The sequence below is a fragment of the Schistosoma mansoni genome, assembly GCF_000237925.1.
Source record: "Schistosoma mansoni, WGS project CABG00000000 data, supercontig 0151, strain Puerto Rico, whole genome shotgun sequence".
In the NCBI taxonomy this organism is placed as follows: Eukaryota; Metazoa; Platyhelminthes; class Trematoda; order Strigeidida; family Schistosomatidae; genus Schistosoma; species Schistosoma mansoni.
The window spans coordinates 346,671-475,636 of record NW_017386048.1 but is presented as its reverse complement, the minus strand read 5'-3'; the positions used below and the strand labels follow the sequence as shown (position 1 = coordinate 475,636).

Here is a 128,966-nt window from a genome sequence, read left to right as displayed (position 1 = left end):
TGTGATTTAGAACAACATAAATAAGCGAACAATATTGTTTTCGATTAGATCCTCATCGGGCTTTACTCATAAATACAGTAATATTTATATGCGTGGGGATCCGATTGCATTTAAGGTACTCAATGAGTTACTAAAGTTTAATGCTCGTCTCACAGAAGCAAAAACGTCGTTAGAGTTTAATAATGATTTTATACAGACTGATAGATATCCTAAAACATATTGGAAATCTTTGCGCTGGAATAAAATTTATCCTAATTCTGGAACCCTTAACCAGATTCATTAAAAATGCACATAAACAATCTGGAAAAAATATTACACGAAGAGAATCTACGGTCGATAACCTACCACCGAAAATAAAATCACAATTTATGGATTATATTATATGAGAATGATGAATATTATCATGATAATGAGGATGATGTTGATGTTTTGAATGATGATGTTAAACATAATGATTGTATTATTTATGATAATAATTTGTTTAATCTAACTAATCGTTGCAATGCGATTTGATAATAATTCTTATTTTGATTTTCTATCAATTCTCCTTTCATTGGTATAGGATGAAGGTATTCAAAGAAGGAGAATACAGAATGGAACAATTAACAAGAATGTGATTTTGATTGTGTACAAATTTGATTTTACATTGTATAATATAATCTTAAAATAATGCACATTTGTGTTTTCATTGTGTTAATCGGTAGATAGTGAATGTGGGCAGCTTAGAGCGTACTAGTTAAAGTCTGACCACTGTGTAAGTTCAGTGAAGTGTACGAGTTGCTCGGTTGTGTAGCTGTGGTAATTGTACTAATTGATGATTCCTTCGTACGTGATTGCGCTCTGATCACGAATTGCGAATATAATACGTTGATTTGTGCTCACCTAGTTCTGACTTAACTGCGCCTGTAGCTCTTCTAGAGTTACTGCCGGTCTCAAGCCCGGGTAAAGGAGGAGGGTTGGGCATGGGGTTAGCGACCCCATCCCGTAGAAAAGCTAACTCGCTAAAAAAACGCTAACCAGAAAAAATAATAATTCAAACCATTTAAACTCTGCCCTCCAAGTTGAAGGAATATTTATGACGTCTCATGATGAAAGCCGAAATTCTTCGGAAGTCACGAGACCGATACACCTTCTAACAACCAGAACAACACTCTTTATAGGTACATGGAACGTCCGGACAATGTGGGAGACAGGAAAGACCAGTCAAATAGCAATGGAAATGAGGAGATACAACTTGGCAGTACTCGGAATCAGCGAAACCCATTGGACACAAACTGGACAACAAAGGATAGGTACAGGAGAGATGCTGCTGTACTCCGGTCACGAAGGGGAAAACGCTCCACACACTCAGGGAGTTGCTCTAATGCTGTCCAAAGAAGCACGAAATGCACTTGTGGGATGGGAATCTCATGGACCCAGGATAATCAAAGCATCATTCAGAACAAAGAAGCAAGGGATCACAATGAACGTTATCCAATGTTATGCACCCACCAATGATAGCAACGACGATGATAAACATCAGTCCTATGAAAGGCATCAATCAATTATAGAGAAGTGCTCACGAAAGGACCTCACCATCCTGATGGGAGATCTAAATGCTAAAGTTGGAGTGGACAACACAGGATATGAAGATGTAGTGGACATTTGTTGGTTGAGAATATGAAATTCCTAACAAGGCTCACGTGTTCGTGATCGGAAACAAATCCAGATATATATGGTAGAGAAAACAATTGTGGAAGATGTGATAAGTCGGAGAGTCGTACTTCGAAGTGTACTCCATGACAAGTATCGTCTGAGTACTGGAGAAGAAGAATTCATGCAGACTATTGTGGTTTATTTTGTAGGTGGATTACATGTATAATATAGTAGTGGTGTTCCAGTGTCTGCTAGGGATCCCACATATTTCCAACATCAAGTGAGTTCAAATGTGATTTAATTGTATATGGGAAAACCAATGCTTTTCTGTGTGTTAATAACAGTAGTAATAACAATAACAATAATGATAGCATTCTCAAGTTAGGAAGTTCTGTTGAATACCTTGTCAAGTCCACCGAAGTTGAGCATCAGGAGTGGGTAACAGACACAAACTGTCATGACTTCTCCTTAGATATATTGTTCTGCAAAAAACAATCGTTCACCTGAATAAAACTCACATTCATGGTGTTTGACAGCCAGAACTGCAAAGTGTCAGTTCAGACAAATAGGAAACTGACCAATCCATGTGGTTGAACGAGTAGGGAATACATTAAGCAATCAATAACTGATTAGTTAGAGATCAATCAGTGAAATACACTAAGAGAATTGTGCAACTCACTTCTAGTTACTCGTAAGTAGTGTGTGTAGATGTCATACACAAATCTCTCAAATTTAAACCATCATACAAATCGTTCACATTCACAAATAAATCATGCACAAACTAACTATACATTCGTACATCTGTCTTTCATTATTTCGACTCAGTTTACTATAGATATTCTCCATCGAAAGAAAGATTGCTTGATTCTTCAATTTCATTCGAATTATTATTATTATTATCATCATTTTTGTAGCACTGGACATTTGGGGAAGTTAGTTTCGAGATCCTCATGTTACCTTCCACTGATCGAATCATCCCGTGTCGATTGTAATGCGGTAGTATTTCGTTTGCCAAGTATTTATTTCACTGTGATATGTAGACATAGTTATTTATGCAAACGACTCGGTTGATAAATTGATCACGCGAATTCGATCAGTGTTATGGACTAGGACAAAGATAACAATGGGCACTGCTATGTGACCAATCAATTGTTTGAATTTTCGTATGGCTAAGGCTTCAATAAACCACAGTATACGCCCATTTACACTTTTAAACAACACAACAAAAGCCGAGTTAAGACCAATCTTAAGACCTGTTTCGATTATATGTTTGGCAATAGAAGATGATGGATGTTTATCCTCTACTCCTTTTGGGTCATTCGACTCTATTTGTTTTTTCAACCATTTTGGTACATGTTCACCCACACTAATTTTCAGATCACCATTGCTCCTCCCTACGTATGTGTGACCACACACACACACACACACTGAGAGACACACATTTAAATTGGTAAACGCACTGGGATGTGACACAATCGTTTTCATGTCGTCTACGTTTTGAATGAAGCATGGACTTCGTTCCTTCTTTGATTATGACCTTCGCTGAACAATACGTTTTGTTGATGACAGACAGAATTAAGCCTTTGTTTCAATGAAAGGCTATTTGAATCACCTCTAAATGGTAAGGTGATGTAGATAGGTTTTTTCTCTACCAAGACTACAGTAGGTCTAACTGTGTCCTGAACATTCCATCTATTGATAAATTTACGAGGACAACCATTCCCGATTAATGTCTTGGTGTAAAGCTAAACTGGTAGATATAGCACACCAATTTCATAATGTTGGACCAAAGCAGAGAAGCATGTTAACTTCTCAACATTTTAAATCACTAAAAGAACTACGAACAAACACTGATATTGTCTTGTTGAAGCCTGATAAATGATCAGGCGTGGTTATCATGAACAAATGTGAATATAAGGGTAAGATGTTATCCATCTTCAGTGATGAAAGTAAATTCATGCTTGATGTTGAATTGGGAGGTATTAACAAACTAGAGGGAAGAGTAAATTCAAACCTGGAAAAATTGTTACACATGAATATTATTGATAAAGAGGAAATGAATTTCTCAAAACCTATGGGTTCTGAGTATCTTCATTTATATCTGAACTACCCAAAATTCATAAATTAAATACTCCTTTACATGCAATTTTATCAATGTGCCGATCACCCACACATAACCTAGCCAAATGGCTAACAAAATTATTCCATCCTATTCGAAGACGTTTATGTAAGTATTCTGTAAAGGATTCTTTTCAATTGGTCGATCATTTCGGTGACATTAATATCAAAGGAAAAACTATGTGCTCATTTGACGTGAATTCCTTATTCACGTCAAATGTACCTTTAAAAAAGACTATTGACATTTTATGTGACTATATATCTTCAAACAACCTTAAATTACCTATCACCTTAAAAATTCTTAAAGATTTATTACTTTTATGTAATGATAAAGTTCAGTTGAGTTGAGTTGAGTTGAGTTTTGAAGGCGAATACTTTGGTCAGATTGATGGGGTTGCTATGGGTAGTCCGTTAGGACCATTACTAGCAGATGTGTTTATGGCACATGTGGAAAATTTGTCTGAAGACTTAATCGGAAACATGTCACTTTACAAGAGATATGTGGATGATATCTTAGTGATCGGTGAAAGAAAGGAAAATATAAACTGCCAATTGATGAATAAATTTAACACTATCCAAAACCATATCAGTCTTTCAAGCGAAGAGGAGAAGAACGACCAACTTCCCTTCCTAGATGTACTTCGAAGCAGACGAGAAGATGGCTCAATGAAACGATCCATTTTGCGAAAACCGACGTGAATGGGTCATAATGTTAGTTACTATAGTTATTGTCCTGTGCAATACAAACGTGGTTTGGTAAAGTGCCTTTTTAACAGTCTTCGTCATATTTGCACAAACGACGCTATTGATGATGATGATGATGATGATGACGATGGTAAGTTGTTAACCAAGACATTAATCGGGAATGGTTATCCTCGTAAATTTATCAATGGATGGAATGTTCAGGACACAGTGAGACCTACTGTAGTCTTGGTAGAGAAAAAACCTATCTACATCACCTTACCATTTAGAGGTGATTCAAATAGCCTTTCATTGAAACAAAGGCTTAATTCTGTCTGTCATCAACAAAACGTATTGTTCAGCGAAGGTCATAATCAAAGGAGGAACGAAGTCCATGCTTCATTCAAAACGTAGACGACATGAAAACGATTGTGTCACATCCCACTGCATTTACCAGTTTGTTCTCTCCTTAAACCTATCCTGGTAATATATGTTTATTATCCAGAGTGACTAGGTGTCAAATTGTTTTCACATTATTTTTATCATTATTATCCTTGTCTACTCTTACTCTCCCCCTCCATTCCCAGTCTAGTTGACCTTCTACTTTTTATATATAAATCTTCCTAACAACTATATGATGTGTGATCAGATTGTTCGAAATGTATTGCGCTAATATACTATCACATAGTTCTGATAATCTTCGTCTTCTTATTACATTATCGAAACAATCTTATAGTAAGGAATACTACTTCTGAAATTATAACGTTATTCTGTATTCATATAAAAGATACATAAATGACACACAATATAATGGGAAATCGAACAGAATTACATACGATGTGGTTGTGCAACACTCTCCTCCTGTGTATTTATGGGAGCTGAGAGAAAAGCAACAACACACCTGAATCAAGTATGCTTAAGCAAAGTGTGGAAAACCTATCTACAAAGCAGTTATCGTTTGTGTGTGCATCTACGAAACTCGTTAATTTGACGGTACCCTATTTTAATTGTCTTCCTTTAGGCTGTACACAACCGAGTGACGTCAGATTTCACCATACAGTTAATCAAGTAGTCAGTCAGTCAGTCAAAATCTACGTACAGGTAGAGCTGAAGCGGCCATACCGAACCAGAAGTATCAGGAATTATTACAGTAGCGATGATAGTGAGAAAGACCACATACTGAGAGCATGGCTCAGAGAAGAAATCTAAACGTTTGCAAGATTGAACACATAAATATATAAATTTGTATATATACTGTCTAGCGAGACCCAGAAATCTGACTTTGTCGCTTTACTTACATTTTTATCAATCACATCACATGAAGAATATTCTAGGATAATTAGTCAGTGTCATACTCACACGAATCATTGGTGTGGACATTATCCTCACTTACAAAACACTGATTGGACTGAATACAGTCACAGTGTGATGAGTAATACCGATGTCGACAAATATGAGTAGTATGTATCATCAATGGAATATATATATATATATACCGAGACCAAGAAATCTGACATTGTGAATTTACTTAGATGTTCATGTCTGTATGGTCCTGAAAATTGCTGACAATAGACATGACAAGCTCATGAAAAATTAGGAAGCATTTTGTCCAATCAGCATTTGATTTGTTCGGTTGCGTAGCTGTCGTACACTTCACTGGCCTTACACAGTGGTCAGACTTTTACTAGTACGCCCTATGCTGTCCACATTCACTATCTACCCGTTGGCACATTGAAAACACAAATGTGGATTGTTTTAAAATTATATTATACAATGTAAAATCAAATTTGTACAAGATAAGAATCACATTCTTCTTCACTGTTCCTTTCTAATATTCTCCTTCGTTGAATGCCATCATCCCATACCTATCAAAGGAGAATAGATAGAAAATACAAATAATCATCATCTTCAAATTACATTATAACGTCTATTTAGATTACAATAATTAGTACAGTAAACGAAAAAATAAACAACATGCATGATACCTTATTATGATAACTATCAACCTTAATTATTATAACGCTCATCATGATAATTAAGATACTAGACAGCTAATCGTAGACATGATGATCGTCACAACATATAGTGCAACAGTCACCATAACCTTTAATACAATATTTTTATATTTCTGTATAACTGATTTAATCAAATTACAGATGAAAATGGATAACATAATATTTTGTATAATGGTCCCAATTATAGTTTTCATCTCCATCAGTATAACGAAAACAATAATGCTGAGTAATAGTATGGTCATAATTTTAATATATGTACAAATGATATAGACAGAAAATCGCAGAGGACAAATAAACAGCCGTCCACTGCGTGTCCGACTCTCAACTGATTTTTATGACTGTTGCATGCTAATTAATACATACAACTTACATTTGAGTTTACACAATCGATACGAGTCGAGTGACTGCTAATCAATTAGCTGTATATTGATTGATCGATAGACCTTTGGTTTAGTCTGTAAATATGATGATAAAAATAATGCGACAAACAATGGTCAGACGTGTAATTAGAGTTAATTTGTATGCGACTCCTCTTGGTGTTTCTGTGCTTTATTCCAAATCTCCACTATTCATATATTGGCAAACAATCTGACTGGTAGCTTGTCTATCCGTCAATGTGTAGTGTATTCAGAAGTTTATGTTCATTTAGTGGATAAATAAAATGTGACAAAAGATTATTTTGAAAAGTGTTTCCATTGTAAGCCATTTTGTTGACGAATATAAACACTTTATACGACCGGTTGGAATGAGTTACTCCTGATATGCTCTTAGTGAACATATTTATTGGTTTCGGTTTATCTGGAGACATAGTAGTTCGTTGTTTTGAGGTAATACTAATATATTGGTGTTATGGTGAATGAGAACGAACAAGTGGGACAAGCAAATATATTCGAATACAGAACGCAAACTTGATCAAATGGTTCAAGTGGTTGAGGACGGAATAGAAGAAGCTTTTGCTTAACGGGATTCCGTTTCTAATAGCAGTGGGTCGCCAATACCTCCAGGGAAAAAAAGAATTTGGTAAATCATGATAATACGTTATCCTTGGTCCCTAAGAACAAGTCAAGTTTCCTCTTAAAAGACTCATGGGAAGTCGCTTGGACTAGCTCAGTCGGCAAAATCAATAGCTCTTTAAGTGTTCGACATTGGATGCTGACCACATTATTGTAAGTGGACTTGTTTAACTGAAGGCGTTCGGTCGTGCATTCCGAGACCTGACTACCCGAAAACCCTTAATCCTAAGGTTCTTTTCGCCGTTTAGCTTTCGAGTTTTTAACTCTGTCAGGGCATTCTTCCACTTGATCCGATCCTCAAGTGGCCAGTCTGGTCGAAGACGAATATTTAAATCACGAATTTTGCGTGCGTTATTCAATACTACGTCTCTTTACTCAAAATAACCGAATACTAATTTTAAGATCTTTCTTTGTTGGGTCTCGCCTCCAACATATTTACCGAGTCTGATTACTTTCATGATATGTACCCCTGAGACCTCTTCGGGCAGTTCATTTCTGATGACAGATCGCAATAACTGCAGATCGTGGGCATGTCTCTCGGCAGGGCCGTTGTCTTTCGATTCTTCTAGATTCCAAATGATTCCAATAGGGACCTGTTTAACTTCTTTAAAAGTCGTGTTCACGGCTTTCGACCGTGATGTCAGGTCCTGCATGTTAGCTACTGACTTCTTACTGCTAGCTTTCCTTTTAAAAGTGTCGCATGAGTCGAGCGAGTGGCTCACAACAAAATTTGGTGAAGCCGAACTGTTCCCATCCACGATAGAGCTAAATATTTTCTTACTTTTGGACTTTAGCGGAGTGACCTGATACGGAGGACGTCAGTCCAACAAGGACTTGCCGACTATACGCGCGTTCACTCTTTTACGTTTCCGCGTTATCAATTTCCCACCAGTCTCAGCATCCACATTAGAACTACTCGGGACGACAGTGGTTCTAGCCGGGTCATCAGTCACTGCTGAAGCAACTTGTCTATCAATATCTAATGGCGTGTCTCTCATTAGTTGTTTCGGAGTAGAAAGTTCTGCTTCTTGTTGCACCATTGGGTGTCTGGCAGACGCCATGGCAGCATTTACGACACTGATACAATCTTCGTTATCAGTATCCATGTTGCCGGTACGGCCCTCGTCGACCTTTTTGTTAGCTAATGTTAGAAGGCTAATTGTTTCTTGAATGAGTAATGTTTTGCTTGAACAACAACGAACATACAGAGCGAATGATAATTGGGCTTTGAGCACCTTTTATAGGAAGTAGGAGTTAAGCGGGAGCACATTTTGTGGAACCACTTCTTACATTCATCACATTGCATCCCATCTTCCACAGAGAATAAGCAGTATGGCTGTCCACACTCGTGTGCAGAGCTGGCCATCTTAAAATGAACCAAAATGATAGACAAAATGGATATGTTAGACAAATCACAACCTTGATCAAATAAATCAAGTCGAAGTCGACCAAGAATGCTTTGGTGCAATAAATACACAAAAGCAAGATCAAAATACACAAATACAATATCACGTTAACTGAAATAAATTCAATTAAAATGTAAACAGTAGTTTTTATGCGTAATTTACGACCAAAATAGTGAATTTAACTCGACGAGAAAGAATACCACTTGTAGCACGTTGTATTTCGACGTTCACTTGGGAGCAGGAGCGACCTGAAACAGCAACACAACAGTCAGGACAGACAAGTGCGTCTGAAGTGAGAACACGGTGTGATGGTGCAGCAGATATATTTGAAATTGAAATACGCGGTTTTTAATACAAAAGGGGAAAGTTATTACAAAATAGTTTTACTCGTTATTCTGCAGGTTCAGACGACGTAGGGCTTGTTCTTCTTCTTCCAGTGCATTCACTCTTTGTTGTCCTGCAATGAGAAATACAAACACACATTATTAATGTTGCATGTAATGATTTTTATTACTGTTACACTACCCCCTCTCTCCATGAGGCACTGTCCTCAGTGCCTGGTTGCGGGCATGGATATGCTATTCCCCCTTCTGGTGGCACCTCGTAATGGCTGGTAGCCGTCGGGGGATTGACAAACGGGGCATCTAAGTGCACCGTTGTTTTATCCGGCTTCAGTTGGTTGTAGTGTGCCGTTAGAACGTCGTCTTGAGGTCGCTGGAGGTTGCGTAGGACGAATGTTGTAGGGGACCGAATAAATACGATTTCGTAAGGCCCTTTCCAAGGTTGGTGAAACTTGCCGCATGTTCCTGGTGGGGCCATAGGGCGATGTAGCCACACACGATCTCCAGGTTTATATACGGGCCCGTTCGCATGTCGATCGTACACATTCTTTTGGTGTTTGCTGGCATTTTGTAGATTAGCTTTAACTAGACGGTATGCGTCGGCTAGGCGGCTACGAAGGTTACGGACGTATGGTACATAGTCTTGAGCTTCGAAAGGCAACAACGGCATTTGGATCTCTACAGGCAGGCGTAATTCATGTCCAAAGAGTAAAGTCGCAGGTGAAAATCCCGTGGAACCGTGAACTGATGCGCGGTAAGCTAACAAGCATTGGGGTATTGCATCATCCCAGCATTCCGTCGACAAATTATTGATAAACGACTGTAGGAGGGTTTTAATGGTTCGGTTTGTTCTTTCTACTAAACCGTTACCTTCAGGGTGGTATGCAGTGGTATGTGTTTTGCGGATACCCAATAATCGGCATACCTGAGCGACGAGATGGCTTTCAAAAGCTGTACCTTGATCGGAATGGAGTGAGAATGGAGCGCCATAACGGGAGACCCAATGATCAATGAAAGCTCGAGCGACCGTGAGGGCATCTTGTTGAGGTATAGGGACGGCTTCACACCATTTGCTAAAATAGTCCACCATCACCAGTATATAACGGTTTCCGTTCTTTGATGTCGTAAGGGGCCCCATGATATCGATACCGACTCGTTGATGTGGACCTTCTGTCGTCATTGGGACTAACGGTGCACGGGGTCTTTGCTGCGGTGACTTGATGGCATGGCACGTGCTACAATTTTTGCAGAATTCAGTCACGTCTTCATGGATGGATGGCCACCAAAACCTCTGGCAGATCGCATGTTCAGTTTTTCGTTTCCCCGAGTGCCCGAGTTCTCGATGCACCTGTTCCATAATATTCTGAACTTGCACACGTGGTACTATCAACAGTGGTTGTTTTGACTCGCTGACTATAAATAGTGTGTTCCCATACAATCTCAGGCTACTCCACTTGGTACAAAGACAGCGCGTCGCTGGGGAATGATCCTTTAACTCTGCTGTAGAAGGTTTATCGTTTCCGTGTAGTTGTCGTAGGTAAATGAACTGCAGGTCAGGGTCTGATGCTTGAAGAGACGGCCAGTCGATCTCTGGGGCTGTGCTAAGGACAGCACTAATGGTACTAGGAGCATAGGGTATACGGGACAGAGAGTCGGCGTTTGTGTGACGGCTGCCTGGTCGGTATTCGCAAGTAAAATCAAACTCCTGTAGTCGCTCTTGCCAGCGTGCCACTTGGCCTTCTGGTTCGCGGAAGGAGCGGAGCCATTGTAATGCACGGTGGTCTGTGCGTACACGGAAAGGTTTACCTAGTAAATAATGGCGGAAATGTTGTAAGAATTTTACTAATGCTAACATCTCTCAACGCGTTGTCGAATATCTTGTTTCGCTCTTATCCAGTCGACGGCTAGCGTACGCAATGACTCTTTCTTGCCCATCTGGGGCCACTTGTGATAGAACTGCTCCAATAGCGGAGGAACTGGCATCCGTATCAAGTATAAATTCTCCCCCGCTTGCTGAGGTATCCGGAACGGCTAATATAGGTGGAGAGCTTAGTCGTGTCTTCAAAGCATCGAACGCCTGTTGACACTCTGTAGTCCATAAAAATTTTCGTCCTTTGTGCGTCAAACGGTGTAAGGGTGCTGCTAATGATGCAAAGTCACGGACAAAGCGTCTGTAGTAAGAAGCTAGGCCAAGAAAGCTACGAACGTCTTCAGGTGATTTGGGCTGTGGCCAATTAACAATGACACGTGTCTTTTCTTTATCGGTGCCTACTCCATCTGCAGTGATACGATGTCCTAAGAAAACTACTTCTTTCTGCAGCAGACGACATTTGGACGGTTTTACTTTTAGGTTGTGTTGTTGAAGGCGATGGAGAACTGCTTTCAGATTAGCATTATGTTGCTCGGGTGTGCTACCATACACAATAATGTCATCGAGATAAATCAAACATTTATGAGGTACTATATCTTGTAAAACTGTTTGCATTAATCTTTGGAAGGTAGCTGGGGCATTCGTTAGACCGAAAGGCATTACTTGGAATTCGTACAACCCATTGGGCACTACAAATGCGGTTTTCTTTCTATCTTGTGGTCTGACTTCCACTTGCCAGTACCCTGATGCTAGGTCTAGCGTTGAAAACCAACATGCGCCACTCAAAGCGTCTAATATAGCATCGATTCTCGGAAGAGGAAAAGAGTCACGCTTAGTTATAGCGTTAAGGCGTCGATAGTCTATGCAGAGACGCAGAGAGGAATCTTTCTTTTTAACCAGGACGATAGGTGATGCCCAGGGGGATGATGACGGTACTATAATATTCTTGTCAAGCATATCCTTTATCATCGTATCCAGTTGTGGTTGATAGTGTACTGGCACTCTACGAGGCGGTTGCCTAAGTGGTCTGTGGTCCCCCGTGCAAATGGTGTGTTGCACCGTACTCGTGCGATTGCCGGAAATACTCTCTTCGAATACCGAACTAAACTGTTGAAGCACGGCAATCGTTGCATGTCGATCTTTCTCTTTTAGTGTTCGGTTGTCGTTTACTTGCCGCACCAGGTCTGAGATTCCCACATATGACACAGCTTTAAATGGCGTGTTAGTATGGTGCAAGCGTATTTTAGTCTCTCCAAATTTAGCTTCCAAGCTGTCCATAAATATACAAGCTTTATGTTCTAACATGAAGTCGACTCCGAGTATCATATCCCAAGTCAAAGTCGGACAAACTAAAAACCCATGACGGAACGGATGTCTATCTATCATTAGGTCCAACCATACCTTAGAGTTCGCTTTCAATGGGTCTCCGCTAGCTGTGAGTAATGTGGATGGGTATCGCGTCTGTTGGACTTTACGATTAAGCCTTCCTAAAAACTCGCTCTTAATTAGGGATACTGACGCTCCGGTGTCTAATAAAACTTCGATATCGATACCCTGTACTCTAGCCTTAATCGTGATGGGACGCACATGGTTAGCATAAGAAGATAAATGGAAAATGTACGGCTTACTTGTGTTACCAAAACGATTATGACCACATTTCTTTGCGTTTTTGCCAAACCTTCGACAGTACGGGCATTCGGATTGACGACCATGATAACTATTCGTTGGTCTCCACTTCTTCTCAGTGGGATTGAACTGTCTTCGACTGCTGTTCCAGTGGGAAGACCGGGTAACGTTAGATATGCGTTGAGGGTTCAGTGGGCGACTCGCTTTTGTGGGCTGCATTACTGCCATCGCAGTTGGCTGGTGCATGTCAAGTGGGCTTTTAAGCTGCTCGGCTGCCATGAACCGGAATGTAACTCTTTTTAAGGAATTTATATCTGTTGGAGGGTTTAGAAGGAAGTGTTCCTTTAAGGAACTGGATAGTAACCCTTCCACGAACCGAGACTTGATCAATTCATCTCTTCCAGTGGCATCAAGACAAGGAAATGCTTGCACAGCCATCTGTTGCAAAGAATTAAAATAATCCATTGGATTCTCGCCGGGTGTTTGATGTCGTGACAAAAATCGGATGGCTGCTTGTTGGGGATCCACCGGCGTCGAAAAACAATCATCGAGAATCTTCCAGTTCTGAGCGAGAGTATTGTCCGCCGCAAACCCGTTAACTATAGCTCTTTTGGTAGCTTCGTCACTGAGGTAGGACACCAGATAATCGAATTGTTCCGAAGCTGGAACTTTACGAAGATATGCTGCAACTTTGAACTTCCACACTGTATAGTCTGACGAGTTTTCCAGGAGTGGCGGTTGACGGGGAGCTGAGCCAGTAGTTGGCTTGACTGGAATCACCGGCGGTTCGTTCAGGTTTTCATCGCGTTTTTTTAGTGAACACCTCCATCACCACTTGTAGCACGTTGTATTTCGACGTTCACTTGGGAGCAGGAGCGACCTGAAACAGCAACACAACAGTCAGGACAGACAAGTGCGTCTGAAGTGAGAACACGGTGTGATGGTGCAGCAGATATATTTGAAATTGAAATACGCGGTTTTTAATACAAAAGGGGAAAGTTATTACAAAATAGTTTTACTCGTTAATCTGCAGGTTCAGACGACGTAGGGCTTGTTCTTCTTCTTCCAGTGCATTCACACTTTGTTGTCCGTTACACACTGTCCTTTTAAATAGCGCGCCTTTAGTATTGGTATTAGAAATTTTTATCGATTGAATATCAAGTTAATTTACCGCTTCGTAGTTAATACATGCAGTTCTAGCATCTTGAAAGGAACAGTTCGACATTCTTAACAGATCCTTTTACAGACCTGGAATATTAATTCCTACAGTTAATCGACCACTCAGCTGTACATGAAGTTGATCACCAAAATTGCATTTGGCAGCTTGTCTTTGCAATTCAAGGATGAATTCCTTAACGTTTTGGTTATTCTGACGAATCATCTTATGTAATTTTGCTTTCTCACGACATTCAAAACTGGTGCACTTCACATGATTTAATAGTAATTCCTTGAGAGTTGTATATGGGAGCGAGATCGCCTTATCTGGATATGCCAAGGTTTTTAGTGAACTGTAGGCTTCTTAACCGATGAATGTCAGAAAATGTGCCACAATTTTGTCACCCTTCACGTCTTTCTTAGTCACGATCCATATCTCAAACCTTTCAAAATAATCCTCAAAAGCTTCAGAAGTTGGATGAATGTCCAACTGTTGTATCGCGGGCTCCATCGTGACGCCAATATGGTAATCAGAAGTATTTGAATTGTAGTATCAACTAGCAATCCCAGGAATAACGCAATGTAATCAAGAAGTATTAGATGAGCACACGCGAATGTATTGTATTCGGAATCCAAAATTAAAACAGTCATCAACACAAAGAAAGCATTGATTCGTTCAAACATCACACCTTCATAGAACTAATCTTTATCGTCGTCGTTGCTATCATTGGTGAGTGCATAACATTTGACAACATTCATTATGATCCCCCCTTCTTTGTTTTCAATGATGCTTTGATTATCCTGGATCCATGAGATTCCCATCCTATAAGTGCGTTTCGTGCTTCTCTAGACAGCATTACAACAACTCCCTGATTGTGTGGAGCATTTTCCCCTTCGTGACCGGGGTACAACAGCACCTCTCTCGTATCTATCCTTTGTTGTCCAGCTTGTGTCCAATGGGTTTCGCTGATTCCGAGTACTGCCAATTTGCATCTCCTCATTTCCATTGCTATTTGACTGGTCTACCAAATTGTCCGAACGTTCCATGTACCTATAGAGTGTTGCTCTGGTTGTTAGAAAGGACATATAACTTGTGACTTCCGAAAAATGTCGGCTTTCATCATGAGGCTTCATAATTATTCCTTCAACTCCCAACGCAGAGTTTAAATGGTTAGCGTTTGACTTGTGGCGGACCAAAAAGCATGTTAACCAAAATAGCAATGAAAGAATATTACGTCCAAAGTTTATGCAATAATAAACAGTTTATAAGTTATTAACACACACATAAAAGTCAGGGACGTTACTTAAATTGACTGGCGGTTGCGTGTTCAGTTGGGTTTGGTACCAGTGATCCACAATTATAGAAGATTAATAATTCCAATATGGACGATATCGCTCCAGTAAGTTTACCAAGCGTAGAATGCAATACGAATGTCACAATAGTCTATAAATGTAGATGATAGTCAATTAATAATTCATTTATCATGTTTGCAGGCATATTAGAACGAGGCAGATATGTATTAAAGTGTATTTATTGATGAGCAGTTACAATGTCGTACTATGTGGGATTCAAAACGGAAGGAACTCAATTAACGAGTGTTCAAGGTCATAAACTTAAACAACATGTACAACTGTTTAGTGCTAAATGTACAGAATATGAAAATACACAAAATACGTGCAAAAATAATGAAAAATTGTTTACAAAATAGGTTTAATAGTCCCTTCTCCACATAGCTCCCCCCCAGAGTGTCCGGAGGTAACACTGATTACAATATTAACAACAAAAATTTAAAAAAAATTGTATATAGATGTACACAAAATAATATTTACAGTAATAGCGAAAAAAGGTGGATATAGGAATGATAGGCGCATTAATAATATAGGATATGCTACCGTGTAAAAAGAAATTAGCATTGATGTAGCATAGTATAAGAACTACACAAAATAAAATGGAAGTACGAGTATTAAACATTTTGGTTTGCTAGTGATAATAAAAAAGTGCAAAATTATTCAAAGTCTCGTAAAATAACAATTGGATTTTATTGCACAGTTTAATGAATAATTAGGTACCGTTCACTCGTTTATTACTATAACAATTTTTCTTGTTAGAAACTAAAGAAAATAAATAGCTTTTATTAGAAAATGGAGTAACTTAACTATGTAATGCATGTAGTTGAATGTTTTCGATTTTTGTTAGTCGGCGAAATGTATATAACGCTTAGGTTTTTTAACCAACCTACCAGAGCGAGTCAAAGACAGTTTAAGGCGAAGTTCGTCCTCCTCCATTGGCTTCTCGGTAACAGAAGGTAGGGGTTGTTGGTCGTCAGCACTGACTTCTTTAAGTTGAGTCGCTTCGTAAAAAGCTGGTTTAATTCTATCTATGGAAATAGTCTCTTTGTTCCCATTTCGGTTGATAACAAAGTGTTTGGAAGTACGTTTGATTACTTTATAAGGACCTTCATGTGGTGGTTTCAGTGGCTTTTTAACGGCGTCAATTCGAACGAAAACGAATTTGCACGTTTCAAGGTTTTTATCTAGTTGCACTCGGTTGTTATCTTCTCACGGCGATATTGGTTAAATATTCTGCATCGTCTGCAGTGAGCAGCTTACAAAACGGGAAGGATTCCCTAACGTTGTGGATTCGCAATTGACTAATTGGCCAGGTAATGTTTATGTTGCACCGTGGACTAATTCGGTGGCAGTGCATCCAATGTCTTCTATAATCGTGGAATGAATACCCAGGAGTACGAGCGGTAAAGCATCGCCCTATGCTTTCCACATTCACTATCTACCCGTTGGCACATTGAAAACACAAATGTGGATTGTTTTAAAATTATATTATACAATGTAAAATCAAATTTGTACAAGATAAGAATCACATTCTTCTTCACTGTTCCTTTCTAATATTCTCCTTCGTTGAATGCCATCATCCCATACCTATCAAAGGAGAATAGATAGAAAATACAAATAATCATCATCTTCAAATTACATTATAACGTCTATTTAGATTACAATAATTAGTACAGTAAACGAAAAAATAAACAACATGCATGATACCTTATTGTGATAACTATCAACCTTAATTATTATAACGCTCATCATGATAATTAAGATACTAGACAGCTAATCGTAGACATGATGATCGTCACAACATATAGTGCAACAGTCACCATAACCTTTAATACAATATTTGTATATTTCTGTATAACTGATTTAATCAAATTACAGATGAAAATGGATAACATAATATTTTGTATAATGGTCCCAATTATAGTTTTCATCTCCATCAGTATAACGAAAACAATAATGCTGAGTAATAGTATGGTCATAATTTTAATATATGTACAAATGATATAGACAGAAAATCGCAGAGGACAAATAAACAGCCGTCCACTGCGTGTCCGACTCTCAACTGATTTTTATGACTGTTGCATGCTAATTAATACATACAACTTACATTTGAGTTTACACGATCGATACGAGTCGAGTGACTGCTAATCAATTAGCTGTATATTGATTGATCGATAGACCTTTGGTTTAGTCTGTAAATATGATGATAAAAATAATGCGACAAACAATGGTCAGACGTGTAATTAGAGTTAATTTGTATGCGACTCCTCTTGGTGTTTCTGTGCTTTATTCCAAATCTCCACTATTCATATATTGGCAAACAATCTGACTGGTAGCTTGTCTATCCGTCAATGTGTAGTGTATTCAGAAGTTTATGTTCATTTAGTGGATAAATAAAATGTGACAAAAGATTATTTTGAAAAGTGTTTCCATTGTAAGCCATTTTGTTGACGAATATAAACACTTTATACGACCGGTTGGAATGAGTTACTCCTGATATGCTCTTAGTGAACATATTTATTGGTTTCGGTTTATCTGGAGACATAGTAGTTCGTTGTTTTGAGGTAATACTAATATATTGGTGTTATGGTGAATGAGAACGAACAAGTGGGACAAGCAAACATATTCTCAGTCAAATCTGATAACGATACAGTATATTCTTCATTTGTAACGTCAATAAATTACCTCGGACTTTACTGTTCCTTCGTTTTCACACCAATCACTCTCTGTTGTTGTTCTCTTCTCTTCGATCTATTTAACCCACTACTGCCAGACACTCCACTTTCTATCGATGATACATACTACTTAAATCTGTCGACATCTGTAGCACACACCACACTGTGACTGTATTCAGTCTAATCAGTTCTTGTAAATGAGAATAATATCCACACCAATGATTCGTGTGATTATGACATTGACTTATTACCCAAGAATATTCTTCATGTGATGTGTTTTATGATTTGATAAATCTTGTACCCCCAAGTTAGAACTACACAGCGACGTCAACACGAGAGGAAAGGCGTAAAATGTATGAGAAGAACTTTACTCCAAAGGTTCATTTATGTAGAGAAAATATAGGGTTTTTATAGTATTTTAGAAGTCCTTGGATTTTCCAGAAAATTCTAGAATACTAGTAGCAGTGTAGTAATCAACCAATCGCAACCCCTACATATGACTGTTTATTTTCGCGTTATTTCTAGCAAAATTTCAAATCAAACGCTGATTGGACAAAATGCTTCCTAATGTTTCCTGAGCTTGTCATGTCTATTGCAGGAATATTTCAGAATCGCGCCAACACCTTTTTTGAAGATTCGGGGTCGGTATCCAGACTGCATTTGCTGACTATATCCTCCCACACGAAACAATGTTGGATCCTCAACTTTCGACATACCGACTTTGTTACAGATCGAGTTTATGGGACGACATGTTAATTTCAACCTTTCTATCCAATCAAGCCCCAATAAATCGAGTGATGGACGTTCTGTCAAAAGGATTACTTCCTTCTCCATAAGCTCTTTGACTGTGATTTCACAATGAATCTCACCAGCAATGTTCAGAATTCCACCAGATGCGCTATGTGCTGATTGATGGGTTGAATGTATTCTCAGTCTCTCAATTTTCCCCCACGTCCTCCTGCTTATAAGTGTTATATCGGAGGCTGTGTCTAGCTGTAGGTGTGCATCATACCCATTAATCTTGAGATAAACATACTTTCTACGATTATGGGAGCCGCTTCTGTTAACAACTACCATCACTTTGGCTGTCTGTGGCTTGAATCTTTTAAAATAAACTTCAGGTTGACGGCGTTTCCGGGTTTTGCAATGACTTTATTTGTGTCCTTTTCTGGAACACTTATTACAACGATGATTTTTAAACGGACAAAACGTTTCGAAATGCCAACCGCCACATAACCAGCATGGGGATGATGGTTTGCCGCTGTCACTACGATAATTCTGCATGCTCGAACCTTGTAAGACTTTTCTCTCGACAGCAATGACGTGGGGGAACTGGTTAGCGTTTTCTACCATCAAGGTATTATGCTTCAAATTCCCTAACCTTTGACATTCATTAGTTACTTCCTGCAGGATCATGTTGGGACAATGTTCAAGCTTGCTTAGGATTCTCGTTCGCATGTCAGCATCCTCGGGTGAACGCAGGCGACAGACAAATACTAGGTATTTAAACTGGTCAGTTATTGATTGTTTAATGTACTACTTATTCGTCTGACCACATGGTTGGTCAGTTTCCTATTTGTCTGAACTGACACTTTGCAGTTCGTGCTGTGTCAAACACCATGAATGTGAGTTTTATAATAATAATAATGATAATAATAATTTATTCTCAAATAACATTGTTACATGAGGCATGCCGGTTTACAGGCAAGATCAAATTGTTAAAGAAGTTACAATTTTCACTGTTGAAAATTACTCAGCTGGGTTGATATTTTATAAGATATGAATGTAAATGGATTTCATAAGGAACATGTCAATATCAATATCACACTTGGCGCACTTTATGGAGGTAGCGTTGCAACATACAACTGATGGTCGAGAATAGATACATGCGAAGTTGGGGGCTTTTAGAAGTTTCGAACTTATATCCCTCCAGAATATCGGAAGCATTAATAACGGTGTAGGACGAAGTCACCCGTGCCATTTCTGTTTTCGGTGGAGTATCTGCAGGAGGCTGAAAAAGGTGTAAGAAAAAGGAAGGACGAAAAGCAGAGCACACAATTTTCATGGAGGAATAGTTAAGGTATAACCATTTAGTCTATTTGTCTGTTACTGAAGTATTTATTAGGTAAGAACATACTAATGTGTTAAAGAAAAATAAGTGTGGGCAAGGTATGAGTGGATAAGGAACTGTATCAATGAAGGTAGTTCAGAAGGAAGTATGGAATTGTGTAATTATAAAATAAAGTGCTGAAAACAGTATTCCGATACAAATGGCTGTCTCCCTTTTTTTTCGAAGCTGTTTGAACTCTCTTATTTTTGTTTACAGATTTTATAGGGTATAGAGTGGGCTTCGCTTTTAGCCAATTGTCTAGTTTGCTTGTATTAGGATTACTTGGTAGGAAGTGGAACCAATTCAGCTTTTTTTTAACATGATTCAAAGTGGTATTTTGCATGAATAATTTCGCATCAATACCGTTGGTTCGTGACATCCCACATGACATAAGGAGCCGTAATTTAATATGTTCTGCCCCACAGACAAGGGGGGATTGAAGTTATCTCCCCACCATCATGTTTGCTGGTCAGCAACGCCACCCTCCCTCCTAACATAATTATTAACACTGTCACTAATAATACGTGTTGTGGCGATTAATTCCGCTTTAAATATTCCCAGTGAACACTTTCTTACACCTTGCAAACCTTTTATTATGTCTTGATATTGTGGCGGACCAAAAAGCATGTTAACCAAAATAGCAATGAAAGAATATTACGTCCAAAGTTTATGCAATAATAAACAGTTTATAAGTTATTAATGTAAGATCCAAACCTAAATTCCAATAGGTCTGGATGTGGTCGAATAACCGTTAGATAGCTTTAGACACTCGTGTCTCAGTTCAAATCAAAACAAGGTATATATTTGACACGGTTCTGTAATTCGTTATATATACAAATGTACAAATTTACCTAAACGAATATTATCACCCAGTTATTCAACCAACAATTGATACCAAAATATTCAATCTAAATTACGATAAATAGCAAGGTGATAAGAAATATATGAAAAATTACCAAAAACACCAAAGAATAAGCGTTATTCTATCCTTTCTGGATAGATCAAGGGAGATTCCGTTTGAGCGGTTATTTTATAACACCAAGTGTTTCAATTTCTGGAAAAGTGCTCCAAATACAACCAAAAATGCACGATCCCAGTCAAGTTCAAACCGCACAATCAAAAAGCGAGCAGCCAATATGGCAGATACCAGAATAATAGCAATTAAAACAAACTATATACAGCTCAGTAAAGAACATGGAGACTCAATAAAAAACGATAGTAAAACCAAGAAAATTGAACGTTACAGTCTTAATTAGCATAATAAATGTTAACAGCATATACAAATAAAGAAAACGTAAGGAAGAAATCACAAGTGTATGCATGGAGGGATTTTCACTTGCAAAATGGATCCAACACCGGCCCCCAAAATCCCTCCATACTGCACAAGCTATTCTGATGTCTTTTTTGCCATGGTTCACCTAATCGCTTTCCTCACTAAAAGAACGGGTAGGACTTACAACAGTACGCCTACTCGTTCTGTCTACATTGTTTGACAATTAACTAATTGGACCCTTCTAGGAGACATACCTTACGTATATCCCTTCTAATAGACCCGTTATTAGTACGTACTGACACCGTCCTAACCTTTCCGTCCTTGTCTGTTTCACAACTCTCTATTACCCCTAGAGGCCACTTACCGCGGGTGAAAATATCAGAAACCACAATTACTACATCACCTGGCTGGAAATTACGACGCTCAACCAACCATTTTTGACGAGCTTGTAAGGATGGTATGTACTCACGCAGCCACCTTTTCCAAAACACGTTAGCTAGATAATTCACCTGTTTCCAGCGTTTATCATAATTAACTCTGATACTACTTTCGTCAACTATACTGTCGCATTCCCTCAACAAAAGCAAACTGTTAGGTGATAATGCTAGCTTGTCGTTAGCATCTTGTACAATCGGGGTTAATGGTCGATCGTTCAATATCCTTTCAATTTCAACCAAATAGGTGCCTAAAGTTTCATCATTCAACGTTTGTTCTCTGGTGATCAATAATAGTAGTCTACGTACGGATCTTATCATTCTTTCCCACACACCCCCTCTGTGGCTGGATGACGGAGGGTTAAAATGCCACTGAATCTGCTTCGCTGACAATTCATTACTTATCCTTTGTTGGTCCCACTGCCGAACATATTTCCTTAGCTCAGATATTGCACCCACGAAGTTCGACCCGTTATCACTATATATCTCTGAGGGCTTCCCTCTTCTTCCAATAAAACGTAACAGGGCCATCACAAATGAATCGGTATTCAAACTATAAGCCAATTCAATATGCACTGCACGTGTTTGCAAACAAGTAAATATACAACCATACCTCTTTTCTAGTGATCTTCCCCTTTTTACTAAAATGGGTCCGAAGTAATCCACCCCTACAATTGAGAAACTATGCCAGCCTGGTTTCACTCTACATGAGGGAAGCGGTGCCATCAATTGCTGTCCTGAGTTCGTCGTATACCGCCGACAAATTACACACTTACCTATCACTCTCCTGACTGTGCTGGTCCCTTTTACTATCCAATAGTATTTTCGGATTGCGGCAAGTACTTGAGAAGTTCCTGAGTGTCCTTCTTCTTTATGATAATGTCTGACTATCATTTCTGTCACTAAGTGACGACTAGGTAATATTACTGGATACTTGAAGTCATCAGGGTAATCGGAGTAGTTTAGACGACCTCCAACACATAGTAAACCGTCGCGCATTACAGGCGATAAACGTTTCAGATCATTTTGACTATTCACATTACTGTTGTTCTTAAATTCACTGAGTAATCTCCCATATACCTCTTTCTGGACTATCATTAAGACCTTACGCTTGGCACTTTCAAGCTCTTCGGCCTTCAGGCATCCCAAATGAACGGATCCTTCAAGACTTGATGAATGAAGTATCATCCAATATTCTATAAACCTTCGTAGCCAAGCTACTGCCCTGACTAATCTTAACCAGTCTGAGTAATAAGAAATAATAGGGAACTTGTCATAATTCAGTTTACTCAAATTAACCACAGCAGTCTTTCTGAACTCAATACTGTCCGGAATAGTTTGTGGACAATCGGTAATAGTTTTACCGAACTCGGCTTGCAGTAAAGTAGGGCACTTAATCCACGACTCAAGGTCGGCCAATTTTTGTATACCTCTCGAAGTCCAATCCGCTGGGTTCTCCGACGATTTGACGTAAGTCCATTGCTCAACCTTAGTGTGCTGATGTAAGATAGCAAGACGATTAGCAATATAGGTACTATATCGGTTTCCTGTATTTCTAATATAATACAACACTATCATAGAATCAGTATGAAAATTTACTTCGCAGAAAAAATTGGGTAAGCTTCTTTGTAGCACTTCACTTAGCCTTACGCTTAAAACTGCTGCTGCCATCTCAAGCCTCGGAACAGTGACTGGTTTTATAGGTGCGACCCTGGACTTGCTGTACAACAAAATACAATACGGCGGTTCGTTCAAATAACTGACTCGTGCATAAGCTACTGCTCCATAACCAATCTCGGAGGCATCACTAAACAAATGCAATTCCACCTGTGCATTAGGTTCATCTAATTTATTCTTGATCCCTCGAGGTATTTTAACGTGACTTATCTGTCGCATAAAGTTCACCCAGTTTAGCCAAATCGACGTATAAGGCTCATTGATCGGCTGGTCCCAGCCTATTTGGGACTTACATAACTCTTGCAGCAGAAGTTTGACCGTCAGACAGACTGGAGAAATTAGACCCAAAGGGTCAAATAAAGAAGATGCCACAGATAGAATACCTCTCCTAGTCAACGGTCTTTCTGGAGCGTCAAAGTGAAACTGGAAAACATCTCTTTCACAATCCCATTGTACCCCCAAGGTACGATGAATGACATCACAATCTCTAGACATTTCCATCACAGGCCCTTCCTTGCATACCCCAGGCAAAACGGACCTAACATCTACCGAGTTTGTTATCCACTTCTTTAATGTAAAACCGCCTTTACACAGTAATTCACTTACTTGCTTGACAAAGTTTTTTGCTTGATTACTAGTGGAAAAAGATACTAGGCAGTCATCCACATAGAAATTGTTCTTAACCGCCTCTACTATGTAGCTATCAAATCCATCGGAGAATGTTTGAGCGGTCTTGATCAAGGCAAAGTTTGCACAGAATGGCGAAGACGTTGCTCCGAATGGATGGACGGTCATTTGAAACTCCGATGGTTCTTTCGACATGTCTGTCTCTTGCCACCATAGGAATCGTAAGGCTCCTTGATCGGATTCAGGGACCTTTACTTGCATGAACATTTCTTCAACGTCGGCACAAATGGCAATTGCCTCCTTGCGGAATCGCAATAATATACAAACTAACTCTGCGGTAGTGTCAGGACCTTGATAAATCATATCATTCAGTGAAACCCCAGCGAATTTAGCAGCACAGTCCAGCACCACCCTCAGTTTCTCTGGCTTTTTGGGATTTATTACCGCGTGATGAGGCAGATACCAGCGAGGGAGATAATCTGACCTTAACTGGATTTCAGGGACCCTTTGTGCATATCCTTTAGCAAGATTACTTTCAATACTTTTAGCATATTTAGTGTATAGGTTGCTATCCTTCAACAACCTACGCTTCAAACTAAGTAATCTACTGGCCGCTACCTCATAATTTCCCGTTTTTTTGTTTGGATACATTTTCCATGGTATTGGAACTACGAAGCGACCACCATCGTAGAAGGTACCCCTTTCCACTATTTCTATTGCTGCTCGATCCTCTACCGACGGTGATTTATCGCTTGAATATACATCAGCGAATTCTACGTCATAAAGCTTACGGAATTGATCTTCTAACGTCTGCAGCTTACTCATACAATTACTAACTTTTTTCTTCAATCCCGAAAATGATGTAGGTCCAAACACGGTCCACCCGAGCAACGTTTTTACTGCATATGGATTTTTTCTTCCACCTAACCGTTGATCGAGTACCCAGTGGGCTTCCGGGACATCACAACCAATCAGTAACACAACTTCGCCAGAATCTATAACTTCTAAAGGTACATCGCTCAAATGCGGCCACTTCACTAGGCTGCTCATGATTGTTTTCGTCGGCTTATGCCCAGGTATTTGCGACACTACCAGGGCTCCTTGAATTTTAACGTGCTCAGTTTGATCTAAGGAATACACCTCAAAAGGTGTCTTTATCACTCGTGTTGCCTTATTGCCGCTCACGGTTTGTACAACCACCGACGACTGTTCCTCGTTTAGCCCCAACAACTTCAAACATCCTGACCTGATCAAGGTTACGTCAGAGCCATTATCCAAAAGGGCATACCCCACAACCTCAGCGTTTCCCGATCTCAACCTCACGGGAATCATTCCCAGACACACGTGACCGTCCACTGGCCTATCATGTCCACAATGGTTCACCGTAGCCAGTCTATCCTCTGATTTACTCTTTGCCGAACCCTTATGCAACAGAGAGTGATGTCTCCCAGAACATCCGTCAATGGCGCAACGTCTCATCACCTTGCATTCAATAGCTTTATGCCCTTGTTTAAGACATACGAAACAGATACTCTTACCTTTGACGTGCGACAGACGTTCTTCTGTCGTGAGAGCTAAGAACTGACTACACTCGTAAACAGCGTGATCGCCTGAGCACATACTACACTTAGCACTTGCGATCGGTGTATTCTTCGGTCTCACTACGGAATGATAACATGATTTAGTAGTAACTCCGCCTCTTGGACGCTCAGCCAATTGTCCAAACCTACTCGCAGCTACTCTCGCTTTAGCTGCTACGAACTGAGTGAGTTCGGCGAACGTTGGCTCCCTGTCCTCTTCTGTCAAACTATCTACCACTTCGGCCCATTGTCTTTGCATAGGTTGGGGCAGAAATCTTACTACTCTCTCTAACGTAACCAGCGAATTCAAGTCGGCAGTGTAATTCATTTGCTCTAGAATCATACTACAATTTTCCATCTTTATTGCTAAACTTGAGAGTTGCTCGGCGTCATGACAACCACGCCTTACATCATTGAATAAATCCTCCAAAGTCTCTCTTGCTATAACATGAGCTTGACCGAATAATCGTTTCAAAATATCTCTAGCTCTTTTATACCCAGACGTGGCCTCCATCATTACACATCCTTCGATGGCTGCTTTAGCCTTACCCTTGCAATAATGGAGCAAATACAGCAAACGTTGACTATCATCAGATACTCTTGCCGCAACGTAGGTATCGTATTGTTTTATAAACTTCCAATATTCCTTCGGCTTTCCATCAAAATAACACAATTCAACTTTCGGTAGCTCTAACCCAACTATAGGAACCTTAGGTGTTGTGCCCGAGACTGCATGCCTAAGTCTTTCCCCTTTATCTAAACTAAGATCCGCTACCTTATCTAACATTACGTCACTATCACTATCACTATAGCTCTCTTTAAATACATTAGAACCATGAGGCGTAAAGACATCAGAAAAAACTTGCTTTGTACTAAGGGATTTGTCGTTAACCTTGTCTTCACCCTCTCCGATCAGCTTAGGGATTGACTTCTTTGCGCGATTGTTAGGCATCTCGAATTATCGACCAAATTTGTTTCAGAACTGTGAGCGAGGACCAAGCTGCAAACCGACCAATATTTGTTCAGGACTGTTGAACACGGACCAAGCTGCCAACCGACCAATATTCGTTTAGAACTGTAAGATCCAAACCTAAATTCCAATAGGTCTGGATGTGGTCGAATAACCGTTAGATAGCTTTAGACACTCGTGTCTCAGTTCAAATCAAAACAAGGTATATATTTGACACGGTTCTGTAATTCGTTATATATACAAATGTACAAATTTACCTAAACGAATATTATCACCCAGTTATTCAACCAACAATTGATACCAAAATATTCAATCTAAATTACGATAAATAGCAAGGTGATAAGAAATATATGAAAAATTACCAAAAACACCAAAGAATAAGCGTTATTCTATCCTTTCTGGATAGATCAAGGGAGATTCCGTTTGAGCGGTTATTTTATAACACCAAGTGTTTCAATTTCTGGAAAAGTGCTCCAAATACAACCAAAAATGCACGATCCCAGTCAAGTTCAAACCGCACAATCAAAAAGCGAGCAGCCAATATGGCAGATACCAGAATAATAGCAATTAAAACAAACTATATACAGCTCAGTAAAGAACATGGAGACTCAATAAAAAACGATAGTAAAACCAAGAAAATTGAACGTTACAGTCTTAATTAGCATAATAAATGTTAACAGCATATACAAATAAAGAAAACGTAAGGAAGAAATCACAAGTGTATGCATGGAGGGATTTTCACTTGCAAAATGGATCCAACAGTACGTAAGTTGTGACTGATGTTTCTGTTTTTTGTTATACAAATTTGGTGAACACATGATCTTGCAACCACGAAACATTCTTCCTATGATGAACTGCTAGACTACTAGACTGAATGTCATTGGTTGTCACATAGTTATTTTTCGTACATTTTTTATCTAATGGATAGTTTATTTCATGTAGGATATATTGTTAATCGCAGCGCGTTTGAGAACGCTTGATTTCAAATCCATGTTATACGTGGCTACAGATTTCTAGGGGAACAAAGGTTATCTGAACCCATTTTAGTTCGTTTCAGATTGACCATTCATGTTTTACCTTGATTATTTGTAACTTTCCACCTATATCAAATGTTCGACTGCCATGTAAGTACTTTGTGTCTTTAGATAATGTTCCAAGCTACGTGTCTTTTTAAATCTTGGAGTGAGAAGATGAACATGAAATGTGAACAGATATCTCAGTATTCACACCCAGTGCACTTATATTTATTGATGAAAGCATTCAATTAATGTCTCTGATGATACAGATATGAAATTAAAGTAATTTCATTATCGAAATAAGAAATCGATAAATCAATTAGGTTTCTTTTTGTGCTTAAATTATACACAAAATAATGATGATTACAAATAATATTATTATATAACTTTAGGAATGAATCAGAAATTAAATTATGCTTATTATCGCTGTGCTTAGTTGTTAACTGATTTATAATTATTCTCATATTTGAGTACCTATTTTTACTTTCATGTCGTCCATTTACAACAAAGCATCTTTAATATCAAAGGAAGTTGTTGTGGATATTCACGTACCTGGGATGCATCGTTGATAAACAAGGAGCATCGGATGCAGATGTAAAGGCGAAGATTGGAAAAACAAGGACAGCATTTCCTCAATTGAAGAACATATAGAACTCAAAACAACTGTCAACTAACTTCAAAGTGAGAATCTTTTATACGAACGTCAAGACAGTCCTACTGTATGGAGCTGAGACATGGAGAACTACTACATAAATCATCAATAAGGTACAAGTATTTATAAACAGTTGTTTACGCAAAATACTCAACATTTACTGGCCGGATAACATCAGCAACAACCTACTGTGGGAGAGCACAAACCAACTTCCATCTGAAGAGGAAATTAAGAAAAGACGTTGGAAACGGATTGGACATACATTACGGAAATCACCAATGTGCATCACGAGGTAATCCCTAACTTGGAATCCGGAAGGAAAGCGGAAAAGAGTAAGACCAAAAGAACACATTACGTCGGGAAATAGAAGCAGATATGGAAAGGATGAATGTTAACTGGGAAGAACTGGAAAGAATTGCTCAGCACAGAGTTGGATGGAGAATGCTGGTAAGCGGCCTATGCTCCTCCACGAGGGGTAACAGGATTAAGTAAGTAAGTACACCATTGTCTTCAGTTAGTTATTATTTCACAGCAGACTCGGTTGAACTCCACTGGTCATTCCTGCTCATTAGAACTTCAGACATTAACACCGATAGATACCAGTCGGCTCGATGGTCTAGAGGTTAAGCGCTCGCGCGCGAGACCGCTAGGTCCTGGTTTCGAATCTCGCGAGGCGGGATCATGGATGCGCACTGCTGAGGAGTCCTACAATAGTATAAAACGGCCTTCCGGTGCTTCCAGGTTTTGCATGGTGGTCTAGCTTCAATTGACTCATGAATTCATTTATAAAATACTAAAATCTCCACAAAACCCCCCTTCTGATATTATTCTTATAAATTATCAAGACTTATCTTCACTTTCAATGTTCAGACATAATAATTTTGTTTTGTAATATTCACAAATATTGTCAACTGATTTGTGGGTATTAAGTGAAAATTAACCTTTATTGGCTATATGAGGTGAAGTTTCTTCTCTGTGGTTTCGTATGTTCGAAGGGTCAGTAAAATATAGCTTATGTTCTCATATTCTATTCTGTAAAATTTGACTTAATTTCACTCCATCTAATTTAAGAGCAATATTTACTATTCCATAGTTTGAGGCTAAAATAAGATGCAAATTAGCTTTTAAATAAAGGTATACTGATTACATATGAAATAATATCTGATTTATTTGAATAGTTCAACTGACAAGGCATGGGTACAAACAATAATATGGTCTGGCGTATGCTTCGTAAAAATGAAGAATTAAAAAGCGAATATTCTTAATCATCTACTAATAATATGGGACTCTTAATCAGTGCAAATCCACAATCTCACTAAGGATAGAACGCATAACTTTCTGGTCAAGTGGCAATACCTAACATTCAGACAATTAGGCAGTTATCTAATGGCATATATATCTAGATTCAGTCAATTTTACGACATTGCACAGTCATCCCCTATTGCCTTCTGTAGGTAACTGCTTCACATACACCACAGTTGAACTCCACTCATTATGGCTTCTCTTTAAACTCAGAAAATTTGCTCTCGAATTTAGTCACTAGTGGGCATAGGATAATTTACAGTTTTGGAGTTTGCGGAATATCCAATGCATTCAGGTTTTGCTTATTTTAGATCATTTAGTGATCACCATACCATGAAAGCACATAATGATGAGCTGTTGATAAGTTTCGGAATAATTTATTTATATTTGTGATTATTAAGCTCCAAATAAGTAACATTTCTTTAGTCTGATGGGGAGATATATGATACTTCTTATATATCATCCACTAAACTGCTGTATATGGAAAACAATAAGATGGTTAACGGTACAAGATGTATTTAAACATCATAAACCCTATGAGTTCTAGTAAATGAAGCCTTTTTCTTTATAAATCTCAGGATTATTATCAGAAGGGGTTTTGTGGAGAATTTAGTATTTTCATAGTTGAAATCATGAGTCAATTGAAGCTAGACCACTATGGAAAACCTGGCGGCACTGGACGGCTGTTTCTTTCTATTGTGGGACTCCTCAGCAGTGCGCATCCACGATCCCGCTTCATGAGATTCGAACTCAGGACCTACCAGTATCGCGCCAGGGCACTTAACCGATAGACCACTTAGCTGGCATCGTATGGTGTTAATTTATAACTCCAACCAATCCACGAAGTTGAGCAACTGTTCACCAATTGTCTTCAGTGAGTTGATATCTCTACAACAGACGTGGTTGAACTCAACTGGTCACTGCTTCTCACTAGAACTCTTGGATTTACCTCTCGAAGTCAGTCACTAGTGAGCATATGATTATTATCAGAAGGGGTTTTGTGGAGATTTAGTATTTTCATAGTTTCTCAGGAATATCAACTATTATCAATAATGTGTATAATTCATATTGAATTAATTTGATGACTGTCTGTTCAAACATTCAAAGTGTCTGTCATTTGACTAATATCAGAAGTTTATGTTCATCGATTTGTTGTAGCGTCACCAGTGTAAATAACCAACTTACTAACCAAAACATTACGTACATTCTCTGTTTTTCACTCAGCAACCCTAGTGATTATTGATTTTTATATTCATTCAATATCATTATTATAACATATACCTGTGAATCGGTATATATTTAAGGTTTATGGGAATTAAGAATTATTATGATTTAGGATACAGTTTTTTTAAGTTTTAAGCGAAAAATTTCAATTTTATAAAATTTACATCTTAAGTATACTTTATTTTAACGTAAAACAAATCATTCTGTGGTATATGCTACTTATGTCGACAGACATAAGTAGTATGTAACATCAATAGTGAGTGGAAAACCTGGAAGCAGAAGATTATGAAGGTTGACTTGAAGAGAACAGAAACGGAATAGGGAAAGGAATTGTGAATTGGAAGAATCATATAGAATGTGGACGACAAATGATGGAAATTTGTAAATGAAGTATTTAACTAATGGTTCTTACATTTTACCAATGTACTGTGTAATTTTGTGTAGAATTACGTTTGGTTATCCCGACTTATGTGTACGTTCACTACCATTCTATCAATGTCTAATTCTAAATATTTGATGTCGTATCACATCAATTAGAAATAAGCTTCTATGTACCTAGAATATGGAATCATATGTATTTTCTCATGAAATCAGGTCTATTAGTCATATTTAATAATATCAGCAAAGGAAATCAGCTACAATGTATGGATTATATTGTCATTATTACTTGATGTGACATCAATTATAGACAATAGTATACATTTTCACAGAAGTTACAAGAATTTCTAAACTAATAAATATAAATAGTTGAAATCATGAGTCAATTGAAGCTAGAACACCATGGAAAACTTGGAAGCACTGGACGGCCGTTTCGTCCTATTGTGGGACTCCTCAACAGTGCATATCCACGATCCCGCCTCACGAGATTCGAACTGACTCATGATTTCAACTATATATAAAAAATTACTAAAAATCCCCATAAAAAACTCCCTAATAAATATAACTTCAATATTATGTACCAAAATAACCTCAGACTCCTAGCCGAATAATATTTACTTGGAACGGATAAGTTAGTCATTCAAAATTCAACCTAAACTGTAGCCTTTTTTTAACATTTTCACTTTATTTAAATATATTTATATTCACATCGAAAGATACAGATAGAACTTTAGAAAGAGATTCATTATATCATTAACTGGTTACACGGTTTGAGAGATTATTATGGAACTATTCTGGCCGAGACTGACCACATGTGAGATTGAAATATTTACAGTTGATTAACCACAGTGTAATGACCGATTTCATGTTTATCGGGTAAGTAGCACAATTACGTCTATCTGATGAGAACCAAGTGGCACAAAACCTAGTTCCAGGATTTCATGAAGACTGTTTTCAATCATCTAATATAAAAACAGTGTATACGATGTTAAATCACTTAGGCTGATGACCACATTAGAGCCTAATTGCTGGAACCCGATCATCACTAAAGGACTAGAAAAATATAGCACTAACCACTACCCAGTGATTGGTCAATGCTATTACCATTAATAAGACTGTTCACTATAATTTTTATAAAAAGTTATTTGTTGGTGACGTTGAATAACTGCCAATTTGTACACATGGTTGGCTATAATAAGAAGTATGAACCACCGAATTATGACTCATCGACTAAATATTGCCACTGATGCTTGGAGTTGTGAATAAGTTTCGGTTCCATTTCAAACTGATTCGTCAATATAGGTTTATAATGAAACTCATGCATGAACGACATAATTATTCAATGTTTCCTTCTTCTAAGTGATTATTTAACTGATTTCATTTCTTGACAAAATTGCTTTTTAAAATAAGCAAATCTTTTCTTTGAAAGTATTTGGACAGCTAGTCGTCGTAGATTATATAAAAAAAAATTAAAATATACTTCAGTGAACACTCCCTAACAGTGTGAAATGTGATCATCATAAAGTTGGTTAATTAATCAACTTTATGCTGGTAATATACCTAACTTGGTTGTAATGGAATATGATATAGTTCTATCCTGACATAAAGTCCCATGTGTGCTATTAATTTTAAAATAGTAGTATAGGTAGTAGAGTATTGACTTTTTGTAAAACATAGTTTTTGCTATGTGAAAAGTACATTTACTGCATTCCCCAAGAAGTAGTGCTTCGTAGTAGTATTTACAACATTACATTATGTATGTTGGCTTGAAGATTTTACAGATGACTGGATATTCAAGATATTGAGTGTGACATTCTCCCTAAACTTTAGAGAAGTATTGTCTACAACAATTAATTTGCTAGAGAATGTGATGCATGAAAATATATTTTAAACATTAGACAATGGGAAATAAAAAGGGTTAGATCAACCACGAATTTGTATTAACAAAAGTAAATTGACTATAAAATCGAACGAATTGATCGAAGTGTGAGGAATCATGCATTGAATGAACGAATAAATAGTTAAGACGTTGAAACTGAAAGTACGAATAAGAGCCATTCCAACCGTAGATTACAGTTTTATCTCATGGAATCTGAGCAGGATATTTTCAAACTCCTGTAACTTTTAGGTCAAAAGTCTATAATTTCATAGGTTATCCTCATGATTTATTATGGCTGACACCAATGTTCTATCAACCCACTCCAGACCACTAATACATAACTTAGATGCAATGTCACTTGAATAACATATCTCTCAAGCACCTTATTAAGTGATATTTCACAATTTCAGCAATCCATCTGCCAATGTCACCCAGATTCATGAGCATACTATCAGCTTCTCAGATTCCTCAAACATGTTGCTTAATTTAATTACACCCTAATACTGTCATCCTCACTAATATATCAACCAATTACCGATCCTTTCACGCCCCATCGTGCTATCGACTTGATAGCTTAGTTGAATGTTAGAGTTTTCTGTTGAAAAAGTCTGTTAATCCTGTACTACGGCTTTTATTTTTATTTTTTGGAATGAACATTAAAGTGAATGAAAATAAACGATGAATTTTTGTTTCTATCGTTCCATCTGTGATAAACCTTGGAATTTCTCCAACTCACTTTGTATTTACGGTATAACAGGTAACAGTGACGCTAAATCATTGTACGATAAACTACCAATCAATGGTCTAAAGGTTAAGAGTCCGTGCGTGAGACCAAAGGTCTTGGGTCGAAGTCACACGTGTGGGATCGTGAATGCACACTGCTGATAAGTCCCATACTAATACAAAACGGCCGTAAAGTGATTTCAGGTTTTCAATGGTGGTCTAGCTTAGATCGACTTGTGAATTCGACTGTGATAAAACTACCAAACGATTTCTCTTGTGATTTTAATATTCGACTACTAAATAAAGGAAAAGTAATATTGATTTTTCTTTGACCCCAAATGTTGTTTGGCATCTTGTATTTTTAGGTACATATATACAATTTTTAAAATTACTTAACAGAGTTAACGTTTCCAGACTTAACGGCGATCACGATTTAGTTGTTATGGTGGTTAAACTATTTTAAAAAAGACATCTTCATTAAGAATGAGTTTATCTCACCTCATACACTTGTGCATTGCCATCAATAGTTTATCTCATAAACCTTTTGTTAGCCAATAAAGTAGTGACCCGTCACCTTGAAAGACTTCTGGAAGAATTGAACTTACGAATTTCGCCTCGAATCACACTGAGCAAACTTATCTATTCAAGTCACCTACCTTCACAATATATGAACATATTCCATAAGCATATGCCAATTAGATGACGTTCGTTTGACTTTAAAATGACATGAAAGAAGATAAATTCTCATACAAGTTGTATTTGTTGATAATTAAATAACTTTTGCTAAACAAAAATCCAGTTAAAGGATTTCAATAACTTTATATAATCAATACAAAACCAAACACAGATTTACATCTTCAATGAATGTTTTCTGATCTAAATAGAAGAACGGATTTTCGTCCCAATAAGAAATAAATCAATCCAGTTTCCACATGACTAACGTTGCTAAAAACAAAATTAGTAAACAAACAGTACAAATGTAATGCAAATCTTTAATGATTTATAGTATATTCATGTTTTATAAGCTGAGTTGATGGTGCCTAGCAGTAGAATCCTATTAAGGACTCATCATCTGAATGTACCTGCATCAGTGGAAAGATTCAAGTGACCTATAGAAAAATGGTGTGATGCGATCTGTCTGTCTAGTATATAAACCGAGCATACTTGAAACAAATGATTCGCATAGCAGAAGCTGTAATTGGTGTTTTTGGACTCAATTGGAAGGACTAGACCGACAAGGGACCAATAAGGACGCTAGACTGCTCATACCGGTCGAATGTCATCGATTTGGCACAGTGCCAAAATTAGATAAGTCGTATTTCGATTGGTGGATAATTCACGTGATGAAAAGCTGGACATAAAATCATAACAAATTGGCAACGGCCTTCTCTAATAAAGTCATAACACATTTTCACAGGTAACATGTTATTTCCTGTAATTTTGAATTGCACATCTATTGCATAACTGACCAATATATTATCTAAACATAATGAAGTAGTTAACCTATTGCCTATTATAATATACTTTATCAAATAAACTATAATTAAACAAGCATAAAATATTGATTGTCTTACAAAAAGAAAGCCTTTGATGATACTATAAGAACAAACTTTTAGTGGTGTAAATAATGAATGATTACAACGATTGTAATTAAACAGAGTAGAACAACGAACGACCTACTGTAAGTGAACATTTTCTTATTGCTTCAACCGAACACAACTACTCAACGATAAAAAAAATCTTCAGAAAACCGAAATACCAAAAGGAGGGATAAAACCGATAATAACATATCTTTGAAGTAGATATGTGTATGCTGAATTATACATTGATCTTCCTCGCACCAAGATTAAAAGGACTTTTATCAAAAAATAAACCCCTAAATATATGGTACGCAAAGCTTGTCCCCTTCAAAATACTCCTAATTTGTAATGATAAAACTGTCCTATCTTCGTTTACTTTGCTCAAATTACCACTGGAATCTATTGGATATCAGGCTATTTAGATGTATTGTTGTTTCACGATTATTCTAGAATAGTGGGTATAAACGACTCTCTCTCTTATTTATTTATTTATTCCAAATCCATCTAAGCAGTTCACTAGAGATTGAAAAACCTAAGAGATCACATAAATTTTTTTATCATTAACAAAGTAGGTTTACGATAGTTTAACTCTTTCATTTTCTTCATTTTATTCAGTAAAACTCTTGTTTTATTTGTAATGGATTAGAGGGGGTTTTGTGGAGAATTTAGTATTTTTCATAGTTGAAATCATAGAGTCAATTGAAGCTAGACCACTATGGAAAACCTGGAAGCACTTGACGGCCGTTTCGTCCTATTATGGGACTCTTCAGCAGTGCGCATCCACGATCCCACACTCGCGAGATTCGAACCCAGGACCTACCAGTCTTGTAATGAGCCATTTTATACTGATCTTTAGTTTCACTATGGAGCCTTCGATATGGAAATAAGTTTCTGAAAGCTATTCTCCTGCTTCCGACAACGTTTCCTATTGCTCACTGTAATTATTTATTCCATAAACCATGTACTCAAGAAAGGAGGTTAATCAAACAACAGATTAAACTAATTATGAATTAACCAACTATATCATAGCGAATACATTAATATGTAATCATATTGTGTTAAGTTTTCTACAGTTAATCAAATGGAACAAAACTTATATATATATATATATATATATATATATATATATATAACATATATAAGAAGAATTTACCTTCCAAAACTACCTCCAACAATACAATGCCATGTACGTCCATATTTTTGATTGAATTGATTTCTTAAATAAGCAGCAATATCTTTATCATGTCGACATGTTAACATTGCTTTCAGACATTGTTTAACTGCATCATCTTGCATTTGTGGTGGTAGATTACTAGTTTTTACAATAGCTCTATTCAATGTTGTCATAATAGAAAATGATTCACAGGGTAATATAAACTAATAAACTTTTATGATGATTATTCTTGGTGAAAAACGTAACTGTTTCTCTAAATAGATACTTGTATCCATCTACTTATATATATATACATATATAATAGTTAGGTTACTACTTTTAAATGAGCCTATTGACCTTATATAAATAATCATGATAATTAATATAAATGAACACATGAGTAGTAAATTTGCTTAAAGAAAAGAAACTAGGGGATCACATGGGTTATTAGTGCACGATTTATGAAATATCAGAGTTTTTTTACGTTGAATAGAATAACACTAAGATATTAGGTAAAACGTATATAATGATCAACATTTTTCATTTCTAATCAAATTTTACATTTATATAAACTCTCAGGTAGTAAGAAATGTGGTTTTTATTTCAATTTACATTAGATAGATAGATAGAGGAATACTCTTATCTGTTTATCAATTAGTTGAATCAAAAAAGGAAATGCTTAGAAGGGGTTTTTTGTGGAGATTTCAGTATTTTCATAGTTGAAATCATGAGTCAATTGAAGCTAGACCACTATGGAAAACCTGGAAGCACTGGACGGCCGTTTCGTCCCATTATGGGACTCCTCAGCAGTGCGCATCCATGATCCCGCCTCATGAGATTCGAACCCAGGACCTACCAGTCTCACGCCAAAGCACTTAACCGATCGGGATCGTAGAGGCGCACTGCTGATAAGTCCCATAATAGGACGAAACGGCCGTCAGGTGCTTCTAGGTTTTCCCTGATTGTCTAGCTTCAATTGACTCATGATTTCAACTAAGGAAATGTTTATTATCTAGTCATATCTGGATGAGATTTGAAAGGTAACAGGCTAAATACCTAATTATCTTTATCTGGAATTACTAGTCTTAATTAAATGTACCTATGATGTCCTGAAATAAAACAGTATTGATAACGAGTTCATTGACATTGAATAGTTATCTCGGTAATTAAGTAGTATCCAAATTTCAAAGTGAAACATTTCGAAACTTTTTTTCTTATAACGTAATTGAACATTTCAAATTTACAATTTTCCCGTAACTGGTAGTAAGCTGTAAATTAATACTTGGGCTGTACTTTTTAATTGTATGAATATATCACGTTAATTAAACCAGTAACACAGATTATCCAGTTTCGTAGTATACATGATACATTTAACCAACAGAGTTGGGATTCATTTGGTCATATTCACTAATCTGAATTATTTGTAATAGCACACAGTCTTCATTCAATATATTCAGTAAGTAATTGATTCATTGTCAAAATAGTTGATTTCATTGATTACATAGTACCATTGAAAATTTGACAGAAATCTATTTTGAGACTAATCATTGATGATTGCATAATAATTTCAAGTCTCCAACTTGTGAACATTTTAATATTAAAACACAAGTATTGTTCTAGCAAAAAATATAACTTAAATCTTGTAATTATAAGCAGAGATTGATGGTGGCTAGCAGCGGAATGTAGGACGCGCATTCCGTCCTATTTGGGACTCATCAGTTGGATGCACTTGTATCCCAGAGTTGATGTACACCCCAGGACTCGGACCCAATACCGTTTGCCTCCAGCGTCATCTCGTTATCCATTTAGTTACTGAATACGCGAAGCCACTAGCGTTATAAGCACAGATAAATAGTGACTAGCAGTGGAGTCCGGGTATTATTCAGGCAATCCATATGGGATTCACATTTACCAACAAGAGACTGATCAATTACAGTCCTAGATAACAATGGGAAGATTCAAACAACCAATTCAAAATGAATTTAATCTTTTAAGTATGGAAGAGAAAAGAATACTTCACTCATAAATGAATTCAATGAAGATTTTATGAAACTACCCTAGATTTTGAACAAATACGTCAATAAATTCCCAAGAAATAAATGTACCATAACAAAATGTTTGATCACTTGATGAGAAATAGTCTCGTACTTCCCTACAATTCCACTTTTTTTTCCTATCACTAATAAACTACTTGAAAGGAAATTAAACCTTACAAATTTGTCAGTTAATTAGATCAAGACATTTGAAATATGTAATGTTTAATGTTATATACCGTTAACATCATGCACTGTACCATGTGTACTATTCAGTTATCCTTTACTATGTATCACATGTTGTCTATGTGCCAGATTCTCATCCACTATGTTCATATTATGATAATCATTTTCATGTTAATTAATACAATGTTGATTAGATAATGTGATACTGAATGAATTTAAATGGATTCATTGTATTCACTAAATGTCCCGTTTCAAGTAAGTGTTGTGTTATCAACCTGTACAAAAAATATTTCATTCTCAAAAGTTTAGGTTCTTTGGAATATACTCAACAAATAGAACGAAACGTCCGTCCAGTGCTTCCAGGTTTTCGATGATGGTCTAACTTCAATTGACTCATGATCTCAACTCTATAAAAAGTGTAGCTGTTAGTCTTTCTATCATTCCAATGTACTGTAAGTATATGTGAACTGATATAAGCATTTAAAACTAAGATTTATGGATGTTTATTCTAATTTGTATTATTGAACATCAAGTTGAATACAGAGGAAACATTTTCACAGCAGGAATTTTTTTCTTTGAAGTTAACTTTGATCTTTGTTTGATTTTATCGATAATTCGATTACCTTTGAACGTCAACTAGATAGAAATATGTTTCTTTTCTAGTTGGTCAATCTTTTACGTACTGTGGTGTTCAGCACTATACTTGTTTATAAATGATTGGGGGCATCCATTTCTTTGAAGGCAATAATTGATAATTACATAATCTTTCTTTGACTTTATTGATCTGTGTAACATTCTAGCTCTATGATAAAGAGGGTTTTATAACTTATTGGGCGAATTCTACGAAAGTTCAGGTATTACTCACTCCACGTTTCTTTCTAATGTGTATGCATTTCGGCAGGTTTCTTCATTCGGTACTAGTGTCTACAGCTAAAATTGAACGAGTGCAAATTCCCATTTAATCGTAGATAATCCAAAAAGATTGAACCAATTTCTATTGGAGAACTTATTTCTTCATCTAAAAAGTTTAATTTAATATAATTTCAATAAGGTTACATTTGTACTTTGACAATAATATGACATAACAGTCTACTGAAGCATTGATAATCTAATAAGAAAAATTATTTCACATTGATAAAGACTTCTTGACATGATCAATCAAAATTGAAATATCTGGAGGCAGTAGGTTAAGAAGATCAAAGAAAAAAGAATTATTGATGTGTAATCAGAAGAACAATGAACTCTGAAATGATTGACTGATATTTTTCATATAAAGTATTCACTGTATGATTGTCAGATTTTATTAAAATATTCTGCAATTTAGTGTTTAAACACTAAGTATAGAATTTATAGGATGTTAATATTGATAGAAATTACAACAAAGTCATAAAGTGAAGATGGATAGTGGCTAGCAGTGGAATCCAAGACGCGCGTTTCGTCCTATTTTGGGACTCGTCAGCTGAATGTACCTGCATCTCAGAGTTGATGTGTTTATTTAGTTTATTAGGAGTTTCCTTGAGTGTATGGTTTAGTTAAACAGTCTTAATTAATTAACCTAAAGTTTGGATACTCTCCCATATAAACTTGATGAAAAATAATATATAACAATGAACACATTGATTGTTTAAAAGATACAATCATGTTTATGAACTTATGTTATCAAAGTAGTAGGTATGATGGGTTTTACTTAGAGAAAGAGAAATATTTATCATTTTAGAATTCATTTTGGTATATGTTATTTGAATTTTTCCATTAATGTATAGGACTGCAGTTGATCAGTCGCTTATTGGAATATTTCCATCCTGTACAGATTGCCTCTATATTGCCTTAAATCACAAGCGTTATAAGCAAAGATGGATGGTGGCTAGCAGTGAAATCCAGGACGTGTGTTTCAACGTGGTTGGGACTCGTTACCTGTGTGTATCAAGCATCTCTGCTTACAGTACTCGTAATTTAACGCAATATCGAGGCAATCCTCACAAGATGTACAAATGCCAATAAGAGAATGATCAATTGTAGTCCTAGACATTGATGGGAAGATTAAAATACCCAATAAAAAATGAATTAAACTTCACCTCATTGCACAAGTCAGTGGCTATCTGTACTCATTTGCTATGTGGATATTGCGATGGCGTTTAATGCGAATGGTATTGTATTCAAGTCCCTTGTGCATCAACTCTGGGATGCATATACATCCAACTGACAGAACGCGCGCCCTCGATTCCACTGCTAGACACTACACATTTCAGAATTTATAACGTCTAATATACTTCATGTAAAAGTATCATCAAATGACATTCTTGGAGATAGTTGAACTTATTTCATAGAAGATTCATTCCGATTACTTTCATTAACAAGGCTTACTTTCAAAATAAGTCAATATCATATGTTTCTACATCTGCATTTCACATAGTTTTCTATACATTTTCCTCATGATAAGGTTTAGAATAGAAATGTGATATACTATCTAACTAAAAACTATTTAACTACAAGGAACAAACTGATTATCTAGATACTTTATCAAATAACTTTACAGCTAATATTACATGGAGTAAACGTTTCTCTTTTGTTGGTTTGTTTTACTTTTAGATACATCTTGACTTCATACATTGTCAAATAGGTTTCTAATAATAAATCGTTCCTGTGTGATTTCATTTGATCATGAAATGTTTATTATGGATTACTTTTGTTTTATTAAGTTACTATAAATGGATCATATAAAAATATGTTACTATCAGAAGGGGTTTTGTGGAGATTTCAGTATTTTTCATAGTTGAAATCATGAGTCAATTGAAGCTAGACCACCATGGAAAACCTGGAAGCACTGGACGGCCCTTTTGTTCTATTATAGGATTCCTCAGCAGTGCTCATCCACGATCCCGCACTCACGAGATTCGAACCCAGGACCTACCAGTCTCGCGCCAGAGCACTTAACCGATAAACCACTACTTTAAATTGATATTTATGTTATATCGAGTGCATGAGTACGTGCCCTGTTTAATATATGATGTGTTGGTTCCCGCCAATTAGTGAGGAGTAAATTATCGATCAGAGCAATGATACACAAAAAGCCGTGTGAACAGTCTTGAGTACCTTTCAGTCCTGCTTTCTGTCTAACCTAGCCAATTAAGTCCAGAACACCAATAACAACCTCTGCAATATGAATCAATATTCACAAACATACTGGGTTTATATACCAAACAAACTGACCATATCGTACCATAAAGTAGAAAAACAACATTGGTACAAGACTCAGCCAAATGTGGCTGTGAATAGGGGGAACAGTAATTAATAGACTAAGGATAACTGAAGAATGGTAAATCGTATAATAATAGTTTATAGGTCAAAATAAAGCTTATGATAAGAGGAACACGAATATGAATAGGTAAGTTACTTAAAAATTATACAATAGGAAATGTACACATCACATTGGTCTATAAATAGTCCTCAAAAGTGACCATTCATAATTCTCTTTGGGATATAACAATTTACATTATTCATCGATAATACAAGGTAGTATATTAATTCTTCTCAATATAATTGATTGGATGTAATTCCTTTTATTGGTAATAATGTTATCCAAATCATTTATACAAGTTAGATTTAAATTAAATTAATTTGATTTGTATAGTAAGAATGCCAATTCGTCAATGAAATATCGAAAACAGTATTCTAAATCACATGTATCGAAGCTAAAAAAAAGGACCATGATAATAATAATAATAATAATAATAATAATAATAATGTTTTGGACTGATTAGTATGTTGACAATAAACAATAAGTACTGCTCTAATATGTTTTAGAAGCTTGGGAACTGATAAAGATGTATATGAAATATCATTGGTAAAAATGTAGTAACTAGATAATATCAGTGCGGGATCGTGGATGCGCGCTGCTGAGGAGTCCCATAATAGGACGAAACGGCCGTCCAGTGCTTCCAGGTTTTCGATGGTGATCTAGCTTTAATTGACTCACGCTTTCAACTATGAAAATACTAAATCTCCACAAAACCCCTTAATCAGTATTACCATTATTAGAGCAATCTGTTAACCATTAAGGTTAAGATCAATGAATTTAATTACCATAAGTGGTTATAAAATGAGAATATTTATAAATAGACGATAACCACTTAATAGGGAAATTTAATCTGGTTAATATTAAAGACTAAAATGTACTCATTATAATTGTTCGGAATAACAACTAAGAGTTTGTAACTAAATCATCTAGTTCAAGGGATAGATTACCAAAGTTGGCAGTTAACTTGATCGACATTGATTTTCGTCGCTAAGCAGATATGATAAATACTGCTTGCAAAATCAACGAACTACTCTTAAAACTGTTTAACATGATATTAATAATATTATACCCGCCGGTATAGACGTGGAAGTTCCTAAGTTATAATAATCATCTAAGTATTGTCTAACCAGTTATCCAATTACCAATGCAATAAACTACCGAAAACTTGCTTAAATGTTATCTGAAATTGAAAAATACAATCCACTAACTTCCAATGAAGTGATGAAAAATGGATTGTTTGCTCCATGACTTAACAGTTTAGTAATAAGTCATGGATATTCATTCCTAAAGATTCTTAAGTTATGATCAAACGGTTTTATTGTGATCCACGGTTGCCAGTGATACTTTAAAGGATGTTAGCAATTTTCATAAACGATACAGCTTTGCAATAGTTGGTTTTCATCGTTTTATATCTTTATTAACAATATGATTGTGTGTAAGTCCTTTAAATATATAATTCAATGATATAATCAAGTGATTATTTCAATGCTACACATAATTATAAGACCAATTTCGTGCTACAGTCCTAAACTTTTAGCATAAACATGATCATTTTTCCATGAATCTGATGAATACACTGGATAATGATATCGGCCTGCTTGAGTATCTAGGCTACCTGTTCCTAACGTCAGCACATTTCAACAAGTTACGTGTATTTTGTTTGTTTTAACACATCATTATGTCTATTAATCGCATAACCTATTTACGCGCGTTTATGAAAAGTTTACGATCTTTCACCGTACAACGTACAAAAAGTACATTCAGAGACATTGTGTGAATGTTAATATGTATTCAAAAGAATGATCATTGTTCAGATGTCGATTCCTCAACTGCTATCATCTAACTAGTGATCACTCAATACTTATCGTCAGAATGGATGAAGAAATAAAGAAAGGAAACTCATTGAAATACTTTGTGCTGAGAATTCTGTATTGTACCAAAAATATAATATTGAATGAAACTATTATTAATAATCATAATAATTTACATAGACATACCTTCCAAATGTTGTTCCAACTTTACATTCCCAATAACCTGAATATGTATCGTTGAATATTTTTGCAATATAATCAGCTATACCATCATGAGATGAGAATAGATCCATAGCTTCTAGTGATATTTCAATTGCATGTTGATGCATTTGTTCTGCTTTTTTAGTTGAATTGTACATTGTTCCGTCAAAAATAAACAAATAAAAACTGTATCACAAACTAAGTATATATATATATATAAGTATTTGTATATAATTAGTAGCTTACAAACAATGGTATTGTTTTGTCATATATCAAGAAGCTATTATAGATTCCAATTAAGAAGCCTACAACCTACTCATCATCATCATCAACTAATTATGTTTTTACTGTGACTGTAAATAGCTTTCTTCTAATTTCAGAACTACATCGTCATACCTGTCCATGTTCACGTGACAGTGTTGAAAGTAGCTATGTATGTTAGATGCTGAATGTATACTTGGAAAGAGATTTAATATCTTTTTTACTTTCATTACAAATACCATGTGATAAAGATTTTATTGAACACATTGAATAGAAAGAATGTTTTTTTCTCTTCAAGTAAGGAAATTTGATTGAGATAAAAGTTAAAGTTTTAATTATTAGGTTTTTTTGTATCTTTGACCCTAGATTCAGTTTTGGAAATCAAGTGGTCTCAGTAGTAGTAAAAATCTTAATATCTGAACATGGATTTTATCGGAGACTGAACATTTAATTTATTGGGATATTTATTGTTTGATAGATACGGTAATAAATATTCACACCATGAGCAGGTTTCTGCATACTTTCAGGTGCTATTGAATCTATCCGAACGTTTAATAACACAATTGAGATACGCACGAAAGCGAGGTTCATAAAACAGCGATTTGTTTTAAAATGAGACTTCCAATACCTAAACTATATACTTCAAATATGAAAACTAGACTTCCGTTGTCAACGGTCTTCATTAGATTATTATAGTTGTTCTTTACTACTGAAGACTGACCAGCTTGTAGTGAGACATTACTGTTACATTTACTACTCGTCTCGTATTATGTGATGAGCACTATGCTTTCTTATATACATTGTGTTGCAGTGCTGCAAATGGCGCGGTTCAGTGCAACGTTCAAGGACACGTTTCCTAATTCGAGGCAGTTGCTGAAGTGATATGATGAAAGTTCTTAATTATCAGATTATTCGCATTCTAAACTATGATTTGTCAAGTAACTGTCACTGTATTACTGCCGTTGTTTAAGTTATACAGTGAAGAGTTCTTTGTTTTGTCTATACTGACTCGGACAATTTTATTTGTATAATGTTAACGTATAGCTTACAAAACCTTAGCCAAGCGCCTTGGCTAGATGCTAGAAACAGTTTCAATTTCAGTTTAGAAAGGACAGGGGGCTAGGTGATCTGTGTTAGTCTCGGCAATGGTGGTCTCTCAGTTATTTCAACTTTTTTTGAAAGCGATCACAGATAGAGTCTCAATCACGTGTTGAGGTAATCAATGATGATTTGATGAAACAGTCGATATTCAGCTGACAAGTAATTTGTCCTGAACGTTTCTAGAGTATCCTCTTAAATTATTTGTTTTGGAAGACAATAAAAATCAGGGCATGTCAGCCAGAAACTTGCCACTAATTAACTTATAATTTGTGATCAAGTCACGTCTGGTTCTCCTATATGACAATCGAAATAGATGTAGTTTAGCCAATCGAGCATCATATGAGAACTTAAATATTTCAGGAATCAGCGTAGTTGTGGTTCTTTAAACCTTTTCCAACTGCTGATTGTCTCCTTTTAGTCAGAAATTTGTCGACTGTATGCAGTAATTGGGTTAGGACGAACGAATGTTGTATAGGAAGTCAAAAAGATTTTACCGTCTACAAGCCTAAATGCTCTACGTATTGACGATGGCGTTCTAAAATCTTTAGCGGTTTTGCACCATCTGCGTATAGTGGATTTTAAGTCCGTGCTAACGATGACTCCTAGATCATTGTCTATCTAGACAACAGGTAGCTGAGTTTTATTCACCGTGTATATACTTGTACCTTAGTAGCCAACATTCATCACAGTACCCTTGAAAATATTTATCGGCAGCTGTCAAATTTCAGGCCACTGAGATAATTTTCCCAGATCGTTTCAAAGCTCTAAACTGTCACCCTTAATTTTTATCGCACTTCATCGTCAGCATATAACAAAACCTACGATGAAAGGAGTCTAGGAAGGTCATTTGCATACAGAAAGAACAAAACTGGCCTCAAAACTGTGCGTTGGGGCACTCCGCCGGACACAGTTTTCCAGCCAGACAACTTGAAGTTCACCCGTACTCTCTGTTAGCGTCAAACTAGGAAGTCTCTTATCCACATTATTAAATTGCCTCCAATCCCGACGTTTCTGAACTTATATAACAGTCCGTTGTGAGGTACTTTGTCAACAGCTTTTCTGAAGTCAATGTAGGCTACTTTCATAGATTACTTTTGATCTCTAAGAGCTCACTAACCTTCATGGGTTACTAATAAGTTCGTGGGGCATGAATAACCTGTACTAAAGCCGTGCTACTTTTCAGAAATAATCCGGTTTTCGTCAGGGTACTTAAACAGCGTTCAAATAATCATTTCTAAAATTTTAACAACCACGCTAGTTAGGCTTACAAGTCAATAGTTCTAAACAACTAAATGTACTTTGAATAAAAAAAAGAGAATCCAGTGAACAAAATTTTCTTTTCGACGAAATCATTTACTGAAGCTGTACATTCGTATATATAGTTAGATAGAAAATATATGTCTACGAGAGGCTAAGAAAGATTGCCGTATAAATTGATCCGGCAATATCAGAAGGGGTAATAAATAACAAATGAGGTTACGTATTTATCAAGGAGTAAGGGACAAAATAACTTATGGGTCAGATAGTGCAATTGACAGATATGAAGAAAAGCGACAAACACAAAGGTAATAATAATAGACTGAATAATAATCAAGAAAACTTGTATAAGTTAATAATAATAATGATAACTGATCACAGTTTAAAATGTAAAACAGTAATTTAAAAAACAAAAAGCCGATCATAATCAAATACAAATGCAGAAAAGAGAGAAAACAACAACCAGGAACGTATCCACTAAGGGAATTAGGGCCAAGGAAGGGTGAGTGGTTGAAAAAATCGTTTCTACACGCAAAGTTTAGGCTTGAGTTCGTGGATTGACAATGCCATAAAATATGCACTGCTGAGGCATTGGCATTGATTTTGTCAAAAAGAAAATTTTGTTCGCTTAGTTCTCTTTTTCTTATTCAAAGTACATTTAGTTGTTTAGAGCCCAGCCATATACGTCTTACCAAAAAACTCAAATGATTAGATACCAAATCGCCCTAATTGATTGACTCACTTGATATATAAAAGATCGACATTTTAAAGTCAGGGTTAACTTCGCTTTCTCTTAGGCTGTGGAATGTCTTAATGGGGTCTCTTAGGGTTCAGTACTAAGAAATCTTCTTTTCTTGATTTATATCAACGATCTTCCACAATAGGTATCTTCAGATTTATCACCTTTCGCCTATGATGTGAAACTCCGGAGAGGTGTATGTAACCAAGAGGATAAACTTGCTATTCATGTGGATTTCACCCCAGTTCAAATTTGGGCAGATGACAACTTACCTTTAACGCTTCAAATTGTAAAGTAGTCCATCTGAGACGATGCAGAATACAGCTAAAACTTACGCACATCCCCCCTAGAAGTATTCCAAGTTGAAAAAGATCTAGGAGTGTTGGTGCCCTGTGATTTTAAGTCTTATGCCAACTGAGGTCGAAACGCCTTTCGAGCAAACCTTGCACTAGTACCATTGAAGCGCATTTTTGGCCAGTTTGGCGGAAGAACTTTCCACATAATCATTAACAATTTCATTCATTCCCACTCAAAGTACGGAAACAAAGTATTTCTTCCTTCACCCCAAAAGGAGAAGGACACGCTAGAACCTATCCAACGGCGACCTACGACAAAAGTTCGGGGACTCAAATTCAATTCTCATGAACAGTGCCTTCAGTCTCCCAACCTTTACTTAATAGATTAGTGTTTAAGAGGTAACCTTCTAATAGCTTACAGCAGCCTTAATAATTTCGGACATCCCCTTAAACACCTACCTAGGTTCAGCTACAATACAAACCTAAGAGGTAACACTTAGAAACTGGAGACTACAACACAGTAGAACGGGCTGTTGACACAATTTCTACTCCTTATGAGTAGTCAAATGCTGGAATTCGCTGCCGGCTTAGCTAGTTCAAGCGACTTCTCAGGAGTCCATTAAGAGAAAACTTGATCTATGCTTCAGGACTTAGGATAGTATCTTACCATGATTTACCATTTTCTTTTCCCTCTTTTGTTAATAATATACCTAGGTTCCTACCTGGAGGTATTGATGGTCCACTGCTACTAGATACAGGAGCTTGTTAAGCGAAAGCTTCTTCTAATTCGTACAAAACCATTTGAATGCGAATCTGAAAAATCTGGAATATATGTAAAAGGACCACAGCTAAATCCGGTAACACTTACTAACGACAGTTGGAATATGATAGCCATACTTGTCCGAAGAGAATGTTCTCGTACGTTAAACGGCGAACAGAACGTGATGATGGTATTCTCCAGTTCGTACTGCAACGCAGCTGCTATCAAAGGTTATCGTGCGGTATGGTCACTTCGCCGAGCATTTAAATGCTTTGACGAGATGTTTCGAATTTTATATCCCATCTTTGTAAGGCCACACTTAGAGTACTGTATCCAAGATCCTAGCCAATATCTAACAAAGGATGCTAACTCACTTGAGTGTGTCCAGAATGCGGGGAAGAAGCTGATGAAGTGTTTTTTCAAACTTCCTTACAAAGAGCGTTTAATCGCCTAAGAAGGAGCTGTACCTTCACTGGAGGGCAATCTGTCAGGATTAACACAGGTTCACCAAACTACTATCCTTATTACTGAAGACTGAACCATTTAATATTGTAATAAAAAAGTACAATAATGCTCACAAGAAAGCTTGTCTAGCAGTGCTTATTCATTACTTTGATGCCTAAAGATCCCGAACAATGCGAAAACTAGATTTTCAAATCCTCGATGATTGAGAGCAAAAACAAGACATTGCCACAAACGCTGTCCAGGGGCGCGTTTTGCGATTTTGAATGCACGTTGTGGTTAGAAGTAAGTGGTTTTATTCGTTGGTTTTAATTATAAGTTGTCCTTGCCTAGAAGTCGTGGATCTTTTGTGCTTGGTTCCACTTGTTGATTCTATAAGTTTTTACTACATGAAAAATTAGTAAAACGTCTTCTCGGAACGTCAAATGGTCAGTAGGTCTTCTCAGCATATTAAACTTACTGTAAATATCTCTTTTTTTCTCGATTTCTATTTTCCAGAAGTCGTTTTGCCATTATTTTCCGCGGTCACCTCAGTAAAAATGTTTTATTCACCAAATAGGAATGTCAATTTATTTTCAGTGTATATTTCAAGTACGATCTCTAACATCTCTTTTAGTAGTTGTGAACTCCATTCTCTATAATGTGTAAATTGTCCCGTAATGTCATATGAATTCCCCAACAAAAAGTAGTGAACTGACGACAAATATATAATTGTATAGTTCTCTGAAAATATGCACGTTATAATTTGTTTCGCTTTTCAAAGCTATTCCTATTGACTATCTTATGCTTAGGGAAAATTTCCTTCCACTTGTGCTGTTTAGCATGTTCAATTGCCTTTAGAATTACTCCCCCTATATATTGGTGTACGTCTTTAAGTAGTTTATGCTCAAGGAGAGCATTACTGTCATCAGATCCTAACGCAGCATAACCATAGAGCCATACTATGACGCAGCTGCTCATATTAACTTGCCATTCTTTTTTTGAGTCGATCATGTATATGGTACGGCATCATAGTTAATGTAATCAAGTTTGTTCTGTCCAACCTTGTAAACATGTTTAATACCTGTTTGTAGTAACCTAGTGCTTGAGTCATTTGCCAATTGTGAAGTATTACTCCATATAGATTCACTTGGCACATATGTTTTGCCATCTCACCTGCCTAATTACATATATTTCGGTTGGGTTGCAGCCACATCAGTATTTCTGACGAATACTGATTTGTTCAGTATTTCCTCGCCTACAACTTGTACCTTAGTGTGGTAGCTAGGTTTACCTATTGTGATGGCGCAGTTGAACTATATTGACCGAAACACTCGTTCGTTTTGGTCTTGTTGTGCCGGAAGTCGGTTGGAAAACACCAAGACTAAAAGCATTTATGAGTCCGGGGACGCAGCCGTTCTTCCATTGATAATTTACTTGACCACGTCGTTTTCCCAATACTATTCACAAATATTTAGCTTTCTAATTTTGCCCTTCCAACCCCTCTTATTTCTCAAAGAATTATGGATGAGGATCAATGTTTGGTGCTTGGTTCAACAGTTTCTGATATAAGTGGTCTGAAAAAAGATATCCTTAGCCTTGGCCGTGTTCTAAGAGCTTGTGATTTTCAAAACGCAGACGATTTAAAGGATGCCGATGAGAATAATTCATTCCCATGTAAAATGTATTGTTATGAGGAAAAGAATGAAATAACTTCGTGTGGCACTATTTTTTCTGATCTCAAAAGTATCAAAAGCCTTTTATCCGATACCTCTAGTGCTTTTTCATCATACAGTGAACAATTAAGGACCGCATTTTCAGTTGCTAACAAGTTCTCAGAACTTTCCAGAGTAACGCTGTCTGAAAACTCATGCCTGAGCTCCGTCGAAACAGAGCAAGATTTCTATCATCTGTTAAGTACATTGGCCAGAGGTTTACAAAGCGGATTGTTTGCTCGTATACGGGAATTGAGCACATTTTCTCTAGACAAAACTCTAAGTGAATTTATAGACCAATATAATGAGCTAAACATAAAATATAATGAACTGTTAGTAACGTCTCAAATACCTGTAAAACAGTCAAGTTCTACTGTTCTCCTCGACCAAACTGCTGTCTTTGAAATGCTTGAAAAAGAAATGAGCAATTCCGCCAAAGAAGTTGAACATGTCCGTTCCAGTTTTGAATCTCGTTTAAACTCCATCACTGCCGATTGGGAATGTGAACGGTCAAAGTTGATGACAGAGTTGCACAAAAAAGAAGGTAGACGATGCTTTCTATGATCATGCCCTTATCTTAACAGTGTTTTATCTTATTTCCAACGTATTATATTAGTTGTCACAATTCGTTTTCTATATCCATCTTGATGTTTAAAAAAGTGAACAAATATTGTAATAGTATATTTATCATATCCCGCGGTTTTCATTAAGCTTCAATAAAATATAGAGGTTGTTATTGCCAGGCCAACTATTTAATGTTAATGTTTTTTCACGTAGAACTAAATTAATAATTGTCGAAAACCGCCTTCCAAGTTTACCTTGATTAATAATTGACCGACAACCAACTTCACATGTCTCTAATTATAAGTGCTGTTCGGAATTTGTCGACAAAGTTGCTGGTTCAAACCCCGTTTGCACCATCAGTTTTCTTAAGTTTATAGATATGGCTTAGTAACGAGTGTCAGCTTACATGGAACCTTGGTCCAGGGTCTCTTACCGACTCTCTAATCATTTTACAACAGTACAAGCTTGTTCGCAGGGTGGAGTTTCTTCAATTTACCTAAATTCATTTTGGATATAAAAGTAGTCACATGCCTCAGCACAATTCTGATCAAAAATATAATGAAGGCTCTGAATGTCCCACCAATAACATTCATGGTGACTTACTAGTATTGATAAAATAAGACTACAAGTGTATAGCTACCATATATTTGTTTATTGTGTCGGTCTTAAGACTGATGGTTAGTGGCTATGAAATACGGTCTGTGGAAGCAACAGATATGCGTAATCTGAAAGCTTTTGACCACAGGTGTCCTCGAAGCACTGCTTGTATATCGTACAACAATCGAGGTAGCAATTCCAAGGTTATGCACATAGCCTTGGGTAAAGTTGGTGAGATTGTAAATCTTCATCGACTAGGTAGGTTGAGACTTGTATTATGTATGCTTGACCACTTATTATCTCAACGAGCAATGTTAACTGGCGAAGATGTAAGTTGAAAAAAGCTAGGGGTAGTCACACCAAAACATATCATTGGTCTATGGAATCATTGACTTTTAAGTCTGAGCCATGTTGATAGATGCAGACTACCTAGTTGAAGTCAGTGAAATAAATCTGACCAAGTGGTTGACGAATTTAGGTAAGATGGTTCAGAGTCGGTCACAATGGTACAGATGCATTCACTTTTTATAGTCCTATAGATTTTGAATTCTAATTTTCCTTCATTCAAACTTTTGTACTGCCCTTCCGAAAGATATTCTCAATGTTTAGTCTCCCTCATTACTGGTACTTCTTTATTATTTTGATTCAATATTCATCTCTTAGTGTTAATGTGTTACAGCAACTTGGGCCAATTCCCATATGTGCTGGGAACGAACTTGATACTCACTAACTGATGGGGAGTATTATCATGCTTAGTATGTATGTATATGTTCTTTTTTTAGTGGCAATCGAAGAACTGGAGAAACTAATAGAAGCTAAAGAAATTGCGTATTCAAAAGATAAAGGTACGTGAGGAAAGATTTAACCAATGAATTCGGCTTGTTATGTTCGTTAATGTTAAATGGCATGTGTCTAAAATATTTAGATGTTTAAATTCGAATGACTTAGTTAAATTTTCTTCAAGTTGAGCCGTTTACATTTCCTACGAATGTATTTTCATAGAAATTATGAAATTACGTAATAATTCATATAATTGATAAAAACTCTATCATAAATGGTTTTTGAGAACTGTTTCTGTTATGTCCCGATAAGAATAATGAATAGTAACTTTTGAGAACTATTTATAGACCAATATGATACATATATTTTTATTGTATTTTATTGTATTGTTAACTTACTAAACTATTCATATTCGTGTCCCTCTTATTATATGCTTTATTTTGACCTATGAACTATTATTATATGATTTATCATTTTCGAGTTATGTCCTGTCTATCAATTACTATCCCTCTTATTCACAGCCACTATTGACTAAATCTTGTACAAATGTTATTTTCTATTCTATGGTACGATGTCGTAAGTAAGATTGGTATATAAACTCAGTATGTTTGAAATATAATGATTCTTACTGCACAGGCATGTATGTGATGATATTTGATCATAGTGTTTATAAATGAACATTAGATCTATCGAGCTCTTTTCCCATGCGTTTAGTTTTATTTACTGTCTTTGTCGAATGCCCTGGTGCGGCCGAGAGTGGGGACAGTCAGCTCTCCCTCTCGTAATGCTCCTACACGGTCACGCGTATATAGCCTCTGCCAGGGAAGTCCTACTCTGCCTTCTCGTGGCTGGGGTGTTGTTTACAAAATTGAGAGGACGAAAAGCGAATGTCAGGCGCTTTATCCGGGTTGGTGGATACGGAAAGTTCACCTAGGGGAGTTGGAAAACCCTGATTCAAAACCATTGGTCCACATGGGCTCCGGTATCTTGAAGGAACAAATAGCGTACGAATCAATCGTTGGTCACCGGCTACCATGCGACTGCATCTCCTGACGATGCCCTACTGCCTTGTGGATCAGACCTTTAGGTCAAAGGCTGGGGGTGTGGTCCCCTAAAAAAACCACCTGCTTCAGTTTGGGCACTTGGGCAGTATTCCAGCCCTCACACAAATCAAATGGGATTTGTGTGGTGCATATATATCTGCTGCCCGTTTGTACCAATATTTATGTGCTTAAATAATAATAATTATTATTAAATGTGGAGGACATTTGACCAATATGTACACATTGTGATCAGCGTTTGGAATTTTTCAAAGCTTAACATTTGTTCGCTACAAATTTAACACTGACAAAATCATGTATACATACGTTGACTTGGAAATATTAAGATTTAAAATGCATCAAACAATTATCATATCCATTATAGGATGAAAAGGATTCCTTAACCCAGATTTTTATTGTTTGGGTAATTTTATTATTGTATAAAATTAACGTGTGACCTTATTCAAGTCTTCTTTCTTTATTTAATAAAATTTTTAGGTGATCTAGATGAGTTGGCACAACAATTCTGCTCAAAAGAAGAAGTTGCAGTGGGCCCAAATATGTCTTTAAATCAGTTACGGTCATTTCTAAATAAACTTGAAAAAGTATGTGATTATCTGATCATAGTAATGTTTTTAACTAAGGGTTTTCAAACCATATCTACCGTAGATTAACATATTTTCGTTGATTCGGTGTTCATCTTGTTGTGCTATTGAGGTATGGCAACTTGGACCGATGCATAAATGTGCCTGGTCCTACGTTGTAGCTGACTGACTGACTATATTTTCGTTGTAACTAAACCCGGATAAAAACAGGACAACACAATATTAAATTAAATCAAAATGCCATACTACAAATTGTTGTTTGTTTGTGATTTATCCTTACACTCAACACCATCGAGTTTGAAAGCACAGTTCTAAACAGAAGTATTAAGCTAATTAACAAAGTTATACATTTGTTCTGCTCAGGGTGGTTGTGACTTTTACTTTGCATCCGGATAGTATATATAAATATTGTAAAATATTTAAACTCGATCGAGTAGAAGCAACACGGAATCTCTGTAGCTATTATATCCTGAAGTGGTAAATGCATTTTCTGAACTTGATCCTTGGGATGACTAGAACTAGAGTATGGAAGACTTTAGATAAATTGGTTGAATTCGACCTAGACAGTGCGAAAGTATTCAGTTTCTTCTGAATCATTTATTGTTGTTATTACTACTACCCGTCATCTGTTTTCTCCTCTCAATCCTCGTCCTATTTGTCTATTATTATATCATTGTTTTTTTTCGGTATAACTTTCTTAGCTTATGTATTTTACTACGTGGAATCCAGAACATCTGTTCCGTCTTATTTGAGACCTGTTCAATAAATTTACCTGCATTCCTATGTTGATATTTACACTGAGACCCGAATGTAGTACCTATGGTTTCAGATATCAGTATGTTATTCTCAAAGACATTGGCGCAGATGCACTAACTATTTATCTTCTTATTAATCTTAAATTCCGGTATCGCTTCATACATTTCTACTCTAACATTTCAAATAATGTTCTCAAGTTTTAACCTTTCTTCTTATCATTGCTACTACAATATTTCAATTTAGTGTTCTTTTCGTCTCGTCGTGCTAATGCGGTCTAGCCAATGCACAATAGTACAAAGCTCTATGTTAATGAAGTCTATGTCGAAGATACTGAGTCCATATAATCACTGACTTCATTTCTAGTGTCAGTGTGAATGTTAACTGACGAGTCGAAAATAGAGCAAACTATGTGTACTTAATTTAACTGCTATCTGTAATCCAAAAACATAACTAATATCAGTTGTTACGTATATTTAATATATAGCTTTAAACATTGAGTTGAATTTTTGTAATCGATTAATTTCTTTAATGCCCATATGATGTGTTTCTACTTTACTATCTATATTTTAGAAATGTCCATGGATTTGGGACCTGTTCTATGGAAATTGCAATGAAATAACTTGTTCTGTATTGCCAAATCCTATTGAACAGGTAATCAGTGCTGGACATGGTTTTTTCCTACATGACAGATAAGATCATCATTAATATTAACTACTAGGTAATCATTATGTTCTCAGTCATTTATATACACACGAACAATGCTTTCGATAGAATATCAATCCTAACACAAATAACTCAGTGGAATAGTGTTTGACTGTGTTTTTGAAGAATGTTAGGATGTGGAAAGAGAAGTGAAATATGAGACATGGACAACGATAGCTTAGTAAATTACCTTGGTCATTTCTAATGAATATTTATCAAACAGTTGTTTTACAGTATAAAGATTTGACCTAAGTTTACTTCGTCTATGACACTTTTGTGCAGTGTTGTATATTGTCTATCAAAGTGTCTTACAACACAACTGAGACGCGTGAAATCGATGTTCAAAATCATGATTTGTCTAAAAAATGATGTGTGGAGAAATTCGAACACTTCGTTTTTACCTGAAGTTTATCCTGATGATGTCGTTCAAAAGAGCGATTACTGCTTCACGACCGAATCATTTAGCTTAGAGAACAAAACTCCATCAAAAAGAACGACTCCATTGTAACAATATACATATAAATTGGTTGCAAACCTCAACTCGAGAGATATCCATAGCGATTGACGCGTCTGTGTGCATAAATAGGGAAAGGCTTCCTGTAATAATAACATAAAGATTAGTAACAACATATGATAGAGTAAATGATAAACGGTAACTGTATCTAGAGTCAGTAATGACAATCAACAGTCGAAATGAGACTAAGAGTACTCAAATATGGAAGTTGTTGCACTTAAACAAAGGTCCAAAGAATGCACAAAAACTTGAAATAACTGTTACAGAAGTTGAAAAAATGTAATCAAAATAATAAATACAGTAAATGTTATTAGTTTATGTAAATGCTTCAGAATATTATATAGCAAGTGACGTACTTTTCACTGGTAGGGGCGGCCAAACCGAAACATAGCATCAGTTCATAAAGTCACTAACTTCTGGTCTGAGCCATGTTGGTGGCTGCAGGCTACTTGGTTGGGGGTCTGTGCGACTATCCTAACCAGTGGTTGGAGACTCTGTGTGATATGGCACAGAATCGGTCACAATGGCGTAGGTGTATACATTCTTTGTCTTCCTTTAAACCATGTGATTAAAATTGTTTATACTTTTCTTTCTGCGAAATATTTCTTTCTCCTTCTATCATATCCTTATATGTAATGGTTTTTTATATATTACTACCATTAAAGTGACTGCTTCTATGAATTTGGTGTTCATGTTGTTGTGCTAATGAGGTGTGGGAACATGGACCGATACATATATGTGTCTGGTCCTACGTTGTAGACGACTGACGTTTCACTATACGTTTAGAAATGATCGAAAATGCTAGTGTTTACAGAATGATTGCAAGTAGTATAAGTCAATACACGAAAATGAGATAAATGAGAAGAGGAAGACAGTGAATGCAAATGAACTTATGATCCTGAATTTTGTTAATAACTTACTGGTTTTGTATCCAGATCCTGTTTACCCACCCATTTATTATATTTTTTTCACAACCTAGTCTTTCTGGTATTAATTTTCGTTCTGTTTAATTCCATGGTTTCGCTTGTACTATGTTTTCTTTTCTTTTTGTAGAAAAAGTCACTAAACAAAATTATTTTAGAAAGAAACGAGCTTGAAGATCAATGGCATCAAACAAAACAAGAGCTACTCTCACTTAGGAATTCACATGTTGAATTGATTAATCAGTTAAAAGCTAAAAATGACGAGCTGAATGCTGTAAGTTTGAAAATTCTTATTACTTTATTGAAAGACTATAATGTAGTCTCTCTAGGCATATACAACTACCAAAAGTGGTTAGACATTCCTCAGCTTGGTCAGTGTTAAAGTCGCAGACTTTGAAGCTGATTGACACGCGTTCGCACCCCACAGCGAGCATCAATCCCTATGATGTCCCAGATTACACCATGCTGATGTTGAGTGTCAACTGGTAGGAAACCTATGTAAAGGGTTTCCCACTAACAAATACCAGCCTCCGGACATTTTAGCATAGTGTACAAGACTTCAGACCATTCACACTACTGTCTACATTGCAATTTGATAGACAAAATTCCGTCAACACTAAAGTAACAGGAAAATATGATATTTCTCACTACTCATTAATCAATCAGTGTCAAAGGCCAACTGTTTTTGTTACACTACGTCATCGAAAAATTGTTTGCTCGATAAAATAAGGTCATTCATAGATATTTTAACTAATTATAAAAAGTCTGTGGTAACACTAAATACAGTCATTCTAGTTTCATTCTAACAAGACTATGAATAACGTTAAATGGTTGGAAGCAATCTACTGAGAAGGCGATTGAACTTATACCTAATGATAATTGGCATCTATAAAAGATGCGTATCTGTAATCTTACGGAGACTTATACTGTATCACTGATCCCAATCCACATCATCTGCGCCGCTATGAAAGATTATACCTTTGAGCTATATGAACTTACTGTTATCTCCGATGGGAGTGATATATCATTCTAACATCGATTAATAACCATTGACATGTCTTCCAATCACTATTGAATTTCATGTATCATGTTTTTTATGGGTTCATTCTAGGCCTAAGCGACGACATCGTACTATTTTTGTCGTTTGGGATTGTCTGAAGAAGTCAGTATGAGAATTGAACTAAACGTCTGTGCTAACCTGGATCAACAAGATGCATTTGTACACCGAAAGCATGAATAGAAGTCGAGTGCGCTGTTCTTCGCTTTGCGGTTAAAAATAGCCATCAGGAATTATTGGGCATGTTTCGTGTTAGTTGGTACCGGCCAGTATAGTATATTTGTAATCACAAGAGAACGGATGCTCCCTGTGGGATTCCAGCTTGGCCGATAGAGTTTGACCAGCACTAAAGAGCTAGGCAAAAATAACAGTGGTCATTACCCAGTGATCAATTAATAGTAAACCCTATTCTCTGCTTGATAAATGAGCTACTTATCCATGGGACACTATATAAGTATTAATGTACTGTGTATGTCAAAGGTACTATATTATATAATTTGCTATATGTCAGGTTTTAGAAAAACTAAAGCTAACTGTCAATGAGATGATGGAGAAGATTTGTAGCTCAAGTGGACATCGTCAGTACAAACTGAAGTTTGTGCTGATGATGTCTAGAACAGCGATGAAAGCCCCACGACCAAACTATCCAACTCAAAAAACAAAACTCTACCAAAATAGCTGTCAATGTTTGATTTAGAGAAATTAAATCCATACAATCGTATTAATGTCTATCGCCTAAACATTATTCTGTTCCAATATTTAAAAGGTTTACCTTTTTTGTTACTTGTTTACCGAGTAGAGATTTGGCGTCGAGCCACTCTTTAAGTATGAGGGCTAGGTATGCTTTTCAAATCAAATAAACTAAAGTGCATCTGGAACTTACAATCTGATAGTGAACTTTGAACACTATAACCTCTAAATCGCCATCCCACAAAACTATATCTACTTTTCGATGGATTTATTTTCTAACACCTATTTATACATTGTTTCTATCAATAATAGTTTATATACTTTTCAAATAAATTAGATGTTTGAAAAATCGTCAAAACTACAACAACGCGTATCTCATTATCGTGAATTAGTGAATAAACTATGTGATCCTAGAATGGCTGTTGCTTTTGCAGATAATGTTCGTCAGAATTTATCTTCCAATAAAGTTGATGTCCATTGTAGTAATTCATCTACTATTCAATCAACTCCTTTGATCAATTCATCAAGCTCAATGAATTGTAATAATGTAACTCCTTGTGTACAATCGGATCAAGAAAGTTAGTATTAATTAAACTAGTTGTTTCTTGTAAATTAACTTTTTCATAAACCATGAATTATGAGATTATTAGCTATTGCAATGTTAAACAATGATAATCTTATTGGTAAGGTTAAACATTAAGTATGTGATCTGAAAAAAATTGAATGAAAATTATGTGTGAAGGGATGTTGGCACTGAAGATCTCGAGGAAGTTAAAGCATCTGAACCATCTTATCTAAATTCTTCAACCACTTGATCAGATTTATTTCACTGACTTCAACTAGGTAGTCTGCATCTACCAACATGGCTTAGACTTAATAGTCAATGATTTCATGAACTAATGATATGTTTTGATGTGACTACACCTAGCTTTTTTCAACTTATATCTTTGCCAGTTAACATTGCTCGTCGAGATAATAGGTGGTTAAGCATACATAATACAAGTCTCAACCTACCTAGTCGATGAAGATTCACAATCTGATCAATCTAAACAGTTTTTCACCTAACTGTTGCGATTATTTCAACATAAAGGAATAACACAATTCTTAATACTGTTTAACATAAGAGTATCTTGAATAAAATTCTACCAGTAAGCGAAGCACGACATATTATCTGTACCTAAAACCATAGAGCGCTGAGTTGATCTGGGTAAATAAGCACAGACCTCCCTGTGTGAGACGATTGGTGACACCGCCGGAAATCGACCTCATTAGTATTCTTTTTCTGTCTTCCTCCAAATCCTGAGTTCCGCATCATAGTTTACTTTTACTCATTGGGTTCTGCTGATGTGGGAACAGCAATTGACGCATATTCCCACCAAATCTTACGTTTACTGACTGACTGATACCACTGATGAGAAGTTATAAATTGTTTCATTTCCTTTTCATACTTTGTTATGGAGAGTTAGTGATTTGTTTGTTAAAATCAAGGAACAGAACGCTTGTCGTTAGATGTACTTTGAGATATGATATAGCCGAGTGATGGATACTCGTGAGACTGCATTTATTGAGTTCACCCCTCGGATGGGTAGAAAACAAAAACAAAACCGCTAGCTAGATGAATAGGTCTTTCATGCATTAAAATATCTTAATTATATACGAAATATAAGCACAAGATTCACATGGTAAAGTTTCTTAAGCAATTAAAAGAAGTTAGCTTGTAGATAACTCATTCTTCATTCAGTTGACCTAACTGTTAGGTTAGGTCATTGGGCATCTCACCATATATCCCTATATAATTAAGGTAGCATAACTGTGATGGAGAGGCGTTACATCTGTGACTGAGAATTCTGAAGGATCTACAATAACAATTACTGAAATTTTTACGTAGAATAGTAGCAATGAAATCGTCAGAAAGATTGTATAACCCATTCAACGTGCGGTCATTTGTCGTAATGTAAATTATTCAATATATGTTCATATGTTGAGGGTAGGACTTCACAGTTGTACCATCGACTTATCAATTATAAAGCCTGAATTTTTGCAGATCATCAAATAAAATGAAGAATTCAAAATGATCTATCGTAATTCAATACTCCTCATTATGTAGCCCAAAAGTTATCTTGCTTTTAGCAGAAAATATCGACGGTGTACTCAAGTAAATCGACGTCAGGGTGCTAATTTGTCGGTGTTAGAAATACTGTTAACATGTCTTTAAATTGAATTCCAAAGATCATGCCACAGTTTCCAGCTTTTTGCATGATCAGATTATTCAGTCTAATGCTAAATCGTTTAGAGGAAATCACATTCTTTTTATCAAAGTTTCTTCGTAAGTGTACTATTCCTTATACTTAATACTGTTATCACGTAAATTTATCTGAAACAATAAACAATTGATTGTTATATTTTAATACGTCTCTTCATATTTCTTTCTTTTTATTACGCTCACGTTCAACATTGTTTTCTTCTTAGACTCATTGACTACAGTTAATACTCTTATAACAAACAAAACATCTTCGCCGTCTTCTCGTAAATCTTCCGAAACCTCATCTACATCAATCTTCTCTCGCGTCGGTGCTGCAGTTACAGCAATTGCTAATGTTATCACTTCGCCTAAACGCGCTCAACAGTCTCCCGAGCATTCATCTGATAATAAACGCAGTCGTCCTACTGTATCTGTTACAGAATCTACAGGTTTAGCAAAATCTGAAGAAAAACCTGTTCTCCATGTAAGTGTCAGTGGTTTTTGTATATTGCACATACTTTCTTAGCCAACCTATTTTCAAACCCGAAAAATTTTTGTTAGTTCAGGGAATAATTGGACGACAGAAACTACACAGCGTGAAGAGAAGCACTAGTGTCATGTTTGTCTTATTCTTTAATACTCGCTAAATTCTATCCGTATAGTTGCAATGTGCCCACTGTTCTGAATGACTCAACATCGCATGCACTATGCTCAAGTATTAAGTGGTTGGACGTAGTTAACGAAAAACCTCGGACCTGGATTTCGTACTAGCCGGCAATTAGTTCCCTACAATATTAAGGGAACTGATGCTCCCCTGGGGATTCGAACTTGGGTCATCCAGCTTTACAGTCTGAGATGTTATCAAATAGTTAGGACTGTCCTTTGACCTTTACGTAGTCTTGATTGCCTTTATGCAAACTAATTATCTAAAAAACCTCCATATTCGCTATACATTTATCATTTCAATGAAGACAATATTATCCAATCAGGATGTTTTAACTTTTTTCGAGCATTTCACACTATGTTGTTTGTTGTATATATGTATGTACATACATATCCTGTCGTATGCCCTGATGATGTTCTCGTGACTTTCTGGTTGCCTGATCTGCCAAGGGTGATGGGACAGTGCATGACAGTATTGTTGTGTGCTATATGCATGCAAGTCCGCCCCGTTATTGCTATTATTGTTCATATTATTGTTTGTTGTATCAGTACATATTTACAGAAAAACCCTATTAGAGTAATTAGAATTTGCAAAAGATCCTTATATAACATTATCTCTTGACTAATGAATTCCTTAACACAAAGGTAATAAACTCAATACAGAATTTATTGGATCACATTAAACATTCTACTTCAGTAATGTTAATTACCGACAGGGATTTCTGTGTTCATTCTTCTTGCTTTAGTAAATACTCTCCGAACATATTCATATACCTTTACACTGATTATATTATAAATACTTTCGGATTATTGTAGTGAGTTTATGAGGCTATCATGTAGATAAGCTTGTACAATACAATGCTACTAGAAAAATATTTGACCATTGAATAGGCAGTATTAATCTCTTAAGCAATGCAATGTATATTTTGTGTACAAGTAAATGATTGCATGAACTGTGTACTTTCGGTTGTATGGATTATTAGTTATCTGAATATACAATTCCACCTCTACTGTCTGTAGTTCAAGTGCGATTATCAATTTTTACCCATTGCTAAAAACTATACATGTGTGTTAAATTCGTTTTTATTGATAATTAATGTAACGTTTTGAAAAGAAATCATCCGTTTCTAATTCATCAATCCGAATATGATTTCTATCATGTAGCGGTTCCAGGATTCCTCTCCGAACAAAATTTCCCATCCAGTCTTATCATCATCGTCATCTTCATCATCAGCAGTCACTCTTGATAATGGCCCTATGAGATATCATAGTTCAACACGTAAACCACTTACGGAATTGCCTAGATCAAAAGTTAAATCACCTACCACCAGCAAATCGGATCATTTTCTCTCACCATTGTCTTCTGCTCCGATGTTGAAAAAGGAATATATCGATAATTGTTCCAAACCGATTACCGATTTGCATTCGAAAAAATTAGATCCTGTGAGTGATGTTTATACCACTTTTACAGTATACAATTCATCTTCATGATCAGGCTTTACTTTAATGTCAGTCAGTTAGTTATCGATGTAGAAAGTAGCACGAGTGTGTATCGATTCAAGTTGTTACAGATCATATCACCACAGCGACATGAAATCAACAAAATGAAAAGCCGAAAACGATAAGAATCTAAATATAAGAAATGCAGTACAGAAAAATAGGGATTCAGTAATACTATTGCAGTTGCGCTACTGTGACTGATTTACCACGATATCACACTTAACAACCGACCTGGCTCTTATCAACAGATGATGATTTCATCATAAGTTCATTTGCATTCACTGTCTTCCTCTTCTCATTTATCTCATTTTCGTGTATTGACTTATACTACTTGCAATCATTCTGTAAACACTAGCATTTTCGATCATTTCTAAATGTGTTGTGAAACGTCAGTCGTCTACGTAGGACCAGACACATATATGTATCGGTCCAAGTCGCTACACCTCATTAGCACAACAACATGAACACCAAATTCATAGAAGCAGTCACTTTAATGGTAGTAATATATAAAAAACCACTACATATAAGGATATGATAGAAGGAGAAAGAAATATTTCGCAGAAAGAAAAGTATAAACAATTTTAATCACATGGTTTAAAGGAAGACAAAGAATGTATACACCTACGCCATTGTGACCGATTCTGTGCCATATCACACAGAGTCTCCAACCACTGGTTAGGATAGTCGCACAGACCCTCAACCAAGTAGCCTGCAGCCACCAACATGGCTCAGACCAGAAGTTAGTGACTTTATAGACTGATGCCATGTTTTGGTTTGGCCGCCCCTACCAGTGAAAAGTACGTCACTTGCTATATAATATTCTGAAGCATTTACATAAACTAATAACATCTACTGTATTTATTATTTTGATTACATTTTTTCAACCTTTGTAACAGTTATTTCAAGTTTTTGTGCATTCTTTGGATCTTTGTTTAAGTGCAACAACATTCATATTTGAGTGCTCTTGTTATTATTTCGACTGTTGATTGTCATTACTGACTCTAGATGCAGCCACCATTTATCATTTACTCTGTCATTTGTTGGTACGCGTGACACAGTTATCTTCAACAAAGGAGATTTTTAAAGCTGTTTAATTTACACTTTGTTTGATATGAATTCCCAATGGTTGCGGTAAAGCTTATCGTAATTAAATATACATAGTTCTGGAGTACGAGAGTAGGCTTCTATTGTATCTAACTTGTATCTGTATCTGTACAATGGGTCTAGCCTAATTTTGGTACGCGAAACCAATTGAGAAATTATTTTTCATTCATTATCGTCTACACTAACACAGTCAACGTGGTAGTGCTACAAATAGGATGCTAGCGCAGAAAGTGTTATTTCTATCGAAGAGGTAATACATAGAGATTTAATTATTCGAAGGTATATTTCATCACTAACTGATATCATCTTGTACTGATTTGAAAACTTTCATCAGTGAATGTTTTTCAACCTGAGATTTATTATTGAACCATATAACCTCCAAATCGAATGTCGAGTACTGTTCATCGCAGTTAATAAACGAACAATAGTTCTCTGCTGAACAATAAAATGGTAAATACACAAGGAAATGTTCTGAAAAATACAAATTTCAGTGAAATGATACATGTACCATTATGAATTATTCTCAAAGGATAAACAATGTAAAACATACTGATTTGTTTTTGTATTGTATTAAATGACTTTTCGTTATTAATATATTTTCAGGATTTTAGCTTTTTACAACATGGACCTTTAGCGGAAAGCACAACTCAATTACCACAGGATGTACTCCGTTCCATTCATGCCATTATTGGTAAAAATCATCAGGATGCTAATCGTCGACCATCCGAATTCACTGATGGTCCTACTATTCCTCAACCACAAAATAAAAAAGATGAATTTTTTCTTACTCCTGCAGCGCCGAAACCTCTCAATCCATCTTGGCAAATTCCTAAGCAAGAACCTTTGAAACAGGTGAATATTATTATTGTTATTGCTGGCCTATTTTTCTAACATGTTTTATTTGATAACTTCAAAGTGTTCATTGTATTGTTCAACCTTGAAATGCTATTTCTGTTGAAAACTGTTTTAATAATTAGTGTCTTTAATCCTATCATCACAAATGATGATTATCATGTGGTCTTCATTCAAAAGGTTCACACTTGTAGTTAGAATTAGCAGCGATTAACTGCATGGGTTGATTCTTTTTTTTGTTTGGCTACTCCTTACCTACTTCTAAACTCTTCTACGCCAGCTAGTATAATCCATAGAGGTTGGGTTCAGCCAATAACATGCAAGTAAGCATTACCATGTAAACCAATGGTTAGAGACTTTGGTTGACATGGCTTAGAATCGTTCGCAATAGCCCACTATTTGTCTTCATAAATTCCTCATAAACTCTTTCTGATTATTTCACCAATTTATGTTTTCTTCAATTGTATCTTGGATGCCTAATCTTTTATGTCTCCATGAATACTGCTACTACCCCTAATACTCGGGTTTTCCCAAATTCATCTCGTTGTGCTAATGAGACATGGCAACGTAAACCGATGCTCGTATGTGCCAGGTTCTGTGTTGCGTTTGTTTGACTGACTGAAGCTTTGGTTTGAAGATACTAGTGAACAAATATTTCCGAACTGCTTGTTTTATCCTTTCATTGGTCGTATTTCGCAACCCAAAATCATTGCATATTTATTTTTTCTTAATTTGAAGACATAAATATTGGTACGAAGGGACACCGAATAGATATGCGCCACACAAGTCTCTTGATTTGTGTGAGGGCTGTGATACTTCCCAGGTGCCCAAACCGAAGCAGGTGGTTTTCTTAGGGGACCACACCCGGAGCCTTCGATCTAAAGGACTGATCCACAAGGCCGTGGGGCATCGTTAGGAGATGCAGTCCCATGGAAGCCGGTGACCAACAATTGGTTCATACGCCATTTGTGCCCCCAGGGTCCTAGAGCCCAGGTGCACCATTGGTTTGGAAACAGGTTTTCCCAACTCCCCTAAGTGGAGTTTCCGTGTCCACCAACCCGGTTAAGGCGTCGGACATTCGCTTTTCGTCCTCTCAATCCCGTAAACAACAAGCCCGTCGCGAAAGAGCAGTTAGCAGGACATCTCTATCAGTGGCTGTATACGCGTGGCCATGCGAGAGTATTTGGAGAGGGAGAGCTGACTCTCCCGACCCTCGGCCGTACCAGGGCAGTTGGAGGCTTGTTGCATAGTAACTTGTTTATTCATAAATATAGACAGACGCTCCGTCTTTCATAAAGTTGTCGCAAGTTATCGAATCTATCTGACCATCTCGTATCCGTACAGATGTTTCGCATGTCATTAACCAGTTAGAACCGTTTAAGTGACCACTTCACCCCATTTTTTTAGACCAGGTATTAAGACAGATCAGTCTTAAAGCGACATATTTCATCGACTGTCAACAAGAAAGATTTTTACCAGTATCAATTATTATACGCCTATAAAGTTTCTGTTGTTACATCATTGTTTTCTTGAATATTAATTTTGCAACTGTAAACACCACTGTTTTTTCCTTTTTTTATTTGTAATTCATTATAACTCTAGAAACCATCTTTAGAAGTCCATAACAATATGAACTCAAATGAACTTAATAAAATTCCATCGTCATGCAGTGATCAGAAAAAACGAGATAACATTTACACTAACATCAACCCTATCAGTCAGAAGGTTCCGAGAAATTCATCAACAGTAACAGCACCAGCTCCTAATTCACTTCATAGAAAAACTTCAAATACTATTACACCACCTCAAGAGTGTAATCCATCCTAAATTGATTTCTTTTGCAAATTTTTTTTCTCATTGTTGTAAATAAATTGCTTATTATAATTCTACTTATGTATTGTTTATTTCTTAGTTGTTTTGTTAATTTCACTAAATTTTCAGAGTTGAAACCACGAGTCCATCTGAGTTTTCAATGGTGGTCTAGCAAAGAATGACTCGTGATTTCAGCTATGAAAATACTATAATCCCCATACTGATAATCTCATTGAAATCATGAATTGATCAAAGCTAAAAAAATTATTGGGAAATTTAAAGCATTGGATGGGCGTTTCATCCCGCTATGGGGCTACTCAACAGCACACAAAACATATCCATGTATATATGCTGCAATAATTGTTAGCAATGAAAGTTTATAGACATAATTTTATTTTCATGATGACATACATCATAAATTGATTTTGACCAGGTAATCGCAGTAAATTAAGAAGGCTACATAGTGATGTTCACTCATAACCCCATCAAAGAATTAACACGAAGCTATGAAATCCTATTGTGAGTATATTTTTTGTTAGAATACACTAAGCTGACACATTTAACGGTTCCAATTTCCGACTCCAATTTAGTCATGGTGGCAGTACATCATATATTTATATTTGGATGTTTGAGCCGCATTGCCGAGCGAAATGTTCAATTTGTTCTTGAAGTTCAAATCTCTTAAATTCTTACAAACATACGTATTTTTTTGGTTATTCATTTAAACCGGTGTCTGACAACCGCGGGATTTATTCGTTCAAATATAAAGCAAAACTTCTTAGAATATATTTCTTTTATTCAAGAAATCACGTCATAAAATTCTTGCAATCACTCTTAATTTTATACATATTATTGACAAAAATTCCAAAGTTTAAACAGGAGTGAGTACTACTACTTATGGTTGGAAAATATCACTGGATAGTTTAATTGGTTCAATGGATATGTTAGCTTGTTTCACATCCTCCCGACAGTCAACACCAAATGTAGATCTATGAGAATGAAAAAGAAAGTATATATATTGATCAAACAATGATATTACTACTTTGATAATCTATATTGTGACACTATGAGTTTTAAAGTCTGAATTGTAATAAAATAGTGTAAGAGGATTCAGTTGCAATATTCGCATGGGCTATCAATCATTCTTACGTATATATATACATTAACTGTGTTGTCAGTGGGATAGGAATTTATGAAATAAGTAACTTAAGCCAATTTTTTTCTCTATGGACATTGAGGAAACAAATCAGCTTTTTCCATTCGTTTACTATTAGAGATAAATTTGAGGAATTATACAAAAAGCATCAGGAGTTCATTTTTATAACTATGAAACAATTTACTAGTATTTGGTCATGGATGTACTTGAATTAGTGCTTGGTTATGATGGAACTACTCAAAAAGTAATGTTGTGATTACTAAAGTAACGATGATGAATCAACCTGAGTTTACGAATATTCACTCACTAAGAAAATATATTACAAATGACCAGTGGACACCTGCTCTTAACACCCTAAACATTGTGCAGTAGAGAATTGAATTGGAATAACCATAAGGGAAGCCGAACAAAAATATAACATCAAGAGTTCATTTAAATCCTTAATTGTTAAGCGTAAATTTCTTAGTTTGAGGTTCATTCAACAACAATTCGTGATCTTAGATGCCATGAATGAAAATCGATAACAATGACAATGATGTATGTGCTAACTTTTTCTACACTATGAGTTATAACGCTTCCATGTTTTCTGTTCGTATTGTTCGAATTATATCATTGACTGTAATTCATACGATTTCTTCAACTCTTGTTCTCAATGTTTAGATGCATTATAGATGCATTAACGCGAATTGTGTAGGTCTTGGAGGGCATATACTTTTATCAGTTATTTAAGGCATTTACAATGTACTTATTTCCTTGTCAGGAATATATAGATATATATAGCCCTGATTTACAACAGCACATGAGTTTGATTTTTCAGTTTGGAGAAAAAAAATACAACTTTCATCCACAGATAAGTGTAATTTGTTTTGAGTAAATAGGATTGTCAGAACAGGTCATCATTTCATTTAATTGTGCGAGGGCTGAGATACTGCCTGAGTGCCAAACCGAAGCAGGTGGTTTTCTTAGGGGACCACACCCCCAGCCTTTGACCTAAAGGTCTAACCCACAAGGCAGTGGAGCATCGTCAGGAGATACAGTCCCATGGTAGCCGTTGACCAACGATTGATTCATACGCTATTTGTTCCTTCAAGATACTGGAGCCCATGTGCACCATTGGTTTGGAATCAGGGTTTTCCAACTCCCCTAGGTGGACTCTCCGTGTCCACCAACCCGGTTAAAGCGCCGGACATTCGCTTTCCGTCCTCTCACTTTTGTAAACAACAGTAGTGCCACGAGAAGGCAGTGAGTAGGACTTCCCTGGCAGGGGCTGTATACGCGTGGCCATGTGAGAGCATTTCGAGAGGGAGAGTGGACTCTCCCTACTCCCGGCCGTACCAGGGCATTTGGGGGCAATTGTTTTGAGCGCCTATCATCATCACATAGACCAAATCCTCATGGTTGTTGATGATGCAATCGTTCACCATTTTTAACATATAATACTGTCAAATTCATTAATGCATGCCTTATTTTAGCCTTTGTAGAACGAGTGAAATATCTTTGAAATTCATGTTTCCCACTGAAAATATTATTATCACTCATGAAATTACAACTAATTGACATGAACATATACAAAATAAGAACGAATCAACTTTACCTTGGACAGAAATCAACAGAAGAGATATCCTCTATAATACGAGAAGAATTTTCTTTTTGAAGTAAAACTCCATTCCTTATTAGTAATGAAAGAGGGGTAATACACAATTAATTTGGACCAGTAGTAATTAAATAGTATTTGGGAGAATAGATTATCGTACAGTGAGATTTAAATGGAAAAATTATTAGTTGCTTTGTAATATTTACTTTTATTATTGATCAACAACTTACTATCTGGATAAATCAACATAATGCAAACAATTAACTGTCCCCAGTGGTTCTATCTTCAGCAATTCATCTAAATAGAGTTTTAGGGATAATTTATGGGGATATGATCCGTTCAAATAAAACAGGTTTCCTACCAATTTATTGTGATGTATTGTACCAAGTGATACCCGTCACCCTATTTTTAAAAATCATCTTTTACTGATGAATGATCTGTTAAGAGGAACAGTGAATATCTATCCTTTATTTTATGATCACATAACGAAAAGGACCCACAGAGTCATTGGATAGGAATAAAGACCATCCAATGAAGAGGATTTTCTTTTCAGTGATTTCATTTGTTTAACCTGCTTAATCGAACTTATATTTAATTTGCTTATCAAAACTATTAGTCCATAGTAAAATAGAATAGTGTCAAAGATTATTCACATGCATTAGATATTGAGAGGAAATCGTGTTATAATCCAACCGCTAACGAAACAATGTTAAGGTGAAGATAATTGTCTACTTGATAAATATTACGAAAAGAACAATTAAATGTAGCAGTAATGGTTTATTAACAGTTGAGCAAAATAACTAGAAAGGAGTAGAAGAAAGCGACAGATTATAGAAGATAGAAAGTAAAGCTACGTCCATGGCGAATGACGGATTGAACATACTGTTTTTTTTTTAAAAGAACCAAGGGTAAGCTTGATGTGGTAAACAGTTGTAGCCTCTACTGTCCAGAAATTTTCATTTGTATCCGTTTATAAATGTTTCTTCTGACTGTATAATTTGTAAGGAGGACTTTAACTTGATTTATTTTCCCAGGCCTAATTCAATGATGCTATAAAAGTTACGTATACATTCCATGAAGTTCAAAAGGCAACAATGCACTAGTTCTCTGGTTGAATGGGTCAGGTATACTTTTTTAATACACTTGAGTAGCAAGTTAAAACCATTGTCTACAGATCATCCCGATGAGAAATGACAATGTCAACACAGATCTGTAACTGTGCATCTACCACCTTTATGCTGTTTAGTTCTTTGTATTGATCGGTTAGGTACCAATATCGTTAAAAAAGGCTAAGTGACTAGACAATATGATATACCTTGTTTAAATAATGATCGGAAACAAGTGCCAAGAAGCCTTGAATATAAGTTTTATCCAAGTTTGTAGTCATTATAACAGCATATCAGCGATTTGTAAAAGCTGGTGTTTTAGTGAAACTCAACTTCACGTTACCACTATCCCAGTTAGGACCCTTATCGCTAGTTTATGCTGATGATTACTTAGCGAGCGACTAGTATAGACATCTCAATCACATCCCAAATATTTCAGTGGTAACATCTCAAACTACGGCATTGAAGTGATGAATAAGTTAGAATTACTAGAATATTATTTCAAAGATTACAGATGAACTTCGCTGGCGAGTGCAAGCATGAAACATACATCCAGAGCATTTTTCCAATTGCGTTAAACCGCCATCAGAGTCATTAAAAAATCAAATTGACATGTTTAATTACTATTTACAACTGTCACATGATGGTGAGATAGTATAAGTCTATTAAGTAGCCTTGAGGAAAGAAACTTTTTAAATATTTAATGTTTATAACCATAAACGTTTGACCTACCATGCTATCATAATTCCATTATCAGTACATAGACTTGGTGGAGGAGCAACAAATCTCAAATTATAATGATTAGCTACCTCGGTTAAACCGGCACGAATAACACAATTAGAACCAACCCCACCAGAAACAACCTAAACAAAATTATTAATTGGATCTCAATATTAAAAACCATATGCACAATAATATATCAGGACAAATTTAATTACGAATAAAGACTACTCGCTTTCACTACACCAGCACATCAAGGTAAAATTAACATGATGCATTATAAACGGGTTGAATATTAGTGTCCATTATAGTGAAATGACGATCAAACATAAGAGAATAAAAAGTATAAATTACTGTTGAAATTTAGGATCAGGAAAGGAACAATTTCAACTGCCCTACTGAAACCCATTTCGAACCATGTCGATTAAATTCTGATAACGACTATTGTAAGTACGCCAATATGGGAATCCAAACACAGCAGAATGACTCAGATTGGTAGTAAATCCATGAATTGACACCTTATACTAATTTGAGTGTTTTCGGGTTTCTTTCAACCCACTTTTACACTAATCAGCACTGCGCATCGAGGTAGGCATTGCTTAGAAATACGCTCCAGCAACCTCAGAGGAGGAAAATTTATAATCTGATAAACCTATTTGCTATGTCCAACAGAAACCTGCGTTTAACTTTGGTATCACTTAAATCGTTGTTCTACAGCATGCGATAATTGTTATGTAAAAATTATAATCAAATACTATATTTATTTTTTATTTATTTATTTAAACACATATATATTGGTACAAAAGGGCACCAGATACATATGCGCCACACAAAATAATGAAAGTAGGAAGAGAAGGGATGAAAAGATAAGGCGGACTGAAATGTACAACCAGAAGACTCTTTCAGTTAAGAAAGTTAGAACCACTCTTTATGTAGAAAATAAAAGAAGGTTGCAGCAGGATCGCCACTGGCTTCTATTCTGAGCCATATCTGATAACGTCTCTAGCCACTGTGTTGCACCATCTCTCGGACCCCAGCCAGGGAGTCGTGAAGGACAAACAGAAGCTAGCCCTTTGCAGCTTTCTTTCATGCCACGACACCATGTCATACACTGACCTCCTTTCCGCTTTTTCCAACCACTCCCAGAGTCGGCAAATAATGCACGGCGTGGAAGTCTCTGGGACGACATTCGTAAAACATGTCCAAGCCACCGAAGTCGGTGTTTCAAGATGGTGACACCAATTGAATTATCGTCTCTGCGCCCGAACACACGATGCCAAACCTCTGCATTACTAACATGGTGTTGCCACTGCATGTCAGCAATCCTTCGGAGACAACGATGATCGAACACAGAGAGACGTCTAACATCCTCAACTCAGAGAGGCCAGGTTTAACAAGCATAGAGCAAAACTGCTCTCACCGACGCGTTGTAGATCCGACCTTTTACAGCCAGACTAACATCACGAAGGCGCCAAAGATGGCCCAGATTGGCATAAGCCGCTCTGGCTTTCCTTATACGTGCATCAATCTCATCACTCACGCCACCACCAGCACTTATGTAGCTACCTAGATACACGAACTTCTCAACTACTTCAATCTGCTCACCATCCAGGGTGAGTACAGGATGAGAATCCTGCCAGTCTTGTAGGAGTACTTTGCACTTGGAGGGTGCAAAGTACTCCACACCGCCATTACTTACATTCATCAGAGCTGTTTCCAGGATGTCATCGATGGCAAAGTTGAAGAGGAGTGGTGAGATCGGGCAACCCTGCCCCCAAATGCCCTGGTACGGCCGAGAGTGGGGAGAGTCCACTCTCCCTCTCGAAACGCTCTCACATGGCCAGCGAATATACAGCCTCTGCCAGGGAAGTCCTACTCACTGCCTTCTCGTGGCACTACTGTTGTTTACAAAAGTGAGAGGACGAAAAGCGAATGTCAGGCGCTTTAACCGGGTTGGTGGACACGGAGGGTCCACCTAGGGGAGTTGGAAAACCCTGATTCCAAACCAATGATGCACATGGGCTCCAGTATCGTGATGGAACGAATGGCGAATGAACCTGCTGTTGATCACCGGCTACCATGGGACTGCATCTCCTGACGATGCTCCACTGCCTTGTGGGTTAGACCTTTAGGTCAAAGGCTCGGGGTGTGGCCCCCTAAGAAAACCACCTGCTTCGGTTTGGGCACCCGGGCAGTATCACAGCCCACACACAAATAAATGAAATGATGAATTCTATTGAAGATACTATTCTCGCTCATACTAGAAGCAATCAAATACTATAAATCTAAAAATGTTCTTTACATTCAAAAACCTAAGTGTCACAAGTAGCAGATGTTAGAAAACACCCAATCAGCTTTTCGAATGCCTACTGAAATCTTATCAGCCGCCAACTTGCAAATACTGATATGACTTCAAGCACAAAATCAACATTTGATTAGTTCGAATGATATTTCCATAAAAAGAAGATAAATGAGATTAAAAAACCATATTTTATATACATCGGGTGTTTTGGAATTAAACAGAAAAAAATTGCAAGTTCAAGGTTAATAGTTCGATGTCTGGAGGTTGTTCATGACTACAGACTAAACCACAATCCCTGAACTGAAGCACATTTGACCAGAAGTCTAGGCAAAGTCATGTATGAAGTAGGGGTGGGAGAAGACAGGTGAACTAGACACCAGAACGAGATACGCAAACGGTTAGACCCAAATCGCCCAAATAGAAACAGAAATATCCCTCTCAAAAATATGTTGGATACCTTCAACCTACACAAGTGGTACGGCAACAAATCGAGGAGGTTTAGAGTTGAAAAATTGGGTCCAGAAAGAACCCATTATAGCAGCGTCCTAATAGCATAAGGACTCCAACCCAACCGCTGTTCCAGGACACAATGGGCTCCAGGCATGTCACAACCAATAAGCAACATAACTTCATCGCCCAATAACACTGGCCGAAGTAAATCCATAAGATGGAGCCATTTCTCAGCATTTCCCTTTACAGGTTTTCTTGGAATATGAACCGGCGAGTCATTTACTATAACAGCCTGTTCGATACATATACATTCGTCTCCATCTAATGAGCAGACTTCAAAAGCTTTGGTTGTCGATCTGGCCAACTTATTTCCGCCTGTCTTTTTGGTGATAATCGTCGCACTTTCCTCAATTTTACGTTTTAAGAAATGAATCTCTATTTATACTTCTAACAGATGACAGAGCTGGGCGACAATGCTTCTGGGCTATGACTTCAATATTAAATATCAGTCAACAAATACTATCGGCCAAGTCGACGCCCTCTCTTGCTTGATTGAAGTTCAACACCATAGACCGGAGAACATGATCATGCTTCCGTTGCTTTAAATTCAAAAATAAGGCGTGTAGTAGCAGATGCCATTCGAAACACTCTAGTGTTGTCAGATGAGGTCACAGAAGAAACCCTTCGAAACCCCTTGTCCTACAAGAAATTGAAAAGTTCCACCAAGAAGGGCGGTCATCAAAGATCAACTCTACAGAGCTACAACGGCTTTGCCAGAGCAGACTATCTCCCTCAAACAACGATGACTACCTTCTGTTTGCCGAACGTGTCATATTTCTGGAACCAGCAGTTGAACAGTTGCACGCAAGACATATTGGAAGAAATGGGATGAAAGCACTAGCACGAAGATATGTATACTGGCGACATTTAAACACCTAACCAGAGAGGCTATTCCTTTCGTGTACCGAATGCGCATTAGCAGCGAAGGCGTTGTGGGAAACAGAGCTGTAATGCTGAAAATCAGTTCCATACCACTGATCTAGCTAAAAAACAATTTATAAGAGGAAGGTCACCATCGAATTACATTTATCAACCTAACCAACATAAGACTGACAAACAAAAGTTAATTCCTTAAATTATATACAGTAAATTACTAAGTAACTGGTCGGTTCATGATGCACGATTTTTTGAAATGAATTAAGAGAATCATAACTGTTAGGATATTCACAAGAATATCCCAAAAATTATCTCGAATGTAAAATGGTATGTTTTCAGACTCTTCACATAATTCGCATGTTATTTCCTATTGGCCATTATTTACAGTGTCCTAACTATGACTTCCATGTGTCGTTTCCCTATTGGTCAATTTTGAGTCGTCCTAATTATAACCTTTACGTGTCCTTCCTTTCCATTGGTTACTGATAATAGTCATCGTAACTGTATAAATATGCCTTGTCTGTAAACCATTTTTGTTCTGCTGCTGACCCCATAAACAATTCTCATTTAACGGCTGTGTTCTGATTTATTGGAGTTGGGGAACAGTATTGGGGTCGAACTAGGATATCTGAATTCGGTCAATCGGTAGAATTGAGTGTAGTCCTATCGCAATACCCTATATATATTCGCGTTATAACAATTTGGCGACGGAGATTTTGCAAACAAGTTGCTGACTAGCTATGGATCCAGTTAAATTAGAAGAATTGTTCAAGCAACAGCTGAAGCTGATGGAGATGTTTACTCAGACGCAGATCTCTTCTCGAGTCTCATGTACACCAACAATCCCTCAATCAGTCGACGGTATTACTAGTGGTATTTCAGAGTTTCTTTATGATCCTGATGCCAATATTACATTTGATACCTGGTTCAGACGTTATGAAGATCTTTTTAAAGTCGACCTTGCTGACAGAGATGATTCGTGGGAGGTGCGTCTTCTCCTTCGAAAACTTGGTCCATCAGAGCTTGATAAGTATTGCAACTACATTCTACCGCAGAACCCACGAGACCGTTCCTTCGATGCCACTGTTCAAACTCTCAGTCAACTTTTTGGTGACCATCATTCACTTTTCAATACGCGTTATCGCTGTTTAAAACTGGTCATGAACGAGTCCGATGACTTCTTAACCCATGTTGGCATTGTCAACCGTGAGTGCGAACGGTTCAAGCTCAAATCCCTTACCGACGACCAATTCAAATCCCTCGTATTCATATGTAGTCTTCAGTCACCCAAATTCTCCGACATCAGAACTCGATTGCTGAACCGCCTTGAACAAGACCCAACGCTAACACTTAATGCAATCGCCGACGAGTATCAACGCATTGTCAACCTGCAGCGTGACACCACTTTGGTCCAATCTGGGGGCCAGGGTGGTTGCGAAGTTCACGCTGTCCAACGTCAGAACAAATCTCCGAGATCAACAACCGGTGGTCCTACGAAAGCCAGTGCTCCTTCTTTCTCTAATCACTCCAGACCGGTTCACAAGAAGCCCCCCTCTCCATGTTGGCACTGTGGAGCCTGGCATTATGTGAAATTTTGTCCATTCAAACAGCAGCTGTGCGATCGCTGTCATAAAGTTGGTCACAAAAGCGGTTTTTGTCAATCCCATCGACCCAATAGCCGTCGAAATGCACAGACACAGCATCGTTATCCTAAAAAGCCGGTTCCCTCATCAGGAAGTTTAGCGGCAGTCTTCCACACCCATGCCGCCACGCGACGCAAATTTCTTACCCTCTCAATCAATGGTCAGCCAGTTCGATTGCAGTTGGACACTGCATCAGATATCACTATTCTGTCGAAAGATACTTGGCGAACCTTGGGTCAACCTCCCATCAAACCATCTTCGCAGACAGCCGTTAGTGCATGTGGTGGTCATCTCCGCCTTCATGGTGAACTTAATTGCTGTATTTCGTTCAGAGATACAACCTTCAACGGAACGTGCTACATCACCAAATCTCCTCTCAACCTTCTGGGTTTAGATTGGTTCGAAGAACTTGGTCTTGCCAATCTTCCTATCAGCACTATCTGTAATCAAGTACAAACTCCTGCTACTACACAACAGCATGCTACAGACCTCCAAAATCGATTCATCGAACTCCTCCAGCCTGGTTGGAAGCTACGAACAATCCATAGTGCGATGGCACCCAGGCGAGTAACCCGGCAGAATCCCCGAATGCAGAACACTAGAATTCCCTACAAAGTTGGTGCGAAAGTGTATGTTCGGGACTATAGACATGGGTATGATAGATGGATAGAGGGTGAAGTCGCAAAGAGACAGGGGAAGGTCATGTATGAGGTCAGAGTAAACAAAGAAGTCTGGACCAGGCATCATAATCAACTACGGCCAAGAGATGCCAAAGAAAAAGTTGGAATTATTAACCGAGTTCCCCTCGACTTACTGCTAGATACTTTTCAACTTCCGCCGATGCCTACAACGGAGGCAACTGAGTCGTCTAACCAAGCAGAACATTCTTCAGGTTCTTCGTCGTTACCTCGAAGGAGGTCAAAGCGCAAACGAAGAAAACCAAAGAACTGTCAGGTAAACCCACGATTGCGTCGCTATTAATTTTTTCCAAGGGGAGGTGTTAGGATATTCACAAGAATATCCCAAAAATTATCTCGAATGTAAAATGGTATGTTTTCAGACTCTTCACATAATTCGCATGTTATTTCCTATTGGCCATTATTTACAGTGTCCTAACTATGACTTCCATGTGTCGTTTCCCTATTGGTCAATTTTGAGTCGTCCTAATTATAACCTTTACGTGTCCTTCCTTTCCATTGGTTACTGATAATAGTCATCGTAACTGTATAAATATGCCTTGTCTGTAAACCATTTTTGTTCTGCTGCTGACCCCATAAACAATTCTCATTTAACGGCTGTGTTCTGATTTATTGGAGTTGGGGAACAGTATTGGGGTCAAACTAGGATATCTGAATTCGGTCAATCGGTAGAATTGCGTGTAGTCCTATCGCAATACCCTATATATATTCGCGTTATAACAATAGCATTCTAACAATTAACTGAAACCTGAAATATTCAAACCGAAAAACTCTTGTTATCCACTAATGTTGGTAAAAAAACTATGATGACTGTTATATCCAGGCGAATAATAAGTGAATAGTAACGGCTAGGATCTATTTATGGACTATTATTATTTACAGTATCTCGCAATCACAGCCACTTTTCGGCTTGATCTTGTATGATTGTTATTTCCTACTTATGGTGTCATGTGGTCTGTTTGGCTTGTATATAAAACCAATGTTGTAGTGAACGAGAACACAAGTGGGACAATCGAATGTACTTGAACACAAAATTACAGAACGTCTTAGTAAAATCTGAGAACCAAACAGTAAATACTTAATTTGCAAAATGTCAATCAATTGTCTAAAACTTGACTGTTCCTTTTGCAAATATCGGTCAATCGTCTCAAACTTTATTGTTCCTTAATTTCCATACCAATCGCTTTCTGTTCTCATTCTTTCGTTCTCGATCTTCTCGACCTTCTGCTACCAGGCATTCTATTCCTGACTAGCGTTATATACTACTTATGTCGATATAAGTAGCATACACCACAGTATGTCTGAAATATATGATTCGTCTAGCGGAGGCTGATTTTGGCGTTCTGACCTGAACCAGCTGGGTTAGGAGGGAAGCTACTATCTTGAAGGACTAATAGGAAATCTAGGCTACTCGTACTATTTTATGCGTCATTATTCTGGTCGTATAAGTTGGTGCCACTAATTGGGGGTCGTACCACGTGATATAAATTAATCGGACGTAAGGAAATAATGATGACTATAAAACAAACAAAATTGATACAATGAAACATACGTCTTACCAAAGCTGTAGGATGATTTCTAATTACACTGGCTCTGGAATCAGTATTCAACAAACAATATTCAATAGCACGCTGAACACGGCGACAGATTAATCTTGTCATACAGAACTGTACAGATGCACAAACATCAGCAATATCTTGGATCGATAAAGCGCATCCACTACCTAGCATTTTCATTACCGAAAAAAATCCAATACAGTAAAACGTTACCAAGATGAAGGAAAATAAACACTATTAGAAATGAGAAAATATTCCCTGGTAACAGGTTTGCATTCTTATTTTACATGGGTACATACTAAACAGTTGTTTTATAGTATTTTTAAAGAGACTTAATTGAAGACTACCGTTTTATTATTTCTTTAACCGATCACATTCGAATCCAATAACTATGAATATGTTACTCGGTTTTGCATCAAGAAGATTCCAATTTTATGTTTAATGAGGTTTATTATTTGTAGCCTTGTATTGTGGATACTCACGAAGAACCAAATTTGAGGCTTCAAGCTACGTTTTGAGTGGCTAGTAACCATGGTCAGTTGTCCAGACAAACGTAGATAGAGTGGGGTCCGAATCTACAATCTAGTAGCAGAAAGCCAGCTACCGCTCCACGTATTTTATATAATACAATCACCTGAGTTATGCGAGTCTGGATGAACACTTCAATCAATCCTACGCAAACCAAAGGACGAAATGACTACAGAAGGAAATGACAGGTTAACTATCAACAATAACCAATCAAGATCGAGTTCTACTCTTATCTCCACGACTAACCCTTTTCACCATTTTGCTAGAACTTCCTTAACGGAAATATGGCAAATTAGATCAATAAAAAAGTAATATATAACTGTTTAACAAACCACTCACGTACCACGATTTTCAGACTCCAACTTATTGATCAACTGTTCTGCAGCCGCATGGATTCCAGTAAATGAGAAATCACAATCCTTAGATTGTGAACGCGGTAAAGGTAGATTGAAGCGTTGATGATCACCATTATAAGTCTTTGCAATTATTTCGATAGCCTTACCACCTGCGACGCCTTTCAAACACTCATCTGACAAACGATTTAGTTTTAGACGCCTAGAAAGCTGTAAATACAAGAAATATACGGATTGCTCCATTTTGAAGCATTGACAACGACAACAGCAACAACAACAACGTAACGCACGTATTAACGACCATTTTATTTGGTTGGTGAAAAAAATCAACAACTTTACGAAAGCCTCTCACAATTCCGCCTTTACTACTTAGATGGTTTGATCCGAACTCTAAGTTTGTTGAATTACACTGAATAGCCCGAAAATTTTTGAGTAGAAATTATTTTTCGCCTAGTGACTTAAAACTTTTGAGCAATAACATATTATTCCACGATATGTATATGGCTGCATTAGCACCACAATCTTCGGAGGTTGATTAATTTGTTCAGTAACCTACCAGTGTCGAGGAGGATGAAAATAGAAAACTCGGTAACTTGTTTATAATTATAACTCAAAGCAGTTTTATTTGTTGGTGAAAATTGTATACATGTATTAGGCCACTGATTAATTAATGCTGTGTTAAATATAACAACTGACCTAATAAGCAAATGACATATAACTCAGTGTATTTCAACATATTTATCGAACTGGTGGTGAATCAGTAGAAACTGTAGTGCATTATGCACAGTTTTTATAGTCTAGATTTCCTTATATCGGGCCGTATTAGTCCATGTTTAGTTATACGGGGACAAGTAGTCAGATGTATCCACAGGATGTAATAAATATTAATAACAGTATTTTACCAAGCTACAACGGTCAGTATCTGTGAAATGGTAATCCATTTAGTGTCATGATCTCGAAACACTGGTGTCTGCGGCGTAATTATGCATTACAAAAGTCATCTCAGTGAATTATAGGTTGTCCACTATTTTGCTGGGATTGATTGTAAAAGGGGGTAGGGGATTAGAATATGATATCGTGTCGTAGTATAAAAGACAGTTGCATGGGACTAACACATGTCGTCCCACAAAGACTCTATTGACTTGGTCCTAGAGAAAGTGAGGCTCAGTGACCTGAGATGTTATCAGACATGGCTCAGAATAAAAGCTAATGATGACCTTGCTGTAGCTCATTACACTTTTTATAAAAGTGAGATGAACTTCCAAGGCTTCATTTTTAACTGAACTGTACCTTATACCGAATACTACTTTCCTGCATTTATTTGCTGACTGAACCTTTCTCTCCTTTATTTCACAATTGATTGATCACTGGGTGGTGATCAATGTCATGCGTGTCAAGTCCTTCTTAGTGCTGATCGAATGCTATTGATCAAGTTGCAATGTGGCCACTAGTCTAGGTGGCTCGACACTGCGTGCACTATGTTGACATAAGATGGTGATTGGAGGTGGTCAATAGGAACCCCTGGACCCGGATTTCGTGCTACTTGGCTCTCGTCAGCAAGGTGTACCTGTAATCTTGATGCTCTCTGACGGATCCGATCCCGTTTCATCCAGCTTCAGAGTCAGAGACGTTACCATTGAGCTATTCGAGCCTCGACCGACCTCCTGTAGGACTGAGATGTAATCACAACTGAATGGTCACTGGGTGGTGATCAGTGTCATGCGATTGACAAAATACATAAGTTACAATATAAAATTGGAATCACAGAAATATATGTAACTCACCTTATCAAGAACATCACCTGGGGAGGCGTCTAATGCTGTACCTAATAAAACGTAGTCCTCTAACCCTTGAACAATACCCAAAATACCGTGACCACCACTTATCAAGAGAATCATATAGGGAAATTTCAACCTAAAACGTTTTTATAAAGAATTTATATTTATAAAGGTGTTGAAACAATGAGATAAATACTATTTACTCTAAATCAGTTATGTAGAAAGCATTTTTATATACATTATCCCATTATTCTGCAAAATATTTTGTTTGAGAACGAAAGATAGCAAGTCCTAGTAGCTTTGATAACTATAGTAATAAATGCTTTGCTGAATACTGTTTAATCCAATAAACAATTCTGAAGTTAATCAGTACCATATCTACGAATATTTATACATAAAACGCCGAGTTTACAGCACTATGAAGTCACACATAAGTCAATGTCGAAAGCTTGAGCTCGATGAGCAACCAAACTTCTGGGACACTAGGCAAAAAGGACGTGTATACAGTCACCGCCTTCTCGAGGCGGTTTTGTCTGCAAAATTGAGAGGACGAAAAGCGAGTTTTCGGCGCTTTAACTGGGTTGGTGGGTACGCAGGATCCATCTAGGGGAGTTGGAGAACCTTGATTCCCAACCGATCGTGCATATAGGCTCCAGGATCCTGAAGAAACAAAAGGCGTATGAACTTATTATTGTCCACCAGCTACAATGGGTCTGCATCTCCTAACGTTACTCCATCGCCTTATGGATTAGACCTCTAGGTCAAAGGCTCGAGGAGCGACCCCTTAAGAAAACCCCCTATTATTTTATTTATTTATTTGAACACATAAATATTGGTACAAGGAGGCACCAGATATATATGCGCCACACAAAAAGTTGTCATTTCATTTAATTGTGTGAGGACTGGGATACTGCCTGGGTGCCAAGACCGACGCCCAGGCAGTATCCCATCCCTCACACAAATCAAACGACTTGCGCGGCGTACAGATATTCGATGCCTCTTTGTAACAACGTATATATGTTTTGAGATGGTGTTTAAATAAATAAATAAAATATGACTGCATACATTTCCCATATTACAAACAGTAGGCAGTAAACTAATAATAAAATCCAATGTTTTGAATTTCTAAGTAGAAAGTACTTTTCAATACGAGTAGATCCAATCTGTCGGAAATCAAATTTCAGTTGGTAAACCATTTCGCATTTGAATATAATCACACAGATTAGGATTGGTTTTTACATCGAATCGCTACATTACTACGCACACTCAACCAAATAAGAAAACGAATGTTTCGGCGAGAAGTGATACTAATCAGAAAATTGCATTGGTACCCATGTGGTGTTTGTATGAACCAATGATTCTTTTGTACTGATGACTGCTTGATTTTAAATTCCAAATACAGTACATTCGTTCGTACTCATCTAATACTTCTTGATTAAATTGCGTTGTTTCTGGGATTACTAGTTTATACCATAATTCAAATACTCTTAAACATCACATTGGCGTCGCGATGGAGCCTGTGATGGAACGGCTGAATATACATTCAGATTTTGATGCTTTTGAGGATTACATGAAAAGGCTCGAAATCTGGGCTATGACCAAGGAAGATGATGACGATTTTAATATTGAGGCTCTTTCCTTACGTTCATCGAAAAAGAAGCATACAGCTTAATAAAGACTTTGACATTCTCAGACAAACCGATTTTCCTCCCTTATGCAATTCTCAAGCAACTACTGTTGGACCATGTAAAGTATTCAATTTTCGAATGCGGTAAAGGAAAGAAATTCAATGAAATTACTCGCCAGAAGTTCCACTACTTTACTACGTCGTCGCAGTCCAATACGTAATCAAAGTTATTCAGATAATAATTCTTTGGTGAGTTGTGAAACAGTTCACGAAGATGAGCACAAATTCGGTAAATGCTTGTTCTGTGGCATGTTTCACCCATGTAATTCATATGTATTTCGTGATTCTAAATGCTTTAAATGTGGTAAAACTGGACACATTCAGTCAGTTTGTAATACCATGGTTCATTTCGCTGAAACTAATGCTAAAATTTGTGATCATACTAAGTTGGATGTTTCTAATGACCACTTATCTTTATCCAAAACTTCGAGAAGCGGTATAATGTCACATAGCAGTCCAGAGTTGAATGAAACCCAGAGTTATTGTGAGACAAAAGTTTCTAATCAACCAACTTATCAGATGTTTCGCGTTATTGTACCAGATATGGTTTGTCGTAATAATTCACATATTTCTGATGAAATTTCTTACAACTCTGAGAACAATATGTTGAATGAGTCAAATCACGGTCAAAAACCAGATTCAGTTTTGGTAGATGCTGATTTTTTTAATGACCCATTATTCTTTAATGAAACTCTTGATAAATTTGAGGGAAATATTTCAGAAAAATTCAATTCTGACGTCAGTGGTCCTCATAATGGATTTATCTATAGAGATATCCCTAAGGAATGTGACAAATATGTTCCGGATGAGTCGAATTCTAGTCACATTTCTGATGTTATTGTATCAGATATTGGATATTCTCCAACTCAATGTGTGTCGATTAGAATCCCTGGTCAGTGGTATGACGAATCAGATGGAATAGCAAGTTTTCCCGAAGCAATCAGAGAACCACTTTGCCCAAACATGAAGTTTGCACTGATAGAAAATCCAAATCAAGTCCAAGGTTATCCTAATGAGTATGAGGCAGATGAATCACACGTGTTAATTACACATATCAATGAATATTTATCTGTGTATCCTAATATGTATAACAAAAAGAATATGCATCATAATTTTTATGCAAGTCAAAGTCACATGATGGAATGCCCCAAATTACGTGTCTGTTTATCCCCAAATACTCACATATAATAATCGAAGCGTGAGATATAAGAAGATAATGCGAATTGAGAGCGTCAAATTGGTCATAACGCTGCGACGTAAAGACCCAACATTATTTCGTGGGGGAGGGTAGTGTTGGAATGTTTATGAGGCAAATTCTAGATATCAATGGTTTCACTACACAACCAACATGACGATTGTATGCAATTCCAAAAATCAGGTGAGTCTGCTTCGATTTCAGTTGTTACTTTTAATACTAATGAGTGTATTCTAGATCGTACAGAGTCTACATCTATTACGCAATTGGGCAGACACGTGATGAACCTAAAGAGAAGAGGTACGATTATTCACAGAACTCTGGTTCCTCATTTAAGCTGTGGCGGATATGGTGTTTGTATGAACCAATGATTCTTTTGTACTGATGACTGCTTGATTTTAAATTCCAAATACAATACATTCGCTCGTACTCATCTAATACTTCTTGATTAAATCACATTGTTTCTGGGATTACTAGTTTATACTGTAAATCAAATAATTCAAATCATCACAACCCACTATATTAGGGGTCAAAACGTGCAAATCAAGCACAAACCCCATTTCTACTAGCTTCGAAACCATGAGATTTTAATCTGTAATATACTTGTCACAAATCTCTTGATGTTTATGATATGTTTAGTTTCAAATAAGAAAAAAACTGACTTATAATTTATGATCAACGATACTTTTAAATATCATCTTGAAGCATTTATTTAGATAACTTGTTTAGTAATTCACACAGAGAGAAAAGAAATTACACATCGCTGGACAACTTATGCTCAGACTGTACTTAATACACTCGGCAATAAGCAATAATTAACTCCTAGGATTTGTGGTTTTACATGAGCGCAACTGGTAATACTAAATACGCTATATCCGTACAAAAGCTATGATTCATTCACACGGAAAATTTCTGCTTACTGGGGATCTGTAAACAGAGCTGTCAGTGCATGAGCCTCCATATGATCAATCGGTATGATAGGAATCCTTTGACAAATAAATAATTCGTCAACATAGAAATTAAAACTACTTCAATCGACTTGCTAAAGATTTAGCGAAACTAACTCCAATCTTTAGAGATAATGGCATACCTGGTTTTACTGTAACAGCGACAAAATTTAAATCCTAGAGGGATAGATCAATTAAAAAATAACCATGAGCAAAAAATACCCGAAGTCCAATGTTAGATTTGGCCATAGCAGTATTTACAACTGATTCAATGTTTTCTTTGTGAAGTTCAGCTGCTACGGAGGGTAATACACCACCCAACCTTCAAAAATATTTACTGATTAATGGTTATTTTCCTTACATAACACTAATCCTTGATTGCGAAGACAGACAATCCCCAAGTAATTTTCCTGATGTTTCTATAACAGCTGCACCTGTATCGTCACAGCTCGTTTCTATGCCAAGAACACTGGCAAATTTACGCTGACAAAAATAATGGTGCTATAATAAAATTTAGATGAGCCAAAGAATATTCTCACATTACCCACAATCTGTTTTCTGTTGCTTTTCCATAGTTCTGAATGAAATTGAGGGCAGATCTGAACTTATTTTGCATTATTCTACAGACCTGAAAGTCAATATTAATCAGATCAGTGGGTTCCACAGTCTAGTTTCCGATAATATTAATTACAATAACGTATCGGTGAAACGTTGACTATGGTTTGCATACGCATCTAGTTTACACTTCAAGCTCACTGTTACGAAGAAATAGAACACTCTGTCCTGGTTTAAGATAGATAAAAGACAAAAATGTTTCGAATTATGCAAGTAAAAGTCTACTTACGCCTATGTGACCGATATTCCGTCAGAGTTAACTGTGCTATCCGGACGCTTAAAGCAAACATCGATCATAGATTTCAAGTTATTAATATTGACCATTTTGAAATAAGAACCTAAAGAGAAAAATAATGTGGCTACTCTGATCTACTTTACTTCTAATTGTTGGAAAAGAGCAGGTTTATTTATATTTTAATTCCTACTTGTGTGACGCTTGTATCTGTATCCTCACAGAGATGCTACCTGGTTGTTTAAGCCAAAGTGGATATACAGGTTGCGAACCAGTGGCCTTTTACCTCAAAATGCAGCCTCGAGACTGAAAAGTTAGGATATTTGCGCAAGAAGATGCCTCGAGCTCTACAGCTGATAAACACTGCAAATTCGTGATATTTTTCACATAAGTTACTCTCCATACCATGCTATCGCTATATTATTCATGGCTTTATTCAACATTACATGTTTGACGCAACATATTATTCTCCAAACAAAGTATTTCAACAAATTTCCTTCACAAAAGAGATCAAAAATGAGATAACTGAATAAATTTATTTAAATTTAGGCATAAAAAATACCTCGACTTGAACGATATGCATTTCTTGTGATTTAAATCCGTACAACTTTTTAATTACAAACATGTTCAACAACATAAGTTGCTGATCAGGACAGATCAACAACCTGTTTGTCACGTAACATGTTTGGTGGACAAAGTATTATGGGATGTTTATACACTTGCTTGTGTGCATGGATTCTAAAGCATTGACCTCTCGTTTTATCAAAAGATATGTAGATAGTAAGAAATGAATGAAGTGGGAGTGTTAGTATCTGATAGGTTAACATCTGCCATGAGTTACCAAGATTTCAGATTACTATCCGCAACCGCACATTATTATTGGCCACAAAGGACAAACTACACAACCTGCTAAGTCTTCAGCACTTTCTGTTATACAGCAGTCTTTTCTCAAAAGCTCGGGAAAGAACACTGGAGAGCAATCAAGAATAGTAGGTAATATTCAAGAATTTACAAGCCAAAAAAGTTAAATGTCCAGTAATTCCAAAACTATGCAGTCTCTTTATCAGGCGAACTTGACAGAAAACTTCCTTCGATATCGTTGAAATATTAGAAGACAGTGAGAGATCAAAGGACAGACCTATATCAAGGTAAAAACCCTTAGGAGCTGTTTTTATTTCGGCATCTCCAATTGTGAAAACTGTATGGTATTTCAACAGGGTATTTAAGCGCTCCTTTTGTCTCGGGCCAAAGTTAACACCTTGAAAGTTATAAAGGTCAAGTGTGATAACATTGGCAACAGGTGATTTTTTTAATGAAAGACAAGATTTCATTCGTTTCAGAGGATGTAAAGAGTTGAAAGTCGGTGTACATATAATGAGGACACCCCTATACTTAGCATAAGCGTTTTCTGTGAAGGATAACAGATCACATAGAAAAAAGGAGGAAGGAAATGGAGAAAGAACAGCTCTCCAAGACACATCTTGACTTAATGGAAAAGTTGAGCACTCTATTTCCCACCATCAGCTGTACGTTGCGACGCTACCTTCATAAAGTGCGCCAAAATCGTTCAAACGGTTCAAATGGTTGAGGACGGAATAGAAGCTTTCGCTTAACGGGCTTCCGTGTCTAGTAGCAGTGGATCACCAATACCTCCAGGTGTGATATTGACATGTTTCGTACGAAATCCATTTACATTCATATCTTATAAAATATCAACCTAGCTGAGTGATTTTCTACAGTGAAAGTTGTAACTTCTGTAACAATTTGATCTTGACTGTAAACTGGCATGCCTCATGTAAGAAACTGTTATTTGAGAATATATTATTATTCCAGACACAACGTACTCTTCTCTTCTTGAGAGGTAAGAACACAGCTAGACGATTATTCGGCCGCCGATGTTAACGGTGGCATAAGTAATAAGTAGTTATAGTCGCAGAAGAGTGTCGAAAACAAGGCTATTATCTAAAAATGAACATTAAACCTAGTTCATTTCCAATTCCAAGCTGAACAATGGATTATGATACAGAACAATAGCAGCATTTAAGGTACGTCTTTGCATTTGTAGGCAAACCGATTTGGATTGTTTTGAGAAAAGGTGAAATCAGTGTTGTGGATCGAAATCTTATATTCTTATCACCAGATAATTTCTTTGGTGTTAAGGTGATCTTTATATTTTTCTACATTTTCGGCAACAAATTAGGTAAGATGGATTCGTCAAATATCCTTATGAATGGATGACACAGAACTTACGGTCACTTCTTAAAAAAAGGTTTGGGAAATCATCAGGTCCTAAACGTTGGGATGAGGTAAGTGCCTGGAGATATTTTCGGGAATCGGTTGTAATAAAAAATTCAGAATACACTTATCCTTAGGTCATGTGCATATATGAAGCATGACATCAGATGACTGACGTGTAAGAGACTTATTTAAGTACAAACATTCTGATGGTTATCGCTTCTGACGCGCTTTCCGCCTGCAAGCTCTTGAAATAATTTCCACACACTTGAGAAGTTTTTATAAGATAGGATTTTTTGAGTAAAAATTGAGTCCAGACATCTCATCTCTAGTTCTAATAGACCACTTGGTTTTCGAACCTTGATTGGGTTTTCGTCCGTATTCGTTTAGTTGTAAGGATGCAAGTATATTGAAACTTACAAAAATGATTTCATTGGAACGACAAATACCAAAGCAGAATTTAAGATGATAAGCGGTAACATCAACAGTGTTTTTCAATGAGTCATCTGGAAATAAATTAGGGTTTGTCGTACGAAACATACTTTTCCGGATTTGGGATATTTTATTCTTCTCAGTTTCTGTGTTTAACTTTCTTTGTCCGATATAACAGTGTACCCATTTCGAGTTTGCCTTATACTTTGCATAAAGCACGAATAATGCAATGATCAGAACTAAAAAGTTGAGCAGGTGAAGATACCACAGGTATCGTAGTTTGACAACAGTTAACCAGTAACATCTATAATTGAGTCGCGCCCACCCAGTGAAATTAAGAGTCAGAAGCAAGGAGGTCGGAAGATATATTTGATGGGTTATCAATGTATCGAGGAGTGACTGATATAAACTGACTAGCGGTCGCAGGAGACGTTGAGCACGTCCTTCCAAACCGTGATCTGGTACGGATGCGTTACAGAGTGCCTTCAGCTAGTTGAGTCCATTAAAACTAATGTGGTCGGCATCCAATATCAAACACTTACAGAGCTACTGATTTTGTGGATTTATTTACAGCTACGCCGGTTTAGCAGTCACATATATTCCCACATCATTAATGAAAAGGTAGGAGCGACTGGGAAAATTTACACCATTTCCATGACCTAGCAAGGAAAAAGAGCTACGGTCACATGGGTTAAATTACCACATTTAATTGGAATAATAAAATATTTCTGCCTGGGCAGGTACAAGCCATTTCTATAGGCATGATCTGCAAATTACAACATTACTTGGCTTACAGCATGCTTCCTAAGTAGGGTCGTTAAATAGATGAAATCAATAAAAGTAAATGACAGCACATTCGTTCAAATGTCTTGGAGTGGTAACGATTAGATTTATGCTTTAATATTACACTGAGTACAGTCTCTAAAATATTTTCCAAAGCGACATCGCGTCCAGATGCAAGCTGGGCATAATTGTGTTAGAATTCTGGTTGTGCTAGGTATTTATGCAATTCAAACTTTGAAGTTTATAATTGTTTAAAGTTGATTTGTAGAGGGCCTAGTGTGAACTATGACCTTGAGAAAACACATACGTCATGTTTGTTCCAGGTATCAGAAGCTCCATAGCTGTGCCTCCAGAGCAAGATTCTGGAAAAAAGAGAGACAAAGCATTAGCAAGGCACTTAGATATGAACGCTAAACAGTGCTTAAAATTTTGTAGTGGAACAGAGTGAGGATACGACTGATGTTCTAATTTGACAATTAGCTACCAGTAGTACCTTCTATTTTCGAAACCTTATTACGCTCGATAGAAATCAGAAGTCAGACGAGAAGAGGTAGGAAAGATATATTTGATACGTTACCAATATATCGAGAGGCGTTCGTTCTTAGCTAACTATTGAAACGTAGGAGCTGTGTCCCACGCCGAATTGAAACGTGATCTGGTACGGATGCATGACCGAAAGCCTTCAGTTAAACAAGTCCACTTAAACAACGTGGTCAGCATCCAATGTCGAACACTTAGAGAGCTATTGATTTTGGGGAATTATTTACAGCTACAGATCACTCCCCCCCCAGTCAGGTAGTGATGCCCCTAAGACGTGACCAGCCAGAAGTTTAAACCAAACGAGTTTGTCGTTGGTAAACACTCTTCTGATAGCTTGCTTCGTTTAGCAGCGTCTGGTCGTCTTTCCTTAAACTAAGGGACCATGAGGTACAACATAACAATAAAGAAATAAAATACAATGAAAATTTCAGTTCCTTGGGAAACTTCGTCGTTCTTTTCCAGCCGTCCTGGAAAAGAGAAAAAATAGAACGTGTGAGTGCATGTCAAAAATACACTCGTATTTGCCTAAGGACACAAGATGAGCGGGAAAAAACTAATAAACTAATACACTTGCAACAGCGTAAAAGCGACCGGAAAAATATTGTTTTTTTTGGGTTTTTTTTGAAATAAATAAAAAAATGAGCATATTAAAAAAAATGATCTTTTTTTAATAAATAATGAACGACGGATGCGAGATTAAGTTTGTGTCCTACGTGCAATAGTCGTTAAGATGTTCTGGAAATCTTACTCTCCTTCCAGAACGCGTTGTTTTAGGTTTATTTTTTGATATTGACGAAGTGTCAAGGTGTGTGTCGGCTGTCCTATGGGGTACTACAAGTGTAGGAGCCGTATCGTTCGATTGTACCGAAGGAAATTCGACGTAGCTAGGGTTTCCTTCTAAGTACGCTGCTTTTAAGCGATCGATGCTGATGCTACCGTTCGTGCCGTTCTTATCGACTACATAGTACTTGGGTTCACGTTGAAGAACTTTGAAGGGTCCTTCGTATGCTGATTCGAGGTGTCGTCGATGTGAGTCTCGACGAACGAAGACGTGTATACTATGTCGTAAGTCAGGTTGAACGAAAACATCAGTTGATTGAGGTCGAGTGTGAGCAGGTTTAACTGAACGCACAGCGTTTGTAAGCCTACTCGTGCAAGAGTTTAGATCCATGTTCAATGAAGAAGCTGAAGGATCCACGAATACTCCTGAGAGTCGGAGTGTCGTTCCGTAAACGAGTTGAGATGCAGTGTATCCAATGTCAGCTTTCACTGCATTGCGGATACCTAGCAAGACGAGTGGAAGAGCATCTGTCCACTGTGAAACGCTTGAAGCTGATAATGAAGCTTTAAGTTGTTGATGAAAACGTTCTACCAACACGTTTGCTTGTGGGTGGTAGGCGGTCGTTCGGAAGCGCGTGATTACTAATAGTGAGGTCAGACGACGGAAAAGTCCAGATTCGAACTGGCTTCCGCGGTCTGTAGTGATGGTTGAAGGGCAGCCGAAATTTGCTACCCATCGTTCGACGAAAGCGCGAGCCACTGTTTCAGCAGTAATGTCCTTAATAGGTACTGCTTCTGGTCATCGAGTGAAACGGTCTACGCATGTTAAGAGATATGAGTATCCGTTTGAATCGGGTAAGGGTCCTACCAAATCCAGATGAACGTGGTCGAAACGAGCGTCAGGGGTTTTGAAAGAGCCTAAGGGACATTTGTTGTGTCTTATGACCCTAGATTTCTGGCAGCTTACACGGGAGCGTGCCCACTCCCTCACGTCTTTATTCATGCCAGGCCAGCAAAAGCGTTCGGCTATAAGCTTGACTGTTGCACGAGCACCTGGATGAGAAAGATTGTGCAACGTATTGAAGACGTTGCGTCGATAATGTTTTGGTACTATTGGACGATCCCTACCTGTAGATGTGTCGCAAAGTAAGGTTTCCCTACCTGTTCCCATCTGCTTAGTACTTAGTTTAAGAGTTGTCAAGGATAACTCATGCTGAAGACCAGTGTCTTCTTTTTGAAGCTGAGCGAGTTTAAGAAGGTCGATTCCTTGGAAACTGTTCAAGGAACTTATTCGAGACAAGGCGTCTGCGACTACGTTGTTTGCTCCAGAAATGTGTTGTATGTCTGAAGTAAACTGCGAAGTGTAATAATGATAATAATAATAATAATTTATTCTCAAATAACAGATTGTTACATGAGGCATGCCGGTTTACAGGCAAGATCAAATTGTTAAAGAAGTTACAACTTTCACTGTTGAAATGTAGTCGAGTTGTCGAGACTCTCGCGGTGAGTACTTGTCTGAAGATGAACTTAAAGAGAAGGTGAGAGGTTTGTGATCGGTAAAAAGCGTGAATTCTCTTCCTTCGATGGAATGTTAGAAATGCCGTACAGCACAATACATAGCTAGGAGTTCCCTACCGAACGTGCTGTACCTAGATTCCGCGTCCAGCAACCGTCTCGAAAAAAATCCTAAAGGTTGCCAAAAGTGGTTAACACATTGTTGCAGGACTCCTCCGATTGCTGAGTCGGATGCGTCTACGGCGATACTAATGGGCGCTTGAGTGTCCTGATGCGCAAGCAGAGTTGCCTTAGCGATGTGTTCCTTAACTGTGGAGAATGCTTTACGGGCTATGTCGTCTAAACTAATTGATTTTGCATTTCCACGAAGTTGGTCGGTTAACGGTTTCATAAGAGATGTGCATTTAGGTATGAACCGTCTGTAGAAACTTACAAGGCCGTTAAAAGTTCGCAACTGCTTGATTGTGGTCGGTTCTGGGTAATCCTGAATGGCCGCCAATTTGCTTCTAAGGGGTCGGATGCCTTGGGCATCAATAGTGTGTCCTAAGAAATCTAAGGAGTTGGTTCCAATTTGGTATTTGTGAATGTTTACAGTAATGCCATGTTTTTGGAGTCGATCGAAAACAATGTCCAGATGCTGGAGATGTGATTGTCTGTCCGGACTTGCTATGAGGCAGTCATCAACATACGCATGTACGAAGTTGAGACCTCGGAAGACGTCGTCTATAAACCTTTGGAAGGTTTGAGCCGCATTTCTTAGACCAAAAGGCATTCGCAAGAATTCGTAAAGACCGAAAGGAGTGATGATGGCGGTTTTAGGAATGTCGTCAGGAGCCATCGGTATTTGGTTATAAGCCTTAACTAAGTCGATTTTCGAAAAGACAGTTGTACTTTTCAAGGTTGCTGTGAAATCGTGAATATGAGGCAACGGGTAACATTCAGACGCCGATAATCACCAGTTGGACGCCAATCATTGCTGTCCTTTTTAGGCCTTTTTAGGGACCACGTGCAATGGGGATGACCATGGACTATTTGATGGTCGAATTATCCCTAAGTCTATCATATGATCGCAACCTAAGCTTTTCGGGAGCGAGTCGGCGGGCTTTCGAGAATACTGGTGGTCCTGTAGTCGAGATGTGATGTGTAACATTGCTGGTTACACAAGGCAATTTCGATTGCGGTTAGTATATCCCGGAGTATTTGTCGAGTAATGATTGGTATAGGGGGTCTATGGTGTGCTTAATCGTGACCGGAGATAATCTGCAACCAGAAAAAGGAGTTACGCAAACAGATAACTTAGTGTTTCCGTCTATTAACCTTCGTGAGCGTGTGTAGATGAGTAGATTGTGGTATTGTAACAGGTCTATACCAATGATTGGCATAGAGACGTCTGCAACAACGAAAATCCAGTGTATGGGTTTGCGTAAACCCACGTTAAGGTAGACGTACCTTTTACCGTAAGTAGCAATCGGCTTTCTGTTTGCCGCCTGTAAACTTAAAACAGACTCGCGAAGTCTGTCGTCAGGATTTGCTGGAAGAACGCTAACTTCTGCGCCAGTGTCGACGAGGTAGCGAACTTTCGTAGTCACATTCGTGACGTATAACAGACGGCTGTGTTCGCCGGCTACAGTTGTCGTTAACGCGTGCCGGCTTGAAAGTTTCCCGAAATCTTATTCGTGTCATTCGCCTTAGACTTCAGGTAATTGCAGCGCTTCCTGCAATTTCTAGAGGATTTACCGTGCTGGTTGTGATACCAGCATCAGTCGCCTACGTGAAACGCTCCTACGTGGAGAGTTTGACCGACTACGGTCATTACGAAATCTAAGATAGCGTGTCAGTGTATGACATAGTTCGGTAATGTCATTCGGGGTCGCTTGAGGTTTTTCTTTGACTGAAAAGACCTCGGCATTAGTAGGTGCAGCCAGCTCGTCTACGGCGTTGTTTTGAAACGAGGCGAGAACTGCTTGCACCTGTTGAGGAAGTTTAGACAAGAAAAGTTGTCTGGATAGGCCATCATCGAAAGTTCGTTGGCCAATAACCTCTCTCATTCTTAGCAACATGTCTGTCTCAGAAGCATGTTGCAGGTCGATATTGTTAAGGAGTTGGTCTAACCGTTGTCGATCAGTTAGGTCTCCGCGTTTTAAAATCGACCGTTTGAGAGTTTCGTAAGGTTCCGGAACATCACTAGTAAACATACTAGGTGTTACGTACCTGTTAAATTCGCGCGGTAACGCCTTAACTGCAGCGAGGAATCGTGTGCGCGAGTCCGTGATTCCGTGCATGCAAAAATCAGCTTCTGCGTAGAAGAACCAGGACTCAATATTGTCAGGCCAAAATGGCGTTAACTGAATCGAAGTTGGGGAAATAGATTTTAACTTAAAAACCTTAGGTGAGTGTTCCGTCATAGTAATATAGGGAACGAAAAATGTCTAATTAAAATATATCCGGGAAAAACTTGCGAAAAAAAGTATATCACAATATATAAAATTCAAATATAGAATAACAATGAATAATAATATTCCAAAATGGAACAGACTCACAGTTTATTGGCTTGGTGTACCAGATCACGTCGGGCTCACCACTGAGGATACGACTGATGTTCTAATTTGACAATTAGCTACCAGTAGTACCTTCTATTTTCGAAACCTTATTACGCTCGATAGAAATCAGAAGTCAGACGAGAAGAGGTAGGAAAGATATATTTGATACGTTACCAATATATCGAGAGGCGTTCGTTCTTAGCTAACTATTGAAACGTAGGAGCTGTGTCCCACGCCGAATTGAAACGTGATCTGGTACGGATGCATGACCGAAAGCCTTCAGTTAAACAAGTCCACTTAAACAACGTGGTCAGCATCCAATGTCGAACACTTAGAGAGCTATTGATTTTGGGGAATTATTTACAGCTACAAGAGGTATGATAAATTGATAGGTTAAATTCATACTAGCTCTTGTTGCCAGGGTGAAATGTCACTAGAACCTCCAGATGAGAGGATGTGGTAGTAAAGAAAAATGAGTTACGATATTAAACAAGATGGAGTAGGTTCAAATGATGGAAGGGAAGTCGAAGTCAGAAAAAGGAAGGCTGTTTATTAGAACGGAAAGTGCATCAAAAGAGTAAAGTATTGATAAAACTAATAACTATGTCTTTTATTGTCTGAATACTTTCTAGTTAATTTTTTTTCATCAGATGCTAGCCGCACGGTCCTAGTGTAAAAGTCCGAGTTAGCAACTGAGAAGTAGGACAGTGAAGCAAACTGAACTCAGAGTCTGGGTTGGTCTATGCATGTAGAGGGCCTATGATGTCAGAGTGGGACACAGATGCGTTCGATCGTGTTAGACCAGTGCAAGCGATGGCTTCATCAAGAAGTCCTGGGAAGGTATGTAATTCACCCGCCATACGTATTTCATAGGAAAGACCGTCCCATAATAACACATACTTGATGAGGAAGTTTTTCCAAGCTTTTGATCTGCACTTTTCAACTTTGATCGTGGATACTTTATCTCCAAAGTCAAATACATGTGGGCCTTGGACATGAACCATATTACAAGTGGAGTAAGCTTTTTGAGAAGTTTGAGGTAGGGAATCGAATTGGGCCTGAGCCTTACTTTTCAGAGGGGTCTTTTCCTGGGACATGGCATTAGGAACTGTAGTCAATGAGTGAGTTTGTCTTAAGTATTTTGTGGGTGAAATCTCGTCGCATTCTTTCCACATAAGTAAATTGAATAAGCGTAAGTTGGAAGATAGGGACGTACAGTATTGAACGACAGGTCTTACACATACCTTGTAAAGAATGATTTTAGTTTAATGTTGAAAAAAGTTACGAAGAATGAAGCCAAGGAATTTCCGCATTTTAAAAGTTTTGGTTGAGATATGTTCGGGAAAGTCAAGGCTGTATGAGTAATGTACCCGTAGTTCAGTTAGTGATGAGGGTTTGGGCAAGGTGTTCTTGTTATATGTTAGTTTTATTTTGAGAGACGTATCTCCAATACATAACTATCCGCATTTCTGTATGTTCAGCTCCAGTCTTCAGCGCTTACACCAGTTTTCTACCTTGTTGAGTTCATGTTGGATCGTTTGCATGGTACTACGTACATCGCAAATGTTATCAAGTTATCAGCGTGAACCATTGAAGGCAGTAACAGTAAAGTTAGTGATGTGCTGTTCGGAGTCGCTTAAATGATGGAGAAATAAACATAGTTATACTTATTCAGGTAACTTGAATGGCATTTTGAATTTAAACCGTCGGTAAAGTCGTTTGAAAACTTCAAACATGCAAAGTTAGATCCACTACAATACACATGAAGGTGTACTTTTCAGAAACGCATGAAATGCTCAATCTCTACTACAAAATACACATATTGATCGATTTTATAAACCGATAACTTTGCGAAATCTGTTCACGTAAAGACCTTCATGATTCATTTTGAAAAGAGAGGATCCAGGTAATTGGATTGCTAATTGACTGAATTTGGGATGTGGAGCATTGTCCTAACTTGAAGGTCGAATATTCTGTGTCTGGGAGTGCGGAATCGTGAGTATTCATTGAAACGACTTTTTATTTCTGTGAAATATCCTTCAAGTTTCACGTCTGTCCAAAGTTCTCAGCTGATTTTAGTTCGTTAGTAAATCCGTTTTGAGAATCGCGAAACAAATGTACATTCTACCTCACACATCTGAAGTTGTGATAGTCAAATATTAATAAGTAATGAAGTGAACGTCTTTATCGTTTGTCGAGTTATTCTTCCGAATTCGCATGAAAGTGAATTTCTGTAATTTCATTTTATTTACGTCACTCGTATGAATTTTATTATGATGACACTTTTTTAGGTATTATCCCTTATATTTTAATCAGTGTTGGCCCATACAACAAAATCAATGCAATCGATTTCAGAATCAAATTTATGTTGTTTATTTTGTAAGTATAAAGTGAACGTGAGAGTTACTTACATAAACAATGCTCTTCATCTCTACTCCATCTGATTACACCTGAGCTTATGCACATTTCTTAACACTAATGTACATGTGTGTGAATGCAAATTTCTTTGTTGATTAACAGAAGGGTCACTTAAGGCCACTTCATTACTAACCGTCATTAAAGACTGAACTGTCGATTAACAATTCACAATAACCAATGTTTTGTTCTGTGATTTAATATTCACCCACATGAATTCATTTATGTTTGTAAACTGAGTCCAAGTTACTAAAATGTTAATTAGGTCTTTCAGTTAAGACTGAATGCCATTTTAGTCAGCTTTATTTAAATTTTTGAGATTATCTAATTATATATTACTAATATTCCAATAAAAAACAAATTTATGCATCTTATCAATTCAAGTATAAATGACTAAGTAGCGTGTCAGAATGCACAATAATACATTTTAGTAAGATATATCTGAATTCCACTAATCGAACAAGGTTCATTCTTATAATAAATACACTAATTAAAAGTATTAATAATCAGTATTCAAAGTGGTCTAGCTTCAATTGACTCATGCTTTCAACTACGCAGTATTCAAAGTGTTCATTTATCGTTAATCTTTCTTGATTGTATGAACAAGGGATGATTATTTAGTGATGATTTTGTTATTGATCCCTTGTCCATCTAGCCCTTCCAATTGAGTCCAGAATACCAATGACAGCTTCTGCTATGCAAATCATTTATTTCAAGTATATTCGGTATATATACCAGACAGATATATAGAATAATATTTTACTTTTGAATTAATTTGTGTAAGGAGTGTCACTATGAAATGGTTTTATTTAGCCAGTATTAACAAATTAAAGGTTAAAAAACGGTGATTGAAATAATAAGTAAATTCGTTTACATAAATTTAAAGTAATGTTGATGTGACAGACTAAAGAGTTATTGATTATATAGTTGAGATCATGAGTCAATTGAAGTTAGACCACCATGGAAAACCTGGAAGCACTGGATGGCCGTTTCGTCATATTGTGGGACTCCTCAATAGTGCGCATCCACGATCCCGAGATTTGAACCCAAGACCTATCAGTCTCGCGCGAGAGCGCTTAACCTCTAGACCACCGAGCCCGCATCCAACGGTGTTAATGTCTAACTTCACCCAATCCACGAAGTTTGAGCAACCGTTCACCAACTATCTTCAGTGAGTTGTTATCTCACAACAGACTTGGTTGAACTCCACTGGTCACTGCTTCTCACTAGAACTCCAGGAAATACCTCATGGAGCCAGTCACTAGTGAACATATGATCATTATCAGAAAGGGGTTTTGTGGAGATTTTAGTAATTTTATAGTTGAGGTCATGAGTCAATTGAAGCTAGACCACCTTGGAAAACCTGGAAGCACGGTTATTAATTAGCTAATACGGTGTTTCAAATCAAAATTTCCGTTTACACCACTAGAATTTAATTAGTACAGAAGACGTGAGACATTTGATTTTATGAAAGTACTATCTATAATTTACATTCAACATAATTGGGAAAGATAAGTTCCTTAAATTTCGTTATTGTTAATAGTAGGATTTTTTTCAAATAGATATGATTAGCATTACATTTAAAGAGTAGTAAATTACTGTATTCTAAACATAATTTCATCAAGTGACACGAGATTATTTAACTAGCCTCTTTGTATATTTATTGTATGTCGAGATTAACTCTGTAGTGGCTTTGTTTCGTTAATCAATCAATAAGAAGCGGCAACTGCAGTTTATTAGCGGATAGCACAAATTACAAAGCTACAAACACATCGAACGAGTTTCAAGCAGGGAGGCGAATGTGTGTATGCAAGCAAATATAAAGATAATTTTATAGTCAAATCAATTAAGACGCAGCTAGGAAAGTCAAAGGCTAATAATAGGATTCGAGTACATATATACATGTGGAAGAGAATGACACATCCAGAGATATTTAAGCTATCAACATCTTAGCTAGAGTCTGTTATGTGATCAATCTTACACGTTTATACAAATAAGATAGTGATCATAATAGTACAAAGAATATGCGAACTGTTACTGTTCGAATAATATTGTCTGTTAAGTAAGTTAATAAAAGGGCTTAACAAAATTTAACCATAATCGAAATTGATTGTTGGAGAGTTGCTATTGAAATGTTTATCGAAAAACCTTATTACCATCTAATTTTTTGAGTCGACACTCTGGGAGACTTTGAGTTTTATATCGTATTGTTCATTTACCTTTGAATTTGCTTACGGATATCTATTAAAAGTCGCTTTCAATCAAATGATGATTAAGTTCCCAAAGAAAATTAATTTAATACAATAACTGATCATCTATAATATTGATGATTGCTCCATACCGTACGGAAACGCTAACCTGTAAATGAACTCTTGTTCGGCTTTCATTGTTTTCGTACAAACTGTATAAATATTTGTTTTTCAACTAAAGGGCAGTGTTATTATTATTATTAACTAGTCTGTTTGATGTACACAGTACAGTTTAATGATGATATAACCAACAAAATATCAATAATGATTAGAGATTACAGTATTTGCAGAGAGAATGAATGGATAGAACATACATTGAGGAAAACACCCAACTGCGTCACAAGGCAAGCCCTCACATGGAATCCTCAATGCCAAAGGAGAAGAGGAAGACCAAATAACACATTACTCTGAGAAATTGAAACAGATATTAGAAGAATGAACAGAAATTGGATAGAACGTGAAAGGAAGACGCATGACAGAGTGAGTAGGTTGGAGAATGCTGGTCGACGGCCTATGCTCCATTTGTGGTAACAGGCGTATGTAAGTAAGTAAGAGAGAAAAAATAATAATTTGGACAGAACTGCATAAATTCAATATATGTCGTTAGTTTCTCATCTCAAATGCTCACAAACGTGTGTTATATCAAAATCGAAATGAACTTATAACATAAAAAAATTCGTGATGGTTATGATTTAATAAGTAAACATATCAGTATACCGTAGCATACATTCAAATCAAATTGAAAGTTTTAAATCAGTCAGTCAGTCAGCTACAACGTACGACCAGGCACATATATGCATCGGTCCAAGTTACCATACCTCATTAGCACAACAAGATGAACGCCAAATTCATAGAGGTAGTTAATTTAATGGTGGTAATATGTAAAAGACAGGTTGTATATGAGGATATAGTACATAAAGAAAGATATGAAGCAATTTTAATCTCACGGCTTAAGGGAAGACAAAGAGTTTATAAACCTACACCACTTTGATCGATTCTGAGCCATGTCATACAGTCTCCAACCATTGGTTAATATAGTCACGCGGACCCCAACCAAGTAGTCTGCATCTACTAACATGGCTCAGACTAGAATTTAGTGACCCGACCTTTGCTACCACCTTAACGTGGTGATCGGGCTTGCCTATCGTGATGATGCAGTCGTGATGCAGTCCTAACAGGATGCACATATTGTAGTGAACAGAACACGACTGGGGACAATCGAATGTATTTAAGCAATCAGACGAACAATACCAAGTGACTTTAAACTTCACCCCATTGCACAAGTAAGGGGCTATCAGGACTCAGTAGCTGAGTGGATAACGCGATGGCGTTTGAAGCGAAAGGTACTGAGTTCGAGTCCCAGAGTGAACATCAACTTTGAGATGCAGGTACATCCAGTCGACGAGTCCCAAACGGGACGATACGCGCGTCCTAGTTTACACTGCTAGTCACTATCCATCTTTGTTTATAATGCTTGTAAATTAAGGCAATATCGAGACAATACGCACAGTATACACATGCCAATAAGAGCCTGACCAGTTGCAGTCCTAAATAATAATGTGAGGATACAAGTAAACAACATCAAGTGAATGTAAAAAAATAATAATTTTTATTGACACTATATAAAATACAATTAAACTAGTATCAGATTTATATTTTTAATTTATCCCTTTTCATGAACTGATTATTGTGAGATGGCGGGGAACATGTGTCACTCAGCTGGATGATTTTGGTAGAGTTCAGAAAAATCCTATACATATACAAGATCAAGAATCAAATCAATGGAAGATACAATCAATATAAAGAGGTAAACAATAATAGATTAAAGCTTAAAATAACCATATAAAATTGAGGTCTACAGGTTAAGCTGTGAGTTATATATGGAGAAATTCGAACAATTCACTTCTACCTTAAATTTGTGCTGCTGATATTTTTCAGAAGAACAACGAAAGCTTCATAACCAAACCATCCAGCTCAGAGAAAAAAAACTTTATCAATAACTAAGTATTGTAATCGTATATATAAATTTTTACAAATTTCGTTTGATTCACCTGTCTTCACTATTCCAATCAGATGTGGGTATCATTATCAAAGTTTAACTTGATAATTTCAAATAAACTAAGCATTGAGTAGAATGTTATAAATGAAAATATTATATTTGTAATATCAGAATAGGTCTTCGTAGAGATTTTAGTAATTTTATATAGTTGAAATCATGAGACAATTTAAGCTAGACCACTTCTGAGGAGTCCCACAATAGGACGAAACGGCCGTCCAGTGTTTGCAGGTTTTCCATGGTGATCTAGCTTCAATTGACTCATGATCTCAACTATATAATATTTGTAATATCCTAATAAGTGAAGAAATTAGATTTTCAGACATTTTGTCACTTAGTGTAAGTCACTTCTTCAGAGAATAAGTAACCAATTTAATTTTCCAAATGATTTCTAAAATGTTTTCATCAGTCTATAGTTATGATTAATCCTAGCAGTTTTGATAACAAGCTGAATCATACTGTATTAACCTCTGATATTCTACGAAGCCGCAGGAAACTAGTGATTTATAGTCAGTCAAACATAAGTAATCACCAATCTAAGAATCGACATATTAAATGTATTCAACTATAATGTAATTTTTTACCTAATTAAATTATGACTGAGTTGAACTAATCTACTAGGTGAGTTGATTAAAATGTAACATCAACTTTATCTACATGCCTTCTTTATTTCACAGTTTTGACATTAAATGATCAATTAATTTGATTTAGAGATTTGTAAAGATTAGTTGTATTTTGATATGGTTAGGTCAAGTGTTGATACAATCTGGAAACCGAATGAAAACTTGTGTTCAATCAATCGAGGATGTCGTGAGTACACACTTTCTAGGAGTCTCATATTTAAATGAGACATTATAATTCTTTTTTGAACTTTAACATCATTTAATTTAACAACATTAATTAACGAGTATATATACTTCTACCCGAAGTTTGTGCTGATGATGTCGTTCAGAAGGACGATGAAAGCTCCACGACCAAACCATCCAGCTCAGCGAACAAACCTACATCAAAATCATCCACCTGAGCTACAAATCTTCTCCACCATATACATTATGTTTTATTCAGTAGGAATTCAAATACTCTGTTTGAGATGAAAACTCTTCACCATCTTTACTATAGAAAATAGGATAATAGACAATAAGTATCTCGTGAAAAGTATCTGTTCATTTATACAGTATTTAGTTTGCTCTAATGTATCGTGACTACATTGTAGCAAAATTCACACACTGTCTACCGAGATTAAAAATGTATCAATTTTATGAGTAAAATACAGTCAAGTTATTGGCTATACTGGTAAAGTAGTTAGGTCTATTTTTGAATTACTTAATGAACAAACAAGTAGACAGTCGGCAACAGTTGAAATGATGATTACCAGTTGTTTGTTTTCAAGTTGTATTTATATAGTCGATAAAGTGGCTTTGTGAGGGTTATGTTATTTTACAGGCAGTATATTAAACACGAAATGATTGTATTTAGTGTACTATTGCAAACCAAGAAGTGGAGAGAAATCTCATCCTTATATGGAACTGATCAACAATGTTCATAACGCTCGAATGTCTAACGGTCTATTTATCCATCCATTTATGTAGAAAATCACTTAATAGAATTGTTGATATTATAGTTGTATTATAAGTAGTTGAAGCTTTTATCCCCAAAAACCACTTAAACATCCCATCTCACAATTTACCAAACACTTAGAACTAAGTAGATAAATTAAACAGTTGCAAATGGTTATTAAAGTTATTAGCATAAAAGTAGAAAAAATTTTTGGCAATACTTACACAACATTTAAACCATTACAGATGTAAACGATAAAACTTGTCTAATGCTCCGTGGTTGTTTAAATTAAGATAGTATGTGATGTAAAGTATTCTTTGGATGATCAAACTTATCAATTTTGGCCATATTTGTCTTATATATGCCTTGGATAGCCTAACAACTAAAAAAAGTTTAAGGCAGTGTCTAGAGTATCAGTCAACATTCAGAATCATAGTCTACTCCTTGGATGTGTATACAGAGCCCCTGACACTTCGACTAATATGAATGATATTATTTTTAATGGATTTATAAATGCATACGCTCTAAATGTCAATGCAAAGGGAATACTGGTAGCGGTGAGTTATGTGATAGTGAGGTCTTAGCAACAATTAACATGCATTGTTGGACACAGATGGTTCGTACCCCAACAAGACATGATGATATGCTAGATCTGATATTCTGTGGAGAAATCATTACATTATCGATAAAAGTATTCAATGAATTTGAAAGTGGTTATCATAAAATTGTAGTTGGCTTTCTGCCAATCTGTTCTTTTTATAACCATGCCATACAAAAACGTAGTCAACATAGATATTATAAACATGCTGACTGGGACTTCGTGCATTCCCTGGTAAGATAATCAGAATGAGATATCTTCTTCTCAGTTCATGGTTTTATGAATGCCTATCAGATCACTGACTCGTGTTCGGATTCATGTGAACCTTTTAAAGCATGGAGAATCGGTAATCCTAACGTATTATTTATATCAGCTAAACATCGTAATAAATTCAAACGCCTGCAGAAACGTTACTTTAAGTCGAACGACTTCACAGCAGTTGCAAAAATAACTATACTTTTTGGCCAAATAAAAGAAAAGCATAGGTTAAAAATCATCAATGAGGATTTATTAGCACTGAAAAATAGCTCAGAAACATAAAAATTAATTCTCCTTACCAATAAACTGAAAACCGTACATTCTGCATAATGGCACATTTATAAACGACTTTAAAGTCATTGCAAACTTTTCCAGTGGTATGTTTGCAAACAATAATGAATTTAGAATTGGCACCGGCGCAAGAGTCGTATATGTGACTAGTAATTCCATAAAATCTATTCTTCTAATTATCTAGAAATTAGTAAAGCTATAAGCTCCCTTATAATCCCAAGCCGTCATAAAGTAGACAGGATTTCATCCTTTCTCCACAAATATGGTGCATCATATATTTCACTACTTCTGAGTTGTTTACACTTACTGTTGGAAAACAGCGTACATCATACTACGTCACAAATCTAGCAATAAGACTGAAATGAACAATTACCGACCCATAAACATTACTCCAGTTATTTCTAACATAATGGAAAAAATGTTGGTGACTAACTCTCCAACTATATACCTACTAAAAAATTATCTTGATTCTCAACATAGCTTCCCTAAATTTGATTTTGTATGACCTGGAACTTTGACTTCTTCCGTTTATTCTTTGTTCTACGTAACCCAGGATATCTAGTCTTAGTGCTACCCTGATATTTCTAAAGCTTTTGGTATGATTAACCTCCAGCTTCTTATAACCAAACTCATATCTTGTGGGATCAAAAACCCTCTGTTTGAGCAGTTTAATTCTTTCCTCAGTTACCAAATAGCCAAAATAAACTCCTTTCTTGCTGTATGCTGCCCTGGTCGGGAGTGGGGAGAGTCCACTCTCCCTCTCAAAATGCTCTCACATGACCACGCGTATATAGCCTCTGCCAGGAAAGTCCCACTCACTGCCTTCTCGTGGCACTATTGTCGTTTACGAAATTGAAAGGACAAAAAGCGAATGTCCGGTGCTTTAACCGGGTTGGTGGACACATCGAGTCCACCTATGGGAGTTGGAAACCCTGATTCCAAACCAATGGTGAACATGGGCTCCAGTATCGTGATGGAACAAATGGCGTATGAACTAATCGTTGGTCACGGGCTACCATGGGACTGCATCACCTCACGATGCTCCACTGCCTTGTGGGTTAGACCTTTAGGTCAAAGGCTCTGGGTGTGACCCCTAAGAAAACCATCTGCTTCAGTTTGTGCACCTGCGCAGTATCACAGCCTTCACACAAATCAAATAAGATTTGTGAGGCGCATATCTATTCGTTTCCCCTTTGTACCAATATTTATGTGTTCAAATAAATAAATAATAAATACTAGGACAAAACAGAAGTCAAATACTTCTAAGTTTTCCATGGTATTCTAGCTTTATTCAACTTAAAAATTCAACTATTAAATTACATTATTCATAGTTTCTATGAAAAGGATGAATAACAACTGGAAAGAACTAGAAAGGATTACCCAGGACAGAGTTGGATGGAGAATGCTGGTGACCGGCCTATGCTCCTCCACGATTGGTAACAGGCGTAAGTCAGTAAGTAAGTAAGTATGACATAAAAACAAATTTATGAATTATTAATTTAATCATATTAATGTATACAAAATGAATTAAAACCGTTTTTTTCTTTTTTTTCTCCTTCTTCTTCTCCTTCTTTTTTTCTTTTTTTCTTTTTTTTTGTTTTTGAAAAAATGATCACCAATAACAAAAAATTTCTACTAATTGAAGTAAACAATTTGATATGTGCATTGAATTTTTTGATTGATTTAATTGATTATTTATCCTGATTTAAATAATTGTACCGCAACATTTTGTAAGTAGAAATAAATAAAATTATTGGTTTCATGTGTAACGTAACTATAAAAATAAAGAATAATTATTATCAGAAAGGGATTTTTTGTGGAGATTTAGTATTTTCATAATTGAAAGCGTGAATCAATTGAAGCTAGACCAGTGGAGTTCGAACCACGTCTTTTGTGAGATAGGAACTCACTGAAGATAATTGGCGAACAGTTACTTAACTTCGTGGATTAGTTGGAGTTAGACATAAACACCATCGGATGCTAGCTCAGTGGTCTATCGGGTTAAGTGCTCTGGCGCGAAACTGGTAGATCCTGGGTTTGAATCTCGCGATACGTGGTCGTGGATGCGCACTGCTGAGGAGTCCCACAATAGGATGGGATGGCCGTCCAGTGCTTCCAGGTTTTCCATGGTGGTCTAGTTTCAATTGACTCACGCTTTCAATTATGAAAGAATAATTAATTAAAATAAATATAACAATAATAATATGGTTTATTGAATATTATATATATAAAAAAGAAAAAAAATTCTCCCAGATTATGATCAAAAGTTAACTCAATGTAATTTAACTCCACTTGTAACCCTTCTAGGGTTGCTGCCGATTTCAAGCTGGAGTTAAAAAAGAGGTTTAGACATAGAGTCAACAACCCGATCCCGTTGAAAACAAGCTTGATAAAAACACACTAACTTGTATAATCTAATTCAGTAAATCATTATTAGATGAACTCCTTATTACTAAGGAATTATTGTATTTATTAAAGAAAAAACAATTTACTAGATAGTACTATTGAAAAAATGTGTCACAAGGCAGGCCCTCACATGGTGTCCTGAAGGTCAGAGAAAAAGAGAAAGACCAAAGAACACATCACACCGAGAAATGGAGACAGATATGAGAAGAATGAACAAAAAAGTTGGACAGAACTAGAAAGGAAGGCCCAGGACAGAGTGGGTTGGAGAATGCTGGTCGGCGGTCTATATTCGATTGGGGGTAACAGGCGTAAGTGAGTATTGTTGAAAAAAGTAAGCATATTCACAATTAAAATTATTAATAAAATTATTTAGAATAGGCAGCTATCTAGGAAAGAACTGAAAAGAAATGCCCAGAACAGGGTTTGATGAAGAATACTGTTGTGCGACCTATACACCTCCACGAAGGATAACAGTCGTAAGTAAGGCAGCTATTATTTAAAATTAAGATATATATTAGTTGAAACTAAATGACGTAAGTTTATAGATATCAATGCCAAAGTTAGACTTGATAGCTCCGACTGAATTGAGTATTCGGTAGAAAGTTAATAGCGAAAATAATATTTTTCGTTATATTCTAATGAATAGAAAAATTGTATTTCGGACGTTTCGTAACTTAATGTAAGTCACTACTTCAGAGAAAAAATAAAACTTTTCTACTAATTAGAATATAACAAAAAATATATTTATTATGAAATGACGTTAGAAATTTAGACTTAGTTGCTCTGTTTTCCGTTTAATTTTTTGATGGATTTGTCAAAAATAAACTCATTCTGATCCTAACAATATAAGTAGTTCCTGGAGTTCTAGTGAGAAGCAGTGACCAGTGGAGTTCAACCGGGTCTGTTGTAAGATAGTAACTCACTGAAGACAATGTTGCTCAATTTCGTGGATTGGTTGAAATTAGACATTAACACCGTTGGTTACCGGCCGGCTCAGTGGTCTAGGGATTAAGCGTTCTCTTGCGAGACCGATAGATCCTGGGTTCGAATCTCGTAAGGCGTGATCGTCGACGCTCACTGCTGAGGAGTCTCATACCAGGACGAGACAGCTTCAATTGACTCATGATCTCAACTATTTAAAATCTAATTTTGTTGAGAAAATTTAACACAAAATCTTACTTTTAGATAATTAGTTCATTTAATACTGAATTATTCAATAGTAGCATATTCATGAACCATATACCCGATCATAGCAAAATGAAAGATTATATCGATTCTCGTGATCGATATTTACTTAGTTTCACCTCCTGCAACGTAGTACAACTTAAATTACCTACTACAATAAATGATTATCTCATAAAGCATTATGCAATATCTCATATAGTGTAATCAAACAATATCGATTAAAAAGAATCCCATCGAAAATGAATAAACATGTTATCAATAATTACCTTCCAAAATTTTTACCTACAACACAATGCCATGTTGGACCATAATTTTTATCAAAATGTTTTTTAATATAAGCTGCAATATCTTTTTCAATACTATATTCAGTCATTGCTTGAGCAGCTGTATCCACTGCGCATTGTTGCATATCATCAGACATATCAGCATTTTTAACAACGGCTTTTTTACATTCCATATTATATTGAAACAATTGAATATTCAAAGATAATAAGAACTATAGGGTAATGTAAAATAAGACTCCTATTAACTACAGGAACATACTTATATATGTATATATATATGCATGTGTATAGACAGTATGTTGATTTGTACTGACCCGAAACAGTACAAAGTTTAATTTAGTAACATAACTTCAACTAAATGAATAATGTCTTCGCATCTTATGTTACCATGATTTAACTTGATTGAATTCAAATGAATAAAAGATTGGTTGAATGAAATACACATACAAACTATATGAGAATATGTAGACTAGAAAGATCAAATTTACATATGTAATCTATATATACATATGTACATAATACGAAATGGAAGACATAATACAACCATTGGTAATGCAATCATGGTAACTGTTTGCAATCAGAATATTAGGTAACTTTGTGTATATATTTATTAAATATAAGTTACTTAAATAATCTCTGTAGAGAAAATATTAGAACAAAATCAAAACATTTATTTTTACATAGTAGGTTTAAATTATAAAAAAGGACAATAAGTAGGGTAGAGTTATAAGTAAATGATTCAATGGAACATGACCAGGAAATTACTTATTTAATTACTTACTTACGCCTGTTACCCCTCGTGGAGAAGCATAGGCCGCACACCAGCATTCTCTATCCAACTCTGCCTGGACAGTCCTTTCCAGTTAACATTCATCCTTTTTTCATATCTGCTTCTATTTCCCGACGTAATATGTTTTTGGCCTTCCTCTTTTCCGCTTCCCTTCACCATTCCAAGTTAGGGATTGCCTCGTGATGCAGTTTGGTGATTTCTTTAATGTATGTCCTTGTTATAACGTATGCGTTATGAATCCTTTATTATTAAATGATTCATATTGCCGAGGCTGTTATTTGTGTTCTGGACTTAACTGGCTGGGCTAGGCAGATAGGAAGGACCGAATAGCACCCAAGACTGCTCGTACGTAATTTATGTATCATTGGACGTTTATGTATTAAGAGGGCAATTCATACGATATAACAACTGGCAACTCATACGTTATAACACCTGGCGACGGGGTAAAAAAATGGCTTTAACTTCCGATCAATTTCAGTTGCTAATCCAGAGACAAGAGCAGCGTTTTAAAAAGAGTCAGTCGGATTTCATTGACAAGTTACACGCGAAGCTGCTGAATCACCTATGCTTTGGGGGTGCAACGGAAGTTGACGCATTGATTTCTAAATTGCGTACAGAACTGGAAGTCGATTGCAGAACAAATGAATATACAGAGGAAAGCCTCAATGAATCCGCGAAAAACAGTAATTTAAATGCAGCAGTAGCAGTCCTACATGATCAGCCCAGTAGTCCGGTACTGTCTGTTTCAGAGACATGTCCTATACACGGTCCAAGTCCTATTAACCCCGAAAACGGACGTGCAAACAGTGGATCAACCTGTTTACAGAAAGACAATGTTTTGCTAAATGCTCATGAAATTGCTGCAGTACCCGCCCACGAAGAAACGGCAAACAAATCGAGCAGTATATTGAATACAGTGGTGCCAAATGAAACTAATCATGATACGAAAAATGTTTCTAACGAATCTAATGATCAAAATTCTGTAATTGTTCTGCCAGATTTAGATTATTTTGATGATTCATATGTTCCTGTTGAACTCTCTTATGAAAATGAGAGAAAAATGTCAGATGCATTAAATGATAATCAAGAATCTACTGATTATGATTCATTATCTGCCAATGAGGTTCCGAAAAATTTCAAGCAAACTGTTTCACAAGAATCGAAAGCTGGTGACCTCAAATCAATTGTCGTCGATCCTCATGATCTCGTCAGTTCTAATAGATTCCTTGTTAAATGTGACAAACATATCGCATTAATAGTAACTTGGCTATATGAGGATCCAACAGTCTTTCGTGAGGGAGGAGGAATTCGAGAAATTTAAAATCCGGATATCAACTCCGGATTTCTCAAAAAGGAGAGGTGTTATATCCCCTGGTGAATTATGAATGGTAAATCTGAGGTCTATTTATGGACAAATGTAATATGCCTATTTCCCATTGTGTAGTTGTTAAATAACTGACCTAATCGTATTCGTGTTCCTCTTATCATAACCCTTATTTTGGCCTTTGAACTATTATTATTGATTACTTTCCCCCTATCCACAGCCACATTGACCAATTATTGTACAAATGTTATTTTTCTATTTTTTGGTATAATTTGGTCTGTTTGGTTAGTATATAAACCCAGTATACCTGTGAATAATGATTCATAATGCCGAGGCTGTTATTTGTGTTCTGGACTTAACTGGCTGGGCTAGGCAGATAGGAAGGACCGAATAGCACCCAAGACTGCTCGTACGATTTGATGTATCATCGCTCCGATCAATAAATCCACTCCTCTCTAATTGCACGTTCATATATATTAGGAGGGCAACGCATACGTTATAACAGTCCTATCCACTTCCAACGTCTTTTCCTAATTTCCTCTTCAGCTGAAAGCTGGTTTGTCTTCCCTCATGAAACGCTGTTGCTGATAGTATCTGGCCAGTGAATGTTGAGTATTTTGAGTAGACAACTGTTTATAAATATTTGTACCGTTCTGACGATGGATGTAGTAGTTCTCCACGTCTCAGCTCCGTACAGTAGGACTGACTGTCTTGACGTTCGTATTGAAGATTGTGACTTTGAAATCAGTTGAGAGTTGTTTTGAGTTCCATATATTCTTCAATTGAAGAAATGCTGCTCTTGCTTTGCCATTCCTAGCCTTTACATTTGCATCGGATCCTCCTTGTTCATCAATAGTGCTTCTCAGGCACGTGAATGTTTCCACGTCTTCCAGAGTTTCGCCATCAAGTGTAATTGAGTTGGTGTTCTCCGTGTTGTATTTGAGAATCTTGTACTTTCCTTTGTGTATCTTGAGGCCTATTGATGCAGAAGCTGATAACCACTTGCTTCTGTAAGTTAACAAATTTAATCAAGATTTATGAACATTGAATATGGAGCTTAAATGTATTTGACAAATAAAAGACTTGTAAAAATTTTCCAATTAACACCTTGTATAGAAAGAGTTGACATATTTAAACTATAACATTTGTATACGTACTATGAATGAAAACGCAAGTGGGGACAACCAATATATATTTTACTACAAAGTTCTTCGGTAAAAATGAAAACTATACGTTCATTACTTCATTTGTAAATCCTTCATCAAATGCCTCGAACTTCATCGTCCCCTCATTGTCACAACACCTACTCTCTGTTCCCGTTCTCTTCTGATGTCAGTCATTTCAAATCTGATTGACGTTATATACTACTTATGTTGACATAAGCAGCACACACTATATATGTATATACCTTGTTGAATAAAACGTTTATCCGTATAGAAATGATTCAAAATATCTTATGATTTGAAGGGTCTATTTCTTTTTATGAAACTTAACATATTGGATTTTGATCCATTAAAATATTTACTTTAATCAAAAAGCTTTGATCACATTAAAATCTGGACTTCAATAGCTGAATAAAGATAAAAATGTTGATCTACTAACTGTAACAACAAAGGTGTTTTAATGTTTACAGAATTTTCATAGATTATTAACCTACAAGTTGGTACCTATAATCAGTAACTTGTCGTTGAAAACACTTGAGTTTATTGATTCACTGATTGATATCAATGTGCCATAAATTGAAGTGATGTTTTGAAGATTTCCATCCTAGTTTTAATATCCATTCTGAGTGTATTATAGAAGTATAAACTGTAAGACTATATAAAAAGCTTTACTTGCACAGAAAAGTAGCTGAACAATAGATTATTTATTACGTGAAAATGAAATAACAATACTTAATTTAGTGTTTGTTATATACGTGAAATGTTATGTTATGAACATGTAGTGCCGTGCTTCGTTAATCGCCCACCTCCACTAACCGTTATAATACAAATCTTAACGGTGCATAAAATCAGAAGACAAAGAGAAGCGACAACTACAGTTTTATTGACAAATGACACAGACCAGAAAGTTATAAGCACATGAGCAAATATCAGCGAGCGAAGTAGAAGTGACACGCATTGGAGTTGGCGGATAAGCCAACTCACTTTTACCAAGCGTTAATCAATATTTATAGTCAGATAAGAATAAATGACAGACATGTGTTAAATAGGATAAGAAGTGTACACACTATCTACGATCATATAAAAATGGTCAGGGTTAATAAGTGGATAACTGACAAGGTGAAAACATGACTTATGATGGATAGGTGAATTGAGTTGTCCAGAAGTTAGAATAAGGCATATGGGCTTAACATAACAACCGATACTACAAACGGTGAAAGCTACAATGATAGTAGGAAATTAAAGATTACTGGAGAATTAATTTGTCATAGTTTGACCTTCGTCATCAGTAAGTAATTTCATTCCTTCATAGTATTGTATGCAGTATAAGTAGTATTCAATGGGATTGAGATTGTTTTATAAATCCATTGATTTACAATTTCAATTTCAGTTGATCTATGATATAATGGGACTTTCATCAAGTGTCGCTAGTGTTATAGTCTTTACCTTAAAATCATTGGTTCCACAGGATAAAGGTTGCAATTTTAACTCCTCAAAATTCATTTCAATGGTAAACATAAAACTTTTCCAAGTATTCATCAAGATCTTTTTTTATTTTTGAGACAAAAGTTCGCGATCGATATTGCGTAATTCAAATTAATGAGACACCATTTATGCAAAGACTACTAATACTACTCATTTGCCCAAATAAAGTTAGATGACATGAAGAGGGAAATCTACACTTAGTCGAAATTATTATTCATCACATAAATCTCTTTAGGCTTTAACTAATAGTAACATCAGAAACTCGGCAGATACTATATTATAGACGAATTAATACACACCGTACAGCAAACATAAATGTTCATTGGGCTATCTAAGTTTATTTCGTACAATATATATTCTTTATAATCTTTGATATTATTAGTATAATCATATTAATATATGTTACTAGGATCAGTCAGTTAGTCAGTCAGTCAGTCACAACGTAGAACTTCGTACGTACGTACATCAGTTCGAGTTGTTATACCACATTAACACAGAGATACAGTTGTCGATTCAAATCCCGTGGTGGTAGAAGTAGTAAGAGTATAAGCAGTAATGTTATAGTGAACAGAACACTAGTTGGGGAAAATCGAGTGTATTTAAACACAAATTACAGACTATCTCACTAAATTCTGATAACCATACGGCAAACAGTTAATTTGAAAAATAATAATCAATTGTCTTAATCTTCACTGTTTCTTCTGTAAATATCAATCCATCTTCTCTAATTCCCTTTCCATGCATTTTCCTACCAATGGCGCTTCATTTCAGTTATTTCCTTATCGGTCTTCTGCCAAAATACATTCTATGTCTGACTATCACCATATACTACTTATATGGATATAAGTAGACCACACCACAATGTTAGTTACCAGGATAATGTTTGGCAAATGAAATAAAACTTCATTTGATTGATTTAACTTGTCAAAACACATTTCTTTTTAAAACCATTAGTCAATAATTGAATATAGTTGTCTAAAAAAAATTTTGAATTTTCCAAGTATGTCTTGGCAATACAACAAAAGCGCTATAATACTACACATAGAAAAAAGATTGTATATTGTATCTTCTTTGATCTATCATTCTTTATACATAGAAACTAAGAAATTGTTTATATTCCTGAATTAGTAATATCAAGAGACATTTCACAAGATGTTTTACACACATACACACACACACTTACACATAGAGAATCCATTTACACTATTCCAAGTAATCATAGTTAGTAAACATGTGATCAATTAACTTGTATCAACTTATGTACACATAAAGCATTAAATTGGATTAAATTACTTTTAATTGTGATAAATGCCAGATAGTGAATGTTGCTAAGTGTATACATCAGTAATAGGTCTACAATAATCAATCTTTCTTGAATTGCACTGATTATGGAACCACAGAAAGTAATTGTGAAAAGTACTGGAATGCCAGAAGATATGCAAGAACATGCTATTAAAACATGTTTAAAATCAATGAGAGCTCTTCACCATGATAAAGATGTGGCTAGTACATTGAAAAGAGAATTTAATGAAAAATATGGACGTACATGGCATTGTGTTGTTGGAAGTAATTATGGAAGGTAATATATTTTTTTAATGTAAAGAAACCTTTAAAAACCATATTTACATGTTGATTTAATTGTTGCAAGTTTTATCTTCACATGTTATGTTCATTCTCGGAACTGAGTTTGATCAGTCATTGTCGACATATGAACTCTTTGAAAGCATGACTCTATACTGTTTGTACTTATAAGCTAACAGGGAAATGCAACATACGTTTTTCCCCTCTTTTTAGGAATCATTAGCTTGATGTGTCAATGTTCAAAATTATACCTGAAATCGGAGTCGATTTGTTAAAATATCGACATATAATTTATCAATCTACTGATTACAGATGGTCAAGTAGGACGAACAGCGCTCTCTGGATGCTACCTAATAACAAAAATGTTGATTCTTTATAAACAGTTAACAGAACTAACAAATGATATCGTTGTTGAAAGCGTTTAAAAACTTTAACTTACTTTCATATTTATGAATCTTATATTTAACCAAGGGAAAACTCTTGTTATACTATAGTGAACGTAAACAACATTGGGGACAACCAAATGTATTTAAATACAAAATTATAGAATCTGAGTACATACTTCATTTGCAAATATGTCACTCAATCATCTGAGAATTCATTGTTCTTTCGTTTCCATACCAATCATTCTTTGTTCTCGTTCTCTTTTCTTTGATCTTCTTAACCTTCTACCTTCAGGCATTTCATTTTTGACTGATGATACATACTACTTATATCTGTTGACATCAGTAACACATACAACAATACTAGTTATACAATTTATTATAAATGAGTTAAACATTCATTTTCATTAAGGTTATGACTCAGGTTCTGGGTTCGAATCTCGCGGGGCGGGGTTGTAGATGCGCACTTTTGAGGAGTCCCACAATAAGACGAAATGGCTTTCCAGTGCTTCCAGGTTTTCCATGGTAGTCTAGCTTCGATTGACTCATGATCTTAACTATATAAAATTATTAAAATCTCCACATAACCCCCTTCTGATAATGGATTATTCATTATTCTTTATTGTGATAACTAATGGTGAACTTTATAAAAACATTTTTCTGTTTTATTATTTTTTTTTTGTATTTTAGTAATATCAGTCATGTAGATGAGGGATTCATCTATTTCTATGCTGATAGAAAATCGATCCTTTTATATAAAACAGAATATGTTTAATTACTTGGTATCAATATTCATTAAAACAATAAACAGTTGCTGATTAGTTGTAACCAATCAAAATTTATTTTTATTTCTATCTTAACTTTTGTTTCTGTAGTTTTTTTTTGGAGGAAATAAACTACATTTTATTAAATCGTTAAAGTTGACAATTATTTGAGGGGTCGGAATAGTTAGTTAAAAGGTGACCTGCTTGAACATCTTGGGCAACCTGTTCCTTTCATCTAGATATTTCAACAAGAGTTCTAATTTTATAATGTTGAGATCATGAGTCAATTGAATCTAGACCACCATGGAAAACCTGGTAGCACTGAACGGCCGTTTCGTCCTTATCATGAGACTCCTCAGCAGTGCTCATTCACAACTCTACCTCGCGAGATTCGAACCTAGGACCTGGGTCATAACGTAAATGAAAATGAATGTTTAATTTTGTTTGTTTTAATAAATCATTATGGCTATTATTCGCATAACATATTTAGGTGCGTTTCTGAAAAGTGTACAACCTTTCGTGGTAAAAGTTAAAAAAAGCCTAATTAGAGATATCGTGGTTGTAGGCAGGTAATATACAGCGAAAAAAATATACACTATTCAGATGTCGATTGACTGAACTGCTAAATTCTAAATGTTGGTCACTCAATATTTGTCGTCAGAATCGATCGAGAATTAAGAAACGGGAACGTGTTGAAATACATTGTGCTGAGAATTCTATACTGTGATAAAAATATAATATTGAATAAAGCTAATGTGAATTAAGACTGCGTTACTTTTTTCGTTTCCCCGAGAAACAATTTATAGTCCATGTATTTTGTATCAAGCTCAAAAACTTTTATCAAATCAATATGATATCAGTGATACATACTGAAACAAATCCGGTTTATTATATGAGTTGTCAAAATCTAATTTGAAGCACTCAGTTACCCATGTACCAAAAAGATATTGTATATAAATGGAAATGAAAGAAAATGTAAGGATGGCTCGTTGGTAAACTCTAGGAAGTCTTAAAAAGCCCAGAAAGAGCCGCAGACATTCCATCCAATCACTGCTAGAGGAATATGCTAGAATGTCGACGTGTAGCTTCCTCATTGGATGGATAAGAATGACCCCTATGTGCCTATTGGTTGTCTGAAATGATAATTTACTTTCAGTCAAAAACTATAAATACATGAGATTTTTGTACTTTACTTTGACACTGTTTTGGGGGAATAAAAGTTCCTACTTACTAGTCTTCTGTTTTCTCTCTTAACGACGTTGCGGGTTCTATGGTTCAAGTAGTCTAGTAGTACGCAGCATAGTAAGAATCAAAGCTTTAGATATAACAGAAAATTTGTCATTTGTGTATTTGAAAAGTAATAAAATCTAAATTCACTTGATATTGATTGCTTGTATTTTCCTATTGTTGTTAAGGATACAAGTACATCCGGCTGACGAGTCGCAAATAGAACGAAACGTGCGTCCTAGATTCCACTGCTAGTCATCATCCATCTTTGCATTTAAACTAATAAATTCTGTTTGAGAAAACAGAATTACATGATGAAGTTCAAGCTTAGTGTGTAAAAGTTTATTTCAAATATTCATAACGTAGCGAAGTATTCATTGGAATAAGATAACAATTAACTACAAAATTTCAGAAATTCTCATGCTGTGAATTAGAACAACATATATAATCAGAAAAATGTTTTCAATTAGATCCTCATCAGGCCTTATTCTAATATAAAGTAGTATCTATATTGTAATATCGGTTACCATGTAAAGCTCAAATAACTTATTCCATCTTCTGGATAGGCCAATTTATTCATTCTTCTTGAGTCACATTTTGACCTTGGTGATAATCACTTATCAACCACTACTGTTTTTATATAAGCGTATGTGTATTGTTTTGACTGCAGCCTTTCCTAACAATGAAGGGAGGCGTTCAATAACTCCTTAGCTCAGTTACTTGGTTGTGTGCCCAACGATAGTTAATTTGCTTAATAAACAATGGACTATCAAGAAATTGTGTGTATAAGCCATAAGGTGTAGTCAATCTTGCTACGAATATCACACTAACTGTAAAGGATCTCAGTAACAGTAATGAATAAGAATAGAATGCCTTATCTATTTTTCATTAACTCATTAATATCTGAGATACATGGAAAGGATCAAATCATGTAACTGTGATCATTTGCAAGGATTACAGATATACACAATCTGTTTAGTCAATAAAATAAATAAGAGAAATTCATTAACAGAACAGTTTGTTAATAAACTAGAAATATGTTGCCATGGTTACAAGTAATGTCACGTGATCTAGAATGATTTCATAAATGAAATGAGGTAATGTTTTTAATTTATAATCTGTATATGTAAAAATTGATAATCACTAATGTTTATATACTTCATATGATCTTTAAAAAAACAACACAACAATGTAAGGTCCAATTCCACATTAAACATTAATTACTGTTTGTAAAACAAATCAAATTTTCTACTTCAATTTATAATATACCAATTGTGAGAACTTCATGCTGTGGTGTGAGTTACTGATATCCACATAAGTGGTATACAATGATGGTCGAGCATTGAATGTATTTCAGTAGAAGATCGATAATGAGAGAACGGGAATGTCACGCAAGTAATACAAAAATGCATGAACAATTATAATCGGAGACTATGGACGGATATTTGCAGAAGAAACAGTCAAATTGAGAAAATTGATTGTTATTTTGCAAATTAACTGTTCACTATATGGTCCTCATATTTTAATGAAATATTCTGTAATGTAGTGCTACGATAAATTCGATTGTCCCCACTCGTGTTCTTGCTCACTACAATGCTACTTGGAAGAAAACAAACAAAAAACATAGTTAAGATGAATATTGGCTAGTATTTGGATTTAGAACGTGCGTTTCGTTCTATTTGGGACTCGTCAGCTAGATGTACTTGTATCTCAGAGTTGATGTTCACTCTGAGACTCGAACCCAGTACCTTTCGCTTCAAACATAGTTTGAGGTTTGAAAACGACCGTTATTCAAGATTGAAATGTTCACATCGCTAAAAAGGGAACAGAAACCTGTGGGTTATTATTTGTAATGAAGAAATGTTTTAGAAATCTAATGATGATAAGGAATTTCAGAATGTGTCACATAAATGTGTATATAATTCATAATATCATAAATTGAGAATTATCTGAAAAAGATTTCACGAATCCGTTGCGATGTTCGAACCTATAATAAAAACAAGGACTCACAAAACATAGTTATTCGCGTTGTATATATATATATATATATATATATATATATATATATAAACAGTGCGCATCCACTATCCCGCCTCACGAGATTCGAACCCAGGATATACCAGTCTCGCGCCAGAGCATTTAACCGATAGACCACTGAGCCGGCTGGCATCCAACGGTGTTAATGTCTAACTTCAACCAATCCACGATGTTTGAGCAACTATTCACCAATTGTCTTCAGTGAGTTGATATCTCTACAACAGACTTGGTTGAACTCCATTGGTCACTGCTTCCCACTAGAACTCCAGGACATTTATCTTGAAGTCAGTCACTAGTGAACATATGATTATAATCAGAAGGGGTTTTGTGGAGATTTCAGTATTTTCATAGTTGAAATCATGAGTCAATTGATTATATAGATCATATATCAGAAGTTGATATAAACTATCAATATAGCTTACTTAATAAATTCGTTATATATTTATTTATTCGTAAACAACTAACTGATATATACTGTCATATGGAACTTTTACATTTAAGTAGTATAGACTAGGCACAAATCAGTCACTATCCATCTCTGTTTACAAATCATTATTAGTTTCATATTACATGTAATATACATTCAGGCTTGAATTGAGATAGTCTAGTTTTCTTAAATGAATTTATTGTAACGTAAATTGACTCTATGCTACTAAAATATTGATCAGTAGTTTGTTCTCATACCTGGTTGATATCTATATGCAAATGAAGTTTACTTTATATGAATACAATGAAAAACAAACCTTTTTGATTGAAGCCAAAACGTTACATTATTATAATTAGTATGTTTTTTTAAATAGTATATTTAAATAAGATTTTGACTGTAATATTAAAACAAAGTGACTTCGTAACTAGCGGATCAATCGATAGAAGTCTGAATTGCATATGAAATTAATTTTATTCTAGTCATTTGTGGAATACAATGGGCAGTTTTCATGTAACTAGACGATTTGGACTTCGCAGATGAGCTGGCCCTTTTATCTCATACAAACACACCAATCCATGTGAAAACAGATAATGTAGCAGCAGCATATACTGAAGTAGCCTTTAACATATACAAGGGGTAAAGCTTACTTACTTTACTTACTTATGCCTGTTACTCCCAATGAAGCATAGGCCGCCGACCAGCATTCTCCAAAACACTCTTTCCTGGGCCTTCCTTTCTAGTTCTATCCAACTTTTGTTCATTCTTTTCATGTCTGTCTCCATTTCTCGGTGTAATGTGTTCTTTGGTCTTCCTATCCTCCTTTGGCCTTCAGGATTCCATTTGGGGGCTTGCCTTGTGACGCAGTTGGGTGATTTCCTCAATGTGTGTCCTATCCACTTCAGTTGTAAATATGCTGCTCTTGCTTTGCCGATCCTCACCCCCATATCTACATCAGATCCACCGTGTTCATCAATGATGCTGCCCAGATATGTAAAGGTTTTCACATCCTCCAAAGCTTCTCCATCAAACGTGATTCAATCGGTGCCTGTTGTATTGTATTGGAGAGTCTTGCTTTTACCTTTGTTTATATTGAGACTTACTGTGGCTGAGGATGCTGCTACATTGGTCGTCTTCTCCTGCATTTGTGTGATAGAAGAGTCAGATCATCTGCGAAGTCTAAATCGACCTGCTGGATCCTAGCTGTCCACTGTATCCCGTGCTTCCCTCCATATGTTGACCAAGGAATAAAGCGAGATTCTCAAATACAACACAGAAAATCAACCCAATCACACTCAATGGGAAAGCTATGGAAGAGGTGAAAGATTTCGTGCACATGTGCAGAACTATCGATAAATAAGGAGGATCTAATGCACATGTGAAGGTAAGGATTGACAAACTAGAACAGCACTCCCACAAATGAAGAACATATGTAACTCAAAATAACTGTCAGATAACAATGAATTCAGAATATCCAATACAGAACTCAAGACTATTCTATCCTACTGAGCTGAATCTTAGAGAACTACTGCAACGATGAAGAAAAATGTACAAGTATCTATATAAAAAATTGTCTACGCAACATACTCAATGTCCGTTGGTCGGATACAATCAGTAACAGCCTAGTGTGGGAGAGAACACACCAGCTTTCAACTGATGTAGGAATTACGCAATGACAATTGAGGTGGGTAGTGCATACATAAAACCGCATCACGAGGCGAGCCCCAATTTGGAATACTGAAGAGAAAGGAATGTATTCGTGCGGTAGGACACCAAGGAATCGATGTTAAACAATACTCAGTTAAATCGAGATGATTCCAGAGTTAATCTGACGGTCAATAAATCGCATAAAAAGTGGTTTATTCATGTACAATTAAGATATATTTTGGAGCTATTATAAAAACATATCACCAATCTTTGTGTTTTCACTACATATCACCGAATTCAGGATTTCAGTACCAGGCACAGACTTAACCCTGACTGACATAAAAAAACACTTAAATTGAGATTGAAATTTCACCAAGTTGCAACAAAAATATCATAGAATAATAAAGAAGAGCTGTTGCTTAAGAGAAGAGCCTCGATAGAATTCAAACGAGCATCAATTAATTTCACAACCTTAGATTTTTCCACCAGAGTATTCGTGTGGCAGTTGTATAGTTATTTAATACTAACCAATGCAATTTTTCCCCAAGACTGCGGGTATGTCTTACCAACGAGTGACAACCAGTGTGAAATCTAGGTTTGGATGATATCTTACTGAGAATTCCAAACCATCTAACACAAAAATATAGTTCACACGATGTTGATTCGCTTAGACAAGTGACTATGTTGCAACACTAAGGACTGGACAAACATAACATTGGTCACTACTCAGTGGTCAGTCATTTAAATATGTATATGTATGCCTGTTTATTATTTAGTAAATTTAAATTACGTGCTTAACTTGATAACGGGATGACAGTACAGTAGCTATAGCTCTAATGATAACAGAATGATTGAGAACGAAGACTAGATTAGGATAAATCACTTTGTTGTATTAAGTAAAATAACATACTGTATTTATAGAACGTAAAAACAATACATTAAGTACACAATTTGCCCACCTTCCTTGAGTTGTCCCTTACAAAATCTATTGTTTTTTTCATTCTTGATGCCATTATCATTGCTCTTTGTTTTCCTTCTTCTCTTCATTTTTTCTTCTATCTCTAAGAATTCTATTTTTGGTTCCAAATACATACTACTGATATCTGTCCATGCAAGTAGTACATACCAAGGAAGTAGTGATTAGAATAAACAGTAAAACGATAATGTAAATTTAGATTGCAACATGAAAATTTAGTCAAAATGTAAAGAATGAACTCATTACTATAACCACTATTCAGTATAAAGGGACAATATATGAAAATAGTCAACCTTAAAATATCAATATCAAATAAAAGATATTATATGGGGGTAAAAACGTTATTCTATCGCGTATTAGGTTTTCATTTGTTTACTGAATGGCTACTCCCGATCACATGAGATCTAATAAACCTTTGTTTATTTTAGATATTTCTCAAAGCACAATGAAGGACAGTTGCATACTTATTGTTGAACTTATCTGATTGTAGGACGAACTTGAGTTTCTTAAATGAAACAGGAAACAGATAACTGCCTACTGAGGTTACGAAATTAATTGACAGATTGTTCGTTTGTATGATGACTGTTGTCTGGAATCTAACAAAAAATTATATTGTTCACCTGTTCGAAGGTATTTTCATCAAAAAGGAAACGTGCATGTGGTATGGAATAATAATTATTCAATAATGATCTTGACATTTATTCGTTAAGCATACAAAGATACGCTAATGAGTTGATTTGAAGAGTAAGAATAACTAGGTAGTCTTAAGGAATACTTACACGTAGATGATGCGGAAACAGGAAATATCACTTCACTGTTTCCTTTCAAATTTAGCTAGTGGTGAGGATTTATAAGATATTCTGTATTCTGTTAATGAGAAATTCTACACTTAGGCACATATATGGTGTCGTTCAGAAGGACGATGAAAGCTCCACGACCAAACCATCCAGCTCAGAGAACAAAACTCCATCATATATCTATTCTAATATCCATCTTCTTTTAAAGGTCTGAAAAAATCAACCGACATATGAGATAATCACTGTTGAATTTTTAGCGATCAAATTAGTTACGTTAACATTAGATGCCATATATTTGTTGTCAGTTAACGTTGTATTTGTTCATTCAGAAGATGGTTCCATAAACTGGCCACAAAAAACTTTGAATTATTTGATATCTTATGTTTAGATAGCCAACACCTAATACATGAAGATGTTTATTTCTTGTTGATTTCAGCTGAACATTGGGTATGCAGTTTAAATGACCACAAAAGTATGTTTTGGAACTTGACTACTTATTAGTAGTGTGAGTAGCTTAATTAGAATTTTAAAATTTTGATCGATGATTACTTTATATCTTGTTTGTTCTAGCTTGGACTACACAATGATATTGTTTCAGTGTATCAGATAATTCGTCTTTGATCTAATGAAAGTACTTTGACTCTCAGCTTCAAGATTTAATCTATCCGTTCCAATAATAATCGACTCCATTGATAAGATTATTCGTCATGATTGTAAAAGCTTACAGTTACCTTTTTATGAATGAATTTTGTAGATGTCAAGATATTAGGTCAAATTATTTTGTTATGCAAAACTTTCAAGTGTATATTTTAAATACGGGTTTACTCTAATATGATTTCATACTTGAATACTATTCATTTTAACATGTTGTATGCTACAGAGGCTGAAATTACCACCTAAATTACTCTTCCTGCAGCAATTCTAGTGTAACTGTCAGTTCATAGCCCGAACAAATCAGCGGGGTAGGTCATGGAGTCAGCAACACCATCCCGTAGAAGATAACCTTTCTAAACACATGCTGACAAGAAAAAGACAGTTTGAACTATTTAAACTCTGCCCTCCGAGTTGAACAATCTTCCTTTAGAAGAATTATACAGTCTGGTGGTGAAAACCAACTTCAGTGCTTCATCTGGTATATAGTCAAGTTTCACTGCTTTCGCACGCTTAATTTATTTGATGACTATGCTGATTCCTTCGATCGTTAATGGAGTGACATTTGTAGGGAGGTCTGTGTGTGCGGCTTCGATGACCAGTAAATTCAATGGAGCTGATCTATTCAAGATTTCCCCAAAGTGCTCTATCCACGTGTTCCTCTGTTCTCGAATCCCGGTGATTTGTCGTTGAATGCTTTCTCTGGTTTACTATATTTCCCCGTCAGTTTCTTCATCGTGTCATATATTCGTCTCATATTTTCTTCTGTTGCAGCTTTTTCCGCCGTTGTTGCTAGCTCTTCCACGTATTTATGCATGTCAGCTATAATGCTAATGTTCACTTGTCTATTTACTTCTGTGTATTCAGCTTGTACTTGACTTTCTCTGTTCTTGTTTGACTGTTGTTAATTGCTGCCTTCTCGTTCTTCCTTTCTTGAATCTTGTCCAGGGTTTCCATGGAGATCAATTCCTTATGATGATGCTTCTTAGGACCCAGAACCTCAGGAAATTTTGAAATTACTGCTCCCTCGATCCCCTTCCAGTAGGACTCCATAGTAGTTCCTTCTTCTTTCAGTAGATCCTGTAAATGCTAGAACCTGTTATTGAGAGCTGTGTTGAATCCGTTGAGTTTGTCAGTATCTCGAAGGAAGGCTTTATTGAACCTTTGTAGTGCTGTTTGTCCAGTTGTCCAGTGTTTCTTTGGCTTCAGTCTCATCTTGGCCACAACCAGGTGGTGATCTGAAGCTATGTCAGCTCCTCTCCAGGTTCTCACATCTTCCATTGATCTTCAGAATTTTTTGTTGATACAGATGTGATCTATCTGGTTCTCTGTGGTTTAGTCCGGTGAGATACATGTAGCCTTGTGTATGCGCTTGTGTGGGAATATTGTGCCGCCTATAACCAATTTGTTGAATGCACATAGGTTTGCAAGTCTCTCCCCATTTTCATTTCTCTCTCCTAGTCCATGTCGTCTAACTACATCTTCATATCCTGTGTTGTCCACTATAACCTTAGCATTTAGATCTCCCATCAGGATGGTCAGGTCCTTTCGTGAGCACTTCTCTATAATTGATTGCAGCCTTTCATAGAACTGATCTTTATCATCGTCGTTGCTATCATTGGTGGGTGCATAACATTGGATAACGTTCATTGTGATCCCTTGCTTCTTTGTTCTGAATGATGCTTTGATTATCCTGGGTCCATGAGATTCCCATCCCACAAGTGCATTTCGTGCTTCTTTGGACAGCATTAGAGCAACTCCCTGAGTGTGTGGAGCATTTTCCCCTTCGTGACCGGAGTACAGCAGCGACTCTCCTGTACCTAGCTTTTGTTGTCCAGTTTGTGTCCAATGGGTTTCGCTGATTCTGAGTACTGCCAAGTTGTATCTCCTCATTTCCATTGCTATTTGGCTGGTCTTTCCTGTCTCCCACATTGTCCGGACGTTCCATGTACCTATAAAGAGTGTTGCTCTGGTTGTTAGAAGGTGCATCGGCCTCGTGACTTCCGAAGAATTTCGGCTTTCATCATGAGACGTCATAATTATTCCTTCAACTCCCAGGGCAGAGTTCAAATGGTTTGAATTATTTTTTCTGGTTAGCGTTTTTTAACGAGTTTGGTTTTCTACGGGATGGGGTTGCTAACCCCATGCTCAACCCTCCTCCTTTACCCGGGATTGAGACCGGCAGTAGCCCCCGGAGGAGCTACAGGCGGAGTTACAAATTATTGACACTAGGTCAAATTTTTTCTTGACGACAAATCTTATTTAACATTCATTATACAGGAATGCGATTCAAAAAATTATTATACACTTTCAAGTATAGTTATTGAATGTAGAAGGTTTAATGAATCTTTCATTGTCAAGGACAACCCCAAAAGCTATGAAATTAAGTTATGTAGTTCAGATTACGACAACACTACTAAAGATCATTCACACAGCTACAAATCTTTTCATTTCTTTCAAAGGAACTAATTACTATCCGAAATTTAACTTAGTCTTCTAAACTTCTGCTTTAGGTAACTATTCTACCATAAAGCTGAAATATTTTTATTTACTATGTGTAACTCAATATATAGTGCAAGAATACCAAATACCATAGTTTGAATTAATATCATGGAAACAAAATGATATCAAATTGTAAGTTATATTATTTGCAAAGGAATCCAATGCGAATTACTAAGTTGATGTGGACCGTATTTTCTGATGAAACAATCGAGCTATATAGACTGAGACAATTGTTAGTTTGGGTTTTACTGTTCCAGATAGATAGATTGGAGAACGGTGGAACTAAAATCAGCAACCCTTGGTCTGAAAACGTAGTCCTCCTGCTAATTGTACAAGGGTATGATGGTAGTAAGGCATTTCTTTCACTATCTGCAGTGATACTGTAATAGATTGAACCCTAACCGAGATGTCGATTAGTTACAACAATGAATTCACAATAAAGTTTTTGATGTAGGTGCACTCTGCTATTTTTTCCTTGTGGGTTATTATAAGTGTAGCAAGTTTGTTCCCATGTTATCTAAGGAGTGGACTAATGAATTAAGACTCGAATAATATGCTATTTAACTTCTCCTGTAGCTCTTCTATGGCTACTGCTGGTCCTAAGCCCGGATAAAGAAGAAGGATTGGATGTGGGGTCAGTATCCCTATCCCATAGAAAACAATCTTTCTAAATGAACGCTAACCTTGTCCTACTTGATATAGAAAATAACTAAAAAGTGACATGAAGCCTAGAAACACTAATTATCTTATGAATTTTATTTCCGTTTTATATTAAATTTTAAACTAGCCTTCATATTTGTTAAGATCAGTATTCACCTACCTGTAAACATATTGTAATGAATGAGAACACGAGTAGGGACAATCGAATATATTTAGCTCAACATTACAGAATATCTCATTAAAGTATGAGAACCATATAGTGAACAGTAAATTTGCAAAATAACAATCAATTGTCTCAATTTGACTGTTTCTTCTGCAAATCACCGTCAATCATCTCTGATTTCAGTTGTTCATGCATTTACATACTAATTATATTCCGTTCCCGTTCTCTCGTTATCGGATATTCTACTGAAATACATTCAATGCCCGACCATCGTTGTATACTACTTATGTGGATATCAGTAACCTACACCACAATATTATCTAAACTAGATACTCAGTTACTTACTTACGCCTGTTACTCCTAATGGAGCATGGGCCGCCGACCAGCTTTCTCCAGCCCACTCTGTCCTGGGCCTTCCACTCTAGTTCTATCCAGTTTTTGTTCTTTCTTCTCATGTCTGTCTCTATTTCTCGGCATAATGTGTTCTTTGGTCTTCCTCTTCTCCTTTGGCCTTCAGGATTCCATTTAGGGGCTTGTCTTGTGACGCAGTTGGCTGCTTTCCTCAATGTGTGTCCTATCAACTTCCAGCTCTTCTTCCTGATTTCTTCCTCTGCTGAAATGTGGTTTGTTGTCTCCCACAGTAACTTGTTGCTGATAGTGTCTGACCATCTGATCCGAAGTATCTTGTGTAGACAACTGTTAATAAACACTTGTATCTTCTGGATGATGGTTTACGTAGTTCTCCACATCTCCGACCCATACAGTAGAACTGTCTTGACATTTGTATTAAAAATTCTGACCTTGGTGTTGGTTAACAATTGTTTTGAGTTCCAGATGTTGTTCAGTTGTAAATACTCTGCTCTTGCTTTGCCGATCCTTGCCCTCACATCTATCTAAACTAGATAGCATTCAGTTAATTACACTAACTGATTTTAAAACAATGTTTTAAAAAATTGTTTGAAGCTTCTTTTTCTATTCGACCAATTCAACCTTATGAAAATGAATATTTCACAGAGATATACACGTCAATGGACATGCACATATATACAAATAACATGCATATTAAATAATTTATTCGGACTAGTTTTGTTTCTACTTTCTTTCTTGTAATTACGCACAATGATTCCGTTCACAATAAAAAGAATAGATAAGTACTCGAAATCTTTCTATACGTTTGCCTATTTTAGTTTACACTTAGTCAAGTGTAACCACATACACACACACACTTTAATATATGCGCATAAATAGTATTTCAGTAATTTTATTCAAATGATAGTCAGTTAAGTTATACGTCAACAAGCATATTCAAAACAAGATTGTTTCCTCCTTTTCATATGTAATGATCATACACTAACTGATATTACTATTAAATTAATGAAATGACTAGTTTAAAAGCAATTATAAAAAGTGTTGATATGCCTGATGAAATGCAACAAGATGCTGTAGATATATGTGCTATTGCAATTAAAAAGTATTCAATGGAAAAAGATATTGCAGCATTTATGAAAAAAGAATTTGATCGAAAATATTTACCAAGTTGGCATTGTATAGTTGGATCACATTTTGGCACGTAAGTTTACTTTTCAACAATATATAATCGTTTCACAAGGGGGTTTGGTGGAGATTTTAGTAATTTTATTTATTTAAGATCATGAGTCAATTGAAGCTAGACCACCGTGGAAAACCTTGAAGCACTGGACGGCCGTTTCGTCTTATTGTAGGACTCCTAGGCGCACTGCTGAAAAGGGCGGCCAGTGCTTCTTGGTTTTTCCAAGAATGGGAAAGGGGCGTGTGGGGGGAGAGGGT

At 36.5% G+C, this 128,966-nt stretch overlaps 3 protein-coding genes and 1 non-coding gene across 4 annotated transcripts; 2 read left to right on the top strand and 2 right to left on the bottom strand.

The window, feature by feature from the left end:
- Positions 1–41,837: 41,837 nt before the first annotated feature.
- Positions 41,838–44,419, bottom strand: Smp_005470 (cytoplasmic dynein light chain, putative). Its single transcript, XM_018798653.1, has 3 exons — positions 44,389–44,419; positions 43,978–44,128; positions 41,838–42,374 (listed from the first exon to the last, which is right to left on the bottom strand). The coding sequence occupies exons 2-3, from the start codon at positions 44,118–44,120 to the stop codon at positions 42,296–42,298; spliced, it is 222 nt and encodes a 73-aa protein (XP_018646682.1). The 5' UTR covers positions 44,121–44,128; positions 44,389–44,419; the 3' UTR covers positions 41,838–42,295.
- Positions 44,420–50,370: 5,951 nt separating this feature from the next.
- On the top strand, positions 50,371–66,978 carry Smp_125040 (Epa2p-like protein; the record flags this gene model as incomplete). Its single annotated transcript, XM_018798642.1, has 10 exons — positions 50,371–51,064; positions 52,506–52,568; positions 54,042–54,148; positions 55,475–55,555; positions 57,174–57,317; positions 59,128–59,368; positions 61,260–61,516; positions 62,860–63,138; positions 64,903–65,151; positions 66,754–66,978. The coding sequence occupies 10 exons, from the start codon at positions 50,371–50,373 to the stop codon at positions 66,976–66,978; spliced, it is 2,340 nt and encodes a 779-aa protein (XP_018646681.1).
- A 939-nt stretch (positions 66,979–67,917) lies between these two features.
- On the bottom strand, positions 67,918–86,242 carry Smp_198940 (Mername-AA018 peptidase (M22 family); the record flags this gene model as incomplete). The annotated part of the gene is made up of 11 exons (XM_018798631.1): positions 86,157–86,242; positions 85,974–86,113; positions 85,835–85,934; positions 85,695–85,789; positions 85,586–85,651; positions 81,790–81,919; positions 79,992–80,215; positions 79,128–79,287; positions 71,552–71,682; positions 69,714–69,788; positions 67,918–67,951 (listed from the first exon to the last, which is right to left on the bottom strand). Exons 1-11 carry the CDS (start codon positions 86,226–86,228, stop codon positions 67,918–67,920), a joined length of 1,227 nt encoding a protein of 408 aa, XP_018646680.1. The 5' UTR covers positions 86,229–86,242.
- A 15,010-nt stretch (positions 86,243–101,252) lies between these two features.
- On the top strand, positions 101,253–101,319 carry Smp_tRNA_01760_Pseudo_TTG.1.1. Its single transcript has one exon. It is a non-coding gene (tRNA).
- The last annotated feature ends 27,647 nt before the right edge of the window (positions 101,320–128,966 follow it).

What these genes read in the sequence shown, in the direction of transcription:
- Smp_005470 (XM_018798653.1), bottom strand. Translation starts at nt 44,120, where the DNA reads ATGCATCAACATGCAATTGAAATATCACTAGAAGCTATGGATCTATTC. An exon ending in GTTGGAACAACATTTGGAAG is followed by an intron (nt 42,375 to 43,977) that starts GTATGTCTATGT and finishes CCTTTTTTTTAG; the next exon opens with CTTCGATACATGTGATTTAG.